The sequence below is a fragment of the Oryctolagus cuniculus genome, chromosome 6, assembly GCF_964237555.1.
Source record: "Oryctolagus cuniculus chromosome 6, mOryCun1.1, whole genome shotgun sequence".
Taxonomy (NCBI): Eukaryota; Metazoa; Chordata; class Mammalia; order Lagomorpha; family Leporidae; genus Oryctolagus; species Oryctolagus cuniculus.
Window position 1 is genome coordinate 44,560,311 of NC_091437.1, and position 108,805 is coordinate 44,669,115.

General features: G+C 41.5%; 3 protein-coding genes across 8 annotated transcripts; 2 read left to right on the forward strand and 1 right to left on the reverse strand.

Moving 5' to 3' along the window:
- Positions 1 to 8,876: 8,876 nt before the first annotated feature.
- Positions 8,877 to 59,915, reverse strand: SOX30 (SRY-box transcription factor 30). 3 transcript variants are annotated; one of them, XM_008255331.4, is made up of 5 exons: positions 58,518 to 59,886; positions 56,776 to 57,015; positions 55,046 to 55,225; positions 39,077 to 39,569; positions 8,877 to 9,946 (listed from the first exon to the last, which is right to left on the reverse strand). In XM_008255331.4, the coding sequence occupies exons 1-5, from the start codon at positions 59,503 to 59,505 to the stop codon at positions 9,565 to 9,567; spliced, it is 2,283 nt and encodes a 760-aa protein (XP_008253553.3). In that variant the 5' UTR covers positions 59,506 to 59,886; the 3' UTR covers positions 8,877 to 9,564. The 3 variants fall into 3 exon arrangements, with proteins under 3 accessions (XP_008253553.3, XP_051699522.2, XP_069932484.1); XM_051843562.2 differs by lacking the exon at positions 55,046 to 55,225 and having other exon boundaries at positions 58,518 to 59,898; XM_070076383.1 differs by lacking the exon at positions 39,077 to 39,569 and having other exon boundaries at positions 9,681 to 9,946; positions 58,518 to 59,915.
- Positions 59,916 to 83,377: 23,462 nt separating this feature from the next.
- THG1L (tRNA-histidine guanylyltransferase 1 like) lies at positions 83,378 to 90,800 on the forward strand. Of its 4 annotated transcripts, none has more exons than XM_002710341.5 (6): positions 83,378 to 83,628; positions 84,390 to 84,566; positions 85,290 to 85,459; positions 86,186 to 86,274; positions 88,071 to 88,178; positions 89,352 to 90,800. In XM_002710341.5, exons 1-6 carry the CDS (start codon positions 83,438 to 83,440, stop codon positions 89,511 to 89,513), a joined length of 897 nt encoding a protein of 298 aa, XP_002710387.2. In that variant the 5' UTR covers positions 83,378 to 83,437; the 3' UTR covers positions 89,514 to 90,800. The 4 variants fall into 4 exon arrangements, with proteins under 4 accessions (XP_002710387.2, XP_017196713.1, XP_051699525.1 ...); XM_017341224.3 differs by having other exon boundaries at positions 83,402 to 83,628; positions 85,385 to 85,459; XM_051843565.2 differs by lacking the exon at positions 83,378 to 83,628 and adding an exon at positions 83,725 to 84,143 and having other exon boundaries at positions 85,385 to 85,459.
- A 1,549-nt stretch (positions 90,801 to 92,349) lies between these two features.
- LSM11 (LSM11, U7 small nuclear RNA associated) lies at positions 92,350 to 106,105 on the forward strand. The gene is made up of 4 exons (XM_051843563.2): positions 92,350 to 92,832; positions 98,740 to 98,879; positions 100,603 to 100,686; positions 101,096 to 106,105. Exons 1-4 carry the CDS (start codon positions 92,388 to 92,390, stop codon positions 101,504 to 101,506), a joined length of 1,080 nt encoding a protein of 359 aa, XP_051699523.1. The 5' UTR covers positions 92,350 to 92,387; the 3' UTR covers positions 101,507 to 106,105.
- The last annotated feature ends 2,700 nt before the right edge of the window (positions 106,106 to 108,805 follow it).

The window sequence follows — 108,805 nt, forward strand, 5'->3', positions numbered from 1 at the left end:
CATTTTGTGAAAATGTCTGAATATTCCCTAACTATCAATTTATGCATTTGTCACTGTACAAAGCTGAACTCTTTCCTGACAGACCTGGGTTCTCCTCTTGCATAAGGAGAAGCTATTTGATCTTGAGCAAGTCAATTGTCCCTCTCTAGACATTTTCTTCAATTTATTTTTCATGAAATTTGAAGGGAAAGCCAGAGGTTCCTAAAGGCTATATACAAATATGAGAATGTGGTTAGTGGCTAGGACCATCACATCTTAGAGAGGGAAGGAAGCTAAACGTTGGACCAGGTGGAAATCTTCAGAAGACACTTATTTCCCTCCCAAGCCTTTTTCCAAGGTTGGCCTTGTTCTAGCAGCTTAGAGGATTCCAAATGGGTGTCCCAGACACATAAGCACAGAAGGAGCTGCTAATAACACCAGGGAACACCAGGACACAATGCTAGTAATAATGGCAAACAGGTTTGTATTTATTATCATCCAACACTCTGTATATTGACTCTCCACAACAATCCTAAAAGGTATACTCAATTATTCTTCTTATCGTACAGAAAACAAAACAGATTCAGAAAGGGTGGAGGTCTTTGCTGAATATCATGAAGCTCCTTAAAGGGATAGAGCCAAGAGTCTTTCCCAGATTTGCCTGATCCTAAAGCTGACATTCTTAAATGTTGTGCTATAGAATCTCACCATAGGTAAAACTACGAAGTGGAAAAATCACTCACTGAACTTCAAGATGTTGATTCCATCCTTATACCATATGCAGGGATCTTTTTATATGTCTCTGTGTTTGTCCAGACTAATTTGCAAAAAATAAAACCCATCCCCACAAGAACCGAGTTCACTAACTGGCTCAAGCATGACTGTACATGCAAAACTGAGGCACTTAGTGAATGGAACCAAACAATGTCAGATCCTATCTGCCTTCCTGTCTCTGCTTCTGCCATTGGCATCACTGCTCCTACCAAGGATGAGCTTTACCCCAACCAGAGGGAACACAGCCATGAGCAGTACCAAATTCGCATTCTAAGAGAATCATTTTCCACATGGAAAGCAAAGTTGCCCCCAGCAAATATGCTTAGAAAAATCCTTGTGAAGGCTCTGACTATCCTGCTGGACAGCAAGCCAACCCTGGACTAGGTGCTGTGACCAGGAGCACTCTTGCGATCATTTAAACCAGAAGTAGGTGGCTACAAAAGATCTCCCAAGGAAGGAGGAAATGTCCCAAATAGAGGGGAAATGCAGGAGGGCCCTATCTTGTGTGGTGGCAGGTGGTGATGACAGGTGGATATGCTGGTGGCCCCTGTAATCCTCCAGCTATGTTTAGTCTTTTCTTTCATCCTAAACTTACTGAAGATCTGATAAGGGTGTCACCAAGTTAAGGAAGAAAGGACTTAATCCAACAAGTCCAACTGAGGCGGGTCTTACTCCAGGATTGTTTCCCAGCAAGGACAACATGATGGAACAGAAACAGCCTAGAATTTGGAGGTAGAGATCTTTTATGACTTGTTGGGTGGCCTTAGACAAGTCACTTCACCTTGGTAAATCTTCATTTTCCCGATTAGTTAGATAAGGACAATAACACCTATTTATAAGCTTGTTATGAAGACTGAGTGAGATAAAATCGCACAAAATATCAGATACAGTGGCACATGGCAGGTACTTACTAAAGTGTAGTTTCTGTCTATTAATTAATTCAACAAATATTTATTCAGCATGTAATACCTTGCAGGCACAGTAGTTCCATGTACTAACCATAATATGTCAAGCAAGAAATACAATGTTCCTATTCTGTAGTAGCTTCCAACAGTGCAAGTTGGTGAAAATAAAAAAGGAAACACATAAACAAGATAATTACAGATTACAATAAGCACTTTGAAAAACTGTTTCTATGCTTGTATCTATTACTAGTGTAAAAACTGTCCAGTGAGTGTTTTTAAATTTTTATTCTCATTTTATTTGAAGGACAGATTCATTGGTTCACTCCCTAACTACCTACAATAGCCATGGCTGGGCCAGGTTGAAGCCAGGAGCCTGGATCTCAATCTGGGTATCCCACTTGGGTGGCAGGAGCTAAAGTACTTGAGCTGTCTTCTGGGTGCCCAAGGGTACATATTAGCAGGAAACCGAATCAGAAGCTGAGGCGCTAAGACTCAAACCAGGCCCTCTGATATGGGATGAAGGCGTCCCAAGCAGTTTCATAACTACTGAGTCAAACACCCACCCCCTGAGAGGTTTTTTGAACTTTCCTGTTCAATCTCCCTCTGCCCTTTTTATGTGCTGGAAGCCACTCTCAAATTTAGAGTTCAGTAATTACCCCAAGCTTAAGCAGCAAAAGATACTGAACTATTAGCTCTTGAATTGTCATAGAGAAGAAAGGGAGGCCAAAGGAAATATGAGGTCAGTGGGAGGAAAATTCTAAGCTCTACCTCTCAATTTGTTAATCATTCCCTGGTGGTATTCAAAATCAGATACAAATTCCCAGGTCTCATACTCAAATATTCAACTTTTAAGGGTCCAGGATCCTCCCTCCTTCACTTAGTTCTTCCCTCCCTCTCTTCTTTCTTTCCCTTCCTCTCTCTCTTTCTCTCTTTCTCTCTTTCTCTTTCTCTCTCTCTCTCTTTCTCCCCTTTCTCTCTCTCTTTCTTTTCCTTCCTTCCTTCCTTCCTTCCTTCCTTCCTTCCTTTTTTCTTTCTTTCTCTTTCTCTCTTTCTCTCTCTCTCTCTCTTTCTTTCTTTTCCTTCCTTCCTTCCTTCCTTCCTTCCTTCCTTCCTTCCTTCCTTCCTTCCTTCCTTCCTTCCTTCCTTCCTTCCTTCCTTCCTTCCTTCCTTCCTTCCTTCCTTCCTTCCTTCCTTCCTTCCTTCCTTCCTTCCTTCCTTCCTTCTTTCTTTCTTTCTTTCTTTCTTTCTTTCTTTCTTTCTTTCTTTCTTTCTTTCTTTCTTTCTTTCTTTCTTTCTTTCTTTCATAGGTAAGTAATCAGACATGGGAAGCATTACTGGCAAGCTACCCTATGAATTCCACTGGCCAGTGATGTTGAGGATACAGGTTTGTAAACCCTGTAGATATAAACAAAGGTATTGAGGGAACATAAAGCAGGAACAACCAGCTTAGTCTTTAAGGGTTAGAGAAATACTTTCTGAAGGGGAAGAATTTGGGATAGAATTTGGTTCAGTTGCACGTGCCACAGGATACAAAATCATAGTGGATGAAACAACAGACATTTATTCTTCACTCAAACTCTTGAGGAAAGAAAGCCAGTGTCAATATAGTGATCCTGTCTTATTTTTCTACCATCTTCAGCATAAGACTGACATGATCCAAGATGATTGCTCAGATTCCAGCTATTACTCCTAAATCCCTGTGAGGGGCCAGCACTGTGGCGTGGCAGGTAAAACCACCGCCTGCAGTGCCAGCATCCCATATGAGCACCAGTTTGAGTCCCTGTTGCTCGACTTCCAATCCAGCTCTCTGCCATGGCCTGGGAAAGCAGTGGAAGATGGCCTAAGTGCTTGGGCCCCTGCACCCATGTGGGAAGACCTGGAGGAAGCTCCTGGCTCCTGGCTTTGAATTGGTGCAGCTCCAGCCATTGTGGCCAACTGGGAGTGAACCAGTGGATGGAAGACCTCTCTCTCTGCTTCTCCTTCTCTCTGTGTAACTCTGACTTTCAAATAAATAAATCTTAAAAAAAATCCCTGTGAGTAGGAAAGGACAAAGGGGCAAACAAGAGCACAACTTCCCCCTTGAAGGACATTTTTCTGGAACTTGTACATGTAACTCCAATCAACAGATGAAATAAAGTCTCTATTCAGATTTGCCATGCACGATGCACATAGCTAGAAATTTAGGGTTCTATTACTGCCCACCCCCTCCAAAAAAAAGGAAAGTAGTCACTGGGAGATAAGAAGCAGATACCTGACCTGAAACCTGAAGAATCAGCACAATTAGTCAGGGGAAGTCCTAAAGCAGATTGTCTAGAAAGGGAGCACAGTATGATCCATTTGGTAGCACTCTTCCTTCCACAAGCTCTGCTCCTCATCCTCCATATTGACACCCAAAATCATCTTGGAATATCTGCCTACCCCCTAGCTATTCAGTTCTCAGAACGGAAATGACTTCAGCCCAACAGTGACTTCAAAACCATCATATCCCAGAAACAATGAGTGCTTAGAGAAAAAAATCTCCCTCCATGTGTAAGAGTTCTCTCTGATTTCACAACATTGAAATCTACTAAGACAGATTATTGAGATGTTTTAAAGAAACTGTAATTCCAATCCTTTCATATGATTATTTTGTCTAACTGCCTGAAGCTATATGATGCTCATATTAACCTGTTGAGCAAACTGTATTTATGTTATTATAGTTATGCAAAAAATGTGTGAGTACATGGTCAAATATTGGAAAGAATGTCATAAAAACAATATTAGATAGATTAAATTTTTTTTCTCCTCTATAAGTTCCTTTCAACATGGTTTTGTTATTTTCATAACAAATAAAACTTGAAAATAAGTCTCAGGTTAAATAGTATCAATGGTAAGTGTGCTTAAGAATCACCTGAAAAGCTTATTAAAAATGAAGATTCCTAGGGTCTAGTTGAAGAAATTCTGATTCTATACATCTCAGGAATGGCTGTATTTTTATCCAGCACCCGAGTTCATTTTGTTAGAAGTGGAACCTTGAAATACACTGCCAAAGATAGTGTCTCAGAGTCTAAAACTTGACTTGGGACATTATCTGTGTCAAAGCAGCCCAGCTTTGTATTGTGCTAAAAACTCTAGGCTAACACTCCTCTAATAAAACATTCACTCTCTCTGGTTTGTAAGCAAAGTATTTCTAAGCTTCCAAGTAAACTTGGAAGTAAATAAGTAAACAAGTTTTCTGATAAAAGAACCCCAGGTATTAATAGTTACATACTGCCAGGTCTCTAGTAGGACCTCTCCATTCTCTATACTTCCTGAATCCTATCCCAAGCCTTCCTCTGTATGCTCCATACAAATTTACTTATAATCTTTCTTGGAGAAAGAGACTTGGCAATTTCAAATTTTACATCTGCATAGCACAATTTGCCATTTCCAGCTGCCTGGATAATTCAGTATTCATTTTATTCAATAGGGTGGCCAACTTGTCCATGTTTGCCCAGGAGTTTCTCAATTTTGGCACTAAAAATCCCACCTCCTGTAACTCCCTCCCCTCTGTCCTGGGAAAATCAGGACCTGGGTAATTCGTTACATTACACCTTTCCATCACTTAGAACTTGTGTAATTACATATGGCTTCAAAGAAAAGACATGCTCTAGAAGGGGTTGCCAGCCTCTACAGAACATATTGTAGGAAGCGCATGTAAAAACTTAGCTTTCTAAAGTTCTTCCTTTGAAAGAGAATACAGGTAAGATATTGTTCATTTTCTTTCGTTTTGTTTTTTATTCTTGTTTTGTTTAGAAATAAGATATTTCCTTAATGTGGTTTCAAGGAAGGAGCCAGATATAAGGGTGTAGCAAGCAGCCTTTCCCCATTTTACCCCTTTGCTTGCAAATATTATTTAAGGAAAATTTTACTAAAATTTGTGCTAAACTCATCACAAAGGAGACTTGAAAGGTTGGATCAGACCATGAGAATGCAGACCATAAAGAGAAAAAGTAAATCAAAGGATACGGAATTTTTCACTAAATAGAATTAGATAAAATTGTAAAGCCTTCAACACTTGTTTCAGATAGCTTTACAGTGATGCCTTTGGAATTTCTCTTAAATCCTAAAATGTGAAGATGATTCAGAAAGCTAAAAAAGGATGTCTCAACAGAATCTGTTTCAAAATGCAGAACAAAAAAAATTTCAGAGTTACTCCACCCACATTAAACTACTTTCAAATATCAGAAATAGTTCAGAGAATCCCCAGAACTTCATTTTAAAATCAGTTCCAACTATTCCCACTACAACTTTCAAAAGCAGCTCATAATTTTGGCTCACGAATAATCCTACAAATAGCTGGTTGATATGGTGAAAAATATACTTGTGTGAGTATGTGGCACATTTGCCTACTTGAATTCTTGGGTATAATATCAACTTTCATTAATAAAAAAAAACAGTTTAATAGCCAATGGCAATTTGCAACATTTGTAAGGTTCAATTCTTCCATCCTTTATGACTATTACTTAATGCAGAAAACAGTTCATTCAGGCACAACTTTCTTTCATTGACAGGTTTGAGATGGCCAATGCTGAAAACCATAAGTGAAGTCAACGATTTAAACACCAAAGCCACCAGCATTTCCCTAATTGTTTTCTCTGATGTGTTAGTAGGCATTATGTCACCAAAAATGGGAATGGGGTAATGTTGTGGCATACATGTTATGAAGTTCCAAAACACTAAGATAAAACAGGGTTCAATTTCTTTCTTTACTGCAAGACTTTTGAGTCATTACAATGACAATATACACTGATATACTCCAAGGTGGGGTCATGACATGTGTTTCCAAACAATTATTTGACCAAACTTTGTCAGAATATCTAAAAGGCTTTGGCTTCTAACATATGTAGAGAACCACACTTTCTTGCCTTTCTAAACTTGCTAACTCAGCAACGTGAAAGACCAAATCTATTTTCAGTCTATTTGCAGTGAAACTTTTCATTTGCAAATGGCCAGCTTTGACCAAAGCACAGAACCATTTGTCATTCTAAACGTACTGACATTTCAACATATTTTGAGACTACTCTTACAGCAAATGTCATTACCTCCAATTCATAAGAACAAACAAGGCAAGACCTATTAGAAAGCAGCTTAGAGAATTTCACTTTGATCACTTGGAGAGGTGGATGAATTACTGCCAATGGGACAGGCCTTTGTTTAGTCTGTAGATCTCTAGTCAGTAGTTTGCAGAGCTATAAATAAGCAGATACAAGCATTTGCAGTCAGGCATGCATATCTGCAGCTGGGTACTTTTCTAAATAAGGGATACTCAGATTTCCCGACCTAAATTCTAGTGTAGATATGTAAACAATTGAAACTTCTGGCATATGATCTCAACACTAAGGAAGAAGTAGAAAAAGAATAAAAGAGTTGCAGGGTCCAGCATTGTGGCGTAGCAGATAATACTGCTGCCTGTGATGTTGGTATCCCAAGTGGGCACTGGTCCATGGCCTAGTTGCTCCACTTCTAATCCAGCTCCCTGCTGATACATCTCAGAAGGCAGCAGAAGATGGCCCAAGTGATTCAGCCCTGCCACTCACATGGGAGACCATGGCTCCTGGCTTCTGCCTGACCATTGCAGCCCTCTGGGGAGTGAATCAGCAGATGGAAGACAATGTTTCTCCTTCTTCCTCTGTAACTCTATCTTTCAAATAAACAAATAAATCCCCCCCCCCAAAAGAGTTGCACAATCTGAAAGAAAAGAAGGCACCAGAGGAAGGAAGGAAGACAAGTAGTTAGGAAATACTGAACTCTGTTCTGTACCATCCCCCAACCAATCTGTCTATAGGAATAAAGTCTATGATAAAAACCAAGTTTAGTCACAAAGGTGCTATTAAAAGAAGAATGAATCAAATGGGTCAAATTATTGCTTACATTTCTTCATAGCAAAAACATCAAACATATGGATAACCCAATGGTGCTTTAGTTTACATGTGAAGTAACAATGTTTGCCCTCTATCAACCAAGAAATTCAACTTTCGCTCTTTAACCACATCAAAATGGTATTGTGCAAAATAATAAAGAATAAAAATACAAAAATAAATTTTACTGGGGGAGAAAATGGTAAATACAGTAAGTATTGGGTTCATGAAGTATATATTATATTAACAACCTTTGTTTAAAAAAATAAGCGCAGGTTTGGTAAAAGAAATTGGAAGCTGAAAACAGGTTTCTATATACAAATTTCAAGAGTTTTCAGTAATAAAATCTTCATTTGCAAAAGTTATGCAGATCACTGAGAAAAAGTGTATTGATTTCTTGCTGTTTCCCATCATGACTTCACTATATGCCTTATCTGTCTGTGTTTTGCCATGATATTCCAACTCATGTGGTCCTCATTCTGTTCTAAAAAGGTCTCCTCTTTCTATAACTGGGCACCAAGAATTGAGATTTTTTTATTCTCTGTGAATTAAATTCCACATGCTATTAAAAATATTCCATGGTGGGGCCAGCACCATGTAAGTTCTAGTGTTCTACAGAACAGTGGGGTGACTACAGTTCCCAATAATGTATTTGTTCTTTTGTGAAGAACTAGATGTAAAGAATTTTCAGGGTCCCAGCAAAGAAGAAATGATCAGAGGGGCTGGCACTGTGGCGCAGTGGGTTAACGCCCTGGCCTGAAGTGCCAGCATCCCATACGGGTGCCAGTTCGAGTCCCGGCTTCTCCTCTTCCAATCTAGCTCTCTGCTATGGCGTGAGAAAGCAGTAGAAGATGGCCCGAGTTCTTGGGCCCCTGCACCCATGTGGGAGACCCAGAAGCAGCTCCTGGCTCCTGGCTTCAGATCAGCACAGCTTCTGCTGTTGCAGCCATCTGGGGAGTGAACCAAGGGATGGAAGATCCCTCTCTCTGTCTCTACCTCTCTCTGTAACTCTGTCGTTCAAATAAATAAAATAAATCTTTAAAAAAAAATTCCATGGTTTTCAAGATAGTTGCTTGACCCAGATCTGAAAGAGCTCTTCCATTCTGGGGAGTATTTAAGTCACATTTACACACATGTAGAGTTTGGAAGTAGCATCAGAATGTGTGCACATTTTTGTTGATACAAGCTGAAGTCTCATGCAAAGTTAAGGATCCATGCAATTCTGAAGGCTATTAAGTAAAAATAAATATATGTATATAGTATGGAAAATTACCTTAAATGAACAATACTAATGGTGCTTATTTCTATCCCCCAAACAAAAAACATCCAACAAGAATAATTTTGTCTATTTTTTTAATTATGACAAAATAGAACAATGAATACCAAATGGAAAAGATATTGAAAAATTATAAAAATGTTTAGGAACAGAAATGACTAAATTTATCTGAAGGAATTAGCCATTTGCCATTAAAAGACATTTGCAACCTATAATTGTTTATTCTATAAATTAAATTTAGTAACTGAGTTCCAGTTCACTACTAAAAATTATCAGAACATTTTCAAAATGTTACATAAAAACTGACAACATCCACAGACATCACATAAATACTAAACAAAAAATAAACAAATGTATCCTGAGATAAAATAAAAATTCATACTTGTCATGCCAGATACATACATATAATTGTATATATGTGTGTGTGTATATACATATTCCCTTTCCACACACATACAGTTGTGAAGCTTCCATATTTTATAGCTGGCATGCCAAGATAAAGATAATACATGTTGATGTAAATTTCAGCCATAAAAATAAGCTACTTCATATTTTAAATATTCCTATGATGAATTAACAGGACTATACTTCCACTAATCAAAACTTTATGAAGATATAAACTGCATTTGGTTTTGACTCTTCAAATCATGGCTGAAAACTCTTAGCAAAGCATTCTAGCCTTTTTTTCTCACACCAACTGACCCAGATATATTTTAAGAAATGTTTATTTTCTATGCATATGGTTTTAAAATTATAAATTCCTGAGCACTTTTTCTTCTTCCTCTTCATCGCTGTCAGTAACATTGACTTGCTGGATGCTAGAGGGAGTTGATGTTGGGGCTGTGAAGACGTTCTCCAAGGCTCCAATGTCCAGCTGAGGCATGGGATTTAAGTACTCTTCCCCACTGTGGCTATGACTGTTATAGTAAGAGGTCCCATCCATGCTCTCACAATTCTGAGAATCTTCACTGTGTGTGCGTTCATCTGGGTAGTCTCTAAAAGGATAGTCTCTATTTAAAGCTGAAAACATAGCCTCATGTTTTTGGTACCTGTCTTCATAATAACCAAGGCATTCTGGCATTGAACTTGGAAAATTTCCATAACCAAAGGGAGGCCGACTATAAGGACACGTGCTATAGCAGAAAGACACAAAAAAGGAATTAGATCAGACCTTGCCCACTATTGCCTTGCATACAAGATAAACTAAATTAACTGCATTCTCTTTGACTCCTGGAAAGCTCCCAAGATCTTTTCTGCAACCACTTTATGTTTTCATCTACTCTGTTCCCATTGTTCAGATCCTACCCAAAATAAACAGCATAGGAAGTATGTGATTGGAACACTCACCAGATCTTATTACCTACTGTTAGCCTCAGGCTTCTTACCTTTTAACAGCCTTGGTAAAGAAAACTTGCTTATTCTAACCTTTCTCTCATGATGCCTCATATCATGTAAGGTTTTTTGTTTGGTCATTCAACATTTGTTGAATATATGTGTTGGACAGAGTGCTAAGAAGCAATGACAGAGATATATAAGGAATTTCTCAGCATTAAAGAGAGAAGGCTACACTACTGGAGAAGTTTATAGTTTTGGAAAAGCAAGTTTTTGTTGCACTATGCTAAGAATTGACAGTTAACATGCAACACATTCTTACTGGTATTTGAAGGAAGATCATGGGTGGAAGGGAATGTATGAAAGCATTGAGATCAAGAACTCCTGAATACTGGGGCACTGGAAACGAGGATTACAACTTAATTTTTAAACTGACATTAAAAAATAGTAAATTAAAATGTATTTATCACCACAAAGATTGGCAACTTATATTAAATATTGATGGTCTTTTCCAAAAAATATTTTGGAGGGCAAGAATGTGAAGACCTTATAAGATTATGAGGGGTTTTCAAAAAGACAATGAGAGGGATCTTCAAAAAGTGGAAAGTTCTATATTTTGAAAAGCATGTGTGTGGATTTCAAAAAGTTTTGCACCAAAAATAAACTTAGCTTTTAATCTAATTTTTCCATGAACTTTTTGAAGTACCTATGTATTTTACAGTTTTATAAACTGATGAAATTTTTTAGAAGGTGAATCCAAACATTCTGTCATTTAAAAAAACCTGGTATTTTCTTTTAAAGTATTATTCTCCCTTTTAAAGGCACAGAACAGAAATCACAGGAAGAGGCCAAGGCCAACCAAGAATTCCTTGGACTCATGAACTCCATCTAGTGACAGATAACATGAATGTAGTGACCAAACTGTGACCACACTCAGAAAAATCCCATGAAAAGTTGGGTGTGTCATACTTCTGAATTTCTCTTTTAAAGTTAACTTTGTTTCCTTATTTTTTTTTTATTTTTTATTTTTTTATTTTTTGACAGGCAGAATGGACAGTGAGAGAGAGAGACAGAGAGAAAGGTCTTCCTTTGCAGTTGATTCACCCTCCAATGGCCGCCGCGGCCGGCGCGCTGCGGCTGGCGCACTGCGCTGATCCGATGGCAGGAGCCAGATACTTATCCTGGTCTCCCATGGGGTGCAGGGCCCAAGCACTTGGGCCATCCTCCACTGCACTCCCTGGCCACAGCAGAGAGCTGGCCTGGAAGAGGGGCAACTGGGACTAGAACCCGGTGTGCCGGCGCCGCAAGGTGGAGGATTAGCCTAGTGAACCGCAGCGCTGGCCTGTTTCCTTATTTTTAAAAACAAAAATATGATCAACATACTACACTAATATGAAATTCTTTGAAACCCCCAAATGACCCACCTATAAATTTTTAAGTGCTAGGTACCTTGCTCATATGAAATATAATGCACACTTTCTAAAAATTTTCAGATTTCTATAGCTACTTCAACACACTAGTTCAGGAATTTTCAGTTTAATAATGTTTCCTGAATTCTGTGCTCCAAGCTACTATGACTTCGTTTATATAGCCTTCCCACCTTCAAGTCTGTTCATCCACTGAATTCAACAGATACTTTAAATAATAAAAACTACTTTCTTCACAAAGCCTTCACTTCAGCTAGTAATAATTCATCAGTAACTATCTTTTCCAGGAGTCATTGTAGGTTTGGTGAGGAATTTAAAACAAAACTGAACAGAAAAGGTGGAGAATTTAAAAGAAAACAGAAAAAAATGAAAATAAAGGTATTTTATAGACATGGCTAAAATCTGCAATACCAGCACCACAATTATTATACAGGTATTGATATAGTAAAGATAAATTAGTGTTATCTTCCAAAAACAAAAAGATCATTTAAGACAAAGGTAATAAGGCTGAAATTGACCTTCTAAAATCAATCCAATTCACAATAGCTACAAAAGCAATCAAGTAACTTGGAATAAATTTAACCAAGGATGTCAAATATCTCTACAATGAGAATTACAAAACATTTAAGAAAGAAATAGAATAAGATAAAAAAAATGGAAAAATCTTCCATGTTCATGGATTGGAAGGATCAACATCATCAAAATGTCCATCCTCGGACACTATGAGAACAATGACTTGATCAGCCCTTGTCCTGACTGTCGAGGAACAACTTAATATGCTATCCCTTTTAGTGTTTTATTGTTCTACTTAATACCATTGGTTGAACTCTTTAATTAACACACAATTATTCTTAGGTGTTTAAATTTAACTGAAAAGTGATCCCTGTTAAATATAAGAGTGGGAATAAGAGAGGGAGGAGATGTACAGTTTGGCACATGCTCTCTCAGACTTACCCCTAATGGTAGAGCCAGAAACGTGCCAGGGGATTCCAATTCAATCCCATCAAGGTGGCATGTACCAATGCCATCTTACTTGTTAAAGTGATCAGTTTAAGTTTATAATTGATCAAAAAGATAAAATTAAGTGTCAAAGGGATTACATAAATAAGACCAATGTCTGTAAATAATTGATAGAATTAAAAAGGAGAGAATGATCCTATATGGGAAGTGGGATACACAGCAGACTTGTGGGGGAGGCTGAATCCGGAAAGGCCTAGAGGATCCTCCCAAGCCTGCCTCGAGTTTGAAGACCTGTCTTTAAGTTTGAAATCCCTGGCGGTAAATGACCCAGCCCCAGGGTGCTTTTGCCTAACTGAGGTGGTATAACAGGATTGGCTAAAACCCTTTTGCATCACAGCACCCCACCCCTTGCCTGCATGTGCTCTGTACTGCAGCTTTATAAACACCTCCCTTTTACAATAAAGTGAGATCCTGCTTCGACTCAACTCCCCACCGCGTCTGATTGTCCCCTTGGGTTTGGGGAGGCTGAGTGGCGGGTGGCACACTTCGCCTCCTCAGCCAACGTGAGCTGTGGGCAGCCTGCCTAATTCTCTGGCAGTGATGAGGAAGAGTCACCACACAGACTCATAGAACGGCAAAAGCCCTAAACAGCAATCTGCCCTCAGAATCAGCCCTTAAGGCATTAGGATCTGGCTAAAAAGCCCATGAGAGTATTTCAGATATGGAAAGCCAAGACACTCTGGCAAAAACAAACAAACAAACAAACAAAAACAAAAAACCTAAATGAAAGATCTCTGTGAGTGAGATCCCCGTAGAAAGAAGGGGGCCATCAAAGAAGGAGGTACCTTTCTCTGAAGGGAGAACTTCCACTTTGACTATGGCCTTGTCTAAATAAGATCGGAGTTGGTGAACTCAAGAGGCTTCCGTAGCCTTGGCAGCTCATGACAAGAGCCTCGGTGATTACTGATGTCATAAATAAGAGTGTCAATTGTTAAATCAACAACAGGAGTCACTGTGCACCTGCGCCCATGTAGGACCTCTGCCCTTGATGTGTTGTACTATGAGAATTAATGGTAAAACTACTACTCAAACAGTACTCTATACTTTGTGTGTCTTTGTGGGTGAGTCTGTTGAAATCTTTACTTAGTATATACTAAGTTGATCTTCTGTATATAAAGATAAATGAAAATGAATATTGATGGAGAATGGGATGGGAGAGGAAGTGGGAGATGGGATGGTTGTGGGTGGGAGGGAGGTTATGGGGGGAAAAGCTGTTATAATTCAGAAGTTGTACTTTGGAAATTTATATTTGTTAAATAAAAGTTGAAAAGAAAAAAAAATGTCTATCCTTAAGAAAGCAATTTACAGATTCAATGCAATTCCAATCAAAATACCAAAGACATTCTTTTCAAATCTAGAAAAAAATGATGCTGAACTTCATATGGAAGCACAGGAGACCTCAGATAGTTAAAACAATCTTATACAACAAAAACAAAGCCAGAGGCATCACAATTCCAGATTTCAAGACATACTACAGGGCAGTTATAATCAAAACAGTCTGATGCTGGTACAAAAATAGATGGATAAACCAATGGAACAGAATAGAATCAATCACCAGAAATCAGTCCAAGCATCTACAACCAACTTATATTTGATCAAAGAGCTAGAACCAATCTCTGGAACAAGGACAATCTCTTCAACAAATGGTGCTGAGAAAACTGGATTTCCATATGCAGAAGTATGAAGTAAGATCCCTAACTTACACCTTATACAATAATCCACTCAAATGGATTAAAGATCTAAATCTACAACACGAAATCATCAAATTATTAGAGAACATTGGGGAAACCCTGCAGGACATTGGCATAGGCAAAGAGTTCTTAGAAAAGACCCCAGAAGCACAGGCAGTCAAAGCCAGAATTAACAACTTGGATTACATTAAATTGAGAAGTTTCTGCACTGCAAAAGAAACAGTCAGGAAAGTGAAGAGGCAAATGACAGAATGGGAGAAAATATTTGCAAACAATGTAATTAATAAAGGATTAACAACCAGAATATACAAAGAGATTAAGAAACTCCACAACAACAAAACAAACAACCCAATCAAGAGATGGGCAAAGGACTAAAACAGACATTTTTCAAAGGAGGAAATCCAAATGGTGAACAGACACATGAAAAAGTGTTCAGGATCACTAGCGATCAGGGAAATGCAAATCAAAACCACAATGAGGTTTTACGTCACCCAAGTTAGAATGGCTTTCTTACAGAAATCAACAAAAAACAAATGCTGGTGAGGATGTGGGGAAAAGGTACCCTAATCCATTTTTGGTGGGATTGTAGACTGGTAAAGCCACTATGGAGGACGGTGTGCAGATACTTCAAAAATCTGAATATAGATCTACCATATGATCCAACCATTCCACTCTTGGGAATTTACCCAAGGGAAATGAAATCAGTAATTAAAAGAGTTATCTGCATGCAGTTCAATTCACAATAGCTAAGACATGGAATCAACCTAAATGCTCATCAACAGAAGACTGAATAATTGGTAAAGTCAACAACAGGAGTCACTGTGCACTTACTCATCATGTAGGATCTCTGTCCTTAATGTGCTGTGTATTGAGATTTAATGCTATAACGAGTACTCAAACAATATATTTCACTTTGTGTTTCTATGGGGGTGCAAACTGTTGAAATCTTTACTTAATGTATACTAAACTGATCCTCTGTAAAAAAAAAAAAAAGAAAGAAAGAAAGAAATTATCAACTCCCAACTTGACTCTCACTGGGATTAAACATGACAATAGGTCTGATCTGATTTCATCATCATTTAAAAAAAATCATCTATTATTTTTCACTTTATGTTTCTGTATGGGAGCAAACTGTTGAAATCCTTACTTAATGTATACTAAGCTGATCTTCTGTATATTAAGATAATCGAAAATGAATCTTGATGTGAATGGAAGGGGAGAGGGAGTGGGAAAGGGGAGGGTAGTGGGTGGGAGGGACGGTATGTGGGGGAAGCCATTGTAATCCATAAATCGTACTTTGGAAATTTATATTCATTAAATAAAAGTTAAAAAAAGAGAAATTATGGGATATATATACTATGGAATATTACATAGCATTAAAAAATGAAATCCAGTCATTTTCAACAAATGTATGAATCTGGAAAATATCACATTAGTAAAATAAGCCAATTACAAAGGGACAAATACCATATGTTCTCTCTGATCTGAGAGGATGAGTAGAGCACATAAAATGAAATCTGCAGAAGTGAAGTTTACACTTCGAGAAGGGATAACTTGAGTTGCCATTTTCTTGACTTTCAAGGAACAGTTTTATTCCTTCCCTTTTATTTTTCATTTTTTTCTCTTATTATATGTTGAACTCTTTACTTAATGTATAATTAATCATATGTATATAAAGTCAATTGAGGATGGACCTCAGTGAGAAATAAGAATGGGAATAAGAGAGGGAGGAGGAAGTTTGTAACTATAAAGCTGAATAGTTCTGCAAACATTCCTACGGACTAACTTCTAAGGGTAAGGTTTAAAAAACATCATGGAACCCCAAATCCCATTAAGCTGAGTGGTAAAAATGTCATCTTAAGTGTTAAAGTGATCACACTAAGTATTACAGTGAATATATAGATAAGATTAAGTGTTAAAGAGATCATATAAATAGGTTCAAGTGTCAGGTAATTAGAACAGATAGAATTAAAAATGAGGGAATGCTCCAACATGGGAAGAAGTCCACAGAGCAGACTCATAGAATGACAATTGCTTTAAGTAACACTCTGACTTCAGAATCAGCCCTTACGTCTTCCTGGTCTGGCTGAAAAGTCCATGAGAGCACTTTAGGCATGTAAAGCCAAGACACTGTGGCAAAAAATGTTCTACATGAAGGATCTCTCTGAGTGAGATCCAAACGGAAAAAAGTGGCCATCAAAGAAGGATGTACTTTTCTCTAAAGTGAGGAGAAAAGTTCCACTTTGCTTATGGTCTTGTCTAAATACTGATGGAGTTGTGTATTCAAAAGGCTTCCATAACCTAGGCAGCTCATGTCAAGAGCCTTGGGTGGTCACTGATGTCATACATAAGAGTGTTAATTGTTAAATTAACAACAGGAGTCACTGTGCACTAACTTCCCATTCAGGACCTCTGTCTTCAATGAGTTGTGTTATGAGAGTTGACTGTGATACTTGTTTTCAAACATTTGTGTGTGTGTGTGCAAACTGTTGAAATCTTTACTTTTTAGTATAGAGTTGATCTTCTGTATACAAAGTTAGTTGAAAATGAATCTTCATGGAGAATGGGGCTGGGAAATGGCGAGGGAAGAGGAGGAGAGGTGGGGGTGCAGGCAAAGTTGTACATATGAAATTTGTATTTCTTAAAAATATTAATTACCTTAAAAAAGACAAAGGTAATTTAGGAGGTTACATGGGTGAAAATGAGCAGTACTAGCCAAAATGTAACAAGCATTTCTTGTTTTCTGGGCATTGGCTAGGGAATTTTTATATTATCTCAGTTATCCCAATGAGATAGATACCATAAATACTTCCACTGGAAGGCTGAAGGAACACAGCGTTAAAAGGTTAAGTAACTTGCTCTAAGTCACATAATTTATAAATGGTAGGACAGAATCAGGGAATCTGCCTCAAAAACTTTTTCTCTCTTAACTTCAATGCCACACTACTATCTAGCTGTGCCACACAGAAACCTGATAAAATTAAGTAAATCTCAATTCATCTGAGTCTTCAGTGCCAATAGAAAAAAAACAAATTAAAAGGTATCTCATGAGAAATAACTGTGTATTAGTACTATGGAAACTAGAAACACTTACTTAAACATCAGATTAGAAAGCCTTATAAGAAATTACATCTAATAATATGCTCATAAACACATTAATATATGTACATTTTGCTTTTATTTTCAAAAAGAAAGAATTCTAAAACAGAACAAAATGCAATAAAAATTATCATCTACAGGAGAAGAACAGCAAGCAGAAAAGAGACAGATAGAGAGGGCAGTGTTGTGGCACAGCAGGTAAAACTGCCATCCGGAGCATCCCATATGGCCACTACTTTGAGTTCTGACTGCTCCACTTCTAAGCCAGCTCTCTGCTAGTGTGCCTGTGAAAGCAGCGGAGGATGGCCCAAGTCTTTGGACCCCTGCAACCATGTAGGAACCCATAGGGAGCACCTGGATCTTGGCTTCAGCTGGGCCCAGTCCTGGCCATTGCAGCCACTTGGGGAGTGAACCAGTAGATGGAAGATCTCTCTCTTTCTCTAATTTTCCCTTTCAAATAAAGTAAAATTTTTTTTTAGAAAAAGAGGAGATAGAAACTAGATCTCTCTGAATGTACATTTTTAAAAATTCATTTAGTTATTTGAAAGGCAAAGCAAAGAGAGAGAGAGAGAGAGAGAGAAAGAGAGAATCTTGCATTCATTGGTTCACTCTTTAAATGCCCACAAGAGCTGAATCAGGACCAGGCCAAAGCCAAGAGCCAAAGACTCCATCCAGGTTTCCCATGTGAGTGGCAGGACCCAAGTACCTGAGCCATCATCTGCTACCTCCCAGGAAGTGCATTAGCAGGAAGCTGGAGAGCAAGTGGAGGCTAGACTCAATCCCAGCCACTGTGATTCGAGTTGTGCTATGCCACAACACCCACCACTCTGAATGTACACTGAATTGTTTTGACTTTTTTAAAATGTTTATTTGAAAGGAAGAGAGAAAGAAAGAGTCCACCTTCTGGTTCACTCCCCAAATGCCTGCAATTGCTGGGGTTGTGTCAGGCCAAAGCTAGGAACCAGGAATTCCATGTAGGTCTCCCACGTGGGTGGTAGGAACCATCATCCATGTATCCCAGGTACATTCACAGGGAACCTGTATTAGAAGCATATTAGCCAGGAGGCAAATCAGCACTTCCATATGAGATGCAGGTGGCTTAAACAGCTGTACCACAATGTCTGCATCGTGGTTTTGACTTTTAAACCAGGTAAATATGCTACATAGTTTTTAAGCAAAATCATTTCAAGATAATTTAATTCTGTTACTTTTATCATACCTTCCTAATAATATATATCCTAAAGAGACGAAGAAACACAAACAAATCTTAAATTACATTAAATAAATTTTATTATTAGTGGCATTGCTCCTTTGAAACTTTTGCAATCACTATGTTAAAATTACAGATAAGGAGGGAGGAAAGTAGGTAGGTAGATAGGGTCATGAAAAATGTTTACTGGATTAAAGTAAATAAATACTTATGTTATTATCATTAGAAAGTAACGTTTTGGATAGGGGTTCCAAGATGGTAGAATAGGGAGGGAGCTTATGGATCCAGTCCAGGAAAAGATAATTTAATGAAAGTGGAGATTGTGTAGTCTCAGGGAAGAGTTAGGGGAAAAATGGCAGAGGAAACTCTTCTGTAATTAAAGGGACATGGTGGACCTACGTGGAGGGTGCCCACAGCTCGGGACTTCAGCAGCTAAGAGCCTCCGCACCAGCACTGGAAAGTGAGGTGAGACAAGACCACAGTAGCCTGAGACACAGGCGGAAAAGCAGCAGAAAGAGCCTAGAGGGAATGAGGCTTGAAGCCCCGTGGAGGAAAGTACACTAGCCTAACTAGAGGAGAGAAAAAATAAAAGAGATGGTAAGGACACGATTCTCTGTCTCTAATCACCTTACAAAGGTGCATGAGCCGATAGAGCAGGCGCCATTTTGTACGTATGTAACAGCTGCACCAGCTTGGGACTGTGCTGAGCAATCAACCAAGCAGAGAAACCTGACTTTGGTGGGGAGTAATAACAGGAGACTAAGACCTAGTAACTGTATGGAGCTTTGGAACTGGGACTGTAAAAACGAAAACAAAACAAAACAAAAAAAACTGAGGGTGTGTGGGAGAACTCATGGTGTGGCTGAGACTTTGAGTAGTCTTGGTGAGGGATGCCACAAGCTCGGGTGGCCCTGGCTACATGATGAGAGACATTGCAGGGGAATCTGAACTTACACTGAGGACTGCACAGATCCTTTGTGTGGTCCTTGAGACAGAGCAGATGAATATTATACCCAGTGGGGCTAGTGTCACTGAGGAGAAGAGATCAGCTGAGCGGAATTACTTCCCTTCTGATGAGAGAGAGAGAGTGAGAGAGAGAGAAAGACTTACCATACCAAACCTGGGTGTGTCACCTTAGGCACGCCCTAAACCCTGAAGAACTGAACACAGCTCTCTGGCCACACCCACAACAAGCCTCTAGAGATTCACTGAAATCAGACAGTCCACTTTTCTACAGTCATAGTACAATGATAAAAGCTGCCACAGTGGGAAAAAAAAGAAACCAAAGAGTATCTCCACAAATGCAGAACAACAAATGCAATAATTCAAGAAACAAGAATAAGAAAGACAACATGATGCTCCCAAAAGGAAATGACACTTCAATACAAGATTATGAAGATGATGAGATAGAAGGAATGCAAGAAATGGAACTCAAAAAATTGATGATAGTGATACTTAGAAGTAATCAAAAACAGGCCGGCGCCGCGGCTCACTAGGCTAATCCTCCACCTAGCAGCGCCGGCACACCGGGTTCTAGTCCCGGTCGGGGCGCCGGATTCTGTCCCGGTTGCCCCTCTTCCAGGCCAGCCCTCTGCTGTGGCCAGGGAGTGCAGTGGAGGATGGCCCAGGTGCTTGGGCCCTGCATCCCATGGGAGACCAGGAAAAGCACCTGGCTCCTGGCTCCTGCCATCGGATCAGCGCGGTGCGCCGGCTGCAGCGGCGGCCATTGGAGGGTGAACCAACGGCAAAGGAAGACCTTTCTCTCTGTCTCTCTCACTGTCCACTCTGCCTGTCAAAAAATAAAAAATAAAAAAAAAAAATGAAAAGAAAAAAAAAAAGAAAAAAAAGAAGTAATCAAAAACAAACGCATGAACTACTGAAATCCATACAGGAAATGAAAGAAAATCTCTCTCATGAAAATGAAATCTTAAGGAGGATTCAAAATGAAATGAAGAATTCAGTAGAACAAATAAAAAACACAGTTGTGCGCCTTAAAAACAGAATCAGTGAGGCAGAAGAGAGAATGTTGGATTTAGAAGATAGAGCACAGGAAAGAATACAGTCAAATCAAAGATAAGAAAAGGAAATTAGAAATCTAAAAAATTGTTGGGAATCTACAGAATACTATTAAAAAACCAAAAATTCAGTTCTAGGAGTTCCTAAAGGCATGGAAAGAGAAAAAGGATTAGTAAGCCTTTTTAGTGAGATACTAGCAGAAAACTTCCCGGGTTTGGAGAAAGAAAGAGACATCCAAGTACAAAAAGCACACAGAACTCCCAATAGACATGACCAGAAAAGATCCTCGCACAACACATTGTAACAAATTCACCACAGTGAAACATAAAGAAAAGATTCTAAAATGTGCAAGAGAGAAAAGCCAGATTACTCTCAGAAGATCTCCAATTAGACTCACAGCAGACTTCTCATCAGAAACCCTACAGGCTAGAATCTCTAGAGCGTATGCAAATACATGGAGACTGAACAACATGCTCCTGAATGAACAGTGGGTTATAGAAGAAATCAAAAGAGAAATCAAAAACTTTCTGGAAGCAAATGAAGATAACACAACATATCAAAACTCATGGGATAGAGCAGAAGCAGTGTTAAGAGAAAAGTTTGTAGCAATAGGTGCCTACATCAAGAAATTGGAAAGGCACCAAATAAAAGAGCTTTTTTTTGGAATCAACGAAATTGAATCAAAAAAAAGTTACAAAAGATCAGCAAAACAAAGAGGTAGTTTTTTGAAAAAATAAGCAAAATTGACACACAATTGGCCCAACTAACCAAAAAAAGGAGAGAGAAGACCCAAATCAATAAAATTAGAGATGAAAAAGGGAATGTAACAACAAACACCACAGAAATAAAAAGAGTCATCACAAATTACTACAGAGTTGTATGCCAACAAACTGGGAAACCTATCAGAAATGGATAGATTACAGGACACATAAAACCTACCTAAAATGAACTATGAACCTAAACAGACTCATAACCAAGTCAGAAACCAAAGCAGTAATAAAGGCCCTTCCAACAAAGAAAAACCCAGAACCGGATGGATTCACTGCTGAATTCTACTAGACATTTAAAGAACTAACTCCAATTCTTCTCAAACTATTCAAAACAATTGAAAGAGAGGGAATCCTCCCAAATCCTTGCTACGAAGCCAGCATTATCTTATCCTAAAGCTGAAAAAGAGGCAGCAGAGAAAGAGAATTACAGACCAATTCCATGATGAACATAGACGCAAAAATCCTCAACATAATTCTGGTCAATAGAATGCAACAACACGGGCTGGCGTCATGGCTCAATAGGCTAATCCTCCACATGGGGCACCAGCACACCAGGTTCTAGTCCTGGTCAGGGCATCGGATTCTGTCCCGGTAGCTCCTCTTCCAGGCCAGCTCTCTGCTATGGCCCGGGAGTGCAGCAGAGGATGCCCCAAGTCCTTCGGCTCTGCACCCGCATGGGAGTCCAGGAGAAGCACCTGGCCCCGGGCTTTGGATCAGCACGGTGCGCCGGCCGCAGCACCCTGGCTGCAGCAGCCATTGGGGGGAGAACCAATGGCAAAGGAAGACCTTTCTCTGTCTCTCTCTTTCTCACTGTCCATTCTGCCTGTCAAAAAAATAAAATGCAAGAACACATCAGAAAGATCATCCACCCAGACCAAATGGGACTTATCCCTGGTATGCAGGGATGGTTCAGTGTTCGCAAATCAATCAATGTGATACACCACATTAACAAACTGCAGAAGAAAAATCATATGATTATCTCAATAGATGCAGAGAAAACATTTGATAAAATACAACACTATTTCATGATGAAAACTCTATGCAAATTGGGTATAGAAGGAACATTCCTCAATACAATCAAGGCAATTTATGACAAACCCACAGCCAGCATCCTATTGAATGGGAAAAAGTTGGAAGCATTTCCACTGAGATCCGGTACCAGACAGGGATGCCTACTCTCACCATTGCTATTCAATATAGTTCTGCAAGTTTTAGCCACAGCCATTAAGCAAGAAAAAGCTGTTACGTCACAGCAGTGGCCCCAGGACCATCCTTTTTTAATGCGTCATGTTTTAAAAACAGATTTTAATCTTTTAGACAAATTTGAGGTTCACAAAAAAATGGAGAAATATAGAAGGGACCCATATAATCACTACTTCCCCACATGAACAATCTTCCTATCAAATATTCCACATCAGAACTTCTGGTACACTTATTAAAACTGACGAACCTACACTAACACATCATTATCACCCAATGCCCATGCTTCACATTATGATTCACTCTCAGTGTTGTATGTTCTATGGGTTTTGACAAATGTATCCATGAATCCACCTGGAAAATATCTTAGAGAATATGCTTGACTTATCTAAAAATCCTCTGTTGGGCAAATTTACCCTTTTGTCCCACAGATTCTGGCAAATTTTTACAGTCTTCCTGGTTTTGCCTGTTCCAGAATATGAAACAGTTGAACCCACAGAGTACGTAGACTTTCAGATGAGTTTCTTTCATTCAGTAATATGCACTTACATTCCTTCCAAGTCTTTTTTGTGACTTAATAACATATCGTTTCATTTATTTGTTTTTCAATTCTTTCTAGTACTCAAAAATATTCTATTGCTTGCTTGTGTGGCAATTCATTTATCCATTTACCCACTGAAGGACATCTTGAGCACTTCCAATTTTTAGCAATTACAAATAAAGTTTTTATACACATCCATATGCACATTTTATGTGGAAATAACATTCAGCTTATTTGGGTAAGTATCAAGCAATACAATTGCTGGATTATATGTTTAACTTTATTAGAAATTGCCAAGTTATTTTCCAAAGTAGCTGTAGCATTTTACATTTCCATCAGCAATACATGAGAGTTCCTGTTATATGCATCTTCACCAGAATTTGGTATTATTGTTTTAGATTTTTGCCACTCTAATAAGCATTGTAATGAGATATCACTATTTTAATTTATAATTCCCTGATAACCTGTTAATATAATGAAATATCTGAAGAAGGCTAACTTTATAAAGAATATAGATTTATTTAGCTCACAGTTCTAGAGATTGATGGACCAAGGCACCAGTACTGGCTCAGCTCTGTGAGAACCTCATGGCAGATGGCGTATAGCATCACAACTGGAGCCAGAGATCACATTGCCAAACAGGAAGCTAGAGAACAACTAGGGTCCCACAGTTCCTTCCAAAGGCACATCCCCCACCCCTGACCAATCAGATGATCTCCCTCTAAGCTCCACCTCTTAAAGGTCTCACTGAGGCAGGCACTGTGGCATAGCAGGTTAGGTCAACTGCTTGCGCTATCTACATCCCATATTGGAATGCTTGGTTCAAGTTCCAGCTACTGTATGCTGCTGCTTCTCCTTCTTTTTTCCTTTTTAAAGATGTATTTATTCATTTGAAAGAGTTACAGAGAGGAAGAGACAGAGAGATCTATCTCCTGGTTCACTCCCTAGGTGGCTACAACAGTCAGTGCTGGACTCAGCTAAAGCCAGGATCTGGGAGCTTCATCCTGGTGTCCTACATGGGTGAGAGTCCCAAGCACTTGGGCCACCTTCTGCTTCTTTTCCCAGGCCATAAGCAGGGAGCTGGATAGGGAGTATCTGCCTCTCAAATACGTCTTTTACAGCTTAATGGGATTTGGGGTCCTATGACAAGTTTTTAAACTGTACCCTTAGAAATAAGTTCATGGGAATGTATACAGAACTATACGGCTTTATAGTTGCAAACTTCCTCCTCCCTCTCGTATTCCACTCATTTTTTACTAAGATCCATCCACAATTGACTTTATACACATATGATTTATGTTTTATATCTTATCCTTTCTTTTCTGTTTAATACATTTTTCTAATGTACCATTGTTATGTCCTCGTTTCCTTTTCATGTATTTTCTTAACAGTTACCATGTGGATTACATTTAACATGCTAAATCTATAACACTCTAGATTGAATTGAGGCTAACTTCCCTTTAGTATCATACAAAATGCCTGCTCTATGAGCTCTACCACTCCTTACAATGGAAAGAGCCAGAGATAAATGGAGAGAGACCTTTCATTTGCTGGCTCATTCTCTAAATGTCCTCAACAGCTAGGGCTGGACCAGGCAGAAGCCAGGAGCCCAGTACTCAATCTCAGTCTTTCCCACATTGGTAGCAGAAACCAAAGTACATGAGTCATCATCTGCTGCCTTACAGGGTACACATCAGCAGGAAGACAGATTGGAAATGGGCTAACTGGGATTTGAACCAGACACTTGGATATGGGATGCAAGAATCCCACATGACTACTTAACCACTGTGTGCAGGAGCCCAAGGACTTGGGCCGTCTTCCAGTGCTTTACCAGGCCATAACAGAGAGGTGGATCAGAAGTGGAACAGCTGGGACTTGAACTGATGCCCATATGGGATGCCGGCAACGTGAATGCTACAAGTTACACCTTTGTACATCTTGAATCCAGTAACATAGATTTGTAATTATTTGTAATTATTTTTGCACTGGCATTTAAAAATCGTATTTAAAAAAGGAATTATTAATTATTATTATTAATCAAAAATATCATAAAACTGGCTTTTTGATATATCTATATAGTAACTTTCATCAGTGTTCTTTATTTTCTATTATAGCTTTGATTTACTGTTCAATATCCTCTCATTTATCCAAAAGTACTCCTTTAAGATTTACGTAGGATCCGGCTCTGTGGCATAGCAGCTAATACCATATGGGTGCCAGTCGAGTTCTGGCTGCTCCACTTATGATCCAGCTCTCTGCTATGGCCTGGAAAAGAAGCAGAAGGTAGTGCAAGCCCTTGGGCCTCTACACCCTCATGGGAGACCAGAAGAAGCTCTTGGCTCCTGGCATCGGATCAACCCAGCTCTAGCTATTGCGGTCATTTGGGGATTGAAGCCCCCTCTCTCTCTCTCTCTCTCTCTCTCTGCCTCTGCCTCTCTGTAACTCTTTCAAGTAAAATAAATAAATCTTTAAAAAATATATTGTAGGTTAGGTATACCAGTGACAAAACTTTTCAACTTTTGTTTATCTGGGAATATCTTAATTTCTTCATTTTGATAGACAATTTTGTCAGTTATAGAATTTTTGGTTGCTATGGCTTGAATGTGTCTTCTTCAAAATTCAGGTATTACCAATGTGACAGTATAAGGTGGAACCTTGCTACGGTGTACTGGTAAAGCTGCCATCTATAGCACTGGCATCCCATATGGGCACCAGTTCATATCCCAGCTGCTTCAGTTCCAACTGAACTCCCTGCTAATGTGCTTGGGAAAGCAGTGGAGGATGGCCCAAGTCCTTCGGCCCCTGCATCCACAAAGGAGACTCAGAAGAAGCTCCTAGCTCCTAGTTTTGGACTGGTCTAGCCCTGGCCATTGCAGCTGTTTGGGAAGTGAACCAAGAGATGGAAGATCTCTGTTTCTTCCTCTCTCTCTCTCTCTCTCTCTCTCTCTCTCTCTATATATATATATATATATATATATATATATATATATATATATCTCACTCTGACTTTCAAATAAATAAATAAATCTTGGGGCTGGTGCTGTGGCATATCAGGTAAAGCTGCCACCTGCAGTGCCAGCATCCCATATGGGCACCAGTTCAAGTCCTGGTTGCTCCACTATGATCCAGCTCTTTGCTATGGCCTGGGAAAGCAGCAGAAGGTGGCCCAAGTCCTTGGGCCCCTGCACCATCACAAGAGACCTGGAAGAAGCTCCTGGCTCCTGGCTCCTGGCTCCTGGCTTCGGATTGGCACAGCTCCAGCCATTGTTGCCAATTGGGGTGTGAACCAGAAGACTGAAGAACTCTCTCTGCCTCTCCTCTCTCTGTGTAACTATGACTTTCAAATAAATAAGTAAATATTTTAAAAGAAATTTTTTAGGTATTTTGTTTTTTTTTCTGAGTCTTTGCTCGAAGGTTTATCATATATATTTTATCAAATCACAATTTAATTCAGATTTATGTAACTTCAGCAAAACATAGAAATGTTGCTTATATATAGCTCTATTTCTTCTTCTCCCTTGTATTATTATTGTTATAAAAATTTTATCTTCATGTTATAAATTCAATAATATATTACTATATCTATTACTCTATTTAACTTTATGTCTATTAAATGAACAGAGAAGAACATGAAATCAATACAACATACATTACATTAATTTTCTCATCATTTCTGGTTTTCCTCATTTGTTCCTGTGGTTTCAGGCTACCATTTTATGTTATTTCCTAACTCCTAAACAACTTTTTTCTATCTACTTCCTTTGTACTTTTATTGTCAAATATATTACATTTCTATATGTCATAGGCTCTTATCAAACAATTACATATTGTTTTATTCAACTGTTTTTTAAATCAGATAAAAGAGAAGGAATACACACTGATATTACCTTTTATAATTACATATTTACCTCCATGCTCTTTGGTTTTTCATGTTTTTTGGGGTTCCAATTATTACCAGGGAACACTTGCATTCAGCTTAAAGAAGTTCCTTTAATATTTATTATAATGCATGTCTTGTGGTAATGATTCTTTTTTGTTGTTGTTGTTGTTGTTAACTGAGAATGTATTTTGCCTCATTTCTGAAACAGTTTCAGTAAGAGTCTTGGTGGTTTTTGTCGGCATTTTAAGCATGTATTGTGGCCTCCACTGTTTCCCATGAGGAGCCAGCTTTCAATTTTATTGGGGTTCCTTCCTATATGATGATTAACTTTTCCCTTGCTGTGTCCAATATTTTCTTTGCTTTTGTTTTTCAGCATTTTACTCTTGATTGTTTAGGTGCAGATCTCTGCATTTATCCTACTTGGAATTCACTGAGTTTCTTCAACATGTAAATTAATGTTTTTCAGTAAATTTTGGTAATGTTCAGCCACTATTTCTTCAAAATTTTTATGCTCTTTTCTCTCCTTCTTGTGTTTATGTTATGCATACTCTGTGTGCAAAACTGTGGCTCTATTCATTTTTCTTCTTTTTTTTTTTTTTTTTTTTTTTTGGACAGGCAGAGTGGACAGTGAGAGAGAGAGAGACAGAGAGAAACGTCTTCCTTTGCTGTTGGTTCACCCTCCAATGGCCGCCTCAGCCGGCACGCTGCGGCCGGTGCATTGCACTGATCCGAAGCCAGGAGCCAGGTGCTTCTCCTGGTCTCCCATGCGGGTGCAGAGCCCAAGGACTTGGGCCATCCTCCACTGCACTCCTAGGCCATAGCAGAGAGCTGGCCTGGAAGAGGAGCTACCGGGACAGAATCCGCTGCCCCGACTGGGACTAGAACCCAGTGTGCCAGCGCCACAGGCAGAGGATTAGCCTATTGAGCTGCGGCACCGGCCACATTTTTCTTCATTCTTTTCCTTCTCTGTTCAGACTATCTATTACCTGTAAGCCTATTTTCTAGTTGGCTGACATTTTCTTTGGCCAATTGAATTCTGCTGTTAGGTCACTCCAATGGCAGTTACATAGCGAAATATTTGTTTATTTTATAATTTCTATGCCTTTATTAATATTCTTCATTTGGTGAAACAACATCATCTTAATTTCCTTTACATATTTAAGCATGATATCCTTTGAACAAATTTATATAGTTTTGAAGTCTGTCTAATGCAACATCTGCATCCTTTCAAAAACACTTTATGTTGTTTCTAGTCTCCTTTGTAGACTACAATTTTCTGTTTCTTTCCATGTCTCTTAATTTTTATGGAAAACTTGATATTTTCTGCACTTTGACAACTCTGGGTAATAATGCCCTTCTCTTTTTCCAGGTGTTAAGTTGGTTGTTGTTTGCTTTATTCATTCAATGATTTGGCTACAGTATTTTAGTAAAGTCTATTTCCCCTGCACTGGCACTTTGAGTGTCACTCCTTGGAGGCCACAGAGTTGAACATAAGCATAATCATCATGGAATGATAGTTGTAACAGAGCTCTCTCTCTGATCTGTTAAGTCAGCTATGTTATTTGGTATCACACCCAGCTCTTGGGCTCGACTAATTACTGGCTGACTGCTCTATTGTTTTCAGAAATGCTCTGGGTCACAAATTCCTTCACAGTCTGATCAAATTGGGGAAAGGTCATTTTTGAGGTATCTTTGAGGTTTGTTCTGACCTCAGAGGCATCTCCTCTGGTTGCTCTGTTGAATAAACTGGCCTACAGGTGACTTGTCACAATTAAGAGGAACCATCAAACTCCTAGTTTGTTTACCACCAAAATCTCTACTGTGTTTGAGGAAGCCCTCAGATTTGAAATTTCCCACACTCTGTTTCAAATGAAATCAAGTTCCTTTGGGGAGAGCTTCTGAGCTCTTTGTTCTTATGTACTAAATCTGACACTTGTCAAAGCCTCCATTCTTCTTAGCTTACTTCTTCTGACGTATAATATTTGTGCTACAAATGACCAGGGCCACTATGGATGGGGTTGCAGAATTCTTTACATGTCATCCTTGGGATATCCAATGAGTAGGGATCAGGTGAAAAACAGGAGTCCCCAATGTTTTATTATATTCATCATTAATTTATTCTCTTCAATTCAGAGACAGAGAAGATGAGAAATGATGCCTGCCCAACCCACCCCATGAAATACAACATCCCTTGACACTTTCCAGAGGCCTTAAATGATTGGTTTTTTAAAATACCTTTAACCAGTTAGTTTTCTTTTCTAAGCAGTAGGTCTATAGAGCTCCCTCTTACTTATCTTTTTAATCATTTGATTCTATCAATGTTTTTCAGCTTAGTTCTGGGATGCAGTTAGGTTACCTGGAAACAGTTTGATCCTTTCAGGTATGATTTAAAATTTTTTTTTAGATGGGACCATAATAACGTTTAGTCTAGGAATATCAGAAGCAAGTCCCTTCTGGGTGCTTCTTATGAACATTTTCCAGTCTGGTTGGTGGGACTATTCCAAACCCTGGGTGGCTAGAAGGCACTGTTCTCTCTAATCCTTTTGAGTGGTTCTTCTAATCTTGGGTAGTTTCCTCACAAGCACACCCTAATCTATCCTTAAGTGAATACTCAGGAGGAACCATATGCAGATATCTAGAGTTCTCTTTGTAGTGTGTAACTCTCATCTCTCTGTTACTCTACCCTGAGAAATCTAGCTAATTTGTTTTCACTAAATCCACAACTCTGCCTCAACCCATAGAGTCTATCAGGATCTGCTTATGTTTCTTTTCTCTACACTCTGGTTTCCAGGTCATTAAGCTGAAAAATTGTAGAGTTCATCTCATTAGTTTCCTTTCTCTCAGAGATCACTATCCTTCATAGGCTAATGTCCAGTGTATTTAAAAAAAAACTTCAAATATTTTGTGTGACTTTTAAAAATGTTTCAGATAAGAAATTAATCAGAGGGGTGGGACAAGATGGCGGTATAGCAGTGAGATGTTCTGAGTCACGCAGGGAAATATGGATAATCAATGAGTAGAGGGGACACAAGCAGGCACAGAATCATGAAAATTTCATGCAGAATGGCCCAGGAGTCCACCAGAGATTGCTCAGGTCCACGGCAGGGGAACCAGAGAGGTGCCCAAAGTGCAGAGAAGGAACTGGCATGGAGACCCAGAGAGGAGACAGGCACCACTCCTTCAGTGAGCCCAGAGATGCAGACACTGATGAGTGGGGAAATTTGGTGAACAGTGCTTCGCACTCTAAGTGGGAAGGAGAAATTCTGGGGGACGTGAAGAGAGGTTGAACATGCCACAATCCCTCGGTGTCTTCCTCTTCCCCCCAACCAGAGCTTCAGCCAGTAAGTAGAAGCCATATTGATTGTTTACATTTTCAAGTGTAGGTAGTGGGCTGCCACTTTTACCTTCTGCACACAAACACATCAATTGTGGGGGCCATCTCATAACACACCCCACCCATGAACAAGGATCACAACAATTCAGAGTGACTCCCCCCACCCCCATCAGCCGAGTTGTACAATAATGAATAACTCTAAACAACTAAAACCCAAACTCATTCTACAAATAAGGCAGGGAGCTCAGCTGCGGTAGGCGGGGCTTAGTACACCAAAGCCTTGTACCTACCTCCATAAGGACCCAGAAATAAACAAAGCTCCAGGAGAAGGTGAGCCTTACTTCCAATGGCAACTGGCACAGACACATAGCAGCTCATAGCAGAGGGAAATCAATTTAAAAATAAAACCAATCAGAAATCAAACAAAAATGCTGAAGAACAAAGGAAAAATCCTGAATAAGAATAAGGAAGAATCTATGAACTCGCCAGTGGAACAATCTAAACCTTCAATAATGAAGGCTGAAGAAGAAATTGAAACAATGCCAGAAAAGGAATTCAGAAAATTAATAATTGTGGGGAGCAACTCGGACTAGACTAAGTTACTGGAATTAAGACTTATACTATGCATCTGCTCTCCCACAATATGGCGCTGAGAAGGGAGTAACAACTTCTACGCAGCTGCCTCTCGCCAACTTGAGTGATGAGCTGCAGGAGCTGATCCTGCTCCTGATTGGAGGAGAGCAGCGTACTCGGCGTGTGGGTAGCAGAGTTGGGATTGGTGGAAGAGGACTATAAAGGAGGAGAGAGACAACATGCACAAGGAACATCTATCTGAAGGAACACCTGAGCAGCCCCCGAGAGAGCCGGCTGGCGGTGTGCCGCTCTCCCGCAGAAGTGGGGAATGTGGCAGGGGGAACCGCCCTTCCATGGTGGTGGAAGGGTCGGTAGCCAACCCGGGAAGAACCAGCAGCAAACCTGGGGAGGGCCGAGCAGACAAAAGAACAGCGCAGGGTCCTGTGTCGTTCCTCCACGAAGAGGGGGAGTGACATAATGGTGCCGTGACTCGGATATGAAGCCTAGGCAGGGTTTAGTGTCGTTCCCCCATGAAGAGGGGGAGCGACAAATAATCAGATTACTTAGAAGCAATCAGAAACAGATTCAAGATCTGAATGAAAAGCACTACCAAGAAACTGAGATTCTAAAGAGAAGAAAAATGAAATACTAGATATGAAAAATTCAATTGACCAGAAAAAAATGCCATGGAATCTCTCAGAAATAGAACAGATGAGGCTGGCGCCGTGGCTCAATAGGCTAATCCTCCACCTAGCAGCGCCAGCACACCGGGTTCTAGTCCCAGTCGGGGCACCGGATTCTTTCCCGGTTGCCCCTCTTCCAGGCCAGCTCTCTGCTGTGGCCCGGGAAGGCAGTGGAAGATGGCCCAAGTGCTTGGGCCCTGCACCCCATGGGAGACCAGGAGAAGCACCTGGCTCCTGGCTTCGGATCAGCGTGGTGCGCCAGCCGCAGCACGCCAGCTGTGGCGGCCATTGGAGGGTGAACCAATGGCAAAGGAAGACCTTTCTCTCTGTCTCTCTCTCTCATTATCCACTCTGCCTGTCAAAAAACAAAAAAACAAAAACAAAACAAAACAAAACAAAACAAAAAAAACAAAAAAACAGATGAAATAGAAGAGTGAGGCCGGCTCCGTGGCTCACTAGGCTAATCCTCTGCCTGTGGCGCTGGCACCCTGGGTTCTAGTCCCGGTTGGGGCACCAGGTACTAGTCCAGGTTGTTCCTCTTCCAGTCCAGCTCTCTGCTGTGACCCGGGAAGGCAGTGGAGGATGGCCCAAGTGCTTGTGTCCCTGCACCTGCATGGGAGACCAGGAGGAAGTAGCTGGCTCCTTGCTTCAGATCAGCACAGCGCGCCGACCATAGCAGCCATTGGGGGGTAAATCAATGGAAGTCAGACCTTTCTCTCTCTCTCTCTCTCTCTCTCTCTAACTCTCTCTCTCTCTCACTATCTAACTCTGCATGTCAAAAAAAAAAAAAAAAGAAAGAAAGAAATAGAAGAGCGAGTATCAGATCTAGAAGGCAAATTTTTGGAAATAATACAGTCAGACCAAACACAAGAAAAAGAAATTAGAAAATTAAAAATCACAGTTGGAGATTTACAAGATTCTATCAAGCAATCCAACATAGGAGTTCTGGAAGGTGTAGAAAGAAAGAACAGATTAGAAGGCCTTCTTAATGAAATTATATCAGAAAACTTCCACAAGATGCAGATTGAAAGAGACATCTAAGTATAAGAAATACACAGAACTCCCAACAGACAGGACCACAAAAAGGAATGCACCACGACACATTGTGGCAACACTCAGCTCAGTGAAACACAGAGAACAGTTCTTAAAATGAGCCCAAGAGAAATGACAAATCACATTCAGGGGTAAGCCAATTAGAATCACCCCAGACTTCTCATTGCAATTCCAAATCCTAAGAAAAAAAGACTGTAGACCCAGAATACTGTACCCTGCAAAACTCTCATTTATGAATGAAGGCAAAATAAGGATTTTCCACAACAAACAGAAATTGAAAGAATTTGTATCTTCTCACTCAGCCCTACAACACCCGCTCAAGGATGTGCTACACACAGAAACAGGAACTTCACTACAAAGAAGATGAACGTAGAAAATGATCCAGCAAAAGTACAAATGAAATCCAAAATACATAAACAAGTCTACTTAAGGAAACCTGGCAGGGAACAGACAGTATTTAACAATAGTCACACTGAAAATAAATGGTCTCAACTCCAGTTAAAAGACACAGGCTAGGTGAATGTATTAAAAAAGAAAACCTATCTATCTGCTGCCTATAAGAAACATACTTTACCAACATAGATGCACACAGACTGAAAGTGAAAGGATGGAAGAAGATATCCCATGCTAACAGAAACTAAAAAAGAGCCAGTGTGGCCATCCTAATATCAGACAAAACAGACTTTAATACAAAAACTATTGAAAGAGGCAAATAAGGACACTATATAATGATTAAAGGATCAATTCAACAGGAAAATGTGACAATTATAAATGTATATACACCTAATTACAGGGTGCCTGGCTATTTGAAAGAATTATTAAGATATTTAATAAGAGATATAGACTCAAATACATTAGTAACAGGGGACTTTAATACCCTACTTTCAGCAATGGACAGATCAACCAGATAGAAAATCAACAAGGAAACAACAGAGCTAATTGACACTATAGCCCAAATAGTCTTAGCAGGTATCCACAGAGCCTTTCACACCACAGCCACAGAGTATACATATTTCTCCCTAGTGCATAGAACTTTCTCTAGGGCTGATCATATGCTAGGCCATAAAGGGAATCACAGCAAATTACAAAAAAATCGAAATCATACATGCATCTTCTCAGACCACAATGCAATGAAGCTGGAAATCAAAAACTCAAGGATCTCTACATCATATGCAAACACATGGAGAATGAACAACATGTTTCTGAATGAGCAGTGGTCATAGAAGAAATCAAAAGAGAAATTAAAAAATTTCTGGAAACAAATGAAAATGACAATACAACTTATCAAAATTTGTGGGACACAACAAAAAGGAAACTTTACAGTAATTGGTGCCTACATCAAAAAACTAGAAAGGCACCAAATAAATAACTCTCTATGCACCTCAAAAAATAAATAACTCTCTATGCACCTGGAAAAAAATGCAGCAAATCAAACCCCAAACCAGAAGAAGAAAAGATATAATTAAAATTAGAGAAGAAATCAACAAAATTGAAACCAAAAAAAAAAAAATACAAAAGATCAGCAAAATGAAAAGCTGGTGTTTTGAAAAAATAAACAAAATTGACACACCATTGGCCAAACTAACAAAAAAAAAAAAAGGAGAGAGAAGATTCAAATCAATAAAATTAGAGATGGTCAAGGAAATGTAGCAGACACCACAGAAATAAAAAGTCATCAGAAACTACTACAAAGAGCTGTATTTCAATAAACTGGGAAACCTAGAAGAAATGGATAGATTCCTGGACACATACAACTAACCTAAATTGAGCCATGAAGACAAAGAAAACCTAAACAGACTATAACCAAGAAAGAAATTGAATCAATAATAAATGCCCTCCCAACAAAAAAGAGCCCAGACTTCACTGCTGAATGCTACCAGACATTTAACAAACTAACCACAGTTCTTCTCAAATTATTCAAAGCAATTGAAAGGGAGGAAATCCTCCCAAATTCTTTCTATGAAGCTTATATCACTTTAATTCCTAAACCTGGAAAATACACAACAAGAGAAAGAAAACTATAGACCAATCTCCTTGATGAACATATATGCAAAAATCCTCAACAAAATCCTGGCCAATCGAATCCAACTACACATCAGAAAGATCATTTACCCGGACCAAGTGGGATTTATCCCTGGTATCAAAGCGTGGTTCAACATTCAAAATCAATCAATGTGATTCATCATATTAACAAATTGAGGAACAAAAACCATATGATTATCTCAATAGATGCAAAGAAAGCATTTGACAAAATACAACACCCTTTCATGATGAAAACTTTAAGCAAATTAGGTTTAGAAGGAACATTCCTCAACACAATCAAGGCAATTTATGACAAACCCATGGCCAGCATCATAGTGAATGGGGAAAAGCTGGAGGCATTTCCACTGAAATCCACTACCAGACAGGGATGCCCACTCTCACCACTGCTATTCAATATAGCCCTAGAAGTTTCAGCCAGAGCCATTAGGCAAGGAAAAGAAATCAAAGGGAAGCAAATTGGGAAGAGGAAGTCAAGCTATCCCTATTTGCAGATGGCATGATCCTATTTTTATGGGATCCAAAAGACTCCACCTAAGAGACTATTGGAACTCATAGAAGAGTTTGGTAAAGTAGCAGGATACAAAGTCAATACACAGAAATTTGTATATCAAGGTTGAAAAGTCCTTCCTGTGTCCTAGCATCATGGAGAGGTTTTAGTTTCAGTCCACACCTTGAGAAGGTCAAAGTGTCATCTCTTCTCTGTATGCAATCATTAAAACCAAAGTTTATAACCACTGAGACTATTTCTCTCTCTCTCTCTCTTTTTTTGACAGAGTTAGACAGTGAGAGAGAGAGAGAGAGAGCCAGAGAGAAAGGTCTTCCTTTTCCGTTGATTCACCCCCCAATGGCCACTGTGGTCGGCGTGCTGCGGCCCGCGCACCACGCCAATCCAAAGCCAGGAGCCAGGTACTTCCTCCTGGTTTCCCATGCTGGTGCAGGGCGCAAGCACTTGGGCCCTCCTCCACTGCCTTCCCGGGCCACAGCAGAGAGCTGGACTGGAAGAGGAGCAACCAGGACAGAATCTGGCACCCTGACTGGGACTAGAACCTGGGGTGTCAGTGCCATAGGCGGAGGATTAGCCAAGTGAGCCGTGACACCGGCCCAAGACTATTTCTGAATCTGAAAACCACTGCCAGAACTACTTGAACTACTTTTCAGCTTCTTGGTCATTTTGGCACATAATCATCTTCTTTCTGATGAATTAAGCAAAATATTTTAAAGTTCATTTCATCATTCTAGGTAGAATCCAACTTTTTTAAGATTTATTTTGTATTTATTTAAAAGGCAGAGTTACAGAGAGAGGAGGACACATAAACACATACACACACACACACAGAAAGAGAGAGAGAGAGAGAGAGGAAAGAGAGAGAATCTTCTATTCTTCGGTTCACTCCCCAAATAGCCACAATGGCTGAAGCTGGGCCAATACAAAGCCAGAAGCCAGGAGCTTCATCTGGGTCTCCTATGTGGGTGTAGGGGCCCAAGCACATGGGCCATCTTCTGATGTTTTCCCAGGCACATTAGCCGAGAGCTGGATCAGAAGTGGAGTGGCCAGGTCTCGAACTGGCATCCACATGGGATACCAGCAGCATTGCAGGCAAAGGCTTAACCTGTTATACCACAACGCTGGCCCTAGAATCCAGTATTTCTAAGTAGTTACCACAGAAGACATTCTATGTAACTGTATCTGTCATGTTTTGGGATTCCAAGTTTCCTTCATTTTAGTTTAGGCAAAAGTTCATGTGTTTATAAATGTGTTTGAGTATGTGTATGTGTGTGTGTGAGTATTCATATATCTAAGGAAATACATATATATAGATATATGTGTGTGTGTGTGTGTGTGTCTGTGTGTGTGTACGTATGCTGTTATGGGGAGAGCCCATGACTTCAAATAGCTCTGTGTTCCAAACAAAAGTTAAGGGGAATTGTCTTTAATCTTAGATTTCTCTGCTTAAAATTTTAAGAAGTAAAAATTATGATTGCATTTATTCCTACAAATACAGGAATGATTTATATTTACCTTCTCTATCATCTATATCTGGGTATATTTGCTATTTATTTCAAGCCAAAAATCTCCATTTTTCTTTTATATATACTTTCTGTCTCACTAATTGCAATAGATTTTTTTTTTTACTCAATGATCAACAAAATAAGATCCTATTTTGCTCCCTTGAATGTCAAAGTAGAATATACTGCAAGAAGACGGAAGAGAAAGGGGTAGTGAGAATAAAATAATTAGTCTAAGAAATTAATGTAGTACACAGAAAATATTTCAATAAGCACGGTATGAAGATGGTTAAGACTTGAAAGCAGAAGACATTCGTCCTCAGAAGACTCAGCACTTGTGAATGTCCATTTGTTTTATCAAATGACTCCTTGATTAAACAACCTAAGCTACTTGATTTTTACTCTAGATACACAGGGCAAACTGTACTATCTAATAAATTAAATACATATATACACACAATATTTATAAGTACACACATTAGATACACTCATGTTTTATATTTATATATATATATATATATAATGTCATTTACAATTAAGAGAAGAATTGAGAGAGAATCAATTAATTCTGTCATTTAACCAGGATATATTTTACTAAAAGCCATCTTGCCAAGCAAATTAATGAGATTATCCAATTCCTTGGGAAAATAGAAGATAGAAGATAAAAAAGAGAAGATAGAAGTCAGAAAAGCAACAAGAAAATATTACAGTTTAAAAGGCCAGGGGCTAGCTAGCACCATGCCATAGCTAGTAAGGCCACCTCCTATGATACCGGCATCCCATATGGACATGCTGGTTTAAGTCCTAGCGGCTCCACTTCCCTCTCAGCTCCCTGCTAGTGGCCTGGGATGAGCAGCAGCACATGGCCCATGTGCTTGGGTTTCTGCCACCCACATGGGAGACCTGGAAGAAGTTACTTGCTCCTGGATTTGGCCTGGTACAACCTCACATGTTGTGGCCACCTGGGAAGTGAACCAACAAATGGAAGATCCCTGTCTCTCCCTCTCTCCAATTCTGACTTTCAAATAAATAAATAAATAAGTTTTTTTTTTTTTTAAAGGCTGGTTTTCGGTTTTGGCTAAGTACATGTAGCTTAATGTTTATAGTTGATGTAGAGTGTTGACACTTTAAATGAAATAAAATTCAGTATAATACTACTTATTCACTTCATTTGGTTCTTTCAATAAAACTATTACACAGAAATATCTGTATTAAAGAACATGCTGTAATTTCTGTCTTCTATGGACTTCTTTTCAGAAGCTTCCTTTGAAAATGTTCTTTAAAGTGTCAGATGATTTGTATACTAAAAGACAAATCCTATAAGCCTTGACACGAGTACAGAAGATAGATTTGCTATGATTTAATCTATTTAATAAATAGGAAGAATTACTTGCCCCAAAGTCCGTTTAACTATACGACTTTTCCATTAAAAAGTATATATTTCCATATGACTTTCTGCTAGAAATTAACAGCTGAATTGAGTTACCCTATCTTGGCTTTGACCTGATCCAGCCAGGGCTGTTGCAGGCATTGAGGAGTCAACTGGTGAACAAGAGCTCTCTGTCTCTGCCTTGCAAATCAATCAATCAATCAATCAATCAATCAATTTTAAAAATGAAAGTACAGGTTAGTACTACTTTATCATAATTTATCATACTTGCATACTACTTTGTTATACTTGCAATGGAGTTGAACTGCATCATCCCAAAATTAAAAGTTACACATTTGTTTTACTTAGGTACTTCCCTATAAAAATAAATTCCTGTATTGGCAATTCACATGGGAAATATTCTGGTTTGTTAAAAAGAACACTAAGAGGAAGCGTAACTTTGAACTAGTTACTTAACCTCTCTTTGACCAAGTGCCCTCTTCTATACCTGTGCTATTCAAAGTGTTCCCCACAAAAAAAGTTGGCATCACTAGGGAGCTTGTTAGAAATGCAGACTGATAGTACAGAATACCCTAAAAAAAGGAATCAGAAGCCGCATTTTTTATCAGGATATCATAGGAATTATATCTAGCTAAACTTTCAGAAATTCAGCTCTATGCAACAACTGGATTTGACTAAATGACACTAAGGTCCTTCATGGCTGTTTCCCATGAAAATTCACATCTGGCAGCACTGAAGCCTGTATTTTCACATGCCAAGAGCTGACTGGAACTGAGTAGCTGCTGTCCCATTAGATGGACTGTACATTCTCTCTACCTCGCCTACTCATTTGACTCTATTTGTTTAAATCAATTTTTTGGCTCCTATTCAACCTCTAAATTAGATTCCAAGCAGAATTAAAGAAGCCCCCTTCTCACTAAAAAAGAGATACCTCCAGAGTTGAAAACTTCATTAGCTGTATTTTTTGGTGAAAGAAAAAAAAATTTTAATTTACCTTGATGGGAAGTAGTGAGGTCCGGGTAGGAAGTAAGGGTGATGAAAAGAGAATCTTGGTGGTGTCCCAAACAGTGTGGCTGGATGGCCGAGGGGTGTGGGTTGGTAGACATGTGGGTGTGGAATGGGAGGAGCCTGGGCTATGGGAGCACTTCTTGGACAACTGGAAATGCTGGAATACTCCTTTGGAGGTTGGATGGTCGAGGGTGCAAATCTGGCATGGGCAGTACTTGGAGTAGTTGGAATCCTACTGGTATTCTCCAGAGAGACAGGAGTGGGTCTCTTCACAGAGCGACTGGCTCCAGAATGCAGCTGATGAGTGTCCGTTTGAGAAGGCCCAGCAAAATGCTGAGGTGGGAGTGCTGGGCGGAGAGGCAGACTTGGAGCCTGGACAGCCACCTGGGCAGCACTGGAGACGCTAGGCTGGAAAAGTGTGATGGGGCTTGGGCGCTGGACGGGAGGTGTGGGCAACTGGCTGGCAGGTGGAGCTTCACCTTTAGAAAAAGAAATAACATAGGTCAAACATTGTTTGAGTCTTTCCATGTTTTTCTTTGCTCAGTAAAATTTAATAACTTACATAAGCAGAGGTCATTATTAGCCACCTTAACTAACAGCACCATCATATCAAATCACTTATAATATTTTGAACAAACTAAAGTTATCTTGTTTTCTTATTTATTTCCCTTTTTTTCTCTTTCCTAGACTCTAAGTTCCATAAGAGACCTTCTGGAATCTGCTCACTGTTATATTCCCAAGGGACAAAATTATAACTGACACATAATAGGCTCTCAACAAATATTTTTTGAATCAATAAATGAGTGAAAGTACTGATAGATAAATTGAAAGAATGAATACACAAAAATACTGGTATGCATGTTTCTAAAAGAAAAGTATGAAACTACTAATAGTAGTTACCTTTAATAGTGGCCATCAAGGACAGAGAACAGGGAATTATGAAAAATTAGACTTTCCTTTTCTATCTCTTGGTACTATTTGAACTTGGGATTTATTTAAATAGTTAAGTTTCATTTTAATATTAATAGGGGTTTCAGAGTAGTGATATAGATCATTTTTCTTTCATTCTGTATTCTTCACTATATTAAACTAAATTATGACACTTAATTTTTTTAGATAAACTTAAAAGAAACAAAACAATTCTTTTACTTTGTTGTATTCAATGTGAAGACAGAAAGAAATTTCCAAGGGAGAGTAGAATGTCATAGGTCAATCATCTGTGACAAATCTGAAAGGAACATTATGTCAACAGGGTATGCACATATGACAGTTTCTTTTTTTTTTTTTTTTTTTTTTTTGACAGGCAGAGTTAGACAGTGAGAGAGAGAGAGAGAGAGAGAGAGAAAGGTCTTCCTTTTTCCATTGGTTCACCCTCCAAATGGCCACCACGGCCAGCGCGCTGCTCTGATCTGAAGGGACAGTTTCTAAAAGTAGGTGGAAGTTATATGTTCTATCCTTTTGTTCCCAAAGACACAATTACAACATGAACTGCTGTATTATCCTAATGATACACTTAGCCTAAATTTAACTAAATTTTCCTGAAGAAACAGATAGAAGTCACAGCACATAAGTCATGATCCAATTTATTCTGATGCAATTAGGTGTCTGTTAATATATAAAGACAATACAGACTCCTTAGAAATGCCTCTGTCCGCCTTTCTCTGAAGGGAGGAAGGAACCTCCACTGTGATATGGTCTTGACTAAACAAGTTCAGAGTCCGTGAACTCAAGGGGCTTCCATAGCCTAGACAGCTCATAGCAAGAGTCTCGGGTGATTGCTGACATCATAAATAAGAGTACCAATTGTTAATCAATAACGGGAGTCACTGGGTACATGCTCCCCAAGTAGGATCTCTGTCCTTAATGTGCTTTACTATGAAACTTAAAAACAACACTACTAGTCGAACAATACCCTATACCTTGTGCGGTTGTGTGAGTGCAGCCTGTTGAAATCCTTGCTTATTATATACTAAGTTGATCTTCAGTATATGAAAGTAATTAATTGAAAATGAAACTCGATGAAGGGCGGGATGGGAGAGGGAGTAGGAGAGGGGAGGGCCACGGGAGGGAGGGAGGTTGGGGTGGGGAGCCACAACAATACACAAGTTGCACTTTGTAAATTCACATTTATTAAATAAAAAAATAACTATATAACAAACAAAAAGAAAAAAGAAAAAAAAGAACTTAATACTTTACCCTTTTAGTGTATTTTATGTTCTACTTAAAACTATTGGTTGAACTCTGTAATTAATACACAATTACTCTTAGGTGTTTAATTAATGCTATAACTAGTACTCAAATAGTATTTTACACTTTGTGTTTCTGTGTGGGTGTAAACTGTGGAAATCTTTACTTAATATATGCTAAATTGATCTTCTGTATATAAAGATAATTGAAAATTAATCTTGATGTGAATGGAAGGGGAGAGGGAGTGGGAGAGGGGAGTGTTGTGGGTGGGAGGGAAGTTATGGAGGGGGAAGCTATTGTAATCCATAAGCTGTACTTTGGAAATTTATGTTCATTAAATAAAATAAAATATAAAGAAAAAAAAAAAGAAATGCCTCTGTCAGCCAAATAATTACTTATTAATAGACACCTGGAATATAAATGGCCTCTCAATTCTCCAGTTAAAATACCCAGAGTGGCTGAATGGATTAAAAAAGACCCATCTGGACTGGTGCTCTGGCGCATTGGGTTAACGCCCTGGCCTGAAGCACCATGTGGCCGTCAGTTCATGTCCCGGCTGTTCCACTTCTGATCTACCTCTCTGCTGTGCCTGGGAAAGCAGCAGAAGATGGCTCAAGTTCTTGGGCCACTGCACCCACGTGGGAGACCTGGAAGAAGCTCCTGGCTCCTGGCTTCAGATCAGCACAGCTCCAGCTGTTGCGGCCAATTGGGGAGTGAACCATCAGATAGAAGACCTCTCTCTCTGTCTCTCTGTCTCTCTGTCTCTCTTCTCTCTGTGTAACTTCAACTTTCAAATAAATAAATAAATCTTTAAAAAAATACCCATCTATTTGCTGCCTAAAAGAAACATTTCTCACCAGCAAAGATATATGTAGACTGAAAGTGAAAGGATGGAAAAAGATATTCCATGGTAACAGAAACCAAAAAAGGGCAGCTGTTGCCATTCTAATATCAGACAAAATAGACCTTACATAAAAACTGCTAAAAGAGATGAAGAAGGGCACTATATAATGATGAAGGGATGAATTCAACAGGAAGATGTGACTATAATAAATGTATATGTACCAAATTACAGGGCACCTAGCTATTTAAAAGAAATGTTAAGGGATCTAAAGGGAGACAAAGACTCTAATACAATAGTAATGGGAGTCTTCAATAACCCACTTTCTTTTTTTAGAAGGTTTTTATTCAATGAATACAAATTTCATATGTACAGCTTTTAGGATTATAGTGGTTCTTCTGCCTCATTCCCATCCTCCCACCCCCACTCCCTTCCACCTCCTACTCCCTCTCTCATTCCATTGTTTATTAAGATTCATTTTCATTGACTTTATATACAGAAGATCAACTATCTATACTAAGTAGAGATTTCAACAGTTTGCACCCACACAGACACACAAAGCATAAAGTACATTTTGAAGACAAGTTTTACCATTAATTCTCATAGTACACCTCATTAAGGACAGAGATCCAGCATGGGGAGTAAGTGCACAATGACTCCTGGTGTCGAATTAAAAATTAGCACTCATTTTTTACGTCAGTGACCATCCAAGGCTTGAGCTTGACATGAGCTTCCAAGGCTATGAAAGCCTTTTGAGTCCACAAACTCTGTCAGTTTTTAGACAGGGCCATATGCAAAGTGGAAGTTCTTTCCTCCCTTCATAGAAAAGTATATCCTTCTTTGATGGTCCCTTTTTTCCACTGTGGTCTCACTCACAGAGATTCTTTATACAGAAGAGTTTTTGCCATTATGTCTTGACTTTCCATGCCTGAAATGTTCTCATGAGCAACCACTTTCATCAACGGACAGATCAACTGGACAGAAAACCAAAAAAGAAACAACAGAGCTAATCTACACTATAGACCAAATGGACCTAATTGATATCTACAAAACTTTTCGACCCACAGTTTCAGGATACACATTCTTATCAGTGCATGGAACTTTCTCTAGGATAGACCATATGCTAAGGCCATAAAGCAAGTCCCAGCAAATTAAAAGAAAAATCCAAATCATACCACAATGGAATGAAGATGGAAGTCGACAACTCAAGAACCTCTACGTCATATGCAAACACATGGAGACTGAACAACACGCCTCTGAATGAATGGTGAGTCATAGAAGAAATCAAAAGAGATATCAAAAAATTTCTGGAAATGACTGAAGATGATAATACATCATATCAAAACATATGGGACCAGTTGACAAAGCAAATTTGTTAGATAAGATAGAGACTTCCAGACCCAGACAGTTAGGGCCTGCACTACGTCCCTCTTAAGCATGAAGCAGCTACAGAAAATGGATGATTCTATGCCCTTCAACATACCTTAGGATTAAGGGAATGGAGTCTCTGAGGTGGGAATGATGTAGGCAGGCATATAGGATAAAACTGATCCGGTTTGTGAGCTGAAAGACCACACCTTCACCATGCCCCTGTGTGACCTCATGCCCCTTCCTGGGCACACCTGTGTGCCCACCGGCAAATCAGATTAATTAACCACTCCCCTCTGGAAGTGGATTAAATGCTGGGGACACAGTGAGCCCAGCCCTTCTCTTTGGCCTTTTGCCATTATGGGCCCATGCTGCCCTCAGCCTCCAGGGTGCATGGCCTTTGGGCCACCTGCCCCATGCTTCCTTGCCTGCATGCTCCTGCATATGGCTGGCTCCTGGTACTTGATATGAATCCAGATTTCTCTCTCTTTTAGATAGGGCCCTCACTCTCCTATGCATTTCTCTCATTGAATAAAAAGCTTAAAAACTAAAAAAAAAAAAAAGTATGGGATACAGCAAAAGCAGTATTAAGAGGGAAACTTATAACAATCGGTGCCAACATAAAGAAATTGGAAAGGTACCAAATAAATGAGCTATCAATGCATCTCAAGGATCTAGAAAAACAACAGCAAGCCAAACCCAAAACTAGTAGGAGAAAAGAAATAATTAAAATTAAAGAAGAAATAAACAAATTTGAAACAAAAAAATACAAAAGATCAGTGAAAATGAAGAGCCGTTTTTTAAAAATAAAATTGATACACCATTGGCCAAACTAACCAAAAAAATAGGGAAACGACCCAAATCAATAAAATCAGAAGTGAAAAAGGAAATGTAACAACAGATTCCACAGGCATAAAAAGAATCATCAGGAATTACAACAAGCTATATGCCAACAAATTGGGAAACCTAGAAGAAATGGATTCCTAGACACATACAATCTACCAAAATTGAGTCATGCAGACATAGAAAACCTAAACAGACCAATAATCAAGATGGAAATTGCATCAATTAATAATTATTAATAATGATTTGATAAATTGAATAAAATAATGACCCTCCCAACAAAGAAAAGCCAAAGACCAGATGGCTTCACTGCAGAATTCTACCAGACATTTAAGAACTAACTCCAATTGTTTTCAAGCTATTCAAAACAATTAAAAGGGGGCCAGCGACATGGCTCATTTGGCTAATCCTCTGCCTGTGGCACTGGCACCCCAGGTTCTATTCCTGGTTGGGGCACCAGGTACTAGTCCCAGTTGCTCCTCTTCCAGTCCAGCTCTCTGCTGTGGCCTGGGAGGGAAGTGGAGGATTGCCCAAGTGTTTGGGTCCCTGCACCCGCATGGGAGACCAGGAGGAAGTAGCTGGCTCCTGGCTTCAGATCGGCACAGCACTGGCTGTTGCAGCCATTTGGGGAGTGAACCAATGGACGGAAGACCTTTATCCTTGTCTCTCTCACACTGTCTATAACTCTCTCTCTCTCTCTCACTGTCTAACTCTGCCTGTCAAAAAATTAAAAAAAAAAAAATTAAAAGGGAGAGAATCCTCCCAAACTCCTTCTATGAAGCCTGCATCACCTTAATTCCTAAACCAGAAAAAGATACAACAGAGAAAGAGAACTATAGACCAATATCCCTGATGAACATAGATGCAAAAATCCTTAAAAAAATTAGCTAATTGAATTCAGCAACACATCAGAAAAATCATTCACCCAGACCAAGTGGGATTTATCCCTGGTATGCACGGATGATTCAACATCTGCAAATTAATAAATGCTATACATCACAATAACAAACTGAAGAACAAAACCCATACAGTTATCTCAATAGATATCTCAAAAGAAAGCATTTGATAAAATACAACATCCTTTCATGACGAAAACCTTAAGCAAACTGGGTATAGAAGGAACATTCCACAACACAATCAAGGTGATTATGACAAAACTCATGGTCAGCATCCTACTGAATGGGGAAAAGACAGAAGCGTTCCCCCAAAGATCTAGAACCAGACAAATATGCCCTCTCTCTTTTTTCCCAAAGAAACTTTTTATTTAAGGAACACAAACTTCATGCATTTTATAAGTACAACTTTAGGAATATAGTGATTCTTCCCACCACACCTGCCCTGCCACCCACACTGCCACCCCTCCTCCTCCTCCCTTTCCCATTTCCAGTCCTATTATCCACTAAGATCCATTTTCGATTAACTTTATACACACAGAAGACTAAATCTATACTAAGTAAAGAGTTCGACAATTTGCACACACACAAAAAAACCCAACCTGTTCTTCAGCAGTCGAAACAAGGCTGTTCAAAATCATTGCATCTTGAAGTTAATTTTACTTTCTTTTTTAAGAAACTTAATTAACATTAACGAAGCACCCAAGAATGACACATCTTTTGCACAAGCACTTAGATATAATTATAATACAACTCTTTGAGCACAGAGGTCCTACATGGGAAGTAGGTGCACAGTGATTTCCTGTTGTTCATTTAACAATTAACATCCTTATGTATGATTTCAGTGATCACCCGAGGCTCCTGACATGAGCTGCCTAGGCTATGGAAGTCATTTGAATCCACAAACTCTGTCAGTATTTAGACAAGCCCTAAGCAAAACAGAAGTTCTCACCTCTCTTCAGAGAAAAGTATCTCCTTTTTTGATAACCATTTCATTGAGTCTTACCTACCAAGGTCCTTCATGTAGGACATTTTTTGCCACAGTATCTTGGCTTTCCATGCCTTAAATGTTCTCATGGGCTTTTCAGCCAGACTAGAATGCCTTAAGGGCTGATTCTGAGGTCAAAGATGTCCATTATTACCACTGCTGTTTAATATAGTCCTAGAAGTTTTAGCCAGAGCCTTTAGGCAAGCAAAAGAAATCAAAAGGATACAAATTGGAAAGAAGGAAGTAAAACCAACCCTATTTGCAGATGACATAATTCTAAATCCAGGGGCTCCAAAAGACTCCACTAAGAGAGTATTGGAACTCTTTAAAGAGTTTTGTAAAGTGGCAAGGTATAAAATCAACACAGAAAAATCAATAGCCATTGTATACACAGACAATGCCATAGATAAGAAAGAACTTCTAAGATCAATCCCACTCACAATAGCTACAAAAATAATTAAATACTCTGAAATAAATTTAACCAAGGATGTCAAAATCTCTATGATGAAAATTACATAACATTAAAGAAAGAAATAGAAGAAGACATAAAAAATGGAAAAATCTTTCATGTTCATGGGTTGGAAGAATCAATATAATCAAAATATCCATACTACTGAAACTTACAAATTCGATGTGATCCTAATCAAAATACCAACTACATTCTTCACAGATCTAGAAACAATGATGCTAAAATTCATTTGGAAACAAAAGAGACCCTGAATACCTAAAGCAATCTTACACAACAAAAACAAAGCCATAGTCATCACAATACCTGATTTCAAGACATACTACAAGGCAGTTATAATCAAAACATCCTGCTACTGGCACAAAAACAGACATATAGACCAATGGAACAGTATAAAAACTCCAGAAATCAATTCACACATCTACAACCAATTTGTCTTCAACAAAGGAGCTAAAATAAATCCCTAGAGCAAGGACAGTCTCTTCAACAAATGGTGTTGGGAAAACTGAATCTCTGCATGCCGAAGTATGAAACTTGTCCCCTACCATATACAAAAATCCACTCAAAATGCATTAAAGACCTAAATATATGACCAATACCATCAAATTATTAGAGAACATTGTGGAAACTCTGCAAGACATTGGCATATGCAAAGATTTCTTGGAAAAGACACCAGAAGCACAGGCAATCAAAGCCAAAATTGACAAATGGAATTACATCAAGCTGAGAAGCTTCTTCACTGCAGAGAACCACTTAGCAAAGCGAAGAGGCAACTGACACAATAGGAGAAAAAAGTCGCAAACTATACAACTGATAAAGGGTTAACATCCAGAATATATAAAGTGATGAAGATATTCAAGAACAACAAAACAAACAATCCAGTTAAGAAATGGACAAAGGACTTGAAAAGGCATTTTTCACTTTTCAAAGGAGGAAATTCAAATAGCCAACAGACACTTGAAAAAATGCTCAGGATCACTAGCCATCAGGGAAATGCAAATCAAACCACAATGAGGTTTTATCTTACTCCAGTTAGAATGGCTCTCATACAGAAATCAACAACAAATGCTGGCAAGGATGTAGGGAAAAAGGTACCCTAATCCACTGTTGGCGGGAATGTAAATTGGTACGGCCACTGTAGAAGACAGTACAGAGACACCTCAGAAATCTGAATATAGACCTACCATATAATCCAGCCATCCTACTCCTGGGAATTTATCCAAACCAAAAGCAGTGCAGCACAAATCACAATAGCTAAGATATGGAATCAACCTAGATGTCCATCAACTATTGACTGGATAAAGAAATTATGGTATATATACTGAGTACCACTCAGTTATAAAAAAAAATACTGTCTTGTGCAACAAAATGGATGCAACTGGGAAGCCATTATACTTAGTGAAATAAGCCAGTCCCCAAAAGACAAACACCATATGTTTTCCCTTTCAGAAGTAACTAAAATGTAATGTATTGGAGTGAAATGGACATTTTGGAATTCAATGAATGCTTATAGCCCTTGTCTCTTCTATAGAGAAACGGGTTTTTTTTTTTTTCTTCATACTATTTGTTGAACTCTTTTACTTAGTATAGAGTTAACTTTATGATCATTAAGAAAACTGAAATTAGATCTTTGTAAAAATTAAGAGCAGGAATGGGAGAGGGAGGAAGAAAGAGTTGGAGTATGGGCAGGAAGGAGGGTAGGGTGGGAAGTATCACTATGTCCTAAATCTTTATATATGAAATACATGAAAATATACAAGCTAAATAAAATTACCAAAAAAAGTCTGTCAGAGCTAGGAAGTAATGTGGCTCTTTTAATTTTATCCTCCTTCTTTCTCTCCAGAGAAGGCAGATAATGTTTCTCTTAAACCGGGAAGCACAGTCTCAAGGGACATATGTGTTTTAAAATGGTCTTTGACTTAGAGAAGCAGAGAAGTAGGGAGTAAATGAGGCTGCCATGATTTTCAGTTGACCATGTTATGAAGACTAGTCCACAGGCTCTACCCAGGCCTCTCCTAATTTATCATGCACAAGGAAATTTCCCTTCTTCTAATTCTTTCTAAACCTTATAAACCTGTTAGTTATAAAATAGCTTAAAGTTCAGTAATTATTTGCATGTCTGTCCCTCCAACCTCCACAATCACCAAACCAAGAGCATGAAAGCTTTAGTCTTGCTCATATCCCCACTATCTAGTATAGAATTTGGTTAATGAAAAATAGTTAAGAAATATATGAATGGATGAAACAACAAAGGGATAGATGAAACCATGGCTGATAGCATACCACCGATCTGGTATAAGGAGAGTTAAACTTTGTTTAAATAACTTTGAAGTCATGACTGCAAACTCTTTCAAAATTTTATTCATTGGATCCTTACTGTACTCAAGACATTTGTTCCCTCCAAAAAATCTGCCTCTGATTTAGATTTCTTTTTCTTATACCCAATTCAAAAAGCTCTTAGTCCTTGATTAGAGAAGTATGCCTTTCCTAGGCAAAGGAAAAATGAATTCTAATAGACATATAGAACCTGTGTTTAAGATTACAGAAGAATTTGAATGTATCAAATTATAGATAAGGCAGAGTAGAAACTAGCCAGTCACTATTTTCTCTTCTTCTAGCACAGAACTAGATTATATTTTCAGCCTCCCTTGAAGTTAGAAGTAGCCATGTCGCTGAGGGTTACCCTAGTAATGAGTAGGAACAATAGGTACCACTTCTGGGAATGATCCATAAAAGATTCTCATGCAGATCCTCCATGCTCTTTCCCCATCTGTGGGTTCATGCACATCAGTACAATAAACCCAGATGTCACATATTAAGACAACAGAGCTACAGTGTAGAATAAGCGTGGGTCCATGAGTCATCTTTTGGGAGAGAGCCATTTACCAACCAGAAACACTCACTGTGGTCTTTACATTGATAAAAAAAAGAAACTTGGTGTATAAACCATTTTATTTTAGTGATTGTTAAAGCAGCTGGTTTTACGTAATCATTTTTTGAAACAAAGAGCAACATTTTAGATGTATAATAGAGTATGAAATTGGGACAGCATGATACAGCGGGTTAAATCAACACTTGCAACACCCAGCATCCCATATCAGAGGGCAGATTTGTCTTGGTTTCCCATCCAATTTTCTGCTAATATGCCTGAGAAGGCAGCGGAAGATTGCCCAAGTATCTAGGTCCCTGCCACCCATGTGGGAGTCCAGGTTGGAGTTCCCGGCTCCTGATTTTGGCCTAGCCCAGTCCTGGCTGTTGTGGTCATTTGGGGAATGAACCAGTGGGTGGAAGATAGATCAATCACTCTCTCTTTCACACATATACCCTTCTCCCTCTCTCTCAGTCACTCTTGCCTTTCAAATAAATATATCTTAAAAATCAAAATAAAAACTAGAAAATTATAGTTTTAAACAATTCCAGCAATATTTCACACCACCCAATCCAAGGAGGAAGAATACATTATATGTGCTCAATGAATATAGGATGCAACCAAGCTTTTGCTGTGTGACTGCAAATGGCTGGCTATATCTTTCATGAGCAGTGGAGTGGGGAATGGCAGAAACTGAGGACAGATCAAATTTTTCTAAAAGAAAAAAGTTTAAGGAGGTAATAAGGAGAATCAGCATGAGACTAGGGTGGGGGCGGAATGAGAAAAGAGAGAAATATACAAAGAGACAGAAACATGAGAATGGAAGAATTGGTAAGACTAGTTAGTCAGGTAACTGTGAAGAAAATGAGACTCTGGGGACTCACAAAGATAATGAGGAGCCCCAAGAGAATCTGCACTGTAGTGATCATGTGACTCCTCTTTCCTGCTCCTTACAAAAACGTAAAATAAAGGGGTACATCATTTTTCAGGGAATTTTTGTGTCAAATTTGAGTTTCTTATAAATATACTTTGTTGGAATGAACCTTAAGGATGAGACAAGAATACCGCCTCTTTTTTGCCTTGTAACAGTATCAAATCAGGCGGTTTTATTTTGTTTAGGTAAGAAAAGGCAGGCAAATGAAAAAAAAATGAAATAGGAGCAAACATTTAAAAAAAAAAAATTTAACGGCCGGCGCCGCGGCTCACTAGGCTAATCCTCCACCTAGCGGCGCCGACACACTGGGTTCTAGTCCCGGTCGGGGCGCCGGATTCTGTCCCGGTTGCCCCTCTTCCAGGCCAGCTCTCTGCTGTGGCCAGGGAGTGCAGTGGAGGATGGCCCAGGTGCTTGGGCCCTGCACCCCATGGGAGACCAGGAAAAGCACCTGGCTCCTGGCTCCTGCCATCGGATCAGCGCGGTGCGCCGGCCGCAGCGCGCCGGCCGCGGCGGCCATTGGAGGGTGAACCAACGACAAAAGGAAGACCTTTCTCTCTGTCTCTCTCTCTCACTGTCCACTCTGCCTGTCAAAAAATAAAATAAAAAAAAAAATTTAAGAGAAAATAAATGAATTCAGAATACTAGAAGATGTGAACTTTGTTAAGATGTAATGAAACCAATTTTGTGCTTGAGAAATTAAATATAGGGAAGAAAATAATCTAACCAGAAAATTCATATATGTACAAAGTGATATTTAAAAACTGGGCTAAAATAAATACAGCTTCTGCAAAAATTTCAAAAGCCTTTAAATGAACATGAATACTAATATAAAATCAGAAGACTGGCATTAATGGCATCAGAGACATTTGATAAATTCCTTAAAGAGAGAGGGAGAGAATTTAATAAATTCTCTAAAGAGAATTCTGGACTATCAAGATATAAGTACTTTTAGAAAATATAAATAGAAGAAGAGTGTAGAAAGTAGAATAAATGTGAGAGATAAGAGTAGAATGAATGCACTGGACACGAAAATAATACCAGACAAGGAAGGTACTATAGATAAAATCAGAAATAGTAAAATGAGTTGTATTTGCATCTGTCCTTTCTACAGCTACTCAAGAACTCTTTAATGGCAGAAATTATATAAACATTTTTATTCTTTGTCACTGGCATAGAATTTGGCTTATAACAGGGACTTAATATACATCAAGTAGTAGAGTGAACAAGTAGGCAGTACTGATACTGAGACATATGGATTTACACAGAAGACATGTGAGATAGAAAAATTTATCGAAACAAGGGAGAAAACACAATTACACTGTCAGATTTCAAATAGATTGAATGAATATATTAATGGGATGAAAATGTGCTGGGAATATCTAGTTAAGCATAAATAATTGCTTATTAGGATAAGTAGGGTTAATATGATTCACAGTAAAATAAGATTAAGAGCCAAATAATGAAGAAAGACTACTAGAAAAATCTATAAATCAACTGTGTAAAATATTATGCAGTAGTAATCACAACATATTTAAATTTAAGATTCTGATTAATAAGATAAAAAAAACACCATGGGATTACTCAACTTTCAGAAAATAGATATTGGTTAGGGAAAAAACTGATATGGATAACAAACAAAAATGTCATAGAAAAATAAAGGTTAAGTTACATGATAATGCTAAAAACACCGAAGGAAAAATGTGGCTCAAATCAGAGACTTTCTATGGCTAATCGGCCAAATCAAATAGAATTTATTGAGTTTGTGCAGGGGTCAGTATTGTGGTGCAGGGAGTTAAGTTGCCACCTGTGATGCTGGCTTCACATATGAGCACAGGTTCCAGTCCTGGCTGCTCCACTTCAAATACAGCTCCCTGCTAACATACATGAGAAAGCAGTGGAAGATGGCCGAAGTACCTGGGTCCCTACCACCCACAACGGAGACTGACAGGGAGTTCCAGGCTCCTGGCTTTGGCCTGGCCTAGCCCTGGACATTGTGGCCATCTGGGGAGTGAACCAGAGGATGGAAAATCTCTTTCTTTCACTTTCTCTTTCTCTCTCTCTTACATAACTCTGCCTTTCAAATAAATAATCTTTAAAAAAAAAAATCAGGCAGCCTAATGGAAAAATATGGAGCCATAGCTCAGAGGCCTCAAAATCAATGCTAACTGGCTCTCTAAATACTTCTGCAGAAAGAAGAGAATCAGTGGAATTAGTCGTTACAGCATAAAAGACAACTGAAAATAGACTCAGCAAACTTCTTCCTAGTAAAAAAGACCTTAAGATTTCTGAACCCTAACTAATTTTCATAGTAGACAGTTTAAGAATACAAGATCAACTACAGTACAATGACAAATTCATAAAATGTCCAAAATGGCAGACTGAATACAAATGGATCTTTGGCATTCACCTAAGAATTGTAGGGAAAAACTCAAAGGCAGAACTGAGAAATTAATTATTAAAGAATATCTGAATGGCCTCTGACACATTTTTTGAAAAGTAAGTGTAACTTCCAGCTACTGGAAGTGGTGACCTTGAAAGCTCTAGCTTGGTAGGTCTATTTCTATACCTCAAAAGTTGGTGAAATCTATACAATATCATACCAATGCACAAAGATTACTGGAAAAAAAGAGAGATAGTATAGATAGTATTCTTATATCCATGATGCTACATTTAAGTGTGACAGAATTATAGAATGTAATTCTGAGCCAAACACAACAATAATCAAATTTAAGACAAGATCATGTTTAGTTCCCCCACACACAATGTCCCTTATATCTGGTGATATCTAATAAAAATAAGAATTTATTTCTTGGATCTCACTTGTTAAACAGAGAGCATTATCTTTTTTAAAAAAAGTTTATTTATTTATTTGAAAGGCAGAGTTACAGAGAGGCAGAGGTAGAGAGAGAGAAATCTTCCATCTGCTGGTTCACTCCCCAAATGGTTGCAGTGGCCAGAGCTGGGCTGATCTGAAGCTAGGAGCCAGGACCTTCTTCTGGGTCTGCACGTGGGTGCAGGGACCCAAGCACTTGGGACATCCTCCACTGCTTTCCGAGGCCATAGGAGAGAGCTGGCGCCGTGGCTCACTTGGTTAGTCCTCTGCCTGCGGTGCCGGCATCCCATATGGGCGCTGAATTCTAGTCCCAGTTGCTCTTCTTCCAGTCTAGCTCTCTGCTGTGGCCCGGTAGTGCAGTGGAGGATGGCCCAGGTGCTTGAGTCCCTGTACCCGCATGGGAGACCGGGAGGGAGTTCCTGGCTCCTGGCTTTGGATGGGCGCAGCGTTGGCCGTGGCGGCCATTTGGGGAGTGAACCAGAGGAGGGAAGACATTTCTCTCTGTCTCTTTCTCACACTGTCTATAACTCTGTCAAACAAATAAAAAATAAATAAATAAATCTATCTTAACTATAAAAAAAGAATACTACCAATATTAGAAGAAAATCTTTGTTTTAGCTATCTTACATCTCAGAATGGCATAAAATTAAAATATTATATAAAATATCAATTGTTTCAACTAAGTACACTGATAAATCTATTCCTGGGGGGAAAAAAAAAACTCATAGTATTTAATAGTGGATTGAAGTACATGTAAGTTAGGTCTTGAGCAACAAAAAGGACAGAGAGAGAAACATATATTATGAAAACAGAATCACATATAATACACTAGAAAAACAAGATAAAGTGGACAAAGACATTATCAAGCCTACACTAAATATGGGATTAAAGGAGATACTATGAAGCAGTGACATGTGAGAATGCCTGACTGTGCTGGCAAAAAACAGAGCTATTGGATCAGCTTTCTTAGCTCAGACATCTTGAATGTAACTTTGTTGCTATGGATTTCTAAAATGATACTTTTAAAAAACAGTGCAAATACATAAGATTCTAATAAGTCAATTTCCAAGATACCTAAATCTCTGTTTATAGGAGTAGTTTTGTTACCAGAAGAATCTGAGGAGATAGAAGCTGAAAGAGCAGATTTAGGTAGTTTTGTCTTAAGGAGCTTTAAGACACGTAAGTAATAGCAAATAGTGAATGTACAAAACACTCCCTCAAAGATGGTTAAAACAAGTTCTGGAAGAACAAACTAACAATGGATAGTCCCATGACAAGTCATTAAGAATAATAGGTTCTCAATTTTGGATTCTTAAAATTGACAAGAATTGTAAAATATTGATAATAGATGAGAATTTAGGGAGAGACAATATAATAAAGCAAACAGGTATTTGGCAGAAAATAGACTACTCCCATTGCTTTCTAGAGCAATGAGAAAATTATCCTAACATAGCAGTATCACTACTAAGTTCTAAGAGAGAAGCCTCACACCCCATTAGTAGGGCATTTTTTTATGCAGATAGTAAAAAGACCCTCCTGTTTCCTACTGAATTACCCCATAGATTAGGCAGATAATGAGATTTTTCCTTACTATTAATGTTCTCAATTTCTTCCTTTTGATTTGTAATACTGCTTTATAAATTATTAATTTTAACAGAAAAGAATTTCAACTTAAAGAGGTAAATTTTTATGTACTTTTTAAAAAATAGTAATTGACAATAAAGCCAACTCACCAACTGGATGAGTGATGGGGTTCTGTAGGCTGGGTATTACCACAGAGTAGGTAGGTGAGCGATAAGGATAAATTGTTGTAGGATTTGTAGAGATGATATTCTGTGTGGTACCAGAAAACACATTGGAAACACTTAGAGGGAAGCGTTTTCGCTTCCCTGGACGAGGTTGATAAACCCAACCTATAGAAGAAAATAAACTATTTTGAATATGAATATATAAATGGTTTAGCTTTGAGATGCTTCTCATATTAAAATGCAAAGCACTTCAAAGTTGTTTTTTTTTTTTTTTAATTATAAATTTAGGGGCTGGTGCTGTGGCATAGCAGGTGAAGCTGCCACCTGCAGTGCCTGCATCCTATATGGGCACTCAGGCTGCTCCACTTCCAATCCCACTCTCTGCTGTGGCCAGGTTAGGCAGTAGAGGATGCCCCAAGTCTTTGGGTCCCTGCACCCATGTGGGAGACCCAGAAGAAGCTCCTGGCTCCTGGCTTCAAATCAGCCTAGCTCCAGTTGTTGTGGCCATCTGGGGAGTGAGCCAGTGGATGGATGACCTTTCTCTCTCTCTCTGACTCTCTGTAACTCTGCCTTTCAAATAAATAAATAAATCTTCAAAAAAATTATGATCTAAAGTATCTTTTCAAGTTCTACGGTACTACGTATGTGAATGACTCCTCTACTGTGCGTTTTATTACACATATCCATACAGTTCCTAATAGCCAATGTTGTAAACCATAATTGAAGAGTGAAGTCAAATGCCTTATAACCAATTACATAAATTGTATCTATATTGGAATCGTGTAATAAAGCTATTGAGAATAAATCCAAAGTCTGTCCTCTACCTATAAAACAATGTCCCAGTTTCACATGATTCATCTCTTCCTGTATCCTCACTTTATACAATTGTCTGTTTCTCACAATGACATAGTCACTGATGAGCAATCCCTATTCTTATACCCAGTTCAGGAAGAGTCACCCTCTTAGGCTTGGCAATGTCCAAGTAAACTCCATTTCCTCCTACAGTCAGAAGAACGGAGTTAATGGCAGTTGTAGCCACTGTATAAGCAGAAGTACCACTGGTTCCCCACTGTTGCTGCCTCTGATTTTCCCTCCAAGAATCTCTCTGCTCATATTTTAGAAAAAAATAATTCTTCACCCACCATGATAGCCATGTGGGCCAGACACTGTGCATTTTCTGAAGCTTAATGTCAATGTTTCATTGCTGGGGAGAAATCAGACTTGTTTCAAACCATATCATGATGGAAGTAAAGAATGTCTGGTAAAATGGAACATGGTGTAATCCCTGCATTCTCATTATCTTGGATCATGCAAATAGACTTTTTTTGTTTCTATGATTTTAAGTATATTGGCAAAAATACCTATATATCTGCAAATATATCAGCAAAATTATAGCCTAGGACCCTGTTTATCTTCATTAAACTTAGGTCTATTATCTCTATATGTATTTAACCAAAATCATAATAAAACTATTTGTCCCCTGGTTTCCATTAGTTGGTAAATATGAGACCAGGTATCCTCCAACTTGGAAACTTACAGACACTTATGCTCAATATCATTTCAAGTATTAATATAATGTTAACCATTATTTTCTTTATAATACATAGATTAGAAAAAAATTACATTTCTTTCAGTCTCAACCTAATCTAATCTTTATCTAAATAAATTAATTTGAAAGAAATTAGAAAGATGTTTTGTTCATTTCAATTGATTACCAGGAAATTCCTCTCTGTGCTTTTCTTTAATCTTTTGTGCTTCATCATAATAGGGTTTCTTTTGTTCTTCACTAAGTTTGTTCCACTCTAACCCGAGCTGGACACTGATTTCTGCATTGTTGGCTGCTGGGTTAGCTTTGGCTAGTGCTGGCCGGTGGATCCTTGCCCAAACCATAAATGCATTCATAGGTCGCTTCACATGACCATTTCTGTCCTTACTGAAGGGAGTATCTGGTATTCCTACACGACAAAAATTAAGAGACTAAATTAATGTGCCACGTACAGACATACATACACAAACAATTTTAAAGTGAAGTGCACCTCCATCTATCCTTCTTAATTTTTTTAATATCTGAAGAAAACATGTACCTCAATAGAGCCAAAGAACTGCCAATAATCCCAAGTACCTTATAACCTCTGAACTTAGCATTCTAAACTGTAGCTTAGAATTACTCTCCTTTTTCTCAAAGAGGATATTATTGAAGATATTGTGGAAATAACATTAAAGCAATAGATTCCTGACATTATTTCTTTGAGCTTTGCCAACACTTCTAACAGCAAATAACATCTGAAATTTTTCCCCATGAAAAACAGTCCATCAAGCGACAGAAACTATGATTTATTCATAGCCATTCCTACCACTACATATGTGCTTCATAAATATTTAGAGGAACTTATTTACATGCTATTGTGTCCTTCCAAGCAAAAATATTTATAATACTACTGTATAAGTTGTATTTTATTGTGAAGGTGAAGTTCCTGCCAAAGTGACTCATCAACACTAGTCCCATGTCCAGGGAGAAAAACAAGAGAAAAGTAATAAAAGTGACTTTTTCAGAGTCACAGAGCCATTTGAAATTATATTAAAGATAAATTCACCGATCTTTTGTAGCTCCTACAAGAACTGACTATAAACTTACTTTAGAGATAAGTGACGTAAAAAATAAGCAAAAAATGCAAAGAATGAAATATGTAAAATCCTCAGTTGTTTGTTCGTTTAGAAAATGAAAACAAAGGCTTAAAACTACAAAGGTAAAAACAAGGGGGGAGGGGTAGAAAAAATAAACAAAAATAAATATAACAGTTAATAAAAATATGAACTGAGGATTAGCATGACCTTCCAAGATACACACTGGTGCAGTTCTGTCTGAACTAAATCTTAAAATAAGATTTTGGAAATGCTGGTAGAAATAAGACACCTATTTTTGGTTGCTACTGTTCTAACTATAGTCATTTCTTCAAAAAACAAATTTTCTAGCTTACAGTATTTTCATTTTAAGTCCTTAGCTTTTAGAAAACTAAATTCTAAAGCTTTACATTTAATAACATATTCTCTCCTGAAAAAATTAATGTTCGTTTTTAAAAATAACCTCTATCATCAATGTAAACTTGTTTAAACGTTTTCATTTAAACACCACTGTTTCTAAGATACAAGTTAAGCATGGCACTATTATGATATTGTTGATGATGGTTTGCAGCACAGAAACTGAAGGCTTTCTGTGGTCTCACGAGACTATTTCTAAATCTCACCACTGACCGGGAATGTCTGGGAATACTGAAGGTGTTCGTTATTTTACTGTATACATACATGTCAATCAGAAGTGATACCTGTGCAGACTTGGCCCTGAAAAGAATCAGTTCCATGTTTACTTTTTTAGTTTAGGCTTCTGAACTGCTCACAAGGCAGCTATTGGGGCAACAGAGACGAAGTTTTGAAAACCAGAATCCCCTGCCGTCTATACCTGCGTCTGAGGGAAGCACGGTGAGCGGGACATCTTTGGTTTCAATTTTTACAGAAGGCTCCAGTAAGGACTGCATTTTAATAGGCACTGGTGTCAGGGGGACCTTGGTCAACCGTATCAGATCTGAAGCTGGAGGTCCCTGAAACTGGATCCGCGCCCCAGGAGGGACGGTGTGGAGAGTCAAGGGGATCCTGAGGTCTTGCTGGTGCGGCCCAAAGGCGCTGGACGTCTGGGTCAGGATCATTTCCTTGCTGTCATGGCCCAGGCCATTGGACGTGCCTTCCGGGCCGAGACTGCAGTCCTCGTGGAATCTCTCCGGCTCCTCCGTTTTGATGACTCCTTCTCCCAAGGCCGGCAGGCTTTTGCTTTCCCCGCCTTTCACCGCATCCCTCATGACCTCCTCCGGCTCCATCTTGCCCTTCTCATTCCCTCGGCTGCTGTCGGGGGCCGGCCCAGGGCCCTCCCCTTTGGCCGTCCTGCAGGCTCTAGGACCTGCCTCGACGGCCCTCCGAGGTGCCACCGACGGGTCCAAGCTGGGCCCCGGCTCTGGCTTCTCGGCCTTGACCTGCAGCACCCGGGGCTGCATCGGGTGCAACTCGGGCCTGCAGGGACCGCCCTCGGGGGTGGGCGGCGGCGGCAGCAGCAATAGCTCAGGCCTCAGCTGCAGCAGCCGCGCCTGCCCCGGGGAGGCAATGGCGCCCTCGTCCGGGGACTGAGGCAGCAGCAACACCTGCTCCTGCTTCACTTGTAGTAGCCGCCGTGCCGCGGGCGGTACGCCCGACGCCGGGGCGTCCCCGCACGACGAGGCCATGGTCGCAATGGCGGCCGCGCACGGGATAGGCGGCGACGGAGGGGGCTCGGCGGCCGCTGCTCGAAAGGAGGCGCCCTCGACCGACAGCGAGGGCGGAGCCAGGCGCAACGGGCGCGGCGGTGTCGCCCTCGGCAGTTGGCGCGTCTGAGGCGGCGGCTCCGGCCTGGCCCTCTCCATGGGGGGGGAGGGGGGCCCGGGTCTAGTCCCAGCCCAGATTGTGAGCTCAGCCGTTTGTTGGCGTCCCGCCCCCTCCCCCTTTCAGTTAAGACTCTTCCAAGACCTTTGCTACCCAGAACCCTACGCGGTTCAAAAATGCAGCCCTCGGCTCAGACTCGCCCAATCCCCATCGTCCTGGTGCCCCCAGCCCACCAATCACAGGCGCGTTCTTCGGCCCTCCCGCCTTCCGCTCTCGCCGCGTGCCGAGTCCTCGAATCACCCGTGACCATCGGGCCAGCGGCACTTGTTGCCTATTTTCCCCCTGACTCTCCCTCTCTTCCTGAGTTCTCTTCCGGGCGTTGTCCTAGTTACCCCTCCCCCGCCCGGAGCGCCCGACAATGGCGTTGCCCAGGAAACAGTGCGGTTCCAGCCAGGACGTCCAGGGGTGAAATCAGGAGCCTCTTAAACTGAGCTGGGGGAAATGGGCCTTGTGCCTGCGCTTTGTGAGGCCATCGGCCCTGAGAGCTGCCCGTGCCTTTGGATCTTTATCGCGGGAGAACGGAGGAGATTGTGTGGCTTATCGATAATCCTGTTAGTGGATGCGACTTTGTGAGACAGCTCATCACCGGGGCCTGTGGACCCTACTTCCAAAATACATCCCAAATCCATCCACTTTGAGTCTCCACCACCTTTACCATGTTCCAAGCCTCGGTTATCGGTCTCGTGGATGCAGCCACACCCCTGTAAATAGTCTGTGCGTTTCATCTTGTCCCACTACAGCTGCCAGCGATGAAATACGAATCTAGTTCTGTCACACCTGTTTCCCTTTCCATGACTCCCCACTGACCAGTTGATAAAGGTCCAAAATCCTTGACAAAACTTGTAAATACCCAAAGGCTTGCGGGATTCAGCCACATTACCCCTGCCCTCAGCAGTTCTCTTGCTACTGTAAGGACCTCTGAACATACCCAGAGTGCTCTTCCTCCCTTTCTGTCTCATTAACTCCTCCGCTCATCTTTCAAATGGCAGCTCATCCAGTACTTACTGAGAGAAGCCTTCTCTGACTTAGGTCACATCTCCTTTTTTTGTGCTCATCCATCACTTGGCTTACCACAATCTATCATAGATTGGTGTACTACTCTGCCTCTGCCACCTGACTGTAAATTCCTTATGGGCAGAATTGTTTGTGTTTTGTGCATTGTTGAACCACCAAGGCTAACCACGGAGCCTGACATAGAGAAAGCATCCAGTAAATCATGTTGAAAGACTAAATAAGGACTGCCATAGTGTACTGGGAACTACTGTGAGCTCTCTCCATGTGTATTTTTGTCAACAATCACTAAGAAAGAAAAAAAAAATCTGAATTAACGTTTGGCTTTCCAAATGGCATCCTGACTAAAAGCAATAGGTAAACCTTGAAGTAAATGATATTTTGCAAGTAATGTATCTCTCAAAGACCAACCCCAATTCTGTTGCTAATTATCTGTTGTCAAATGTGGTAAACAAAAGATCTTATCCATAAAATAAAGGAGAAAGACATTTGATCATCTCGACAGATGTAGAAAAGGCATCTGATAAAATCAAACAGCTATGATGAAGCTCTCAATAAAGTAAGAATAGGATTCATTAACTTCCTTAACTTGGTAAAAGGCAGCTACAGAAACCTACAACTATCAATGTGATTAAAAATGAACAACTGAATGCTGTCTCCTTAACACTGGATACAAGGCAAGGATTTCCACACTCACTGCTTTTATTCAAGATTGGAGAAGAGGTTCCATCTGGCACAATAAGGCGTGAAAATAAGAATACAAAAGTCAATATAGGAACAATTAGAAATGAAATTAAAATAATTTCACAATATTATCAAAAAGAATAAAGTAGGAGTTAGTGTTGTGGCATAGTAGGTAAAGCTGCAGGAAGCAATGCTGACATCCCAGATAGGGTTCGTGTCCCAGCTGCTCCACTTCCAAGCCAGCTCCCTGCTAATAACCTGAAAAGAGCAGCAGAAGATGGCCTGAGTGATTGTGCTCCCGCCATCCATTTGGGAGACCCAGAAGAAGCTCCTGGCTCCTGGCTTTGGCTGTTGTGTTCATCTGGGTAGTGACCTGGTAGAGGGAAGACACCTCTCTCTCTCTCTCTCTCTCTCTCTCTGTAGCTATTTCAACTAAATATATAAACCTTTAAGAAAAAGAATAAAATGTTCAAAAATAAATTAACCCAAATGCAGAACTGTATACTGAAAATTACAAAATATTGCTCCCCAACAATCAAAGACCTAAATAAGTGGAGATATGTCCAATGTTTGCAAATTGGAAGATTCAGTATTTTTAAGTCGTCAGTTTTCCCAAAATTGATTTATAAATTCAATACAGCTCCTATCTAAAACCCAGCAGGTGTTTTCTTAATCAATAAGATAGTCAAGAATTCATATTTAAAATCAAAACAATAATAGCCAATAAAAACAACAAAGTTTGAGGGCTTACATGACCCAATTTCAGTCATTATTTCTCCTAATATTTTTCTACTTTTGTCTTTTTCTTCTCTGGTATTCCCATGAACATGTGTTGTAATACCCGCCATTATTCACCAAATACCAAATGTTCATTTTTTCTTTAATCTTTTTTAACTCCATTCTTCGAATTCTAGTGATCTATCTTCAAAATTGCTTATTCTTCCACTGTCTTGATTTTTCTGTTGAGCTTATTTAGTGAAATTTTCATTTCAATTGTACTTTTCAGCTCTAGAATTTTGATTTTTAATGTTTCTGTTTATTAAGATTTACTATTTATTTTTATTGTCATATTTAATTCTTTGAACAAATTTGTTATAGTTTCTGCTATACACTGAATATAATTTGGCCTCAGGTATTTTGTTGTAGTAGTGAAAAGCTGACTAATACAGTTTCCTTAAAATTTTGTCTTTTTTAAAGATTTATTTATTTATTTGAAAGTCAAAGTTACAGAGAGAGAAAGAGAAATCTTCCACTCCCTGGTTCACTCCCTAAATGGCCACAATGGCTGAGGCTTGGCCAAGCTGAAGCCAGGAGCCTGGAACTCTTTCTGGGTTTCTCACATGGATTCAAGAGCCAAGCACTAGGGCCATCTTTCACTGCTTTCCCAGGTGCTTTAGCAGGAACCTGCGTCAGAAGTGGAGCAGCAGGGACTCGAACTGGCATCCACATGGGATGCTAGCATCACAGGTGACAGCTTTACCTGCTATGCCACAGCTCTAGCCCCAAGTTTGTCTTCTAAATCCAACATCTTGGGTACAACTCAGAGTACATTTTTATTCATAGAAAACTATCCTTTGGTTGTATATTGAATCTGATGAATTTTTTTGCTGTCTTTTATCATCTGTCATTGAAGGGTATCAATAAAAATTGTCAATTAAATCAGATATGAATTCCAGTAGTTGGTTCCTTGATGATTTGTGTATGGTACAGCAGGATCTTAATTTAATGATAGAAATGTACCTTAAATGAGCATTTTCATCTGATTTCTTAGTAGCTTGAGCAGTGTCTTCAAAATTTCATGCCTAGAACCTCAACATGTGGACTTATTTTGGAAAAGAGTCTTGGGGCCAGCGCCATGGCTCACTTGGTTAATCCTCTGCCTGCAGCGCCAGCATCCCATGTGGGCGCCGGGTTCTAGTCCTGGGTGCTCCTCTTCCAGTCCAGCTCTCTGCTGTGACCCCGGAGGGCAGTGGAGGATGGCCCAGGTGCTTGGGTCCCTGCACCTGCATGGGAGACCAGTGGAGAGGCGCCTGGCTCCTGGCTTCAGATTGGTGCAGCGCGCCAGCCTTGGCGGCCATTTGGGGAGTGAACCAGTGGAGAGAAGACCTTTCTCTCTGTCTCTCTCTCTCACTGTCTATAACTCTACCTGTCAAATTAAAAAAAAAAAAAAAAGAAAGAAAGACAGACAGACAAAAAGAAAAGAGTCTTTGGATAGATGAGATCCTACTGGATTTGCATGGACACTAAATCCAATGATTGGTTTCCTTTGAAGAAAGAGGACAGGAAACAGAGAACAAAATGTAGAGATGGACTTGGGGATTGGAATGATGCACCTACAAGCCAAGGCACATCATGTATTGCTAGGAACCACCAGAAGATCAGGAGAGAGGCATTGAATAGATTTCCCTCCAGAGCCTTCAGAAGGAACTAATCTGCCTACCCTTTGATTTCAAAATGCTGGTCTCTAGAATTGTGGGAGAAAACATGTCTGTTATTTTAAGTCACATGATTTGTAATACTTTGTTACAGAAGCCCTAGGAAATTGGTTCCTTTTCTTGTCTTGTCGTAACAGAAACTGAGATGCAGAGTCCTGGGACTGGTTCTTTTTATGACTTTTATAGCCTCATTGACAAATGGCCTAAAGGACACTTTTCATTCACTGATTGATGCAATAAATATTGAATAAATAGTTACTGAACCCCTAGAATGCACCAAGTATTGGACTCTAGGAGTATAACAAGTACTAACAAATGTAAGGCATGCTCTATCCCCTGAGACATAAGGAGCAGACCGCTGGAGGATTCTGGTTAAAAACAAATTTTCCCCGATGAAAGAGAAGGCATATATAAAGAGTTCTTTTCTGTGCATATCCTTCCTTTCTGCTTTAAATGCTGTAATGTGAGGACATGTTTCTGGTATCATAGCAGAGAGGCCTCTCTTAAACATAATGGAAAGTGAAACAGAGGAACTAGCATTGTACCATAGCAGGTAAAGCTGCCATATGTGATGCCCGCATCCCCTGTGGGCGCTGGTGAGACCTGGCTGCCCCAATTCAGGACCAGCTCCCTGCTAATGTGCCTGGGAAAGCATCAGAAAATGGCCCAAGGGCTTGGACCCCTGCACCCATGTGGGAGATTCAAATGAAGCTCCAAGCTCCTGGTTTCAGCCTGGCCCAACCCTGGCCATTTTAGCCATTTGGGGAGTGAACCAGCAGATGGAAGATATCTCTCTCTCCCTCTCCCTCCCCCTTCCTCTCCCTCACCCCACCCCTTCCCTCTCTCTCTCTCTCTTTCTCTCAGTAACTCTGCCTTTTAAATAAATAATCTTCAGACAGCGAGAGAGAAACAGAAGAGTGAAAAGTACTGCAGTTGGTAAATGGTAACATTGAGCCACTGAAGAAATTCAGAAACTGCCAAACTCCAAACTTATATGTGTGATTTAAGTAAATTTCCACATTGTTTAAACTTTTATAAGTTCCCTGTTATTTATAGCCCAAAGTATCCAATTTTATAGAACTAGAAACAAAATAACATGCATAGAACACTTAAGTCTTGCTTTAATATTTAGTTAATGTTTGGCCACCTAAATTGTTAGGGGCAGGACTTTGGTAAGATGATTTTCTTAATCATCTTACCATTTTTTATGGTCTCTGATCCACATTTGTTAATATGTATTTGGGGAATAAAAGAATAAATTAACAAATGAATAAATCAGTGAATTCTTAGATTAACAGAAAGGTGTTATTAGGAGGCAGTATAGAAGAATCAGTTGAGATTATAAAATCTTCCATTCATTCCTCACTTCCAGTCCTGCCTCTACCACTTATGTGATGTTAGGTAAATGACTTAATCTTTGTATAACTGTTTCCTCTTTTAAAATGAGGATAATAACAGTAAATACTTAAAATAACTGCTGTGAAGATATGAAATATTATGTGTAAAGGGCTCTACACAGAATTTGGCACTGAATGATCACTCAATATGTTGACCACTGTTATTGAAGAACAGAGAATAGCCAACAATGATTCCAAATTTTCAAGCCTGGTTGCCTAGGAAAATGAAGATAAATCTGACCAAAATGTAATGTAGAAGTGGAAAAGACGATGTTCATCTTCGGACATACGTAAAACAAAGCCTAAATATGGTTAGAGAGTGAAGATAATTTGATTATGTTTATGTAAATAAAGTTACTTACTCTACTTAGGTTCTGATTTATATTGCCATTACTCATTCTGAGCTTGTATAATTACAAAATTCTTCTTTATAAATATAGTAACTTAAAAAGGTGGGTAACTTTCAGATTGCATGCATGATAAGTTGAATCTAAGGGGGTAGGACTTCTTATAAGAATGTATTCTCGAATAGTGATCTTCAAAAACAAAGTACTGTAGATTAAAAAGATTTCTTAAATGATGTAAATGCATGCAGTGTCAGTAATATAATGTAGTACATCCTGTTAAATACTTTGAATTCTCTTCCCAATTTAATGTTTCTTCAGAGATAACTATGCATCAGAAAAAAACTATGCCAGAAATATTTAGGGGGAAAATTCCGTGTATTAATGTTCAAGGAACCACTTTGGTACCCTACTAACCAAACCAATAATAAAAATCAAGCAAGGATAGCAGTATATGTTATGCATGCATTTTCATTACTAAAATAAAAGCAAAGATTTCACTGAACTCATTTTATGAAGTAACTCTTTTTTTTCCCAAGGAAATTATTCACAAAATACTTATTGGATTTTCTTGTATCTTTAATTTCCATTGCGTGAGAATAAGTAACAGTTTAAGCCAAACAGAAAGTCAATTCACATTCCAGCTTCCATTTTTAGATGAGCATGAAGATTTTGAATTCTTTTATTCAATAAACCAGTCCAGTAACTGGAAAAAATTAAATTGAAATGTATCTTCCTATATCAGTCTTGCTACCAATTTATGGCCCATTGGGGACTAAATTGTTATGAGCATTCAACATGCAGCCCTAAAAATAACTCCTTGTTATGTGGTGGAATTTACATTCTATTAAACTTACTCTGCCTCTGTGTCAATAACAATACCTTTGTATTATCATGCAATATCTTAATACCCTGCCTTTTCTAAAAAGGATTCCAGCTCTTTGTACAAAACACCCTATGAACACCTTTTTTTCAATCCATCTCCTCTTTTGAATCTGCACTGCGAATCTGAATAGTAAAAAAGATTTTCAGTTAGTCTAGCTTCTTTCAGATTTTTTTCACCCTCATTTACCCCTCATACCACAAAAAGACTAATTTTCCTAAAATACCAAAGTCCTTAGCATGTAATTACTTAATATCTTCAAGTTTTACTTTGCTTCTTATGGCTTTCCTCTTATTCCCTGCTTTCCATCTCTTTTGGGGATATCCCTCAATCCACTACATATATATTACTCATTTGCCTGAACTTACTTAAAATGTCATCCTATTCTCTTTCAAAGTCATCTGATCCATATTGGCCCTGCTCTGGCTATTGCGGCCATTTAGGGAGTGGAGCAGCGATGGAAGATTCTCTCTCTCTCTCTCTCTCTCTCTAACTCTGCCTTTCAAATACATAAGTAAATCTTTAAAATAAATCATCTCATCTATATTTAGTTGCTTTTGATCCAACTCAAATATGATAAAATGTTGAGTGGGATTTTTCCTATTGTTTGGAAATTATTTCAAAGGCCCAAACCTGAGAATATTAGATATGAAGTACTCACTTCAATATTCTAAAAAGTCTGAGAGAATCTAATGAGCCTAGTAGACACCTACTTCTTAGAAGGACTTGCTGAAAGATGTAAGGACCAGATGGGCTATATCACCTCCTCACCATAAGCTGATAGAAGAATCAGACTGACAAGGAGAAAGAGGCATGCATTCTGGGAGCACAGAGCTCTTGACCAATCTTGTACACTGTTACCAGAACATTTTATTAACTGGCAAGTTATGAAATCTGGCCAAGATTTTTTTTTGGCTAACTAGTGAAAAAGAACATGAGAGAGCATTCTTGAGAAAAACAATTTTTTTGTATATACCTCAAGGAACTGAGACTTTTGAAGAAAACCAATTATATATATATATATGTGTGTGTGTGTGTGTGTGTGTGTATAAAAAAAGGAATTTGTTGGCTCAGTCATTCAAAATACATTTATTGATTGTTTCCTCTGTGCTAGGCACTGTCTAGGCATGGGAAATAATAGCTTTGAAAAATATCTTGCATATTATTTCCTCTCCATGAATAGCACTGTCTCCAGGCATGGTAAACAAACAATATCATTGGAAATTTTTTTCAGGGTTGGCACTGTGGTGCAGTGAGTTAAGCCACCACTTGCAATGCCAGCATCCCATATCAGAGAACTGGTTTGAGTCCCAGTGGTTCCACTTCCAGTTCAGCTCACTGCTTACTTGCCTGAGAAAGCAGTGGAAGATGGCCATCACAAATAATTATACAAGTTTTCCACTGCAAATAGGGAAAGCAGGGTCTTAAGTCCAGTGTGGACCACAATCACCAAGCCTTTATCCAGGTACAAGACTGGGTCTGTCTGGGGAGGGGGAATTTTTTTAACTCCTCTTAAGATATTATGGTAGTCTTGGCCATCTCACACCCTGGAGCAAAGGTGACATAGGGTTATCCTTGTGGGGAGCAGCTCGGACTAGACTAAGTTACTGGAATTAAGACTTATTCTATGCATCTGCTCTCCTTTGTGGGGAGCAGCTCGGACTAGACTAAGTTACTGGAATTAAGACTTATTCTATGCATCTGCTCTCCCACAATATGGCGCTGGGAGAGAAGTAAACAGCTTCCGCACAGCTGCCTCCAGTTCAACCAATAAACTGTAGGACCTGCTCCTGATTGGAGAGCAGCGTACTCGGCGTGTGGGCAGCCGAGTTGGGATTGGCGGAGGAGGACTATAAAGGAGGAGAGAGACGGCATGCACCAGGAACATCTATGGGGAACACCTGAAGGAACACCTGTGCAGCCCCCGAGAGAGCCGGCCGGCGGTGTGCCGCTCCCCTGCGGAAGTGGGGAATGTGGCCAGGGGGAACTGCCCTTCCACGGAGGTGGAAGGGATAGTAGCCAACCCGGGAAGAACCAGCAGCAAACCCGGGGAGGGCCGAGCAGACTGAAAGAACAGCGCAGGGTCCTGTGTTGTTCCTCCACGAAGAGGGGGAGCGACAATCCTCACCTTATCACGTGATCAGAGAGTAAAAAGACAGTTGGAGTGTCGTGGCCATAAGTAAAAAAAAAAAAAAAAAAAAAAAAAAAAAAAAAGTAGATGCTGGGCAGGCGAAAATCACAACTACCAACTTCATTTCTTAAAAACATACAAATATAAGGTGGTGGAATCGACAGGATCCTTTTGTGTCAAGACAACAAATAGGGAAAGTTCTAAATCCTAGTTTTGGAAGCCTCAGAACATTAGGCAAGTCATATTTGTTTCCTTTCTTATAAAATGGGGATAATAATGGTCTCCTACAGACCCATTGAGAGGGAAGAAATGAGAATATGGAAACTCAGAGCTATGCTTGGAAAGTATTGTTACTGTATTTTATCCTCCCACTCAGTTAACTGATTCAGCACCCTCACATGGAAAGTGCCCAATAGGTGTTTTTAATTGGCTGATCAAAGAGACTGAAACTCACATTGTTGTGGGAATCTTTTCAAAATCTTATGCAAGCAAAAATGTTTTGTTTATTCGCCATTAAAGTTCAAAAGTTTCAGGAGCCAATGAAGCAAGCTGTCTTGTGACCTTATTATTAGGTCTCAATTTAAACACTACTTCCTCAGGGAAAAATTCATGCACCATTTCCGATCCCCACAATCAAAACAGGGCCTCCAGCCTGCTCCATAACCCTTAACACAACTCTGTTGTGATAATCACTTGTGAACCCTTTGTTTAATGTCTATCTTTCCAACTGACCATGAACTCCATGGGGCAGGTACCATGGTTGTCTTGTTTGCTATGCATACTGTTGTGTGTGGCACATGGTAGGAAATTAAGAAATATGTGCTCAATGAATGAGTACATTTATGAAACTAAATGGAACAAATTCAAGTGCACTATGAGGGAATTAAGAAATATTTGTTCGATTCATGAGTAAATTCATGGGATTAAATGAAGCAAAGTCAAGTCAACTAGGAAACATACAAAAGTACTTAAGAAAGTTCATGAAAAAATGGAATTAAATATATAAGTTTATTTTGGTGCAACATGAATTTGGAAGTCCATACATAGTTTTTTCATATGTGTTTTCCACGTATTATTTTAAAAATTTTGTTCCAAAATAAACACTTATTTTTAATTCCACTTTTCCATGAACTTTTTTGAAGTAGTCTCATACATCTAATTTCCCTGGTTTGTGCTCCTTACATCATTTCCATGCCCTCCAGTAACCACATCCTTCTAGAACCTCTGCTAAATAGAGAAAGGATGGGCAGTTAAGTAAACATGTCCAATCAGGGATGCACAATCAATAATTATTTAGAAATAAAATTCATTCAGAAAAAAATACCAATTTCAAGGCCCTTTAATCATAATTTATTCTAGAATTATAGTTCTAAATTTCATATTCTTGTGCATCCTGGTATGTCCTAATGCCTCTATCTGACTCAAAACCATGACAGACTTGGGCAGTCATTCCTGGAAGCATGCATATTACTCTCAGTCAGAAATTAGATTAAAGTGGTTCAGAGAGGGAAGAAGATTTTAGAGACAAATTATTCCTTCTTTTTAATCTCTTTCACCCTGGATTTCATTTACATAATGCAGCTCTTAGCACAAATGAAATGAGTCAGCATCAGAGAAAACAAAATGAAATATGACTTCCATACCAAAGGCAATTATTTTTCCTCTGTCAGCCTGAAGTGAACAAGTGATCTATCTAATAGAAATAAAAACAATAGATGCCAGTGTATAGCTAAGTCATAAATACCTGCTGCCTATAGAATCTTTTACTTATCTTTAATTGTGGTAAAATACACACAGAACTTATAATCATTTCAAGTGTACACTTCAGTACTGTCAAGTACATTCGCACCATCGTGAAGCAATATTCAGAACTCCTTTATCTTGGAAAACCAGCACTCTATGTCCATTAATCAACTCTTCAGTCCCCCTTTTCCTTTGTCCCTTGACAACCAAGCATTCTACTTTCTGTCTCTATGAATTTGACTACTCTAGGTACCTTACATGAATTCAACTATACAGTATGTGTGTTTTTGTGACTGACTTTTTTTATTCCGTATGATGTCCTCAACGTTCATCCATATTGTAGCATGTGTCAGAAGTAAGCTGAATTATATATTCATATTTTGTGATACTTGATTTGCTTCTAACTTTTGGGATATTGTGAATAATGCTGTCATGGACATAAGCTACAAAATATCTCTTCAAGACCTTGTTTTCAATTCTTTTGGGTATATACCTAGATATAGAATTGGAGGATCATAGTCATTCCACGTTTTTTTGTGGAACCACTATACAGATGCTTCTCAATGTATGATAGTGTTATGTCCTAATGAACCCACCATAAATTGGAAATATGAATCAGAAGTGTATTTAATGGCGAGAGTGTTTGGCCTAGTGGCTAAGACTCTTGTGTTTAATATTGGAGTACCAGAGTTTGATATCTGACTACACTCTTGACTCCAGCTTTCTCATAATGCATACTCTTGGAGGTGGCGATAATGGCTCAAGTAATTAAGTTCCCACCATCCATATGGGAGACCTGGTTTGAGTTCCTGTCTCCTGGCTTCAGCTCCAGCTGGGTTACTGTAGGCATTTGGGAAGTGACCTAGCAGAAGAGGGCTTTCTATTGGTCTGTCAGATTATCTCTCTGATTCTCAAATAAGTAAGTAAAATGTGTTGAACATACCTAAACCTGTTGAATATACCTAAACCTATCAAACATCATAGCATAGCTTAGCCTACCTTAAATATGCTAAGGGGGCAGGCATTTTGCCTAAAATGTGTGTCTCATTTAAGTACATCGGTTCCTGACTGTAGCTTCCCACTCTGGGAAAAAGCGATAATGGTTCAAATCATTGGTCTACTACCACCTATGTGGGAGACTTGGATTGAGTTCCTGGCTCCCAGCTTCAGCCCTCCCGGTCCCAGCCATTGCAGGCATTTGGGAAATGAACCAGAGGGTAGAAGCCCCCTCTCTCTGCTTTTTTTCTCTCTGTCTCCCAGCTAAAAAGAAAACATGCTCAGAACACTTCCATTAGATGATTGTAAATATAATCACCTAACTCAAAGCCCAGTTTATAATAATATGTTGAATACCTCATGTAATTCATTGAATAATGCACAGAAAATTTAAAAAAAAAATAGAATGATTGTATGGGTACAGCAGACATAACGAGCATTTTGTAGACATAATGGAATGTGAAAACACAAAATGCAGTAGTCCAAACCCTCTAACAACGTAGTACACTGTAGATACTAGTTGTTTATACTCACAGTTGCATGGCTGGAAACCATTGTTCACTGCCACTGTCCAGGATCTGGAGAGAGAATCACAGTGCATATCACTAGTCAAGGAAAAGCTCAAAACTCATAATTCAAAGTATGGTTTCTACTGATGTGTACCACTTTTGCATAAGTTGGAGCCATACAGTTTTCCATTGCAGTTGTGCCACTGTGCATTCCCCATGTGAAGAATTTTACAAAAAGTTCTACAAATTTTAAGTATACCTGAGGCTTACTCCCCCCTTCCAGTCACATTCTGCCTGAGGACTGTTTGGTTTTTTTTTTTTTTTTTTTAAGATTTAAAAGTCAGAGTTACACAGAGAGACAGGCAAAGAGAAAGAGAGAGAGAGAGAGAGAGAGAGAGAGAGAGGTCTTCTGTCTGTTGGTTCACTCCCCAGCTGGCTGCAACAGCCAGAGCTGCACTGATCTGAAGCCTGGTCTCCCATGCGGGTGCAGGGCCCGAGCACTTGGGACATCCTCCACTGCCTTCCCAGGCCACAGCAGAGAGCTGGGCTGGAAGAGGAGCAGCCGGGACTAGAACCAGCACTGCAGGTGGAGGATTAACCAACTGAGCCATGGTGACGGCTCCTGGGATATCTTCTATTGCTTCCCAGGCCATAGCAGAGAACTGAATCAGAAGAGGAGCAGCCAGGACTCAAACTGGCACCCACTTGGGATGCTGGCGCTTCGGGCCAGGGCATTCACCTGCTGTGCCACAGCGCTGGCCCCTTTCCTGAGGATTCTTACAATGCTTTCTCTGTGTGTCTTCTGTGGCACTTACTTGTCCCCTGCAGTGTGGTTGTCTTCTTCATTTATCAGCAGCCTAGGGATAGGTAGGATCTAAATTGAATTGATCCCTGAAGACAGTAGCCTGAGTGAGCCTCTCTGCTCTGCTGGTTGTCTCTGCCAAGTATTTCAAAAGTTACTGCATCTGTTGTAGGTAATCTGATAAATGCGGACAATAAGTCATCTCAATGGGGAAGCTGAGAGGATGGATCCAGAAAATGTATCTTGAGTACTGAACACGGCAACAGGGCTATGTTAAGTGCTAATTATTTTATGACAGCAGAGTATTGTAGTTAAAAGTGTAGACTTTTAACCCCTGTGAAACCAAGCTCCCATCCCTAATGTCTTTGATGTAGACCTGATCAGGCCCCAGCCACTCTCCCTTAGCCTGCATCCTCTGTCTTCACTGTGGTGATTACAACTCCTTATTACAGACTGACTCATCAAATCAAGGGAGTGGTACAATAGTCAGGCTGGCCCTGCAGGACTCCAGACTGCACATTCAGAGTGCAATTATCTCTACGGCTTTCACGCTACCACTAGACTGTATTTTGAGATGTTTTGCAGGGACTTCAAGTCCTGATTAAACAAAGTGATAATCACTCTATCTGCAGACCATGGACAAGCCAGAGCTCACTTTACCACCACAGTGTTTTCTGAAGAACACGCCACCTTCATGTCACTGACCAACCCAAGGAAGCTCACAAGCACTGTGGACTGACACGGGGCCCACACACAAACTGATCACTTGCCGTAAAAGTCACCACCCTTCATCTACTGGGGAGTCCAGGAATTGAGCAAAGGCTGCCTGACTCCTTACTCTGCACACAGAAAACTGCTACTTTCTTCCACCACCCCAGGGTCAGGAATTGGCTTACTGCATGCTATGCAGTTTTTTTTTTTTTTTTTTTGGGGGGGGCAGTTTGTAGAACTCCCTTCTACTGCTTTTGGGGATTTATAGAATACTTAAAAGTTTCTTTATTTTGCCATTCAAAAAAATGGGTTATTCTGAAGATAAAAAGAGATGACTATGAAAGGTTTATGCAGTACCACAGAGCAATTTGTAAGTGCTCTGTAAATGTAAGTTATCTTTATTATGACTAGTTATTGATTCGTCTTCATTCAAAAAGTTTAAACATGAAACAACATTTATCTACTACGTTTCTGCTATCAGTACATCCACATATACCCCATGATATTGCTCTAATACATATTTTTGGCCAGGTTCCCATAATCTTTCAGCCACTTTTAAAATCTGAAGCTCAGTTTCTGCAGTTCAAATCTGTGATCTCAATCCTATTTAATCCTCACTTCTCCTCTTCCCCTCCCCTCACTCCAGCATAAACCAGGCCTATCACTGAAGGAGTTTGGAGTAGGAGCGTTGGGTCTGTTCTTTTACTGTACTCACAGCCAATAGCTGGAAATGGATGGACAGCACAGCTAGTGCTGAGCCCCTCTGCACTGCTACCCTCTTTTCAAGGTTTAATTCCTGTTGAGGGCAGAGCTGGGGATAAGCGAGTCAGAGGCCTTTAAAAAACGTACGGCCTTTAAAAAAAAAAAAAAAAGTGTGGCCTTTTAAAAACTACATGGTCTTTAGCCTGGGGCTGGGAAGGGCTCTGTCTGCTTTGGCATGGTGCATGGTTGTTCTGGGGCGATTTTTAGCACCACTGTGATCCTCTGTTGTTATTGAGGATCCTTTGGAATGGAACAACCTTAGCTGCCTTTGGTCCTACCAGACTCTCCATGAGGAGGTGATTATTCTTACCCAGTGACCTCGCAGGTAACTCCCAGCTCCTGCCTCCTCTGCTATGCTCTGGTTTCCTTTTTATGGGATTGTAGTAAGGCGAATCCCTTCTTTGCTCAGGCATACCACATGATGTTCCTTCTTCTGGCCAGGCTGCTCAGAGATGTCCAAGTGCATGGCAACCACTGGTCTATAAATTCACACACAACCCCAGACTCAGGGAGAGCAGAAGAGATCAAATCCATGAGCATCTCCCAGTCAGTCTCTCAGTGTCCCTCTACAGTGGTGGCACCAGGAAAACTGTAGGTCCCCAGCTCCCTTGCAATTCACCTGCTAAGGTAAACAACACCCCTTTTTTTCTAGGAGCCTTTCCCCTCTCCCTGCCAGTATAGTTATGCAACAATAAAAGGACCACTGGGGCAATGGCAGACTGCATATTAGTCACATAAGACTGTATCAGCTAGTGATAGCAATGCTGCCTTGATTTGTTAGGTACATGCTATAGTGTTCTCAGCGACAAAATTACCCAGTGCCTGTTTCTCAGAATCCGTCTTGTCTTTAAGCAATGTAAGTCTGTTTCATCTTTGCACCAGGTTGGGGGGTGGGAGGCAAGGCAGGTGGTAGTGGAGGCAAGTATAGAGAGGGAAAGAAGTAGCATCTCACCAGGAATTCCCAACCAATCTCTTGATCTCCCTTTTCCTCTCCCTTTTCTCTGTGGGTAGACAGGCTCTGTCGGGGGAGGATGGGGGTACAGGGCAGGCTGAGGGGTTGGAGTGATGGTTCACACTAATAGGACCTGGCAGACTACCCCTTTATAGCCTCTGTGTGTCTGAGGCAGAAACCTCCAGTTGCCCATCCAATAGCATTCTCCCATCTTTCTTTGTTTAAAAAAGCCCACGTTGTTGCCGGTGGCCAAATGCTCATCTTAAAAATCTACATTTTCCAATCTCCCTAGAAGATAACAAAGCTCAAAAATATGTAAGCAGAATGTGTGCAGCTTTGTTACATCTTCATAAAAAGAGACAACTAAGCTTCTAAGCTTGAAGCACAGCCTTCTGCTCTCTTTCCCTTTCTTGTTCCTGCCTGGAACATAGATGCAACGGCCAACCTGAACGGGCACAGTGCAAAGGGTGAGATGGCCCATGTAACGGGACGCACAGTGCCTAGCATTGAGCAGATATTTGACAAACAGCTCCTGCTATTAACTGCCACACCTAGAGGAGAGTTCAGTTCCAGCTTTTGCTCTGCCCCCTCCTCTTCAACATTTTCCTAAGTCACTGTGACATGGCAGAACTAGGCAGGGAGCTAGATAAGGAACAAATAAGCTGAAACAACTTCCGCAGCTTCTGTCTCCAGACCTGAATCCTAACTCCAACCCTTCGCGTGCCAACCCAGCATACCCATTTTCCCATGATGCATCTGAGTCCCCTCCAAGCCCAAGAAGGAGCAGATGCCATGATGAGCTCCACGTGGAGACACCAAGAAACTCTCCCAGAAGCTCTCACATGCATTAAACCCCACCCAAACTCCACCCCATTTGTATATTCAATTAGAGGACCAGTCCCTACTGCATAAAAGGGATCATTGTATCCTGCAGTGCCCCTTTAGGTCTTCTCTCACACTCCCTCTTAACAGGCAGCCCTCTGTGGCCCTCGCATGTGGAGCTTCTCTCCGCAGGCATTAACCCACATTCACACCTGAATGTATACTCACTCTCACTTTAAGTAAAATCCTGCTCTCATTATTGCAGTTTACTTATGCTTCTGCTGGAAATGCTCATCTTACCTGGGGGCAATAATCTGGAATAAAAACTAGAAGACACATTCCTAAATAACTGCAAGGGGGAAGGCTCTCTGAGCCAGATCTAACTCTACCACTGACTTTTTACAAGACTTTGAGTATGTCTGGAATTGAAGTGCTTCCATTTCCTTATTGGAAAAATGAAAAAAGAAAACAAAAATGTAGTACTATAAAGAATGAGCATTATGCTGGAATTTCATTTATTTTAATAGTCATATTTTTGGCATATGGTACTGATTTTCCATTTATAGTAATAACATGAAGTTTCCCTTTCAAATAAATTCACTTAAGTCTAAAAAATGGGCAAGAGACTTAAACAATATTTCACAATAAAGGATATCTAATTGGCCAATCAAAAAAAGATAATCAATGCTACTCATTCCCATGTAAATATACAGCACAAAAAATTTACTACATGCACGCCAGAATGACACATCATAATTTTTTAAAAGGATTAATTAGTGGGGCTAGAGCTATGACATAGCAAATAAAGCTGCTGCCTGCAGCATCGGTATCCAATAATGGCAATGGTTCAGGTCCTGGCTGCTCCATTTCTGATCCATCTCCCTCCCAATGTGCCTGGGAAGGCAGCAGAAGAAGACCCAAGTGGTTGGGCCTCTGCACCTATGTGGGAGACCCAGAATAAGCTCCTGGCTCCTGGCTTTGGACAGGCCCAGCTCCAGATGTTGTAGCCATTTCGGAAGTGAACCAGCAGATGGAAGATTCTCTCTCTCTCTCTCTCTCTCTCTCTCTCTCTCTCTCTGTGGTTTGTGTGTAACTTTGCCTTTCAAATAAAATAAATATTTTTTAAAATATTAATTAGTTAAATTGAAAGGCAGAGTGACACACATACACACAAAGAAAGAGAGAGAAATCTTCCATGCTGTGATTCAGAACCTAAATGGCCACAACAGCTAGGGCTGGGCCAGGTCAGAGCCAGGAGGCAGGAACTCCAAGCAGGTCTCCCAAAAAATGAGTGGCAGGAACTCAAGTACTTGAGCCATCATCCATAGTTTCCCAGGTGCATCAGCAGATAAATGAAGCAGAAGCAAAGTAGCCAGATATAGGATACAGCACTGTCATTCAGGATGTGGGTGTCCCAGGCAGTGCTTAACCCTCTGCACCATAACACCTGCCCCAGAATCACAATCGTTAAGATTAACACTATCAATGGCTCATGAATATGTGGAGCTACAGGAATGATCACAAACCATGTTGGAAGTGTAAATTCATCAATAACACATTGGAGCAAATATGAAATCATCTACTTAAAGTAAACAGATGCATTTCCCATGACCTAAAAACTCCAGGCGGATATACACTCATCATAAACTCGGGGAAATGAACAAGAATGTTCAGAGCAGCATTACCCATAAATACTCTCAGACTGTAAACAATCTAGCATCTTTTCAGTGATGATACAGTCAGACAGTGGAATACCATATAGCTATGAAGAGTCATGAACTACCATTTTGTGTTCAACCTGGTTGAATCTCCAAAGCATAATGTTAGTTTAAAGAGATCAAAAGCCAAAGAACATACAGTATAAGATTTCATTTCTATGAAGTTCAGAAATGAGCCTAACTCAGTTACTTAAGAAGGCCATTACCTTGAAAGGAGAAAAGTAACTGTGATAGGTTCCTAGGGCTGGTGATGTTCTTTCTTGATAGGCTGGAGGTTACTTTCAATAAAATGATTCAAAAAGAAGACAGTTAACATGTACAAATATGAGTAAAATAAAGTAGTGCATGGATATGAAAAATTCATAATGGCTGTAGGTAAATAAACTGTTTGGGAATTAATGGATTACACTATCCATATACCTCTAGGATGTCATGGCTCAGAAAGTACTAAATCATTAGCACACTGAGAAACTACTTCAGGGCTGATGAATAAAAACAAATGAGGGGCAGTGGCATGGAGCAGGGACTAAGAGTTAAAACCGTGGACTAGAATTTCTGCTCCACCACCTGTGGCATCTGTAACCCCAGGTAAGTCACTTCACTGTTCTCTACTCAATTTTCACATCTGTAAAATGGGAATACTAATGACATCTGTTCCATGCCTCTCACCTAGCCTCTGGTAACAGTGGACAATTCGTGGTTCCCCTTGACTTGCAGACATACCACTTCAATCTCTGCATCCTTCTTCACATGGTGTTCTCCCTCTCAGCATGTGTCTCTGTTTTCTTTGAAGGAAATCAGTCATATGGGAGTAAAGGTACAGTATTCCAGTGGCTCCATATTAATTGGTTACATCTGCAAAGACCCTCCTTCCAAATAAAATAACTTCCACAGATATCTTGGGGGTGGAGTGGTGCACAATTCAACCCATAACATGTTAGGAAAAAACAATGTAATGTCTATTCATATAACCATCACTAATTCAATAATTATTAACATTTTGCCACTTTCATTTTTCTATTAATTTTTATGGTGCCATTTCATCTCTAATTACTCATAATTCTCCATGTATTTCCTAAAAATTTCTCCTACATAACCACATTACCAGTATGGTGCCTGTAAAATTAACAATAATTTTCTAGTATCAACTAACAAGCAGTAGAAATAGAAGGTACTATTGTTCAAAATTATTCACTTCCCGCTTCTCGGTAAGGGGATAATAGCCTCTTGTCCTGCAATCTTATATTTGGCCATGTCGCTTTTAGCAAATATAATTTGAACAGCAAACTGCACACAGTGCAGCAGCTTGTCAAATCATTTTCTGGGTTTGGGAATGAGAAGATGCAGGGACAGAAACAGCTGCCTGAAGTATAACTGTAGCTAACCAGCAGTACAAGTGACCCAAGCAAGAAATCAACTCCTGCTTTGTAAACCACTGAAACTTAGGGCTGTTTGTTACTCAGGTATCCTCAGTGAATTTAGGCCAGAATGCAGCCAGGATTTTTACTTGTATTTGGTTTTTACATCTCTTAAATATCTTATCCTAGAACAGTGCCCCACTTGTCTTCTTCCTCCCTCTCTCCCTTCTCTTTTTTTCTTGTTGATGAAATTAGATTTTGAAGAAGAAATCATGTCCTATATTCTGAATTTGATTATGTTCTTGGTGCTTACTTTTTAAAATTTTTACTTAACTATTTGAAAGGCAAAGAGACAGACAGATCTCCTACCTGCTGGTTCACTCCCCAAATGTTAGCTGTAGCTGGGCCAGGCAAAAGCTGGGAGCCCAGAACTCAGTGATGGTCTCCCCACGTAGGTGACAGAGACCCAAGTACTTGAGCCACCATCTGCCCCCCAAGGTGTGCTTCAGTAAGAAACCAGAATCAGGAACAGAGCAGACTCAAACACTCTCATAAGGGACACGGACCTCCCAAGTGGTGATTCAACTAAGACAAGCACCCACCCTTCTGTATATTTTAAGTGTTTTCCTCTAAGCCAGTACTTCTTGATCTTGGTTTTGTGTTGACATCACCTTGAGAGCTTTTACATTAATGCTCAGATCTCACCTGTAAAGGTTCTGATCTGCTTGGCCTGGGTGCAGCCTGGGAACTGAACTGGGAATTTACCAAGTGCCCTCTGTTGATTTTAATGTGTAGGGAAGGTTGAGACCCATTGATTTAGTTAAATCCATTCTATCTCCTGTTACTGTGTTTGTCAAGCTGGCTCACAACAGGAGCAGCCACTGGTAGGTGTGGCTTACATCTCCACTGTGACACTGTTTGCTGACAAATTTAAGGGAGTGACATTCTGAGCTCTCCTTTTCCCTTTGTGATTAGCAAATGATCTGTGGGAAAATACCACGACATTTGGAGAATACTGTTTTCCACAAATCTTAATGGTTTTAGCATCCACCCATTGGTGATCCTTGCTTGAATTGATTATTTCACAAATGTTTACAAAAAGCTGATTTTTCTAAGTCCACCATTCTGCATTTTAAACTAGGCAGCATTTAAAAAACAAGACTTATTTGAAAGGGAGAGAGAGAGGAAGAGAGAGGTCTTTCATCTGTTGGTTTACTCCCTGAATGCCCACCACTGCCGGGATTGGGCCAGGCCATAGCCAGGACTCCTACATAGCTGGCAGGAACCCAAATACTTGAGCCATCATCTGCTGCACATTAGCAGGGTGTTGGATGGGAGGCATGGTAACCTATTAACAGCTTTCCCTTATCCAATGGGAATAAACTATACTTCCACATAGCAAAGCAAGGTTACATGCCTATTCTGTCCCTTCAAGAATCAATTTTCAGAGTAAGAAGTTAGTATATTAATCATCTCTACTGGTAGCAAGTTAGTTTTTTTCAAGTATTGTTCTGAACTTGTGGATATATATTTTATTGATTAAATTATAACAATTTCTCTTGTTGATGTTCAAATTTGTCTCAGTGGGAGCCCCATCAAGTTTTCTCATCTTTTTGACGTGCCTTCATCACTCTTTAAAAATTTTATGTATTTATTTTATTTGAGAGGCAGAAAGACAAGAAGGATGGGAAGTGGGGTGGGAGAGAAAGGAACGTCCTCTTGGCTGATTTACTCCCCGAAATGCCTGCAACAGGTAGGGCTAGGTCAGACGAGACCCAGGAGCCAGGGAACTAAATTCTTCCTTGTGGGTGGCAGACTCAAGTATGTGAGCCACTGCTTCCCATGGTCTGCATCAAAAAGATGCTGGAGCTGGGAGTGCAGGAGGAACTTGAACTCAGGCACTCCACTATAGGTTGCAGGCATCCCTCGCAGTAGCTTACCCACTGCACCAAATGTCTGCCCCTCACCAGTCTATGAACATTTCCTTCCTTTCTGGCACAATATGATGCTCTACGCTCACCTTGAATTTTCTTTGCCACAGTGTGGAACCAGCCATTTCTCCAAGGAGTTTCTTTTAACTGGAAATGGTATTTAAAATATTTTTTTGCTCTGGGGCATCAATTGATCTCCCTCAATGAACAGAGCTGTGAAATAGAATTTTTTCTTGTTTTAATGGGAGAGGGAAGGGAGAGGCAGAGAGAGAGAGAGAAAGGAGAGTTAAAGAGAGGAAAGAGTAAGAGAGAGAGAGATCAATAGTTCTTCTGTTTGCTGATTCATTCCCCAGATGGCCACAACAGCCATGGGTAGGCCAGGTCAAGGATGGGGGAACCTCAACCTAGGTCTCCCATGTAGGTGCTAGAGGCTCAGCTACTTCAGAAATCACTAGCTGCATATTAGCAGGAAGCTGACATGAGAGCAGAGATTCAAACCAAGTCTGATAAGGGATGGCTTAATCACTGTGTCAAATGCTTACCCCTGGGAAATACATATTTAAAAATCAAGGGTTCATGTTGATAGGTAATTTCAAAAAAGATTTATTTAAGGGCTGGAACTGTGGCATAGCAGGTCAAGCTGCCATCTGCAGTGTCGGCGTCCCATATGGGCAACCAGTTCAAGTCTTGATTGCTCCACTTCCAATCCAGATCCATGCTAATGTGCCTGGGAAAGCAGCAGAAGATGGTCCAAGTCCTTGGGCCCCTGTAGCCAAGTAGGAGACCCAGAGGAAGCTCCTGACTCCTGGTTTCAGATCGGTCCAGCTCTGGCCATTGCTTCCATTTGCAACGATGAGAGTGAATTTGCAGATGGAAGATGTCTCTCTGCATTTGCCTCTACCTCTCTGTAACTTCGCTTTTCAAATAATTAAATAAATCTCTAACAAAATAAATAAATAAAATTTTAAACATTTATTTGAAAAACAGAGTTACAGCCAGCACTGTGGTGCAGCGGGTTAAAGCCCCAGCCTGAAGCGCCAGCATCCAAAATGGGCACCAATTCTAGTCCCAGCTGCTCCACTTCTGATCCAGCTCTGTGCTATGGCCTGGGTAAGCAGTAGAAGATGGCCCAAGTCCTTGGGCCCCTGCACCTACGTGGGAGACCTGGAAGAAGCTCCTGGCTCCTGGCTTCGGATTGGCACAGCTCCAGCCATTGCAGCCAGCTGGGGAGTGTACCAGCAGATGGAAGACCTTTCTCTCTGTCTCTACCTCTCTCTGTCTTTCAAATAAATAAAATAAATCTTAAAAAAAAAAAAGAAAAACAGAGTTATAGATAGAAACAGATGGACAGAGATCTTCCATCCACCAGTTCACTCCCCAAATGACTGCAGTGGCTGTGGCTAGACTAGGCTGAAGCAAGAAGCCTGGAACTCCATCTGGCTTTCCCACATGGGTGCAGGGACCCAGGCAACTGGACCATCATCCATCCACTGCTTTCCCATGTGCATCAGCAAGGAGCTGGTTTGGTAGGGGAGTAGCCTGGACTCCAACTGTCACCCAAATGGGATGCTGACATTGCACGTGGCAGCTTAGCCTGATGTGTCACAACACTGGCCCCTCTAAGTAATAAATGTAGGGTCCCTGGAGAAGTAGGGATGACTGTCTCCTCATCAGGCTGGAGAGGGGAGGTTGTGGAAATAAAAGGTGGGCAATGATAACTTACAGAAAACTGACTTCAAAGTAACAGGAAGGGAGGAAAGAGGGACAATGTTTTGGATTTGTGTGTTGGCTCTGCCACGTGACTTTATCTAACTTATTCTTTCTTATTGCGTCTACCAAGGAAACTGTCAATTCTTCCCCTGAAGTTACTGAGAACATGCCAGAGGAGGATGGCTATGGCTGCAGATACTGCTGTGGAGCCAGAGGAATCATGGAACAAATATCCAAGAAATCAGCGGCAGCAACTGCCTGTAGGATGTGAGGTTAGCAGTCAGTGAGAGACTTTCCACGGTAAATCCTTTTACATTGCGTATTTTTCTTGAGGATGAAAAAAATGTCAAGAATTTGAAACAGCATTATATAAACCATATAGAATCACCCAGATCACTCCAGTTGTGTTGTTACAATTATCTACAAGCAACAAGAAATCCAACATGGGGCCTCTGATTACTTATTGGTGAGAAAGTTGAGTAAAGTTGATCTAATACACCAGTATGTTGGAATACTGAGTCACACCTGTTTTTAAAAGTCACGCCTTGAAATAATGGTACCGGAAAATACTCCAGCCGAGTGGAAAAACGATATCACTTATATGGAAGAGGGATTTCAATTTTGTGGCGAAAACAGACGGGCAAGGAATCATCACTGCACCAGGGGCTGGCGGATATAAACTGCTGGTTGTCTTAATTATATGTGTTTCCGTTCGTTTGACACACTTCATATTATGAATTCATAAATGCTACTTAGAAGGCGGGAACCATCACAACCACGCTCTCAAACTTGATTAGGACAAAATTTTTAAGAGCTTCTGGACCGCAGAAGAAAGGCGAGCCAGCGCCTACCTCACGTAGGAAAGGACATCTCCCTCTCGGTCCCCGGGGCCCTGCGAACTACAAGGAGAGACGAGAGGGCGATGACGACTTCCCCCCAAGGCTAGAGAGGCCACGGAGGGAAGCGGAGACTTCCGGGGCGGGATTGTCTGGGCCTTTCCCTTCCGCTCGGGGAATGTGGGCCTCCTGCAAGGTTAAGGTTCGCGGTTGCTGGGCCGCTGCTTCCTCCACGCTGAGACGGTGCCTGAAGTTAAGCGCGACCATGGCAAAAAGCAAGTTCGAGTACGTGCGGGACTTCGAGGCTGACGACACCTGCCTGGCCCACTGCTGGGTGGTAGTGCGCTTGGACGGCCGGAATTTCCATCGGTGAGCGAGCTCGGCCCCGGGCGGCGTGGTGCGCCCTCGCTTCCGGGGAGTCCGGCACCTACCGTGCCCGCCTCAGGCTCACGGTTGCCGGGGTAACGTGGCAGCCAATGAGCGCCCGGCACTAAGCATCTCCCTGGGTGCTAGCCAGGACAGCGCTTACATTTGAACTAGTCCGGGCAATAAGTGGGGCAAGATGCCCCCTTGTGAGGCCTTGGCCTGGAGCACCGTACTTAAATTCCTCAGCCAATTACACAGCGATTCTGTTAGCTATCTTTGCGTGCGGACTTAAGAGCTCCATGTAGGCCTTGCTGTGGGGGACACTTTACAGGATGCCCATATGTCATTATCAGTCACACACCACATGGACTGGATTCAAGAAAGGCGTTCACAAAGGAGAAAGAAACGTAATAAACACAGGAGCTTAAGTTTTTAAAAGAGGGGCTGATGTATTCATAATGGTCACTAACAGCGACTGAGCATGTCCTCTGAGACAGGCATAATTGGAAGTGGATGAGGTGAATACTCTACATCCCCACTTCTCAGAGAAGGGACGCGAGGCTTAGCAGTGTGTCCCTTTTTCTCAGTTGCTCGGGGCAGGACAAACCTAGAGTTCTCAAGAAAGTGGGTTAGGTTAGGGCTGCCGGAGTGTTTGGTTCACAGTGCTGTGAAGTATTTTCCTCATAACAGCCTCTGTCATCTGTGTCCTTAATCACAAGCTCCTACACCCATGCCCTCGTCCCTATTCTCTTTCCCCTGTGAAGGTTCTCTGAGAAGCACAACTTTGCAAAACCAAATGACAGCCGTGCTCTCCACCTGATGACCAAATGCGCACAGACGGTAATGGAAGAATTGGAGGATATAGTGATCGCTTATGGACAGAGTGACGAGTATAGCTTTGTGTTCAAGCGGAAAAGCAACTGGTTTAAAAGAAGAGCCAGGTAATTCCAGGCCCCGCCTCCCCTCTGCGGAACACTGCCTACCAGTAGCTGGTTTTCTGTTTGCCTTGATTGCAGTTACAGATCACAGAGGAGGTTTCCATAATGTAGAGTCACAGAGTGGATGTTTATTTCCTGATAGGCTTCTGGACTCCACCAGATACCTGAGCAGTCCAGCTGTCTCTTTATCTTAGTTTCCCCTCTGTGCCCCATCAGCTTAGCTTCTAGCCTGGTCTGGCTTCGAACATTCGGACTAGAAACAGAATACAAAAGTGGTATTGATGACTCATAGGTTGGCTTAGCCAGTGACATTCTACATGCATTGTAGTGTTGTTTAAATTTTTAATTAAGGAAAATAAATAAATCTTACATTTGATTTGGCAGTATTTTGAAACCCATATGATAAATTCTGTGCTTTTAAAACAATGTTTCCCTCATTCAAAGACTGAAAACAAATGCCTAAACCAAGAATTCACATCACATCCTTCAGAGAAAAAAATTGGTATTAATAATTTACTTAATAAGACTGGAAGGAAAGACAGTCTGCATTCAAAATATAAAACCAAGACCTTAAAGTAGTTTTTCTTAACCAAATGCATTTTATCTCTTGGCTTGCTGGGCGGTTTGTGTAATCTCCCTGTTGCACCCTTAGGCCCTGTATGGTGTTGAATTAATATCATGTTTTTTCTCTTTCCTTGCTCCACCCAATGTGCCTACGTTTGCAAGTAAGTTCATGACTCACGTGGCCTCCCAGTTTGCATCTAGCTATGTGTTTTACTGGCGCGATTACTTTGAGGACCAGCCCCTTCTGTATCCCCCAGGCTTTGATGGAAGAGTGGTGGTGTATCCTAGCAACCAGACCTTAAAGGACTACCTCAGTTGGCGACAAGCAGATTGTAAGTGGCACCAGTAGTCAGGTGTGGTTAAATCACCAGGTGCATGCATTAAAGGTGTCTGTCTGAAACAGGCTCTTGTATATTTCGTTTGGAATCTAGTATGTAAAGTTTTTAAAATATTTTTTTAATTGGAAGAGTCTAAAACCTCCCCACAAGTTTTTTTTTTTTCTTGTTTTAAATCAGAAGACCATATCAGCTCTGCGTTTGCCTTGGCATTGAACAGAGCCTGGGTGGCAGCTGCCTTCACATCACTCACATATAGGCGCCACTGTGCCGGTGTTTGCCCTTTGGTGGTCCCCTGGGATCTGCCACTGCTTTACACATTTGTGTTCACGCCAGCTTCAGTATTTGAGCTGTGACTCCTGCCTTACGGGACTGTGGTGATGTTTGTGAGGCTCTTACTCATTTGGTCTATTTTGATTTTGCCAGAAAAACTGGAAAAGAGATCAGGATACTATAAACCAAATAACTTTGAAAGTAACCCCACGGTTAATGCACAAGTTAACAGATTTATGCAGAGTATAACTGGAATGGCCAGATGAAACTCTGGTTAGGAACTAGCTGTTTTTCTACCTGCCCCTTCCTGCTGTGTTCCCTGGGTAGGATCTTGGACAAGTCACAGAATGTCTCCCAGAGAAGAGGGGCAGGGCTCTGGTACCCCTTGAACGTGTGCTTACAGAGGAGATGCTGTACGTATATAAACACGATGCTGTGTTCTCTTCACAGGTCACATCAATAATCTTTATAATACAGTCTTCTGGGCACTCGTACAACAATCTGGACTGACTCCGGTACAAGCCCAGGGGAGATTACAGGTATGATCCGACTATACTAACACTTAGCTGCAGATAGTTGACCATAGGCCGTGTCTGGCAGCACTTTTTTTCACATTCCCTTCACAATTTTTTTTAGCCCCCTTTTAGAGCTCTGTTTTGGAGGAAGTAACAGGAGCGGCTCTGCCACCTGCCTGTTCTGTAGGCCTGGTGGGTTATGACTTTGCCCTGAGCTTTCATGTGCTCAGCTGATGGACAGAGGCTCTGCATTCCCAGGTGGAGCTGCGAGCTGACTGTTCTCTGTAGACAAGGCACCGTGCTCTTCTCCATCTGAGGTCCACCAGGCCTCTGCTCATACCCGGCCCTGCTGGGCACCTGTCATTTCTTGGGCTTATGATCCTTGTGTGTCGTGAGAGTATGTGTTCTGGGAGTCAAATATCCATGCTCTTTTTTTTATGCTCATGTTTAATTTTATCCTCTTTGCCTCACTTCTGCGTAGGTAAAATGTGAAAAATAATAGTTGCTGTATTATAGGTTTAAGGTCAAAATGAACTGGCATGACACATGTCAAACACAGGAGCATGTAAAGTACATTTTCAGTGGTAAATTAGTATTGGCTTTTTTTTACCAGGTAGTGGTGCTGCTTATAGGATGACTGTGAGATGAAGTAGTGTGACAGCTGCTGGCACCGTACCTGACACCTTCTGATTGCCTTTATTAATAACACTTGTGATGAAGTTTATATATGGTAATAATAGGAAAACTAGTAGGTATCTCCAGAGTTTGCAAGAGTCAGGTTTGGGTTTTGATTTCTTCTTGGAAGAATGAAGTAATCTTCAACCATGGGTAATTTTAGAATCTAAGCCTCTGTTTTCTCATTTCTAAAATGGAAATGGAAACGATGATCAAATCAGAAAATAAGCATGGGGGCTGGTGCTGTAGTATAGTGGATAAAGCCACTGTTAGTGCCAGCGCCAGCATCCCATATGGGTACCAGTTTGAATCGGCTGTTCCACTTCCAATCTGGCTCTCTGCTATGGCCTGGGTAAGCAGTAGAAGATGGCCCAAGTGCTTGGGCCCCTGCACCCACATGGGAAACCAGGAGGAAGCTCCTGGCTCCAGGCTTTGGATCAGCCCAGCTCCAGCCATTGTAGCCATTTGGGGAGTGAACCAGCAGACAGAAGATCGATCTCTCTCTTTCTCGCATTCTCTGCCTCTCTGTAACTTCACCTTTCAAATAAAATAAATTAAAAAAAAAAAGAGAAAGAAAAGAAGCATAAAGTGCCTGGTATACAAGGGGCACTCGGTTACTATTACTTCCTCCTGTTCCTTTCATAGCCTTGACCAGTGCTTGCTGCAAGAGAATTTTTTTTTTTTTTTAAGATTTATTTAACAGAAAGAGATCTTCATCCACTGTTTCACTCCCCAAATGACTGCCATGGCGAAGGCTAGGCCAGACCGAAGCCAGGAGCTTCATCCAGGTCTCCTATGAGGGTATCAGGGGCCCAAGCACTTGGGCCATCCTCCACTGCTTTCCTAGGCCATTAGCAGGGAGCTGGATCAGACCAGGAGCAACTAGGACTCAAACTGGTCCCCTTTTGGGATCAGCAGCTTAACCCACAAGCCACAATGCCAGCCCCCAGAAGAGAATTTTATGAATGTAGTTATTTAAATAAGATTTGAATTGCTTTTGAGATAAAAATTCATTAGTAATTATAAGATGTTTGATAAGTCTTTCTACTTCTTGGTTTGTTTTGGAAACTCAATGCAGAATAGATAGGTGGCATTAGGGGAGAGACAAGACATACAGACCTTTTATGTCTATTTTCTTTTACCAGGGAACTCTCGCAGCAGACAAGAATGAGATTCTGTTTTCTGAATTCAACATCAACTACAATAATGAGCCGCTGATGTATCGCAAAGGAACTGTGTTGATCTGGCAGAAGGTAAGGCAGTCTCATTCCAGTGAGGTGGAGGCCAGGAAAGCAGGAGAGCCTATGCCCATTGCCAGTTTGTCCTGCCCGTTCCCCGTATGCCGGGGTCACTCCAGTTACTAACAGATACTGAGTTCTTTGCAAAAGGAGCACAGTAGATCATTGGAGGTCTGTTTTGTTAGTAGTGGCATGGAATCCTCCCACAGAATTATAGAATTAGTGCACTTAGTTTTGGTGTCATGCTTACCCCACAGCCTGTAAAGCCCTTTCAGAAGGGTACAGTGCAGGGCTGGCATTGTGGAGCAGCAGGTTAAGCTGCCAACCTGCAATGCCAGCATTCCATATGGGTGCTGGTTCAAGTCCTGGCTGTTCCAGCTCCCTGCTAAAGTGCCTGGGAAAACAGCAGACTATGGCCCAGTTCACCCACAGGGGAGGCCTGGATGAAGCCCCTGGCTCCTGTCTTTGGCCTGGCCCAGCTGTGGTCATAGCAGCCATCTGGGGAGTGAACCAGCAGATAGAAGACCTCTCACTGGCTCTCCCTCTCCCTCTCTGTAACTCTGCCTTTCAAATAAGTAAATTAGGTTGAAGATTTCTGCATTCATTTCCCACAGTGAACATACATTAAGTGATCTACCCTATGATAACTAAAATAGGAAGGCACTAGGAGATGTTGCAGACGAGGATTTTGTGAATCTCAGAAGTTTCCTGAGATTCCCCAGTCATACTTAATATTCCGTACAGCTCTTGGACGTGATGATTTTTCTGAATTTCTTTCACATAAGGTGTTTTTTTCTGAAAGGAATGTTTTTGTACTGACTGGTTCCATGAGAGCCAGTCCTTCGACTGGCAATTTCAGCTCTTGTGTTAGTATTTTCAGACACATTTGTTCTTTGGCACAGAGTTGATGACTGCTTAATGCAGGTGGGAAGGAAGAAATGCCTTTAATTCTGTGAGTGCTGCTCACGAGTGTGGAAACCCTTCTCTCTTCCTAAGATTTCTTTTCAGGATAGAGTAACATAGCTTTATAAAAAATATTTTTAATTGTAAAGAACAGACACATGAGTGTCTGCGTGTGTGGCAGTTAGAAGTGTGTCAAGTGCACAGGTGAACTCCCCCATATCTTTCTCTTGTCTCCCAAACTTACTCTTGAGTTAACAGTGTCGCTCCTTTCACTTCTCCCCATAGGTGGGGGAAGTCACAACGAAAGAGGTTAAGCTGCCAGCAGAAATGGAAGGAAAAAAGATGGCAGTGACCCGGACCAGGTCTAAGCCAGTGGCCTTGCACTGCGATCTCATTGGGGATGCTTTCTGGAAGGAGCATCCGGAGATCCTGAGTGAAGACAGCTGACCCGTCCTGTTCAGTGCTGGCATGCTGAACCAAGCAGGTTCCCCCGCCTCTGCTTGCCCTGGGTGGCCCCAACAGCCTTGACACCCAGAGCGCTGTGTCAGCAATGACACGACCCAAGCTGGAAGGGGAACAGGGGAGGAAAGGGTGGACGGGGGCGGTGTGTCGTGTGTTACTTCAGCAGAACACCTTTTTTCAGTGCTGGAACCTGGTTTCCTTGATTTTTTTTTCCTCAAAATTGTACTATTTTGGTAAAGCAAGAAGTCTGTCATGCCTTGCAGAATGAGTCATTTTCAGATTGTGGCATAAATCTTACAGAAACCTGTCAGCTCTTCTCACCTACAATAGAAGAGGAGCCCAAACTTTACTCTCAGCCACCTGTTCCTCACTACAGAACCCAGTGCCCTTGAAAATCACACTTCTGCCACCCAGTACTGGCATTCACCTTTGGCAGACCGGAAGATCAGCATGGGTTGATGCCTCCGCAAGGCCTCCGAATTCAGGAATTCCAGGGAACACTGCAGGGTGTGCCAGTCTCCAGAATTGGCAACTTCGGCTGGAGGAATACATGGTTCTTTGGGGACGCAGTATACAGATTCCATGGACTAATTTTCTGGGATTGTTGGCATGATCAGTACCTTGCCAATTTGCAAGGCCTCTCACGTCATCCTGGGAAGGAAGAATTTGTGTGTGTAGAGGAGAGAAAACGTGGCCGTGAATGATTGAGGCTGGGAAGCACTGACCTCATGTTCTTCATTCAGTGCTGCCTTCCGATTGGATTCCCTGAAAAAGATTGTCAAGTAACTTGTAGGGACTCAGAACAACGGCATGTGAATGCAGGCAGAGGGGTCAGGATGTCCGTTGTGTCCGAGGGGGCATCATAACCACCTGTTAAGGGACCAGCGGAGATGGCCGAGGAGCCACAGAAAGCGGCAGTGCGAAGCTCTTGGCTACAGAAGGGGAGGTCGTGGGCTGGCTGGTGAGAAAACTCGCATTTCCTCTTGTCCTTTTCCATATTTTAGAGGAAAAACATTATTTGGCTCTGTTAAGATTTAATTAAGAGACAGCCCACGTCCCAGTGCCTGGTGTTGCATTGCAGAATTTACAGCCAAGAAGAGAATGTATTTTTGAAAGGGTGACAGCTAGCCTTATCCCTTCACTAATGGACACCCCATCTGTCGATGCCCCCCCCACTTCCTGTTCTCCCCACTCTGCAGGAACAGGGGATGGAGCTCAGGTTTGGTAATTTCTAAAATCTCAGAAAAAAAAATAAAAGCTTCAACTCCTTTAGCCTGTTTATTTGTCTTAAACAAATATATGAATTAAATGTGTTATGTCTGGGCCAGGAAGATTAGACCTCCTCAGAGCAGGGCTTCACAGAGCTCTGTGCAAAAAAAAAAGGGGGGGGGGGAGGGAAGGGGGGGAATGGTTACTAACAGTTCGAATTTGAGCTGCTGCTCTCGTGAAGATTTGGATTCAGCATTCTGACTTGCACTCTGAAAGCTCCTTTTGTCTGAGACAGCACTTTGGGCAAAAAGGCCTCTGTGATAGAAGAGGTGAAACAAAGACAAACTTGCTCTTGGTGAGTTTAACTTGGTGGTAAATTGGTAGCATTTTTTATCAAAATGACCAACAAGTAGGTATTAACATGTGCAAGATAACCCAATGAAGTGTGCACTCAGGGGTCCCAGGTGATCCTGTAACAATTAGCAACAGTTCAGTTTTGCCTGTTTCGTTTCACCAGGGAGAACTGACCCAAGTAATAAACCATGTTAAATACTTGGAGCACAACAAAACCTGTAATGTTGCTTGGAAGCCGTTGGAAGGTTTTTATATCTTTGTTGTAGTGTGTATTCCAGTGTGTTAACTTTGAAGGTGTATTGTATATTTCCATCTTACTGAGGTTCTCTGTATTCTCGGGCTGCCTTTCAAAATCAAACTAAGACACAAAAACTAGTGTAGAGATGACAGTTTGGGAGAGTGCTGGTGGGAAGGGGGCTTGTGTGGCCTACAGATGGCTGGAAATAGCTTGGCTCTACTGAATGGGGAGGAGCTATCTGGGTGTTTCGTCTAAACTGTCTCTTAAACATCAAAGACCAAAAAATGGGGGTGGGCCGCTGGGATAGCAATTAAGATGGCAGTCTGAGCTCCCATCTTCCAGCTTCCTGCTGAGGCAAGCCAGGAAGGCAGTATTGATAGCTCTTGTAATTAGGTCCCTGCTACCCACTTGGGAGACCTGGATTGAGTTCTGAGGTCTTGGCTTAGACCTGGACCAACCTCAGCCGTTTCAATCAGGAAAGGGAGCCAGAAAATGGAGTTTTTCTGCCTTTCAAATAAGAACAATAAATGTTTTGCTAAACAGGTTATGAAGTCACAAGTTAGGAATCAAATCTTGGGCATCTTCCATCCCGTCTTCCGAGAGCTGGATCCTTGATTCCTCCAGTTAGCAATGCTTAGAAAAATGAAGTGATAAAGGTCCCTCAACTCCCGAGCACTGCTCAGCATAGATGCAAATTGAAATGTGTATTGTCCTATTCCCGCCCCGTCCGCTCAAGCTAGGCTGCAGTTCCCGAGAGCAGAGACGCCTTAGGATTTTTTGAAACGCGATCCCAGGCTCCAACCGCACGGTATCAGGAGTATTAATAAACGCCCCAAATGATATGCACGAGACACTGCAATAGATCAGGTTAACAGCGTCAACCGGTCAGCTGGGCGCGGGCCATGCGCCACGCCCCCCGGCAAGGGCAAAGCGTGGGCAGGTGCTGCCCCCCAGCGGCCGCGCCGCGCAGGGCGACTCCGCGCTGCGGCTGCGCAGTGCCGCCCTCTGGCGGTCCCGCTCCTTCTTCCCATCGGCCTCGGCTTGCGGGCCTTTCAAACATGGAGGAGCGGGAGCGGGGGGCGAGGCAGGCTCGCGCCGGGAGCCCCGCGAGCCCGCCCAGCCCGCGGCTGGACGTCAGCTCTGACAGCTTCGACCCGCTGCTGGCCCTGTACGCTCCCCGCGTGCCTCCCATCCCGTACCCCAACGCCCCGTGCTTCAACAACCTGGCGGAGTACGAGAGCTTCCTGAGGACCGGGTGCCGGGGCGGCGGGCGCGGCCGGGCGCGGAGCGCGGCCGCAGGCGCTGGGGCCCCCGCCGCCGCCCCGGGGCCCTTGGGCAGGTCCCGCCGCCGGCCCGACGCCCCCGCCCCGGACCCCGAGCGCATCCAGCGCCTCCGCCGCCTCATGGTGGTCAAGGAGGAAGGGGATGGGGCCGCAGGGGCGCGCCGGCGGGGTTCGGGACGGAGCAGGAAGGCGCCGCGCAATGTGCTCACGCGAATGCCCCGTGAGTCCGCGGGCGGGGAAGCGGGAGCCGGCAGCCCCGGGGCTGTCTGCGGGGTGGTCGGGGCTTGGCGCGGGGTCTGCACGTACTAGGGGCAGGGCCCTGGCGAGGGTTTGCAGGGAGATTCAGCGACGGTGGGGAGGGTCGCCTGGAGTGGGGGACAAGTCTGCATGAGCAGGAGGGGCCGAGTGTAAGGCTGTGTGGGTATCGGGAGCCTTGGGGAAGATTTGCAAAGGTAATAGGGTCCGTGGCAGCAAGGGCCCGTGGGAGCAGGGGGTAGGCGGGGGGAGGGCTGGGGACGCTCACAGCCAAGGGCGACCTCGCAGGGAGGTCTGCGGAGGCGGTGAGAGGTCTTGGGGACCACCGGGGGAGGTGGGAGGAGAGAGCACAGAAGTTGGGGGCGGGGCGGCGCACGGCCGGTTTTAGGGGTCAGGGGAGTGTTTGGTCCCAGTCGTTTGGGGATGAGCAGGATGGGCGTGGGGAGATGTGTTTAGGTCGCGCAGGGGGTTATAATCTGCTAAACCCTGCACCTCACTCCCCCGGTGCGCCGAGCAGGAGAAGGGCTGAGGGCTGCAGGTCTTGGGCACGTATGTTCACATTACTCAGTCACAAGTGTGGGAACGCAGCAGCAGGCACAAAATGCCACCAAAACAGACACTGGTCTGTAGCGAGGTGTGGGACTGTGTCTGTCAGGCTCCTATTAACATATGCGCAGGTTGTCTAGAGTTCTGAAGGTGTGAACGGCACTGGAGAATTTCCTGGTGCCTCCTAATAGATCCTTGGAGTAAAGCTGTAAGCAGCCGACGTTCGAATGCGTGCTGGGTCCCGTGTAAATGGAATAGAAAGAGCCCAGGGTTCTGTCTGTCTTCATCTGGCAAGCAGCTCTGACATCTGCCCTGTGAAGGCAGTGACCTACTTAGCCACTGAAAGCGTCTGCATCCTGATAATGAAATTGTTCCATGATGAAAGTGCCGCCTTTTGAATGGAGGGCTGTGCTAAACAAGGGGCTGTTTTGCTTCATTCCTAGAAATGTGTTTATTAGGAGAGAAGCATCCTGAAAAGCTGCGTGCTGTCATGGTGCCACTGCTGGGTGACTGACGGGGCAGAGCATCGCTGCCTTGCCTGCCCAGCAGTGGCACAGAAACAGTGTGCATTCTCCTGAAACGAGAGCAGTTTGGGGACCCTTATTTTGCCTGTTAAAATTTAAATCAACTCCAACGCTGGGTCTGACATTTTATTTCCACTTTACCAGTTACTGCTTTGCTACTGAGACTGTTGAAGAGATTGCTCTGTGGTCAGTTGTGTTAGCTTTACTCTGGAGCACGTTATGGCTAAGACAGGGTGTGACTTTCCTTTATTAAACACACATGTTGTCGGCTTTGCATATTAAATGCACACATGGAGTCAGGATTGCAGAGACTCCCTAGCCACTGAAAGTGTTAATTATGACCCTGGAGACAGTGGAGAGTTTGACATCGCAAAGAGTCTGATGGCCTGCAGAGGCAGAAGTGACCCGAGCGTGGGTGAGGGTTAGATTTGTTCAAGAACGACTTCTTGGATAAGCTTTAGGTCTTGCAGTTGAAGAAGGGCATAGTTGAGGGTAATAATTATTTCAAAATCAAGTTATAAAGGTATAACTTACCAGTAGAAAAATTCATGCTTTTAAAGTGGGATTTAAAATCTTAAAGTGACATATTTTTCGAAAGGCCGAGCAAGAGACAGAGAAATCAAGATTGAGAGATCTGCCATCCTCTGGTTCAGTTCCCAAACACCCACAACAGCTGACCCAGGCCAAAGCCAGAAACCTGGAACTCCATCCAGGTCTGTTATGTGCCTGGCAGGGACCCAAGTACTTGAGCCATACCCTGTTGCCTCCCAGGGTGCTCGTTAGCAGAAAGCTCGATTGGAAGTGGAGGGAGTCCTAGAACCTGGGACTCCCATATTGGGTGCAGGTGTTGGAGGTTCGACTTGGTTACGCTGTGGCAAATAGCTGCGCCATAAGTGAGTTTCAGTATATGTGTAGAGTCTGCCTAGGTTTGTCCACTGGCTTGCACATCTTCTACTCTGGGTGAAGCTATCGAGAGTCTTTTGGTTTCAGTTTCCTCTGTAGAGGGAAGGCAGTAGTAGTACCTCACATCGTTGTGAGGATTCAGTTGGTTAACACATTTAAAGCATTTATAGTAATAATGTTACCTGGCACAAAAGGGAGGTTTTCAGTGAACATTAAATGTCACTGTTACCGTGGGTTGTTGTGGTTATTTTTTTAAATTTATTATTATTAGAGGGACCTCCTTATCCACTGGTTCTCTCCCAAAGGCCCTAGAGCCAGGAACTCAATCCAGGTCTCGTGTGGGTGGCTGCGACCCTACTACCTGAGCCGTCACCTGCTGCCTTCCAGAAAGTGCACCTGTAGGAAGCTAGAATGGGGAGCAGAATCAGGCCTTAAACCCAGATAAACCATATGGGATGCAGGTATCCCAAGTGATATCCTAACCGCTGTGCCAAACAGCCTTCCTCCATTACTACTTTTAGCTTGTCTTAATTAAAAGCCCCAGGTCTGAATGCATTTAACCTGCCTGCTTTCAGTGTTGGTTCAGCAGTTTACCAGACAAGCGACCTTGAAGAAATTGTTTGAGCCTTTCTGAGCCTCAGTTTCCTCATCTATAAAATGGGGTGAAATAATAGTGTATATCTGTTAGGATTGTTATGAGGATTGCATAAAATAATGTATTCTAATTTAAACTTACCACAGGGCCTGACTTACACACAAGGCCCCGGGGTGAGTGATGATGATGATGACAATGTGGATGTGAATGAGGGGAGTGAGGAGACTTAGAGAGTAAACTAATCATCTGATGAGGATCTGGGCTGGACTGTTCTGTGGAGAGAGGAAGGAGAGGGCAGGTCTTAGTTACTGAGAATCTATTGTCTGGACTTAGTGGACTTAGTGCTGGGACTCCCTCCCAGCAGGGAGAAGGAAGAGGGAAGCTGAGAATCGACCTGGGTTTGGAATTGGGAAGAATAACTTGCTTCAGCCTAAGGAGTCTGCTTTTTTTCCCTATTAAGTTGTAGAAGCGTGGCTTGTGTCTCTTTGGAGATGCCGGGAAAGAGAGGGAGCGTTCGGAGAACAGGGGCTTGCTTTTGCCTGGGCTCTTGGCTGTCTTGGGTGATGCTAGTGTTGTGTTTCTGATCACACAAGAGGAGAAATGCTCCCTGGAATTACACCTCACTCAACCTTTGCAGGAAAAAAATGCAGAGAAAGTTTCAGATGTGAGAGTTGAAAGACCTGAGTTTGGTATTTATTTAATTAGGATACATGCTTGAGGGTGTGGGGGAAGAAGTAAAGTAATGCTCCTATTTTTTTTTTAACACACGTATTTGGGAGGTAGGGACGGTACATATGTATTGGCAAGGGAATAATCCAGACATTGTGTTTAGTTTCTAAGGAGTGAAATTTAAAGACTCATTTGTGAAATTAGAAGTTAACTAGCCTCTTTTTATGCAGAGGGAAACTTGGACTTGCGAAGAAAAGGTGATTCACTAGGTTACACACCAGTTCAGACAGCTGACCCTGACTTAACCAGGCCTGTAACATGCAGATACGTGCACGCCCACACACATCATCAAACGTGTACAGAGGTTGAAAGTGTTGCTTAGTAGAGAGGTGGGTGGCTAAGGTCACAGCAAGTTCTCAGGCTCCTTCCCAAGGCCAGTGTTTCTGCCACTTTGTCTCCAACTGTACCTTACTGCCAAATCTTCAATCTGACAAACTCCTACTTCTCATCTGCTAAGTCTTTTTCTTCCAAGAGTATTTTCTTTCTTTTTAAAAAAGGAAGCGCTCTGAGGGAGACTAGCAGCTTTCTAATTTAATTTTTATATATTTATTCTTATATTTATTTGAAATGTAGAGAGACAGAGATATCCCATCCATTGACTCACTTCCCAAATGCTTGCAACAGCTGAGGCTGGGCCAGGCTGAATCCAGGAGCTAGGAATGGCATCTGGTGTGGGTGGCAGGGACCCACCTTTGAGCCATCACCTGCTGCCTCGCAGGGTCTCTCTCAGTCGGAAGCTGGAATTGGGAGTGGGGCGAGGGCTTGAATCCAGACAATCGCATATGAGAGGTGCGTGTCACAAATCACATCTTAACTGCTATGCCAAACCCCACCCCTGATGGTGTTTTCTATTAACTTATCACAGCCATTGTTTATAACCAGCCTGTGCAGGAATGATAAGGTGGCCAAGAAGAACAGAGTTTCCCAGACTGCAGTGTAGGATGGTTGTTCCTTATACCCCAGAGGCAAAACACAGAGATGATTTGTCTACCGTCAATGGCAAATACCTGCCAAAGAATTTTGCCTTGCAGAACTAGAAAAGGAAGACTGAGACATATGGGGGAAGGGGTAGAGGCAGGGGAAGAAGTTTTCTTTGGGGAAGTCTTCTGTACTGTAGATAGCATATTGTGATATCTAAGTTACCATGAAATGATAAAAATAAAATTCATCCCTGCTCCCAAGCTCTGAGGCGAAGAATCTCTCACAATAAAAGCTGAAATCTGTAGCTGCAGTCTCCTTGCAGGGAGGTGGCATGCTGCTCTTTTCATGAGATGCTTACCCGGAGGCCGGGCAGATGCCCTGTGCAGCATCGAGGCCTAGGATACAAACAGCACTTCTCCTGGAGGGAGGATTCTGCACATGGAAACATTCGTCACTCACGAGAGCTTGTGTGTAGAGTATCTCAGATTGGTGGAGCCAAAAGGCCATTCTCTCTGAAAGGATTGCACACATTTTTAAAAAAAAAAAAAAAGGAGGCCAGCACCACGGCTCACTAGGCTAATCCTCCGCCTAGCGGCGCCGGCACAGCGGGTTCTAGTCCCGGTCGGGGCGCCGGATTCTGTCCCGGTTGCCCCTCTTCCAGGCCAGCTCTCTGCTGTGGCCAGGGAGTGCAGTGGAGGATGGCCCAGGTGCTTGGGCCCTGCACCCCATGGGAGACCAGGAAAAGCACCTGGCTCCTGTCTTCGGATCAGCACGGTGCGCCGGCCGCAGCGCGCTGGCCGCGGCGGCCATTGGAGGGTGAACCAACGGCAAAAGGAAGACCTTTCTCTCTGTCTCTCTCTCACTGTCCACTCTGCCTGTCAAAAAAAAAAAAAAAAAGGATTGATTTTATATGAAATGCAGAGTTACAGAGAGACAGTGGCAGAGAGAGAGGTCTTCATTCACTGGTTCACTCCCCAGATGGCCACAACGGCCAGAGCTTCGCCAGTCCAAATTCAGGAGCCAGGAGCTTCCTGCGGGTCTCCCAAGTGGGTGCAGGGGGCCCAAGGACCTGGGCCATCCTCCATTGTTTTCCCAGGCCATAGCTGAGAGCTGGATCAGAAGTGGAGCAGCTGGGACATGAACTGGTGCCCATATGGGATGCTGATGCTGCAGGCGGTGGTCTTAGCCGCCACGCCACAGTGCCAGCTCCGCCGCACACATGTTTAAAGGCAGACATGGTATACAGCTCATTTCTTTCAAACATGAACAAAATTTTTGGTTTGGTAAGCTCAAGTTGGATCTGTGATTCCTGAGAATTATTCTGAAAAATGTTGGCTTAAGGCACAGAATTGAGAAAAGTGTTGCTGCTGTTAGGTACAGTGCAGTGGTATTGATGGTGCATCTTAGACTTGATGACATCCTGGAATAAAGGACCCATGGGTCATGGAACATCTGCTGGTATCCATACATTCGGTTCATCCACACACTGTTGGAATCTCGTCTCATTTCAGGGTGTTTCTGTTCTGGCCACTTGCCACAGGCCTTCCTGATCAGATGGGGAGGTTGCTTTGTATTGCTGGACATGGTTGGGTGGTCTCGCTGTTAATTCTGGGCATGAGTGCCTGCTGTACTCACTGTTCCTCTCTCGTTTCAGTACACGAAGGCAGCCCTCTGGGCGAACTCCATCGTTGTATCCGGGAGGGCGTGAAGGTCAATGTTCACATCCGCACTTTCAAGGGACTTCGCGGAGTCTGTACAGGCTTCCTGGTTGCATTTGACAAGTTCTGGAATATGGTAATGAAGCCTTTCTCAAGGGGCTGGAGACGAAATCTTACATACACATGTCTGAACAACCCTGATACCCATCCAGAGAACAACAGTAGCAGTTCTCACCTAGGCTTGGTTTTACTCTTCCCTCCCTCCTAGGGATATTGGGCAGTGTCTGAGGACATTTTGTTTTCTTCATGGTGGAAAGTGCTACCAGCATCTGGTAGTAGGTCGAGACCTGGGGTGTTGTTGGCCATCATAAAGTGCACAAGACAGCGCCCCGACAACAAGGAATTATCCACTCCAAAATGTCTTTAATGCCAAAGTTGAGAAACCCAGCTTTAAGAAATAATTTATTTCTTCTGTCAAGCAATTTAAAATTAATTTCCTACCAATCATTTTTTTATTTATTTAAAAATATGTACTGCCTTCTCCCTTGGGCTGGGCTCTGTGCTGTTTTCAGACAGGAACTTTGACCGTACTGTATTTGGGAAGGCTGAGAAGGAGAGAGTTGAAGTGGCACGAATGAGAAGAGCACTTGGTGACGAGTTGCCTGGGAAGGCAGGCACCACACCCCACCCTTCTGGAAGCCTGCTGTCTCCTACTCGCCATTTGAGAGAGAGGGGATGTGTTGCTCACAGCTCTAAAGAGGTGGTTAGAACAGGAAGCAGCGGGCTTTTGAGTGTTCATTCTCCCGTGGTTTCCCATGCCCAGCTTTCCCTTTTGCTTTGTCCCAGCCAGGCAGTCAACAGTTGGTAATAGTCACTGAGTGCAATTGTGTGCCAGAGACTGCGTCCACCTTAGGTGTGTCTTTCAGTGAGTGAGTTGTAGGGCCCTTGCACAGATGAAGAAGTTGTGTCCAGAGAAACTGAAAGATTGGTTACAGATCAGATTGGTAGTAAGTGGTAGGACCAGACTTTATCCCAGGTATTTATGAATCCTCAGACCTCATTTTCAACCATTAGGAATTTGTACCCTAGACCCAATTTGAATCCTGGGTTCACCACTTTAGTTGGCAACTAAGCAAGGTAAATTCTCTGAGCCTCAATTTTTCACTTCAAAAATATGGAGGAGAGATTTTATTATATTTTTACTTTTGAAGGGAAGGAATTCAATAGAATGTATATGATGACAATGGTAGTAATAATCCTATCAGGTTATATTTGTAGGGTGATTTATACTTACTCAAGTAACCGCTCTGACACAGTCTCAGTTGATCCTACAGCTGTCCTGGGAGGCTGACCCGAGGGATGAGGATTCTGTAGCAGTTCTCTGTCAGTTGCTCTCCTAAGATACAGAAACAAGGAGGGTACAGCAGCAGCAGAGCAGTGTTTCCCAGGGTTCCAAAGCTGTCCTGTGCCAGAAACATCCGGGCTTTCTGTTCAAAAGAAGATTCCTATCTTCTTCCCAGACCTACACGACCAGAATCTGTAGCAGGGTATCCTGGAATTTGCATTTTAATAGGCCTCGAAGATATTTATGCACACTGAAATTTAAAGACCTCTGCTGTGTTGTCTTAAATGGCTTCACTGTCAATGCAAGAAACCCATCTTTGCAAGTCTGGTGGGAGCAGCTTGGAAATCCTACTCAGAAGCTGTCAGGTGTTACCATTCTCTTCTGCCCAAGAGCTGTGTCACCGGTTTAGTTCTGCTATGATTGGATGTTATTCTGCCGTGTTTTTTCTTTGAAAGCTATAAAAATAATATTTTTAATTCTACCTCCTTTTCTCCCCTTTGGGCTGTTCCTTTAGGCACTTACTGATGTGGATGAGACCTACCGAAAACCTGTTCTAGGCAAAGCATACGAACGGGATTCTTCATTGACTCTGACTAGGGTAGGCAGCTCCCCCGTCCTCCGAGTGCCCTTCAAGCTTTCTGTTTCGGGAATGCAGGTGCCGGGGCCCGGTGAGCTGGCCGTCCTATTGTGGTACTGAGGTCTACAGTGGTTTTTATCTCAAGTGTGTCTGTGCTTGTAACCTGAGTGTTTGATCAACAAGTTACCTCTTAACAAAACTTAAAAATCTTCTAGCTTTATAACACAGAAGTAAGCAAGTACCTTTTCTGTTGACACACTGAATGATTTACCTGAGCTCTAGCTAGAAAGAGAAAGTTGATCATTGACCTTTTAAAATTAGCAAAACAAAATGTCCACAGAGCATAATTGAGGAACCTCATCTTGTTCTGTATGTGGAGGGATGTTGGAGGCTGAAGAGAGGCTGATGTTGGTCATTGCTGTCCTTGTAGCTATTCGATCGGCTGAAACTTCAAGATTCCTCCAAGAAGGAAGCAGATTCCAAGTCTGCAGTTGAAGACTCCACTCTGTCCAGATACTCCCAGACGTCTACCTGGAAGGTGGCCTCAGTCTGGGGAAGAGGAGACACTGACCGGGGCTCCCACAAGCGTTCCCGCTCCGTCCCTTCTTCCCTGCACGCCTCTGCCAGGGAGGAGTCCAGGTCAGAGGTGTCAGGGAGAACCACGCGGACAGATGGATCCAGCGTGGGAGGTACCTTCTCCAGGGCTACCACGCTATCCAGGGGCCAGCCCCGTAAGAAAAAGCGAAAGCCCAAAGTGGATTACCAGCAGGTATTTACTCGACACATAAACCAGATTTTTATTCGAGGCGAGAATGTCCTGCTGGTTCATCTTGCACAGTGACCAGCTCAGCCTCACTTGAGCCTTGGCATTTAGAAATAAAGTGCATGACTCGCTGCTCTGCTGTATCCGTAACCCAGTGAACCTGAGTTGGAATGATTCCCTCTGGTCTTGCATGTGCAGAGGACAGAGCAGGCTCGGCCCTCTGGAAGATGAACTCCAGGAGAGGACAGGCTATGATAGAAGGATGGGTATTTGCTTAAGATCAAGGCTGAAGCCACATATGGGTGCACACACCCGATTTGGTGTCATCGTTTACTGCAGACTCTCAAACCAAATACAAGATCTTCCAGTAAAAAAACTAAGAATTATTTCAGTTCTAAGAGCTAGGGCTCTGAGCAGTCATGGATTTGAGTCTAAGTAGCAGTGTGATGTGCTCTGAGCCCTATACTCAGATCTTGTAATTCGAGTTTTGTGCTACACCATTCTCTTGCTAAGAAATGAAATTTAATATCTTTGAATGTAAGATCTAGAAAAGTTCCCAGCTTACTTAGGGGTGAAATCTGGATAGGTGGCCTGCTCGAAGCAGCTAGCAAAGAATTCTGATTAGATCCTTCTCCTTATTATGGACATGACCGGAGGACCTCATCAGTCCTCCCCTTAGAGGTGGCCTCTGCAGATGGCTTCCCAGATGAGACCTGTAGATACTCATGTGGTGGCTTCTTGTCCTCTCTAACTTCTGTGGCATGGTGCTAGTGCATGTACCCCGTGGTATTGCCCCCTGTGCGTAGTGTGCACTGTCCTGTGAGCTTTACGGCAGGAGACTGTGACCTCCCTGTGTGACTTCAAAGGGTTCTGCGTGAACTCGGTGATACACATCGTGTGGCTGAGGCCCCTTTCCAGGTGGGGCTAGCCTTGTGTAGAATATCTGCCAGAACAGTCTCACCCGGAAATAGTGGTGGGAGTTTTCTTTCCTTGTGCCGGGCCAAAGAGATTCTTGAGAAGTACACCGAGTATTGTTTGAAGAGACGCTCTCCCCACAGCCTGGCTTGAGTAACAGCAACACCATAGCACCTGTGAATGCTTCTACTTGAATCATATTATGCAGCAAAGGCTGCACCTTGATACAGACTCTTAGGCCATATTGATTTTTTTGTTTTGTCAGTTTCTCTTTGGTTTTATCTTTGGTAACTTATGTTCAAGTGCAAATAAGAAATGCATAGAAGACATCATGCCCCTGCTGTATTTTTTATGTCACTTAGATAGGCCTTCTGAGAAGCAGGGTGAATAAAGGTTAGGGAGCAGAACTCCTGGTTCTTCTGCTAGCTGGACCACTGGCTCATCATGCGATACAAGGTGAGCGGACTTTACCCGTCTGTGCCTCAGTTCTATCAGACACCTACCTCACAGGGGCATGTGACAAGGAGCTGTAGGAAGGCATTGTACTTGCAGTCTGAACATGTGTAACTGCCATGAGGCGTTTGTACTAGCTCTATGTCATAGCTCTGTAAGAAGGTGCTACATAAGAAAGTCATCTCCTTAGGTGTCAGGGTTATGATCTTGTAGCTATCATGAGCAGGCAGTGAGGTCTCCAGGGACTGTTTTCCATATTGCATTCCTTCCTCTGGGGGACAGTGGAAGTTTTCAGATGATTATCTTCAGTAAGAGGAGAGTAACTTTTTTTTGCTATTACCCCTGCATCCCAGCCCCCATCTTGTCTGGTCATTATCAGAAAAAATTCCCCTGAACTCTTCAAGGGGTTTATCTGATAGTACCAAAGGGAGAAATAAGCATCCAACAAGGATACATGCCCAAAGGGGGATTTGTGGAAGTTTAGTTTTTTGTTTTGTTTACTTGGTTTTCTTTTCCAATGCATGTTAAAGTATATTGTAGAGCTAGATCAGATGCACTAGTTTATAGAGATTCTAGGTTATGAACTCAATTGAACAATTAGCTTTGGAATCCTCCACTCTGAAAATCTTCTAAAGAGTGTGTCTAAAACTCAGCTTCCAAATTAACGGCTGTCTTAATTGTTATCTGCCAGTCTCCCCCGTGTGGCTGCCCCTCTGTCCCTCAGCTAGAAGCTGCAGCAGATACTGTATTTTTCCAATAATGTACAACTGTTGAATCAAGAGAAATAAAATTAATTTACACTCATTTTAGTGCCTGATCAAACAAGACCATATTTATTTTAAACACACGCCTGCTTTCATATTTACATGTAATTTTCATACATCTGTGTAAGGACTGATAGACTGTTTCCTCCCCAACATGACAATTTTGTGAATATTATTTTTAAACCATGTGTGATTGATCTGCCTTATGTACTGTGTTTCCCATTTATTTTTTTGGTGTGAACAGTATTTTGGAATGAATTCTATCGACTAAATGTGTTTTTTTTGTACAAAGCATGATACTTAATTTTTAGAAAAATCAGTCTTTAAAAATGGTTGCCTTTTCTTTATTATTGGAGGAATTTTTCAAAAGAAAGAAAAAAAATCCAAATAGTGTGTGTGCTGCTCAACAAATGGGATCATCTAGGTCCATGTCACGAAGCTGCTATGGAAGTAATGGAAGTCTTCTCAGGAGAAAGAAAGCAAAGGGGAAGTGGTGCTGTGGTCCTGAGCCCCCACCCAGCTGACAGAGAGGCAGCAGTGCTGGTCTCTAGGCCTGTCCGGAGATGAGGCTTAGGAAGAGTAGTACCCATTTTTGAACATCTAACTATCATTCTTCAAAGTAATCTCTGAAATAGGGGCATATGTTTTCAAGCCGGTTTCTCTAAAACAGGCTTAGGGAAAGTAGTACCCATTTTTGAACATCTGACTTCCATTCTTCAAAGTAATCTCTAAAACAGGGGAATATGTGCACTTGCAGTCTTCTCAGGAGTTGCCAGCTTTGTTAGGTGATAAGAAACACAGAATTGGAAGATAGGGTTTCACACCCAGAGCAGCTTCCTGTGCCACTGGACACAGAGGTGGTTCTTCTGCCCCGTCCTGAGTAGACGGGGCACTTGAGGTGGCTGGCTTTTGTTCTTGTGCAGCGTTGGTGCTTCCTCTCAGGGACTGTCTTACCGCCAGAGGCAGGCTGTTCCTGGCAGGGTTCGCCACAGTTAGCAGTGTCTGAGGCAGGTGCCTTGCTCTCTGTGCATGGTGCATGTCGAGTCAGGGGTTACAAACTATTAGCCTTAAAATCAAGGTTCGTAGGAATCCTTGCTGTGAGTTGTCAGTGGATGCCGAGTGGCGAAGGAGCCAGGAGCACCTTTCAGGATTGCCAGTTGTGCCACTGCCACCCCTGGAGAAAAAAGAAAGAAACCTCGCTGGATGCAGACTGGATGTTGTATTTCTTTTTGCAGTGTCCGTAGCAGCTGAGAAATTCATGAAATAGAATTGATTCTGTAAATTGCCTTTCTCAATTTGCTCCAAATTTTGCCTTTAGGGAAAAATTAAAATTCCCCAAGGACAGCTAGCTGTCACTGGTGCTGCCCCCAAAGCTCACCAATCTTGTGCATTTCTTGTGAATGAAGTGGTTGCTGGGGGAAGACCCAGATTCATGCGAGGGAAGAGTATCCCGGGATGAGTGTTTCCCAGCTGCTTTCATTTTTCTCTTCCTGGCCAGAAATAGAATGCAGCCGGCCCCACTCCACAACTTCTGTTCACCAGTCTGTGTTTTTCTTCTCCCAGAAGGCTTTTCTTAGCAACTGTAAAGCAAAAAAAAAAAAGCCTCTTTTCTGGGCCTGTGTTGCAGTGGTGGGCGGTCTGTCATTACTTTCTGGCAAATTGAGTTGATGGATTTAGGATAAGCCTCGGGGTTCCTGGCACAGTTTTCTAGGCTCTGAGGACGGGTTGGGCCTCCATAGCCTTCAGTGTGTTGAGTATTTTTCAAATGCCTGTAAGTTCTCTTGCACTCCTCTAATACATATGAAAGCTTTCTGTCAAGCAATGGCTTTGGATGGTTTGAAGATCTAGGAGGAGACAAATAAGTACACCTGAGACCTTCAGTTGGTTTTTTATTTATTCAGAATAAAAAGTAGTTTGATAAGCAACCAGAGTTAGTGCCTCTTTAAACACACTCTCTGAAAAGGTGGGAACTGTCCCTTAGGAAAGTATAAAAGCTGTTCCCAGTACATTGCAATTGCTTTTGATTTTACTCCTTTACAGCAACTGTGTGATGTACGTCTCATGTTATGTTTTTAGAGCTGTGGAGAAAATACATGAGAAATGTAATAGGTATTATTTAAACAGTGATGATCTGGCTGAATTGTGTGTGAGCAGGGTTCTAGGACAAACGTCCACTCCTTTCTTCTGCTGTACTGACAGTGAAGCAGATCGTGAGCCATGTCTTCAACAGTGATTTGCTTATTCCGTGCTGGCATCTAACGACATCAGCCTTGTGTTTGCCAACCCTCCACACCAGGACTTAGTACGGATTTTTTAGACAAGGCTAAACCTGGATGACTCTGTGTATTGATAGTATCACAATTCATATTCCAGCTGCTAAAAGAAAACTGTAACTTATAATCGCCTCTTTGAATTCCTCATAATTGTTAACTGAAATCCTTCGTGTAAGGAGGATTGCTGCTAGTAATGTCAGTTTGCAATGTTCTGCTTGAGAAATGTCTCATGGGAGTCTGGAAATTGTAATAAATATGATTGTATTAATGAACTGGCTGCTTTGTCTCTGCTGATTTGGGGGGATGGCAGGGAAGTGGATGGGGATTTCAGTACCAAGTGAAGGCCCCTGCCTAGAAAGCAGGACCATCTCAAGCTGTCTGCAATTTCATTTTGCAACCTTGGGCCTTTCCTTACCAAAGCACAACACATCTGGATCACAGTTTTTAAGGTAGCTTTCTTCTTGCATGTTTATGTGGAGTTCATGCTTTAAAAACAGGAGCTAATTAGTGGATCCAAAAGGCATCCATAGCCGAGACAGATCATGTCAAGAGCCTTGGGCAATTATTGATGTCATACGTAAGAGTCCTATTTGTTAAATAAACAAGAGTCACTGTGCACTAACTTTCTGTCCAGGAGCTCTGTCCCCAAAGAGTTGTACCATGAGACTTAATAGTAAAACTTGTTCTCAAGAATCACTTCCTTTTAGTGTATTAAAAGGAGGATATTACTGTGTCTCATAAGATATAGTTATGTCCAAGAGCTCACAAAAGTAACATCCTTGGGTTCTTTAAAGACACTTAAGTTTCTAAAAGGAAAGAAGGGGGAGGAAGGAAGGGAAAAGAGGAAGGGGGGAAAATGAAATCACCTTCGAGAAGCAATAACATAGATCCGCCCTTGTATAGACAGTTGAGGAATACTTCTGCTAGTTTTTTTTTTTTTACTCCATTTGTTATTTTTTGTCTTTTTCTTTCTCTTTCTTGGATAAAACAAAAGAGAAAATAGGAAGTGGGGTGGGAGGAGAATGGGTGGTAGGGCTGGTACAGTGGGAAGAATTACCATGTATATAATGTTGTATTTATGAGGTACATACAAATTGAAAATAAATATTTTAAAAAAGAGATAATCCCACATTATGAATTATCTGTTCTGAGCCCCAAGTAGTGGTAATTGTCCTGTAAATTTATTTTACCTATCACTCATAATCCATTGTCTTCATGATAGCTAAAATCACCATCAGTTCTGCTCCCCTCTGATTACCACATTTGGCTCTTTGGTCCTTACATGCTTCCAGAAATACGTGAATTTGCCACCAGCGTTCCTCTGTGAATGTGGAACCAGTGGAGCAGTTGAAGGATTTGCTACATTGATTACTCAGCTCTCCTGTGTGCTCCCAGAACCAAGTCACTTGGTAAGACGAACAAACAAAAATCATCTTGATTCTTAGACAGGAAACCTCAAGTTAACTGTCATGACTCAGTGCCCCTCTTGAGAGAATAACCTAGGCACAACTGATACGCATGAAGTTTCTGCCACCGCTGTCAAGATCCGCTGGTACCAGTTCTGATCCTGGCTTGCTCTTGTATCTCAGAGACTAATGATTCATTGAGGATGTCCTCACTAATCAAAAGAAAGGCACAAGAGTCAGCCACTTGACTTTTAAAATGTGCAGTGACAGTTAACTGTTGGCAGGGAAGTCGAGGCCAGTGGGGTGAGACACATCTATTACTCTTTTCCCTTGCTTCTTGGATAGGAGTGGCATTGAACAAAATCCTTGGATTAAGCGAAGTGTGTTTCAGTCTACTTAGCTACCACTAGGTGGCAGTGGTTTAAAGAAAACAGCTTCATTAGAGGTCCCAGAAGGATCCAAGTCTCCCATCTCCAGTCGCTGCTGTAATTTATCCTTTGGACTGAGATAATCAAGGAAAAACAAGCTATAATCAACCCAAGTGGCAATATAAATGACTGTTACCAATATTGAATTTACCTAATTTGAAGCTCAGGAAGTCTGACATGACATTCGGGTAGTGAATGTGCTTGGGAAAGAGTGGCAAGGAGAAAGATTTTCAGTGCCCACTTTGTTGGGGGATCTTCCACTCTTCTCAGCATACTGTCAGTGCCACCCAGCCTCTTCCTGCCTGTTGGTGAGGGGGGCCCCCAGGAAACTGGAAGTTCTGGTTTCTCAGCAACTGTCTCTCTCTCTTTTTTTTTTAAAGAGGTATTTATTTATTTGAAAGCCAGAGTTACACAGAGAGAGGAGAGGCACAGAGAGAGAGAGGTCTTCCATCCGATGGTTCACTCCCCAGATGGCTGCAATGGCTAGAGCTGCACCGATCCGAAGCCAGGAGCCAGGAGCTTCTTCCAGGACTCCCATGTGGGTGCAGGGGCCCAAGGACTTGGGCTATCCTCTTACTGCTTTCCCAGGCCATAACAGAGAGCTGGATTGGAAGAGGAGCAGCCGGGACTAGAACCGGTGCCCATATGGGATGCGGGCATTTCAGGCCAGGGCGTTAACCCGCTGTGCCACAGCGCCGGCTCCTCACTTTCAAACAATTCAGTTCCTCCCAGTGTTCATGTTGGGAAGCATATTTGTGAGAAAGGCTGCAGCTCTCTTGTGAGTCTATGACCAGAAATGAGCCTCCATTACAAGACTCAATGAGCAAATACGCCCATGAGTCAGAGGAAATTTTTCAATGAAGAGGACAGCCTGATGTTTTAAGCTGGGAGAGTCTCCTAGTACGTCATGCTAAGACCTCCTGAAAACTTTGCTCTCCCTACTCATGCACAGTTTTCCAGAAGCTTGTGGTAAAGATGATTACAGTATATGAAATAATAATACTGATTTTCAAATGAATACGAAGATCATAAAAAGGTTTGTCTTATGCTTGTTGGTCCTTGTTGATTTACACCACATTTCACCCGATCATGCTGTGGGTATGAGGACAGATCATGCATTAAGAAATGCTGGTGTTTT

Coding starts and splice junctions, on each gene's coding strand:
- SOX30 (XM_008255331.4), bottom strand. CDS start 59,505: ATGGAGAGGGCCAGGCCGGAGCCGCCGCCTCAGACGCGCCAACTGCCG. Junction 55,226..56,775: donor GCACAGAGAGGAATTTCCTG/GTAATCAATTGA, acceptor TTTCTTCTATAG/GTTGGGTTTATCAACCTCGT. Junction 39,570..55,045: donor CCCCATCACTCATCCAGTTG/GTGAGTTGGCTT, acceptor CTTTTTCTAAAG/GTGAAGCTCCACCTGCCAGC.
- THG1L (XM_002710341.5), top strand. CDS start 83,438: ATGTGGGCCTCCTGCAAGGTTAAGGTTCGCGGTTGCTGGGCCGCTGCT. Junction 84,567..85,289: donor TGGTTTAAAAGAAGAGCCAG/GTAATTCCAGGC, acceptor TACGTTTGCAAG/TAAGTTCATGACTCACGTGG. Junction 88,179..89,351: donor CTGTGTTGATCTGGCAGAAG/GTAAGGCAGTCT, acceptor TTCTCCCCATAG/GTGGGGGAAGTCACAACGAA.
- LSM11 (XM_051843563.2), top strand. CDS start 92,388: ATGGAGGAGCGGGAGCGGGGGGCGAGGCAGGCTCGCGCCGGGAGCCCC. Junction 98,880..100,602: donor TTGACAAGTTCTGGAATATG/GTAATGAAGCCT, acceptor CTGTTCCTTTAG/GCACTTACTGATGTGGATGA. Junction 100,687..101,095: donor CTTCATTGACTCTGACTAGG/GTAGGCAGCTCC, acceptor CTGTCCTTGTAG/CTATTCGATCGGCTGAAACT.